We start from the raw sequence: 144179 nt of genomic DNA, 5'->3' as shown, positions 1-144179 counted from the left end.
AATTCTTGCAGATACTGCCCTAAGGGTTGCTGCCTTGATCCTTGTTCAGCGACAATTACTCTGAAAGGCCAGTTATTGTTCCGTGTTTTTGCAATAGCGAAGGCATTCAGGCATAGGCCATCACTTTTCGTCATAGCCAGCACTAATTTGGACAAGTTGTTGGCTTTACACAAGTTTTTAGGTTTCGTTCTTCCCTGTTTGGCGCTTAACCTTCTTTTGCAGCTTGCGGAAGTTCTTTGTGATGGATTCATTTGCTTTTTTTGCAGAAAGTAGCTGAACGTAGTATGCAACGCGCCAACACAAGATGAAGCACCGAAACAAATTCACAACATGCGACTATGGCTTCGCTTACGAGATCCCTCTCTCATGCGGAGCGTCGTATGTTGGGAAATAAGGTCAGCATGTCAACATTTGTCTAATAGAACAAGTCGGCAATACTAAGACAGGATACAGTAGCAAACTAGCAAGACATGTGTCGAACTGTGAGTACACCCCCCACTTTCGATGATGTAAAATTCTTAGGAAATATAATTAACAGCTCATGCCGAGATATTAGAGACGTGCATGACACATAAGAATTGTTCAACCTATGGAAGCACATCATCACTAACGCCAACGAAAAAAGAAATTGACTATCTGGATAAATAAGCCCAACAGATTTGACCAAATGATTCCATGACTTTCCTTCTTTTGTATTTTGGATCATATTTCCTGTATTTATAGTGAGCAAAGCGATAAATTCCTCAATTGTTAGTCAGCGCAGTACCTGTGTGTTCCTGTCAGTGCCCTGTTACCCTGCACGCTGCTTTGCCTTGACTAATATACTATCACACATTAAGAGATGAAGTCTACATCTGGAAAAAGACCACAAGGGGTTCCAAGCTGTTTCCTTTCTGGTTCGCGTTTCCTTTCTTAGAGGCATACATGCACCATGTAGTGAACAAAAGTACAAAGTAGATAAATAGAATTGATCATCTTGCAAATATCACTACTGTAAAATGGTGTTAACAAATGGCCACATTCATCCTTAGGACAGATCCGCATTTCATCTGTCATTACATATGAAACATGAAACTATGAAGCAGCCAGGTGAATGAATACATTTTTTCCAGAAATTTACCAAAGGTACACACAGTGATACCATTCCAGTGGATCAGTTGAGTATGCTGCTCAGGAGCAGCAGTATTCATATGGGGTGAATGCTAGCAGCAAAAAATATTGGCAATGCAATACAAGTTTGCATACAAGATGCGAAATAAACGGCATGATATGGAACCATTCCAATTATGCAAGCAGAAAAAATTGCATTCAACCTACACTGCAATATTAATTGAGCTACAAAAATATTATAAAGGCTTCTTCAAATCAGCGCACAGTTGGCATTTATATGCCATTGGGTCATTCCATGCCAACTGTTCCAGGCTTAGCACTGAATCTTCTATTTCTTTAAAAAAATTCATGGCTTATTGCATTACCTAGGCAAACATTATCCCAGCTTGTTTTAGGCGGAGTAATTTTTTCCCGTCGTGGCCGCCATTTCATGTTTGAAAGTGATAGCCAAACCTAACCTTGCAAAAAAAATTTGTAAAAAGAAACGTTCTTACGCAGGACTATGAAGTTTCTGTTATATAAATTAAAGGTATTCCATATCCAATGCAGTAAATTGAACTTATTTTGTTTTAAATAAAACATGTTATAAGTACAAAATATAAAAATTTGAAATCTTTTATCAAATTTCATGTTCTCACAGTAGTTATTCTATTTTCTAAGCTGTCGAGAAGGCAAATGTGATAAAAATGTTTCAGAGAGCAAAACATGTAAGGCAAGACAGCGAAAGGATTCTAAAGTCGAGAGAATTTGCTTTTTGTGACATATTCAGTAGTCTACTACATAATGAGGTGATCTTAATTAAATTATGAAAGATAGAAATTTAAACAGTACCATTTAATGGCATTTATTTTTAGTTTATTTGGGGCTCTTTTTTTTTTTAAGCGAGAAAACAATCTTACAAGTTGAGTCCCTGCGTTCAACATCGACACTGCTCAGTGCTTCCTTTTCACTCCAGCACACTTTGCCACCAGCTGTAAATTACACAAAACCAGCACTCCGCTGCACGAATACAATGGTGTGCTGGTCTTCGATGCCAGCAGCTTCGGCAATAAAGAAATCTGCTGAAGGATAGATTTACAAAAAGTAAAAATGAAGGGGCCACATGGCAGAACGGCTCTCGTTCCTCGACACAGGGAAGCACTGTTTGTGGTATGACCAATCAGAGTTAAAACCTCTACTACCATGAAAATTACTTAAACTTTTCAGTGGAATGGACTTTTTCACCTGATCACATGGGAAGAGCGCTTATGACGGCATTGGTGGAAGTGTGAGGCCCCCTGCAGCAACAGAAAGCATTCAGAGGCCATAGAAAGGTTAAATACTGATCCTCTATAAGCTGTTTACATGGGCGGAGAAAACCATTAAGAGTGTCGTAGCTATCTGGGTGCTCCAACAAATGATTCAAGAAAACAAAGGTGAACTCACTAGGCGGTTTACAAGAGTGCTACCATTAAAATAAGCATTTTTCACCACATCAAGCCTTTTTTATCTCTCTCAATGGTGCACGCTGGACATAAGTCATGCTCGAGTTCAAACTGACAAAATGTGAGTGAACATGCCAGCAGACACGTCAAAACCGAAATTTGAGGAGCATCCACATGGAGCACCGTGCAGCGAAGCTTTGTGTCTCCTTGATGCCGGCTCTAGCGTGCACCGCAGTGTCGAGCAAGCAGCCAGCAATGCTGGGGTTGAAGGTAGAGACTCAAATTGCGAAATTATTTTCACGCCTAAAACGAAAATTGCTCCAATTAAAATTTTAGAAATGTCACAGCCATTAGAAAATAAATGAGGCCAACCTCACTGAGCCACTGGCGGCTGAATATGTCTCAAAAATATTTTTTTTCAGCTGACTGACATGCCTTGCATTTTTTTCATCTCTGAAACACTTTTATCACATTCTTTGCCTTTTGGATAACCCAGAAAAATAGTTGAAATGACTGTTATGAGAACATAAATTGAATAAAAAATATCAATTTCCAATATTTTTGTACCTTCTTTCATGTTTTATACATGAGTCCAATTTATTGGATATAAAAGCACGTCCTTTATTTATATGAAAAAGTTTCAGTCATGCATAAAGTGTTTATTTTTAACAAGTTTTTTGTAAGACTTAGCTTTGCTATTCCTTGTAAACATAAGACTGTGGCCACAACACGAAACTTCTTTTTTTCTGCCAAGAACATGCTTTAAAAATCTTTGTCATGGTAATAAAATAAGCCATGATTTTTTTGTTTCTGTAGGAAATCAAGTGCAGTCGAGTACAAAAGTCTGGATAACGTGGCGTGGAATCACCTTATTCAGTATTGCACAGCAACACAACACACAGCCTACTTATCACCAGGCATATAGCAGCTTCCATATAGGTCAATAAATTGGCTGGGCTGTAAGAGGCTTCTGTAACACTAGAAAAATTACAATTACAAGTTACAAAGAGGACACCAATCTGAATCTTTACATTGTGCAGATGTATAACCGTGACACTGAGAACTCCCACTCCCCTACGCACTTGGATGGTGGTATTGTTCCTGCCAGTCTACCAAATATAGTCCCCGCAATATAATGAGTCTAGCATTTTGCCCTCTGTAGACGTGAGCAGGAAAGGAGACTTAATGCAGGTAATAACAAACATAAGCATCCTAAGAGTTTGGTAAGCTTGCAAAATTTAAGCTTGTTCGGTTCCAAAAATATGCAATAGCAACCTGAATGGTCATTCATTCAAACCATGCGAATGCAATTGGTAAAATGGCTCCACAATGTAAAAGGTTACTTTCTTGAGCTAGTCGGTACATGTTTGTCAGCATGAAGGGCACAGCATGACTATAATGGTATGAAAGAACAAGACAGACTAGGCGCTGACTCAAGACTGACGATCTTAATTGCTGCCACACAATAAACAGGTGAAAAAAGAGCATAAACAACATTTTTTTTCGCGACAGTTTGCCAGCTTGCAAAACATGTGGCACTGCATTAAAGATTGACTGTGAAAGGCAAAAATGCTGGTGAATAAAAACAAAAAAAAAATGTTTAAAAATGTAGAAGAAACTGTTACCCTGCCGTCTAAGCTGCTGAGGTAGCCTATACTCCGTCTCACAAGATGTTTGCAGCACTACGAAAGGTAGAGCTCTCTCGTCCAATCAGGATGGCACGCACTAAATTAGTGTGTTCCTACGCGCCTGTGGCTCAATCCACCTGATGTCCAGGTGGCTTCTTTCTACCTCTAGCAGGTGGCACTTGATGTCTTTTTATTCTATTTTGGTTTGTTTTTGGACAGGCGGACGCCCGTTCCAAAGGGACTAGCCCCACTTTTTTTTTTTGTCGCAACCTGTTCTGATCAGTCCCTCTGTTGTCGCGAAGCCACCTGCTTCGCCTGCTTGGGGAAATAGCGCACTGTCGATGTAGAGCACACAGGAGACACAACAGACTCGACCGACGCCATGTTGGAAAGTGGCAACGCATCACTACCTCGCAGCAGGCCTCCGCAGAGCTGTGTCCGTACGGGCTTTGTCTGGTAATATCACCAGTGATTGAAACACTCCCTACCATTTAAATATACCTGTCCAAACCATGTTTTTAGTTGCAATGCTTATTGTTTTGATTAATAGTCATACGCTCCTCAAATATTCGAGGGACTATTTTCTGCGTTTCTGCAGTCCTGATTGGACGAGAGAGCTCTACCTTCCGTAGTGCTGCAAACATCTTGTGAGACGAAGTATAGTTCTTTGCATCTGAGCACAACAGAATGTTTGCAGATGCATTTGTCTTGCTCCTGACGGATAAAACGCATCAACAACAATCTCTCGCGTGTGCTGGTCCTTATGCGTGTACAGGATGGTTGTACGGCTGAAAGCAGAGGTGCAGTTTTCACACGACAGCCAATATTTGACCATATTGCTTTCAGGAGGTGGTTTTAAGGGGCTCTTGTGTTCGCTCAGACAGTCGTTTAAACATGTCCTGTTTGACTGATAGAGCATGTTCCGCGGGATAGCTCACTTCTGTGCGCCACATTTTTGGGGCACTTGTACATAAGAGAATTCTCGGTTCTTTTCGCATTCTGCAGGTGGCAACCCTTCACGGTTGACACTCTTGCGGAGACATTGCAATTTGCTTGGAGCAGAGAATACTACTCGCACACCAGGCCTAGCTCCTATTCTTTTCAAATTGTGAGACACTCGTGGAAAGGACGCGTTCACAAGCAGAAGTACACAGGACTGTGTACTTCTCCTGCTTGTGAACACATACTTTTTGAGAGGAGGAGATTAAGACATTATGTGGTAGCGCACTTTTGATCTCCAAATGCTAGTACCAAGTTCGCAGGGATATGGTAGCCGCAGCTGGCAAAGGACTGCCTTTGCCCTGCAGTGGGTGTAATCAGGATGATGATGATGACGAGAAAACTACGTTTAACGACACTCAAACTGGTTTGCAATAACCCCATGCTGACAACGAACTAGCAAGGATGTACAAATAAATGAGGACATGGTTAGGCTATGGTGGTGAAATAAAACGTACACTCGCCAAAAGATGGTTTATAAAAAAAAAACTTAGTTTGACGTTTCGGGACCCGTATGGGTCCCTTGTTCACAATGAATGATGGACGGAATGGGCCACTTCTTATATGCGCACTTGACAACGCAGTGAGTGGGCGTAGTTATCCGGGAGATTACCCTTCGTCCTGTTAATGACATGATCCGTGGTCTGTATATAAAAAGATTCTAAAAGCAGTCGTGACGATGTGGGTTTCATGGTATCTAATATTGTGGCGTTCTCCCAGTCAATGGTGTGGTTCTTTTCTTGAGCATGCTCTGCCAGCGGGTTCGATGAGGTGCGACATTTGTTGACGTCGTTTTTATGTTCTCTTAATCTTCTTTTGAAATCGCCTGATTCGCCAATGTATGATGCATCGCAGTTTTTGCAGGGGATTTTGTACACCACTCCGGGGAAACGTACGGGTCCCAAAACGTCAAACTAAGTTTTTTTATAAACCATCTTTTGGCGAGTGTACGTTTTACTTCACCACTATGCCTCTCCCTCGCCAGACAGGATTCTGTCGAACCCTTGATTATGGTTAGGCTATGTATCCTGTTTCATGAAGCAGCCTGATGAAGGAAAGAAGGGAAAATGGCCCAAAAAAGAACCTAGCATACAACATAAAAAGAAGCTTGCAGCAAGAACTAGAACACACCTTTGCTTCCATACTGCTCGTGAATATTTCCCAGCGGCAACAAGGTGCAAGCTGTGGCTGTGGACTCCCATGTGGATGTAGATGTTTCCCCTGCAGACATCCATTTAATACCATCACGATTAGAGGCCGCCAAAATTCAGAAATTAGGTTACTACGGCCAAACAATGAAGCTTTTAAAAACTTGAAAAAGCAAGCTAAATATACCTAGCTGGCACAGCACTGGATTCTTTAATCTGGATGCCGTTCTAAAAACAATTAAAAACCAAAATAGATAGCAGCGTCAACAAATTTACGCAAAAACATGGCCTGATGCACAAACGATCAGTGGTCAGCGCCTGCAGCACACAAAATTGAAAGCTTATCTCAGACGTCACGCTGACGCAACGCATTTTACGCGCAGATACGGAATAGACCTTACGCACGGGCGGAAAAATTACCACGTGCAGATAAACCGTAGGACAAGGAATTTGACGAAATAGCGTTAAACGGCTTTAAATTTGACAGAACACACATTCTAGAGCTCTTAAGTAGCATGAGGCAGTACTCTGCAACATTCGTTTCGTCAAAACAAAAACAGCTCTGAGTAGAATCATTCTCGGCGAACTCTGTTCAGTGCTGCTTCTCTTCCTGGATACATGGAAAGAGCTGCCTGTCTGCAGATCTTGGCACTTTGGTAGTAGAAGCGGCAAGTCTTGAGGCCGCTCTTCCATAAAATATGCTTTGAATAATGCACACAAGCATGCATGAAGACATAGTATTGCTTACCATTCGAGGCAGTTGTGTAGTCGTGCCGAGCTGATGAAGTACGTCTCCAAGTCACGGCAACGCTAGTTTTTCATTAACGCCGACTTCAGGACGTTTCTACATTACAAAATGCATTCTGGTGCATAAACACGCGCACATTATAACTTCGCCCGTGATTTCTGATATCAAACCTTTAAAACGTGAGCGAGCGCCGGCCTTTCTGCCAATCTACAACAAAGAAACGCATTCGGCAGAGCCTCCAAAGGGTGCTTCTGTTCCGATACGTGAGATACGAGTACTTGGACAGCAGTGAACGAACCTACGCACTACTCCAGTTATATATGCACAAAAAACACTTCAGTTCAACGCGGTACCTCGAAAAACGCGGTCGAAAACGCAGTTCACGTCAACTGCTGAAATCCGCACACCACGACCGACGCCACACAACAGGCAGGAAAAAATCAACAAAGGCCCGACGGTACCGATGGCCGCCTAGCGGCGGAAATGTAGTTTCACTTTCAGTTTTACTTTCAGTTTTGAATTCAGTTTATTGGGTTTTTTACAGTGCGTACGGAAGCTAGAATGTATTTGCAGCATCGGAACAACATACGCAACGATTGCCAACCGTTACCAGTTGCCGAAAATGCGAAGTGATTAAATTAGATATATTTCTTCGTATTCAAAAGTTACCATGAATTGGCCCCCTTGCCGTTTCTTTCTTTTTACGTTCACTCCAGCGGCTGCATTTCGATGGTGGCGAAATATATATAAAAAAGTGTAGCCTATATCCTCGTCGAAAGTGGAGGAAGCATGAAATGTATGGCAGCCACGGCGTAGCATATTTTGGGACGGCACCCCCACCGTCAAGCGACACCTTCGAAGGGCCGCACAGGGACGGTGCCAGGGCATTCGTGGTGAGGAGGCTCAGAGAGGTAGAAGATGAGCGGGAGGGCGCTATGTTATGATGGATAGGCATAATGCTCCAAGGCCTGTGGCATTGCTCTTCATAAACTTAAATTAATCAACAAAACGCAGCGGTGATTGAGAGCAACACATAAGGCCGAATGCCGACTGCAAGGTCTGATCGCGACAGATTTTTCTGCGGTCCAGTAGACCTTCAGCTCCCTTGGCGCTCTCATGGGCCCGCACAGCGTGCTTCCACTCGCGGCGCGCCTGTTACGAGATCAGCGGGAGGATCGAAATGTTCGCTTAAGGTTCTAAAAGTTCTAGCTCATGTTCTCTGTCCTGTGCGCTGCTGTGCGTAGACGATGTTCGCTAGTTTGTCCAGAACGGAGACTGGAAGCACTAAATGCCTAAATTGTCCGTGTGTTGTGCGAATGTCAGTGCACGTTAAAGGACCCACGATTGCCGAAAATGGTATGGAGTCCTCCACTACGGTGTCTCCGATAGCTCAGGTTTAGCTTTCAGACATTAAACGCTGTATACCGCAGCATTTAACTTTTTTGTAATGGGTTTGCACAGGTACCTTCTGCTACTCGCTCAGTTTTGGAGAGCTACGTACGTCGGGGCAAAATAAAATTTTTGTTTTCTTCCCTTTGCTCTTTGAGCTTCTCAAGCTCTTCTGGGACCCTAATTAACTTCAGGTCTCCATCATTACCTTTCTTCCAGTTGACACAGAGGTTACTTCAAGAAATTGCTAATTTTGGTCTTGTTTTTTGCGCGTAGTTTCGTGCGTAAAGTAGAATGATTTCGCGCTGACAGTACTCCGTTTGAAAAATATGCAGGGTGTTTCACGTAACTTGAACCAAGGATTTAAAAAAAGCGGTACACCGCAGCCAGCTGAAACCAACGATGCATTGTTCGCCATCATGTGGCGCTCCTCAGAATATTTTGTATTGCGCTTAATTAATTAACTAAGATGAATTATGCAATTTTTCATATATTCACTTTAGTGCCAAGACCATTACGTTAAGTTGTAGAGCAGGTTTATAAACAACGAATACAGTTTATTGTAGCATCGTATCTCCTACGGGGTCCTTTTTTCCGGCATCTAAAGAAAGCCCGCGAAATATGAAAAGATACCACGTGACTACGCTCGTGCGCTACCAAATTGCAACGCTCTCAACGGCGTTTTCGAGCAAACTGAGCATGGAAACTGAGTGTGCCCGCTGACCGTGGCGAAGTGAACGGCCGCCGCTCTTAGCAGCGGCTTGACAGTGCGTCAGCACTTTCCGCAGCGGCGCGGCGGCCGTAATAAAATCAATAACTCCTTTTTTTTTTTTTCAGCTGCGAGTGAACCAATATTTTTCTCGCCGCTGCATGTATGTTCTCGGGTGCGAAAGATGTAAACCATGCCTCAAAGTGCAATCCTCAAAAGCGCATACTATCGCCCCCGTCAGAGCGTTTGTACTGCCTTCATAATTATAGTTAAGTTGGGATCGCCATGTGGAATGTTGCCTTAACAATCGCGTCGATGCATCAGTGAAACGTGGATAAAATGCCGAAAACGCATGTTACTGCTTCACACGTGCACGTGTTGTTGTCACAGTAACCACGCCAACACATTTTGTCCCATAAAACGCACGAGCTACAGCTATATTTTATGTTTTTTACAGTTCCCTTCCCCAATTAGTCCGGCATGCATAACTGAGGTGAAGCCAGCTTTACATTTTTTAAAGGAACACCCTTGCCTGCACTGGCGGGTATTTTGACCATATGCACCCGCCCCTAAAATGCTAGGTTGCAGACGGGTGCAGGACGGGTGCACGAGTAACAGAAACTCCTATTTTGTCGGGTGCGAGGGTGTGTTTGTCAGTATGTTCCCTTTAAAGGTGTGAAATTTTTTACAGTGTGGGGCGCTGCTCGCGCTGCTTTCACCACGCTTCTTTGCACGCGCGCTTTCTCGCACGCGCCCGCGCTGTCGCGATGTATCGCCTGCATGAGCCGCAGTAAGATCGTTCTGATTGACGTGCAGTTCCGCAATGCAAACTTAAGTAAAGGGGGGAAACTGATTAGTCGCGTCTACTGTCTGGAGCAGACGATCGACGACGAGGAGGCCCAATTGACTGTAAAATGCGTTTCTCGAGTGTGTAATAACGTCGTACTGTATGACATGTAACTTGAGGTAAGTCCACTGTATAATTATTTGCTCGAAATATGCGAAGTACTATCAGCTCTGCGAAATAAAGCGAGACACTTGTTGATCGTAGTTGTCAGTTGTTGCATGCGATGCGCAGGTCGATCCACTTACGTGCGAGTCGAAAGGACATGCGACCAGGCAACAGTTCGTCAACATTCTACTCCACCTTGGGAGATTCCCCTAAACATTTGACCACCATTGTTCACACTTGCAAGTGCGACCTGCAGGTCGCCTTCTCGCTTGAAACGAAAACTCTCCGGAATAACATTGCTTGCGCACTTTCGAGAATTTCGTCTGCTTTGACCGCGTCTCCTGCACTCGCGCTCGGTGCGATTTGCAATGCACTACGGCGACCAGGAGGATGTCGTGACGGTATTGATGTGCACCGCAGTCGTACAAGCGTCATGATGACAGCGGCAGTGGCGCGCCTCTCAGGGCCGGCCTGTTTGCCTGCCACCGCCGTCAGAAAAATACGCTAATATTGTTTGTTCGCGTTCATTCGAAGCCCTGGAGTAGAGCAACGTCAAAAATGAATCATTTTTGATTATCGTTGGCCAACACCGAGCTGCTGGTAGAAGTGATAACTGCGATACAAGCATATTTCTTTTCCAAAGCCGCTTTGCTGATGCCAAGTGCTGCTCGCCTGTTGTCACCTGGCTCCGCTGTTAAAGGCATCACGGAAATCGATCACGTCTTTGTTTATTACGTGACGAGGAACATAGTAAAACGGTGACGCGAGTAGCACCTTCATTACAGCGCTGGCCAGTTCCGAAGTGCCCTCAGCTGCAGCATCAATGCGAAATGGTTAGGCTTAGCGACGACTACGGCAGCGAGGGAGCAGCGCAGTTCGCCGCCCGGCGTGGCCGCGGGCGACGTCGTTGCCGAAAGCTCGACTGTCCGCGGGCGGCGTCATTGCCAAAAGCTCGACTGTCTCGCCGATTAGTTCAGCGGCTTGCGACTCGCAATCGCAAGGCTGGAAAATCGAGCAGCGAGCGATTTGCCTGCGCGTCGTGTGCCACTTTTTTTGTGCATGGTAGGGACCGACTCACTGGCTCTCCGAAGAGCGCGGCCGCATACTCGTGTGTTCGCGGTAAGAGCGGACCACCGTGTACATACGCTTTGGTTTTTACTATATTGTACTAGAATACTCTATAGTTTTTACATTACGGCCTTCGTACTACCTCCTTTTTGCTTCGCCGAGACCGCGTCCGTCAGCGCGAAGATTGCGCCTCGCGCGACTCTCCCGTCGCACGCAAAGCTGGCAGGGCGTCTGCTCCGGCGGCGCCCCAAGTTTCCGCTGCTCGCCGCTGCGGCGCTGGCGTCGCGCTCCCAAACTTGAGCTTGGGTTCCATCGTCTGCTGCGTTGCCTGCTGCGCATGCGCAAGCACTCTCGGCCAAGTTGGGGGACGCTGGGAGGAACCGGCTGCGAAAAATGTGACGTAACTGCCTCTCCTGAGTTCTTTCCTTCCTCCATGGAGTATGGATGGATGGATGGATAGGAGTGCCCCCTTTGAAACGGGGTGGTAGCAATTGCCACCATGCTCAGCTTTTCTTTCGTTATGTTTGTTCAACTGCGTTGTAAGTTCTCATTAATATTCGCCATCTCCTTTACCTACGGTTCTCTACACTTCTAAGCTTATGCCACATCTCTGCTTTTCAGCCACCAATCCTCCAATCGCTTTTTGCTAACTTCTACTCCAGATTTATTTACATGACGAAAAAATAAGCGTCAGTCGCACTGGGTGCGACCTCTACAGGAACGCTTGGTCATTACTCAGTGATCACGTGGTATTTCTTTGGCGGCGCGCTGCCGTGGGGAAGGCGAGGCGCGCAGGTAGTGGTACCCACGTAGCCCTTTATGCATAGGCTAGGCCTCAAGCCGAAGACACGGCCTATTTCGCCGGCCTGGTAAGCGTGCCTTCACATGACTCATGCCCACCTCGAAGCCTGCACTGCCAAGGAATTATTCTAGGAAAAGAAGGTTAGGTTATTGGGGTTTAACGTCCCAAAGCAACTCAGGCTATGAGGGACAGGGAAAAGAAGGGAGGATATTGAACTTGCCGGACCTGACAGCACTAGTTGGCCCTTTTTACCCTCTCTCTTTGTTCTCTCCTCTCTTTTTTTTCAGTTCGCCCCCTCTTTCCTTCTGCTAGCTGCCCACAGCAATGGTAGTGGCCGATATCTAATCACGTACAGTCGCAGACAGAGAGCGACCTGGACTGACGAGCAAAACCGGCGCCCTTTCCCTTTTTGGCCCACCCCTTCACCCGCCAGGGCGCGCATCATATGCGGTCACATTGCTTAAACTCCGCAGTTTTCAAACAAATACTGGTGGCCAGTCGACTAGAACCGGCTCTCGGCGTCGGGGCGGTCGACGTGAAAGCAGCGCCAAGGTTAAGCCTACAATATGGCGGAATACAACCTTTGGGTGAGTAGATCCAGTTGTCCTTCCAGTGCCTTCTTTTTACGCTTCGCGTTACTATCTTACTTGCAATTATCGGCCTAGAAATCATCGTTACATTTCTCCTATCCATTAAGCGAATCCTTTGCAGCTCTACTGCTTGTTCTAAACGTTCACGAGCTGCTGTGCTACGGTAAGCATTGCAGGCTTGTTCAGCTTTCTAACAGAATTCAGCGCGTATTCTTTGTACCAAGGAGGGTGGATATGGGAAGGGGTTACAGATGGAGCAAGTATGTCTTCCAGCGTTTAGAACTAAACATGTGAATGGCGGGGTATTTTTTATTCAGTACACTCTAGCAGAGCTAGTTATAACGACCTGTCGCTTACCGCGGAAGCGAGTGATGCTACCGCCGAAATAAGAATTATGGCAAAGGGACTGCGTTTCACATGCAAAGAACCACTGCGGTGTAACTCGGTTAGAATCTGGCGGTTCCGGTAACACGGAAAGGGAAGAACGTTCTCCGGGCCCCCGTGACGCGCTATCCTTGAAAGAACGCGAGGACCAGGGAACGCTGTATGACAAGGCGACACACTGCCGACAGAACAGCGCAGTTTCTCGGAATGCTTCCGTTGAAAACGCCTGTCCTGAATGGCGACGCCTGCGTCGGTGAAAGATACGGCAAGCTTTTGCCTCAACATCCTGCTGGGCACGAGCATGAACGGCAGTGACCGGCGAGGGTCCTTTGTCATCGGGAAGTCTCACACGCAGTGATGCTTTCGGAGCTACGTTTTCGTACGCTAAAGGCCGAACACAAAGGCCTGGATAATATTCATTGTTTTTATGCGACCAGCGTGCAACCAGTTCCAATGGCACAATTTGCTCGCCGATGGGCTTCTTGAGTTCGATCATGAAATTGCGAAATAAATACGAACTGTAATTCGCTCTTGGCACCTTTGCAGCGTGCCACGCATTGCTTTCTCTGGATGTATGGTAGCAACGTTTTTCTCGCCAGAAAGTGACAAGCGCAAGATCTATAGCCATCGGCCATGAACGTCATTCATGCGCTGAAGATGTCCTTTACCATCCGCGCTTCATCGAGCTCGTGCTGATAGCAGTTGACACACGATTGCGAGACCCGGTTAGGATTATAGCCTTGTTCGCTGCTGTGTATGTGATTAAGGCCATGTAGATGGGGCTGACTGGGGCGCATCAGAGATTGCTTTCGTAGAACATGGTTTATGGGGCAAGGAACAGTTAAGATTACGTACAGGTGCCGTCAGAAGTAAATGGAAGGTAATATCAGCGAAAAAATTTAATCATTGCCTCCCCCCCCCAATTCATGAATCCCTGAATACACATGTGCAGCCTAATTGTTGTTGTGCAAGTTGCACTGTGCACCAACAAACATGGACCATTATGCTTTAGACTTAAAGAAAATAAATTTTTTGGCGAAGTCTCCTTCAATTTACTTTTGATGGCGAGTGTACATGTGGACTTCTAGCATAGCGTTGTTCATGCGCAGATCGCCGGACCTAATTCGCCAGAGATTTGTTGATGCCGGTCATGACGCGGTCATACATTGACGAAGCCATTGTCCGCGAAGCACTGCCCGACTTTCGAGAATCTGATTGCGAGGAGGCCGACTGACACGAGTTGCCGTGTATGCTTTCAGCGCGATTAGTTATATCTATGTTCCTTCGCCTTCGGGTAATACCAGATCTTTCTCGAATGTTGCGCCCCGAGAAAATTTGCTAAACCCGATTTCTACCCGAAAGTAAGCGCCCTAGTAAAAGTTAGTTTCCGTGTGGACGAAGCTGAAATCGTCGCAAGAATAATAATTGACATCATGTGCAGCCACCCTGATTTTTAATAATATAGCGCGAGCGTCGACCGAACTGCTGGTCAGCGCCTTATAACGGCAATAAGCGTGCAACAAGGCGAGAGTTGGCGCACGCGCACGAAGGCAGAGCGTCGTCTGCTGCGCTGTTCCGGGCACGAGACACACGCCCTGCCACATCAGATCCCAAGATCGCGCCAAGTCGTAGAGCGCATGCGCATGATTAATATGTGACACTGAATGAGACGTGTTTCCTTCTCTCTTTTCTTTGCCTATTAGGGGAGGCCAGCCTGGCGATGGAAAGTTATGATAAGAAAAAAATAAAAGTAAAGAAATATAGCAGCACATTGAAACCATTGCCTGGATCGCGATAAACGGGGTTCCAACCGACGCCTTTTTATACCGTCGAGACACTTCAAGGCTGATTAAAGAGCTGGTTGGAACCCCGTATATCGTCATTCAGGAAATGGTTTCAATGTGCTGCTATATTTCTTTCCTTTTATTTTTTCTTATAACTTTCCATCGCCAGGCTGGCCTCCAGTAATAGGCAAAAAAAGAAAGAAGTCACTTGTCATGCAGTCTCACATATTAATCATACGCATGCGCTCTACGACTTGGCGGGGTCTTGCGAACTGAAATTGTGGCAGGGCGTGTGTCCTCTTGCTCGGAACAGCGTAGCAGACGACGCTCTGCCTTCGTGCGCGTGCGCGAACTCTCGCCTTGTTGCACGCTTATCGCCGTTATAAGGCGCTGACCAGCAGTTCGGTCGACGCTCGCGCTATATTAAAAATCAGGGCGGCTGTACAGACATCCAGGGAGGTGTTTTCAGTCAAGTGGTAATTTTAAACTTCATTTAAAGTTTTTTATTTATGTTGCTGCATAATTTGACGCCAAGTTCGAGTACGTTTCGTGTGAAGCAAAAGCGCGGGTAATTACTGTCTCATTACCATCGCTGTATCAAAACTACACACGCTAAATAGCGTCCTGCTCCAAAGCTCTTCTGCTTTTAAATTGATCGCATTTGCAATAAAGGAATACTGTCGCAGTATACTAGCAAAGGCAGATAGGTGTTCGGTGGAATTTAAACATAAATGTGATTTTGTAGGACATGTTAATAGCCGGTTGCACTGCAAACCATTTCCGTATTGCTGACAAAACAGTGTAGGGAAGAACAGAGCAGTTTGTCTCGCGAAAAAAACGAGCGCTTACAGCTGATTGTCTTCTGCTGGAAAACATGACCCGACAAAGCCTGAATTATGAAATCTCTTGCTGAATAACCCGAATTTTAAGGCAGCAAATATTACCCAATTTTCATCCCGTGAATTCAGAAAAAAATAAAACCGGAAAACGAATATTCTGTTCCTAAACCCGCTTAATTGTTGGCACGTAAGGCCTGGGCGAGGAGCTTAAAGTATGACCGCTTGCGGAAGCTTGGCAAGGGCCGTAATATAGTCTCCTCTGAAGCAGCCGACGCGCACAACGAGCCGTTTGTAAGAAATTAACGCCAGTTTTACCTCGCGATAGCGATTAAGAATCTGGAGGCTCTCGACTCTATGGCCATAGAAACTGCCCCTGTGGGTGTCAGTATTCCTGGCTGTAAAATGCAGTCAACTTTTCAGGAACCTCGGATACCAAGAACGCAATCCGCGCGACCGTCAAGTTCCTTGTAAGTGGTCTCTACTGGGTTCTTCAAAAGGTTGTAGTAGCGAGCATTGTCCGCGTTTACATGACTGCGACGGAAGTCGACTCCAGCCACATTCTTGGGGGAAGGAACAGGTTTTGAGAAGGCGTGACTCGTCCTCTACTCTCTTCCTCGACGTTGTTGCTCTTTCGGTTGTAACCAAGCATAAGCAGGACGTTTCAGAGAACGCTATCTCAAATTCGCCGAAACGCCCACCATATTGTTGGCTGCAACTCAACAAAGCAGCGGCGAAAGCTCCTCAAAAGAATCCTTTAACCAATTCTGTCGAACTGTCGTCATGACGTTGCGGTTAACTTCCTTCCACCTTCTACAATGCAACTGCTAGCGGCCATGGCAGCGAAAATTTCCTTCCTGGAACCTCACCGCTGCGACGACCCGGAAGTGGTTTTTGCGCCGAGGCGTCAGGGTTCACTGGCGGTTTCGCCCGCATGTGAAACAGGCATTACATTCTTAGCCAAAGGCGTACTATTCACCCCCCCCCCCCCCCCGCTGTGCAAACATGCTTTCTGCAAAACAAAGGAAAAAAAATTGTTGTCAATCTTGCAGCGATCATGCAAGTGCTCTGAGCATACGCCTCGGCCTGCGCCGCTGTAGCAGCGCGCTGTGCAACACAATGGGGACCGCAAAGTCACTACGGTAGGAATACGGACACCACCAACGCCACCGTGGTGCCTCAGTGGTTAAGGCGATTGGCTGCTTACCGGGAGGACGCGGGTTCGATTCCGGACGCTGCGGCCGAATTTCGATAGAGGCGGAATTCTACAGGCCCGTGTGCTGGGCGATGTCAGTGCACGTGTGAGAACCCCAGGCGGTCGAAATTTCCGGAGCCCTTCACGACGGCGTCCCTCATCGCCTGAGTCGCTTTTGGACGTTTAACCCCTGTAAACCTTAACCTTTTAAGTTTGCAGTTGTTGCCAAAGGCGAGTTTCTAGCCACGGAGAAGACGATGCAGCATTAGTTTTTAAAGGGAAGAAAAAGTCATTTTCTGGAGTCTTGCAGTGCGTGAAAAGCATGTTTTTTTTTCTCGCATCAAATCTCAAATTAGCGCATGAGGCGTGTTGCAAAGAGTGCGGTGCCCAGTTCGAAACGCCTGCGAATATTTCCATGATTATGATGCCTCGATGATCAGCTTAGAGTGCGGGCGGCGTTATCTTTCCTTCGTTGCTCGGAGCAAGAAAAAGGCTAGTGATTGTCCTCTACGCGGCCGTGGATTCTGACAGCCGCGATTAGCGCAGCCTGCAGTTTTTCTCTTTGTTGTCATCAGTGATCATCCGTTCATATAGACACCAGGTTTAGCAAATATTCGTGTATAAGCCGCCGCGGTGGCTCAGTGGCTATGGTGCTCGGCTGCTGACCCAAAAGACGCGGGTTCGATCCCGGTCGCGGCGGCTAGAATTTCTTTGGAGGAGAAATTCTGGAGGCCCGTGCACTGTGCGATGTCAGTGCACGTTAAAGAACCCCAGGTGGTCGAAATTTCCGGAGCCCTTCACTACGGCGTCTCTCATAGCCTCAGTCGCTTTGGGACGTTAAACCCCACGAAACCAAACCTATTCGTGTATAATCGCTGCGTGTTACGAAATGCATCAAAAAGTTTCTTCCACGAAGCAAGGGGCGGAGCTTGCGCGGCAGTGGTTGCCGGCTATAGGAAGTATTCAAGTGACGTCACGGGCGCCATTTTGTTGGTCAGCGCCCAGCTTCAGCATATGTATGCCGGAGGAGGGGGCATAATCTCGATTATACAGGCACTGCGGCCTTTCGTAGCGCTGCGTCGACGCCAAAATGGCGACCACTATGGCTTGAGTGCGCAGTTCTTCTGTTTTGTAGCGGTCAATATCCTTTTCACGTCATATTGTAAGTACATAGCTGGTCCCGTATAAGGCCACATTCTCACAGCCGGTTTTTCCCTTGCTCCGTCGCGCCCGCAGCTGACGGAGGGACCGGTTTTTGAACCGTCCCCCCCCCCCCCCCCCCCAAATCGGGCGGCCAGTGCCGCCGGGTCCTGCTCTACGTTTCCGCCGAGCGGCGGCGACAGAGCCCCGCCCCACGGAGAACGCGCCAGTCACAGCGCGAGCTCGCTTCACGTGACCCATTGCTTGCTTGCTGCGACCAAGAGATGGCGCTGGCATCGGTCGCGGATTAGGGTGCCTCTATGCTCGCGGATAGGATAGGATAGGAAAACTTTTAATGTCCAGCCATGGCCGGGCTAGAGGTGACGCGCGCAGGTGACGCGCGCGCTCTTTCTTTCGGGGCTAGTTCTCACCTTTCACCACCGCCAGTTCGTGGCGCTGTTAGCCAGCCCTGCCTAGAGTTACTGCATATGCTACCAACTACCTTTCGTAGTATATACAGTAACTGTAACCCTGCCCTGTCCAGTTCGGCTGACTGAACCAGCCAGCTCCCGCGTTTGTGGGGACCGCAAAACAGGTGATCTCTCTTTGCGCTAGCTTACATTCCCTTTATCATGGGCCTCCTGAAAAATGGGTGATTCTCTTGTCCCGGAATTCATACGGCCGAAAAGCAGTAAATTATCTCTCAGAAGCTTCTAATGATGAAAATTTGGAAGAAACACTTCAACGCAAATGATGCGAATTACTCTTCGGTATACTTTTTATTGAGCAATGTTTGCTGTATTTCAAACATTGATTTCAGCAAAGTCTGGCACAAACTTCGACTAAATATAATCACTCAGAAGAGACATTACTGCGTAAACAAGCTGTTCGTAGTGGGATATTTTTTGTCAGAAATCCCGAGTTCATACGTGTCAAGGTCATAGTCTGATGAGCTTCCTGGACGGCTTGTGCACATATTTGGAGGGCCTATCTTGTGCGTCGGTGATTTTGTTAGCGCTGTTGATGAGCAGTATTCGCATGAATTTTTCGGCAATTAAAGTCGCTGATCGCTTTGCGTGGCTGTCGTCAACACACTCTGGGCAGCTTAGTACTGACGCGCGTTCGAGCCGAGGCTCGACGAGTAGTTCAAGAACTTCAAGCGTATTCGTTCTTGGCAAGTCCTTTGCCGCGCGCTCAAAAAAATTCACTACATTGTTTAAAAGTGTGAGAAACTCTGGCTTTGGGTATCATAGCCCGCTCCTGTGTTGGCCTTGCAACAGTGCATACAGAGGATCATCTTTTTTGCAACAATGGGTCGAGAAAATCAAACAAATTAAGTCCCAAAACCACTATACTGAATTGGTAGAACGTGGCAGCAGCGAATACGTGCATTGGTTTCCGGTAACTGTTTGGGGTATTTACAAAACACGTGCGATGAACCCTGTCCGTCCGTTCTTTCTGGCCGGAGGCAAGGAGTCTACTGAGAAGAGGTAGGGTTAGGGTGCCTCGATGCGCACGCGCTCCGCTGAGGGTGAAGACAACTGCGTCGTCTGCTACGGCGGCCGCCATTGCCATGCCCACTCCAAAGGCGCGGGACATGCGCCAACAGGCTTTGTGCACATGCCGCTGCAAAAGCGCGCTTGTCTTTGCGACCAAAAGAAAACACAAATGCGTTTCACGCCTTTTCTAATGAAGTGTCAATAGAATAGGCTTGTAAGAGACAACTGTCCAAATATTTTAAGATTTGGACGGTTGTTTCTCCTCGCACACGACGACTCGGGTGCTAGATTGGAAAGAGTTCATTGGTCGCACTAGGAACTTTACTGCAGGATTGAAATAAATTAATAACAACAATATCATAAGCAGGTAGATTGCATTCAATCACTCAATTATGTAACAGATTAAGAACGCTCCAATAGACGATATGCGAAATTGCTTGGCGGTCTGGCAACACCGCGCCCACAACTTCCGGTTTCCATCTTGGCTCGGTCGAGCTCGTCGAGCTGGTGCATCATTTGCTATGCGTACTTTCTTCTTGCGAGTGAAATTTCAACAGGCAAGCTTCAGCTGCTGCGTTGTTTTCACAGCTGATCTTCGACCAAATGTAGGTGCTTTCGATAAGCGCCAGCTTACTCCTACCGCGTCCTCAGCCTCGCTTGAAGTCTGGCGCTGATGATCGCAAAAATCGGCACTCGAAAGTGGGTTGGAAAGTCGAACCGTGACCGTGTGCTGTTGTCGTTTTAATGCTCGCATTAAAGCACCAGTTTAAGCATCACGCATTATCATGGCTATTTTATTCCCAGGTGGACGCGAATTCATCTGGTAGGGTAGCGAGCGGTTATTTTGCGGTGAGTGCGCACGTGTGTTGACAAACTTATGTGACAGTGGGAACTTTCGTACGCGCCGACGCCAGGAGCTTCGTGCATTGAAGTATAATCACAGAAGACCCTCGACCGGCTGCGTAATTCGATTCCTTTACTGTAATGTGCAATGCGCATCCGCGGTTTTCAACGTCACCGTTTCAGAGCCCGGCGTCGATTGATTTTCACCACAATTCGTTGAAACCGCGTCCTGCTTAAGACGCAGTCAGTCGACATTAACAAGAGGGAAGTAGGCATGCACATATAATTCAAAATATTGTAAGCAAATACGCAGCTTTTTTTTTCAGATAAGCACTGAGCCACCGCGGCGGCTTGATTAGAGAAAGATGCCACAGCTGTAGGTGCATGCACGGACTCGATACGCTGGTCAAGCTGTGTGTGCAGGGCCGCAAGTAGCATGTTCGGTTGCTTCCGTAACTTAATTAGCTTAGTCCCAAACTTGGACAAATGGCTTTGTTGCCAAGCAAGCTGTTGAAGCTTGCCACAACGATAATAAAATCTGATGGCCTGAAGCGTTTTCAGACCACTGTTGCACGTACTTTCTAGCTTAGACATGCGTCCCTCCTTCATAATAAAGTAGTCATATTATTCGCTTCTTTTTTTTTAGATTTTCGTCGCCGCAGATATCGAAGGTATAGGAATCCTCAAGAAATAAGGCATTCGCACCTCAGTTTTTATACGTAGGGTGTATTGCTTCACAAAGAATCCTTAACGCGCATAACATATGCGTATGGTCCAGAGAGTTTGCTCGCCCTTCTAAAACTAATTGAACACGGGAAAAACTTAACTGAACACGTAGCAATCTAAGCAGTAATCCGCATATGGTTCTTCGAGTGAACTTATTTCGCCACGGCACATGCGATTGGCCCGCTCAAAAAAATTACCTTCTCTATTACGTTGTTCTAGTATGCGTCTATATATATTCACGCCCGACCGCAGAGTTGATAAATGCACGAAATCGGCTTCTAATTTTAATCAGACAACAAAGGCTGTGGTCCTTATCTTAATTTAAACGCAAATCACCTCGAGATATTTGTCAAAAATCAGCGCAGAAAGCGAAAGCTGCGCACTGATCCGCGTGCTGACACATGATACCTCGCATGGCGTTTTGTGTTATAAAACGTTGGGACGGAGTAAAAAAATAGAAAAGCGAAAAGCTGGAACGCACCTAGTTCTGGCACGCATTGTAGTCCCTTTTCACAGTGGAGAGGGTAGCGCAACACTGCATCGGCATTTCACTTTTCAAACGAAGCGCAGCCGTTTTAACCCAACGCTGGGCAGCGGTTTCGTTTTCTGTACCGTACCAACGTGGAGGACTTCGTTCTCGGAGCGCCGAGAGATGGCGCTGCGCATTTCGCATATCGTCTATTGCCTGATTCACATTTATTGTCAACCTCAATACTAGAATGAGTTTTTTTGTAGAAGAAAAAAGATTAATGTGCTTTACGTACCTTGTCCTAAGAAATAAAAGCCAGCGCTTCGCCACACGTACACGAACCAAATATAGCAGTACCTGGGCCGCGCATGCATGCAATGTGCACTGAAAACCCCAGATATCTCCAGGTATCTTTATACGCGTGTAGTCGGCCATTTGAATTTGGCGGGACCACTGTATATTGGTCACCCCCGCAGGGAGGCGTCTGCAGCATGCAGACGTTGGTGAGTGGCGACACCACGGGGTTAACCCGAGCATCCGCAGGGACATCCCCGCAGGGGGATGATGGTGAACAATGCGTCACCACGGACCCGAGCATCCGCGCTTAGCCGTGCGTGGCATTGCCGTGTCCGGGGAAAAGGGGATCCTGGTGGTTGAGCCGATGCCGAGCGTTTGGACCCTTAAGGCCCCTCGGCGGAGGCAACACACCACTTTGGCCCCAGCTTCCTGTAGACGGCACCTCCGGCCTGACCCAACCGGGGGAAATCGGCAGTCGCCTTTTCCTGTCCTCCCCTCTATCTTTGACTTTCCTATTTCCTTCCTTACAACTTTCCTGTATCCTCCTCTCTTCTTAGTTTTTTCCCTTTTTTTCCTGGCGGCGAGGGTTAACCTTGTGTGGCCAACTAACCTGAGTTGCGTCATATTGGGTTATAGTTGAGGTGTACAGCTGGCGTGGGCAGGACTTGCTCGCAAGTTCCTGTCCCGTCCCCTCGTTGGGCTCCATGGTGGGTGGCTGGCACCACGGCCGAACAACACATATTTTTCATGGCTCCCCCCTTTTCCAAACCAGATCGCCCTCATAAAAGAGGGCGGAACGAGGCAACTGCAGAGTTTTTCGAAAAACCGAAACCATTTCCAAAATTTCACGTTCTTCATAGCGAAGAAACTGAAAAAACCGCAAGAACCATGTCCCCATTCTTAGTTGCAAAAAGTCTAACTGAGGCCTTGGGTCCCGGGTACAAACTGTCTAAAATGCCAAGTGGTGACCTGCTCCTTGAACTCAGAGACACTGCCCAATACTCAAAACTTTCCAGCCTAGTGTCCATCGGGGAAATCCCTGTATCAGTTACAGCACACCGATCTCTGAACACCGTCCGTGGTGTGATATCCGAAGCAGATTTCATTCACCTCACCGAGGAAGAGATGCTTGAAGGCCTCAAAGAACAGAATGTCATAAGTGTGTATCGTATCAAAATAAGAAAAGACAACAAAGAGATACCTACAAAGCACCTAGTACTGACTTTCAACTCAAGCACACTCCCCGAATCCATAGAAGCTGGCTACCTTAAAATAAATGTCAGACATTACATCCCAAACCCACGCAGGTGCTTCAAATGTCAACGGTACGGTCATGGGTCTCAAAGCTGCCGTGGCCGCGAAACTTGCGCTAAATGTGCATCAAAAGAACACGCTTCCGACAACTGTGAAGGAGCAGCACCTCGCTGCGCAAACTGTGAAGGCGATCATCCCGCCTATTCGAGGTCATGTCCATCGTGGAAAAATGAAAAAGAAATTGTTACAATCAAAACAAAACAGAATATCACATTTAAGGAAGCGCGACGACTGTTTTACGCAAAGAACAGCTTCAACTTTTCCACAAAAACAAACTTTACTGATGTGGTGCGCAGGGGCGGCGCACCACACAGCACTCCGGCATCTGCCCAGGCCACCTTCACGGAGCCTGTGGCAGTGCCATCAACGCCCCAGGCAGAGACAGTGAACGCTGCTCTGCCATCCCCAAAGCAGGGAGCGCCGGCTCACGGGTCGGCACCCAGCAGGACTTCCCCCCGTCGGGGGAGGCCTGACACTAACACATCCGCGGCTTCCCCGCGGTCCACCAGCACCTCTAGTGAGGTGATGGAGGTAACTCCCGATCCGCCCGCTTTGCAGCGGCGGAACCGCTCTCTTGAGCGAAGAATAGACAGGACCCCAATAACGGGCCCAGAAAACAAGTAAATCCCTTCAATCCTCACTCAAAAATATAAACATGACTTTCCTACTTCAATGGAACTGTAGAGGATTGCTCAGGAATTACAATGATATCACACATTTTCTTGGCTCAATGTTTCCTGTAGCTTTATGTCTTCAGGAAACCAACCTCGGTCCACAACATACGAATATCCTGAGACATTATCAAACATTCCGACGTGATCGCGAGCAAGCTAACAGACTCTCAGGAGGCGTCGCAATCGTCACTCAGAGCGGCGTCCCTGCTAAAAAAATCAATCTTAACACAAAACTGGAAGCGGTTGCGGTTAGCGTCGTGAGCTACAAAACCATAACTATATGTTCTCTATATCTTCCCCCGCACATGACATTAACAATACAAGATTTAGAAGGCTTGATAAATGAACTACCGGAGCCATTCCTGGTAGTTGGCGATTTTAATGCTCACTCACCGTTCTGGGGAAGCGAACGCTGTGACTCGAGGGGCCAAATAATCGAAGATTTTATCCTCTCAAATAATATCTGTCTTTTAAATACGGGAAAAGCCACATATTGCTGTCCAAGCTCAGCAAAAATGAGCTCTCTCGATTTAGCTTTCACATCACCATTACTTTTTAACGATTTTAAATGGGATGTTTTAAATGACCCCATGGGCAGCGATCACTTACCTACCGTCATCAGGCTCTCATCGTCCACTCCAATCATCCCCACAAGGCCACGGCGCTGGAAACTTCAGCTCGCCAACTGGTCACTTTTTACAAAAAGTGCCACTCTGGAAAAGGAATTTTGTGACGACCTTAGCACAGATGAAATTAATGAGAAGTTTACTGAATGCATAATATCGGCCGCAACACTCGCTATACCACAAACAACAGGACTTGCACAAAAGAAACACAAAGTGTGGTGGACAAAAGAATGCACATTAGCAAAAAAACAACAAAAGAAAGCCTGGAGCGCTCTGCGTCGATATCCCACTGCAGAGAACTTACTTACCTTTAAGAAGGCAAAAGCCAGAGCGCGGTATGTGCGAAGAAATGCAGAAAAAACCTCTTGGCAGAAATATGTCTCCTCAATAAACAGCTCAACAACATCAAAGAAAATGTGGGAAAAAGTTCGTAAATTTACTGGTGACCATACCCCTTTCACACTTCCTCTCTTGACAGCACCCGGGACACAAACATCTTTAGAAGAACAGGCCAACATATTGGGCGAACATTTTGCTGAGATCTCAAGCTCATCCAATTACACAAACACATTCCAGAAACACAAAGCAATAGCTGAAAAACAAAAATTTCCATCTGGAGCAGGTGTACACGAGGATTATAACCAGCCTCTCACACTACAAGAATTAAATAAAGTATTATCTTCTGGAAAAAAGACAGCACCAGGACCAGACAACGTGCATTACGCTATGCTTGCACATCTCTCCGAGGCTGCTGTAGAGGCACTGTTAAAATTCTTTAATAAAATCTGGATAACTGGAAATATACCTGACGAGTGGAAAAAAGCAGTCATAATACCTTTTCTCAAACCCGGAAAACCACCAACAAGTCCTAGCAGTTATAGACCAATAGCCCTCACCAGCTGCATTGCTAAATCTTTCGAAAGTGTAATAAACATTAGACTAACCTTCGTACTTGAATCTCGGCAACTACTAGATAAACACCAATGTGGGTTTAAGAAAACATGCTGCACCACAGATCATCTTGTCCGCCTAGAAAACACCATCCGGGAGGCGTTCATCCACAAGCAGCACTGTATTGGGGTCTTCTTCGACTTGGAGAAGGCCTACGATACTACGTGGAAGTTCGGCATCCTCCGTGACCTAGCAGAGCTAGGTATCCGCGGCAGGATGTTGAACTGCTTGAACGACTTCCTGACTAACCGCACATTCCGAGTCCGCCTAGGAGCAACTCTCTCCATGACTTTCACCCAAGAGAACGGCGTACCCCAGGGGTGCATTCTAAGCACGACACTCTTCATAGTAAAAATGAATTCTTTAGCTAAAGTAATACCCAAGTCCATAATGTATTCAGTTTATGTAGATGACCTACAAATAGCATGCACGTCCTCCAGTATATCAACCTGTGAGAGACAAATACAAATCACACTAAATAAACTAGGTTCTTGGGCAGACAGAAATGGATTTAAATTTTCTCCTCAAAAAACAGTAGCTGTCCTTTTCTCATTGCGACGAGGCCTACAGGTCGATCCCAGTCTATACCTGAATCACACTGCGCTACCAATTAAACAAGAACACAAATTTTTAGGCCTAACTTTCGACAAGAAACTCACATTTCTACCACACATTAAAAACCTTAAAAAGAAAGCTTCTCAAGTCCTCAATATATTAAAAGTTCTCTCACGGAAGCGGTGGGGGTCCGATAGAGCAAGCCTTTTACAAATATATCGCTCTCTGGTGCGCTCCCAGCTGGACTACGGGTGCATAGTATATGGTTCAGCAAGAGCATCCTACTTGAAAAGATTAGACCCCATTCATAATCTTGGTTAGCGCCTATCATCTGGAGCGTACAGAACATCACCAGTAGCCAGCCTATACGTTGAAACTAATGAGCCCGCTCTTGAGGACCGAAGAATCGCACTAACATGCACATACGTCTTAAAAATCCGTTCTCTTCCGAAACATCTCTGTCATCCAGTTGTCACCAAGTGCCCATCTAAAAGATTATTCATCAACAAACCACATTCTATCAGACCATTACTGCTGCGCTTTGAAGATAAATGTGAAGAGCTAACAATACTAGATGCCCTACCGAATATTGCACAAAGGAATGAATATTTACCACCATGGTACAGCCTGCCTTCAGTATGTGACCTCACAATGACACATTTAGATAAAAAGCAAACGCCAAATGAGTACATATTACAGGAATTCTTTGCACTACAAGAAAAGTATCACACTTACATTGAATTTTATACCGATGGCTCAAAAAGAGAAAGTCACGTTGGAAGTGCAGTAATCCAAGGAAAAAACAAACAGATAATGCGACTACCAGAATTCGCATCGGTTTTTACTGCTGAGTGTTATGCCATCTTTGTAGCTGTAGAAAAAATAGTAAGAGAAAACATCAAAAATAGCATCATTTACACCGATTCCCTGAGTATGCTCAAAGCACTGCACTCCAGAAATGCTGCTGAACCCATAATAGGTAACATCATACATAACATTGTTAAAATCACAAAACAAAAACATAACATTAAATTCTGCTGGGTTCCTAGCCATGTTGGAATCGTAGGTAATGAAAAAGCAGATGTATGCGCTGCACAAGCCCGGAATGGCCAAATAAAACAAGTGAGCATACCGCACAGGGATTGCTTAAAGTTTATCAACAGTAAACTCAGAAATAAGTGGCAGGCCGCATGGCAAGATCACGTAAACAACAAATTAAATTCTGTGAAACCAATTTTAGGGGAATGGCAATCATGTAGGCATCAAGAACGTTTTACCGAAGTTATTTTATGTCGGCTCCGCATTGGACACACCCACCTCACGCACAACTTTCTGCTAGCCAAACAAAACAAACCTCTCTGTGAAATGTGTGGTGCTGAACTCACAGTGAACCACATTTTAATTTCATGCATAAAACTAGAAGAACTAAGAAAGAAATATTTCACAACATTTTACAGGGAAAGCATCCCATTACACCCCATGCTACTCTTAGGCGATCGATCACTGGTTGATATTTCATGTATTTTTAGGTTTCTCAAGGAAACCAACGTTTTAAACAAACTATAAGTATTTTTAGAAAGCTTCACCATTAACAAAAACTCTAACCTTGTGTTTGGCGCAGCATAGCCTCAGTTGCTTTTGCGCCATAAAAATCAATATAACTAACTAACTGTATATTGGTCAAATTGAGGAAAGTTATTAGTCGCAGTGAAAATACATCCGCTTATACTCGAATGGAAATGAAATTTTGGTTTCATTGATAGGTCAAACAAATCAGAGTCGACTGCATTAGTATAATTCAACGCACACTGAAGCCAGTGTTTTAAAGGCAAAGTAACAATCTATTGCCGCGATCAGAGGTTAGTTGAAACCAAACAATCATTAATAGCGTTTATAATCATGAAAAATGTTTATTTGCCATGAAAAAAAATATTTCAGGGTGCTTTGAAGGCATGTCTGCAGAATCATTCTTGTCTTCAAAACCTGGAGTCAATGCAAAACAAACAATGCAATTTAGGACACTTATTAGTTGTAAAAATAGTAACTCTGCTACTGCTAGCAGCATGGGTGTACATCAGTGTGGATAGCAGCTTAGGGTAAATTAACTCCTGCACACGTCTTGCTTGCGTGACCGTTGAGACGAGCTTTCTGAAGGTGTCGTAGGAAGATGCGCAGTCTCAGTCTCGCGTACCCGTCGGTCAGCGTTTTCCGGATTTCTCTGTCATGGCTTGCGCAGAGCTTCAAGCGCGGTCGGTTATGCTTGCATGCAGCAGACCTTTCCTGGGTATGCTGTAAGTGAGTGGAGAGGTGACTTCATTGTCACTAGTTTGCCTGTGCACTATGAGTTTATTCCAACAAAGTGCTCCCCGTAGATTTTGAGCGTGTGCAGCACGTCATTACTGGGATAAATTAGGTTGTCACCTTCTGAAACATATTCCTTCAGAGCAGTCAGAGGCGCATGTTTATCACTAGCACATCCCAGTAGGGCATCCTTGCATTGCTGGCAGCTGACAGACGGCAAGATTCCTTTCAAAATGAAGCCGCCTATGTAGTGCAGAATGCTGCACTCTCTTGTGGACAGTTCTTCAATGAACAGAATTTCTGAGTCATTTATCTCATCACCTTCCACTTCTGCCCTTTCTTTCTTTGCCTGGAAGAGAAGGTCTACCAGATATTCGCGGTCATTGAGATCGTAGCTCGTCGCCCGTGGGGTAAATAAAAACTGTACCACGCTCACAAGCCTCAGAGCGCATTTCAGGTCATACGCACTGGGCACAGGTTTTGTCAGTTGAACCACCGAAAAGAGGTTCTCGAGACAATCCCTAGAGAGGGCGCGCGTGCATCGAGGCACCCGAGGTAGGGTTAAAGTCACTGGAACTCTGAAAGTACCGCAACCAGCGGGCGGCGCGCAGGCAACATTGGGGTGTTGTTGCCAGAGGTGGTCCAGTGCGGCGAGCGCGTCGTCTGCTAGGCGAAGAAAGTCTCCCTTGCGGTGGCCTTGTTCATCGGTTTTGCGCAAAAATTAATGAAAGTATTCATGATTGAGAGCTTAGATGAGGTGAGGGTTTCGAAAACCTTGAAAGCGTTGCACGACAGCTGCGCAGCCTCTCGTATTCTTGAGCCCATGGGTGTGAGCTAACAACGCAAGAAGCAGGCTTGTCCTATCGCTTCCGCGAGAGGCTCGCAAATGCATGTTTTCGGGACCCGGAATACTTTAAAGCCGGCAGGCTGCGTACTTACCAGCGCTATATAACAAAACGTTTTGTAAATCGCTTCACTTGGAAGTCTGCTGCGTATAAAACGTTCCCTTTACGCTTACTGTTTCCTGCCGCCTGTTCTTCCCTCCGTGTGGTCAGTAGCCGGTCGGAGGCTTGTGGGAGGCAGTTGGGCGACCCTAAAGTCGACGAGCTCTCCGAAATCTCGTAAAGCAACGTCTCCGAAGACATTTATAGCTGTCACGCTCACACATACACACGACGCACAGAGACACACGCGGTGCACAAAGACACGCGCGCACACGTACGCACGCAGACACACGCGGTGCACAGATACGCACGCAGACACACGGACTGACAGATACGCGCATACACACACACGCACGCACACAGACACACGCACTGACAGAAACGCATACACAGACGCACGCACGCACACAGACACACGCGGTGCACAGATACGCACGCAGACGCACGCACTGACAGAGACACGCACTGACAGAGACACGCACTGACAGAGACACGCACTGACAGAGACACGCACTGACAGAGACACGCACTGACAGAGACACGCACTGACAGAGACACGCATACACACAGACACACGCGGTGCACAGATACGCACGCAGACACATGCACTGACAGAGACACCCATACACAGACAAACGCGCGCGCAGCACACTGCGCGCACACAGATACAGGCGCGCGCGCACGCAGACATACGCTCAGATAGAGGCACAGACACGCGCGCGCACACGCACACACACACACACGCACACAGATGCGATACTGAACGTGCTACTTCGTAAAACACGCAGTCCAACCCCATCGGAAGCACTGCGCCCCGTCGGCTCCTAGAGCGAGTGGACCATCTATGGAGGCGCCTAATCACGTGATCGCAACTGGCCAATAGGCGGCGCGGCGGCGAAGAGGAAACAGCTGCGGTACTTTCAGAGTTCCAGTGACTTTAGGTAGGGTTAGGGTGCCTCGATGCCAGCGCCGCCGTACAGGGTGGAGACAACATCGCGGGCGCCGCCATATTGAATCACACTGGATCAGCTGCGCTAGCGTGTGTAACGGCGCCACTCTTACTTTCGGCGGGTGTGAGAGTGCTTTTGACTGGAACTGTCTTTTTCATCAACATCGCAGTGCGTATCTTCTCACTCATAATAGCCATTTTAACATCCGAGTGTCGAAGACGTAATTGCATGACTTAATTTTACAGCCCCAGGTGGTCGAGGTTGAACATTTACTGTTCCGTCTGTTGGTTTGAAAAACGCGCTAATTTTTTAAAGATCTGTTGCCGGGCAGGTGCTGCTGCTCCATGCGGATAGAAGAAATTGCTGGCTCTTTTTTTTCACGATATTTTGGATTTTAATTCCCACGTTCTGTTAACGCCCGCGTGTCGTCAGCCGCTCGAGCGCTGCGGGTGGTTTCGCTATCGTCGTGCGGGCTGTTTCCGCTTCTTCTGCTCGCAAAAACTGGTGTCTGTCTGCTTTCTAATTTTTCAAAGGGTAACTGCGAGTTGCTCGCCCGTTTATTGCTCACAAGGGCGCAATTACATCTGGTTATGGGGCGGGCGCTGGTATATACAAATGATGCCGCCGTACACCGACGTTGCCACTGCTCCTTCGTTTTCTTTCTCGAGGCCAAAGGAAACGAATCGCCCCTCGTTTGCAATAGCATAAAGGATTATTGGAAGTTTCTCACTCGTTTCATTTTTATGAAGGGCGCACAACCACCGAATGTTCTTGCGTGCGCAAGCTTGCACACTTCGCTTGCGCCCTGGACATACGCACCGGTTGCTCTCCTGCGATTCCTCAGTTTGTGAAACACAATTCTACATATATTTTTTCATATTTATTTTATTCAAGCCAATCGGTATTCATTAATAAACCATGCATGTAAACCTGCTAAAAAAAGATTGGATTTTAGCCATTAAAAAAACTGCAGTAATTCTGAAAAGTTTAAATTCCAAATCGAATTAATCGACATTGAAAAGTCACGCTTTTCGAAAAAAATCGACCATAGAGGGTTTTGTTAAAAAAAAACAACGCGGTTTTTAGCGTTGGCTATCCGTGTATTTCCTATTCTGTCTACAAAATTGTGTGCTGATGGGTTAGGCTGTTCGAAAAATAACTCCTACCTAAAAGTTGATCTTTATTACTCAGGAAGACAAATATGTAACATAGCCTTTCAGCCTACCCTCTTACAGAGTGTACAGAGAACAAAACAAAAGATAATGCAAATTAATCATTTAATGCCAACTGTAATTGCTGGTCATGAAAAAAACACGAACTACAATATAAGCAAGCAAGACATTGGGACAGAAAAGTGAGGCATGTAGCGTGGGGTGTAACCTTAAAGGAAAACATAAAAGCAAAACATGAAAAAAGGTTCAAACCACGAAATAAGTCAACAAGATTTAGGGGAAAAATGTTGTGCACAGTGTGGTGCAAGCTTCGCCGCAAACATGAAAACAAAGTATGAAAAAAAAAAGGTGCAAACCACGAAATAGCAGAACGAGACAGAGTGGTAAAAAAGCACAGTGAGGTGTAACATTTAAAGCAATGCACTCTAGAGCTGATCCCGCTTTACTTGAGCTTCCCATTTTTTCCTTCGCTTGTAGTCTCGGAGGAAGCGAAAACAGCGTAGGCCTTTAGGCGTTGACCCGGCGCACACTGGCACACAACAACCCGTCATGCTGCCTCGTTGGACTTGACAAGCTCTTCAGTCATGCGGTAGAGCACTGTCAAACAAATAAAGCCACCACCGATCGTCCGCAGCCACTGGGCCTCGAAAAACGGAAGCTCAGCTCCTTGCAGCAAGCAACTGAGACGAGCCCGACCTGCCGCTGTGATTCAAAATGGCGCCGCAGGGAGAGAGAGGCGGCGTTGGAGCGGTCAAAGGATGGCACCACCCTGAACGGCGGCGCTGGCATCGAGGCACCCTAGGTAGGGTTGGGTCTCAGCGCCCCACGCGGCGAGAGGAGCAACGAGCCGTCAAGAATCCACCCTATTGTTCCCTCGCCGGGCGCGCAGGCCGTAAGGAAGAGCGCGCGCGTCACCCCTCTTGCCCGGCCATGGTCCAACAGAAAGAGGGTAGCCAGAGGGCTACCCGCCTAGACGACGGCCGAAAGGTTTTGCGTCGCGGCTTCGGCGGCGTTGCGCGGGTGCGCGGGCACGAAGAAAGAAAGCTTTTTTTTTCTCTCCGTCGTGAGATGCACACGTCTTGCACCCCGAAAAGCGCCCGCTGCCAAGGAACAGAGAGCGGAACACGGTTTTATTTCAGTTGGCAAAGTACGCGGTGTTCCAGCAAAACGAGTCTGACTGAATTTTGTGTTTGCACATTAGAAGAAAGGCGCAACCAACCGGCCAAGCAGACCACTTATTATGAAGACCAATTTCACAAGTTCCGGGGAACCATTCCTATATTGACAAAAGTTCACTATCTCCCTAGATATCTTCAATTTCGCTGACTCGCCAGAATAATTTGAGTGCATTGCGCATTTCTGTCCCGTTTTAATGCTACCTTGCTATATTCGTATCCACTAGTACGCGCCGTACGCGCGATGTTTTCGCTCGCGAGATCACGTCGTTTTTGTCCACGATAAGAGGCAAACAAACCAAAGCCAAGGAGTCGACAGACGACTTTCACCAGATCGCTCTTCGGAGCCCGCTGCCGTCCGCGCCGCTGTTTTTTTATTTTTTTCATGCGGGAGAGAAAAAAAGACACTGACGTAGTCACGTGGGAGCAGTGAGTGCCTACCCAAACTGGTTTGCCGGAGTCCGGCGCCTATTTCGATTCGAACATAATTCCGTTGTGGCCGCGGTTTCCGTCGTCGCCGTGCCGTAGAGGAGGTCGACTGTGAGAATGAGGCCTAATAATCCCCATCGGGTGCTGTAGGTACTTGTAATAGATAAAATAAAAAAAGCGTTGATGTTTGCCTTTGAGGTGCTCGTTTTGGTGGCGCCCGGGAAACATGGCCTTAGTGGTGTCACGGTCTCGGATTACTTAAATGTGCGGAAGTTTCACCAAAGTAAAACCAAACCTTTAACGGCCGCCGTGGTGGCTCAGTGGTTATGGTGCTCGGCTGCTGACCCAAAAGGCGCGGGTTCGATCCCGGCTGCGCGGCAGAATTTATTTGGAGGAGAAATTCTAGAGGCCCGTGTACTGTGCGATGCCAGTGCACGTTAAAGAACCCCAGGTGGTCGAAATTTCCGGAGCCCTTCACTACGGCGTCTCTCATAGCCTTAGTTGCTTTGGGACATTAAACCCCATAAACCAACGAACCAAACCTTTAACGTCGCAGTGTCAGACATGTTATTTTTATATCTATCTGCTGTGAACGCTATGAAAGATCGCCGCCTTCTCTGCATCTCAGTAGAGGGAAAGTAGTTCGAGCACGTCATGTAAAAATTTAGTTCCAAATGATATCCGTTTCGTGGGGGAACGCCTGAATCTGGCTGCAACCAACTGAAACATTTAAATATACAAATTTTGTTCAGTCATGTTTGTTCTAGCACTCGGAACTGCTAAACACCTGTAGTCAAAATTTCCAAATGATGGGTCATCAGGTAGCAAGGAACGTCGGGCCACAACAAAGTTTTCAGTCATAGTCATTTTCGTTTACTTTAGCTGTCCTGCTGATTCAGTTAAGAGATACGCTGAACTGAAATTACGCAATGCATGTTGTGAACCGCTAAACATAAATCTGCACACTCATAGCCGTGTGACCTTATTGCTTTAACGAAGCTAGCGTGATGTGAAAGGAAGAAAAAAAGAGCTCGCGGTTATAACTGCACAAGCAGAGAGCAAGGCCAGTGCATATCAGGGTTCTCGAAATCGACGGCCGCGTGATTAGCGGCGAGTAGCCTTCTTCTAAAGCCGAGCGAAGAAGCCAAATATAACACCCGTCTAAGATTAGCGTCGAGGCTTGCTAGCCAGGGAAAATAGCACGCCGACTCCGAACTCTCCGCCGCAGTCACTGCAACACGTCACCAGCGGATGTGACATTTGCACTAGACTTTTGGCGCTCTTCGAGCGCTCAGTTTCGGTTTAGTGCGGAAAAAGCACGAGATTTTTCTGCGCTGTACGGCTTCAGAAGTTTTTTTTCGCTTTAAAAACTGATGCATCGTTGTCTCCTCCGTGGCCAAACTTCGTTAATTACAAGGCAATTCAAATAATTCGCTAGCTAATTAGCACTATTTTTGCAATTACTAATGTCCGTCGCAGTGATGCAAAATGAAGGCATTTACGTCTAGCGCCTTCTCTCGTGCGTTCACCGTCAAAAAGATCCTATCTCTCGCCTTAGTGTGGCGTTCCCGGTGATGAATTTCCCCAAGCGTCACCGCAACTCCAACATGTGCTGTGGTGTAGCTCGCCACTACGACTCAGGCTTTCCTTTCATCTTCCCTCAAAGCACAGGTCTGGTCTCGCAACGATAACTTTTCCCGCCTGCGCGCACTATATCAGTATTCCAACTTCACCTGCGCCACTCGGTTACTTCTTTCTTGGTCTGGTTTTCATTATTTCATTTGCTCTCGCTATTTGGCACCGTTAGCCCTACGGAGAACTGTAGAACAGTTTGCATGCGGGAGTATTTTGAGTGAGCTAAAAGCAATGTGACATCAGTGCGCGTTAACGAACCCGAGGGGACCGGAAATATTCAGAGCTCTGCACTACAACGAATACTTCTTTCCCCTTTCTTTCCTTCCCACGCTTGATCATGCACCCTATACTTATCATTTTTAGCTACGCTCACCACACGCCACCATCATCCCGGTTCACGTACCCCGTACTTTGCTAGAACTGACACATTTAACTTTTCGTTTTTCCCGCGCACCATAAGCGAGTGGAATTCACCGACACGATGACTGTCACCGCACTGTCATTCTGCATGCTTTTTAGTTGTTGTTTTTACTTGTTGTCTTGGATCTGTAATATCTACATATGTATTTATTCTCCTTGGATCTGTAACATGATCTGCAGTATAAAATAAATAAAACAAACAATGGAGTGAGGCAGTTACTGTCTGTCTTACTGATAATTTCTTTCACTGTTTTCGCCCTTCATATCTGGTTTTCTAGTTACCATTGTTATATTTTGCCGTGCTAGTAGCGTGTCCCACCAGGCATCGGGTCCAGGAGCACCGCCGCAGTGCCGAAGGAGGAAGGAACGTGGGCCGGAGACGGGGAGTAGGGGAAGTGAAGGAAAAAAACTGTATTCACAAATTTACATGATTATTTACATTATTTACATAGAGCGGGACTGAGAATGGCTCTCAGTGGAAGGGGAATGTCTTCGTCAACCGTAGTCGACTGGAGCTAGCAGGCTTTTTTCCGGCCACACTCACGGCCGAGTTAAATATCGTTCGGTTTCCCCAGATCCCTGGCTGGGGAATAATGGTCGACGAGCACTGTCCAACCGGATGGACCGAAGGGGACGTTCTTGTTACCACCCACGGCTGGGCAGGTGCGAGCTTGTCCACTCTCTCGCAGCTGGGTCGATGAGAGGGGGAGAGGCCGACTCATCCAGCCCTGCGGGAAAGGAATCTCCCGAAGTCCTCCAGCAGGTGAATGAACTTGCTTCCCCGCCGATTGCCCAGAACGCGAGTCGGGGCCACAGAATTCAATTATCCGCCAGCGTGACCGGCGCCGGCACGTAGCCTCCTCTGTGGTCGCTCGGACAATACCTCCGGCGCGTCCCCGGCTTTCGCCGCTATAGTGGTCATCTCCGCTGTGGTCGCTCGGACAATACCTCCCGGCATTCCTGCCATACTAATCCGCTCAAGGAATTTCGCTGGGGTTACTGCTGACAATCGCCCTAGACATTCCTGCTACACTAATCCGCTGAGGCTCGGAGGGGCATTCCAAGCATCCCACTTCCCACCGCCGTCGCGGTGTTGTCGGCCTCGATGAATGTTCACGGTAGCTGCTTGATAGGGCCCACGTGGTCCGAAGTACGGTCACAACACCATGCACCAACTGGCCTAACAAGCTACACTTCTTCAATTTATATCAAACCTTGCCGTCTGTTTGGTCAGGGCCTGAATGATTGCTTCGAATAACGTTACCAGTCTTTTTTGGTGGTCCCTCTTATGCAAGTTTTTGAGGATATGCCGAAGTCGAACTTCGAAACCGGCTTATGTTTTGCACTTCAACATCGTCTCGCTCTCGCAGAACTCTGCAGTAGCACAATCTTCCAATGTGTTCGAGAGATAACGAGCTTATTGTAGCACCACGTGATTTGAATCATTCTTAATCTTTTCGCGATTTCACCGCAGAAAAAAAAAACGCAGCGGTCAGTTTTCATTGCCGGCGTCGATTATAACCACTCTCTCCTATGGCAGGCACGTATCCAGGAAGGGAGGGGAGAATGGGCCCGGCCCCACCCTCAAATCAGGTTCAACACCCCCCTCCCCCCCTGTTATTTTGGCAGCGCTCAGCCAGCTGTCAGCACTCCTTCACCGCTGGGTCCCTCCCGAAAAAATTCCTGGCTCCATGCCTGGTTTATGGTTGACAGAATCTGGGCGTCTATTCACAAGTCGACTTCTGCCAACTTGTATGGAGCACAACTGCATTCTCTAACACGCACAAAATATTTCATATGCAAAAACAATATCTACGCCACGTATACAATGCTGGTTATAATGCAACCACTGCAGATTTTTTTCAGTGCTCATGTTATTACAGCTCAGAAGCTATACCGCTGCCGTTTCAGTGCTCGGTTTAAATTTGGAGAGAAAACATTTTCATGGTCTAGATGCCTTGGCACATTTAGCAAGTAATGAGAAATGTTATGCTACTAAACGTGAAGAAAACTGGAAGGTTGCTGTAGCACGCTTGAATTCTGGTATGGTCAGTTTGTGGTATTCTCTGCCATCACTTTTATACTATTATCAGTCACTAAATTTCTATTTATTTAGTTGCCAAACTGCTAAACGTAGACACATGTTTGCCGATTGGCTACACTCATTTCATTTATTCTGGTGTTTGTTTTGTCTGACTGAACTCTTTTTCTTTTGTTCTGCGTTGATCAAGTTTCTTGATTTGTTTATCGCGTGTTAATTCTTTGGTGCTGTCTAGACGTTTTTTCCCCCGTAGCCCTCCATCTATAGCACATGGTGGAAATAAAGATTTGATTAAGTTTGCGCTTATGCGGCAATTTTTACTGTTCTACTCCTCATACAAATGTTTTAGCTGAAGAAATCTTGCGATTAAAATATGAGTAGGAATTCAGCACGTTTGAATGAGCATCAGTAAAAGTAATCAGGTTAGCTGAATGCGCCTTCATTCGACAGCAGTGAGGAGATTGTAACGCCGGTCAGGTTACTAATTCCCAATGCATTGCCGTTTCTGTTCTTATCTCGTCTGGCAGTCGTCTTCAGCACATTTGGGAGCCGGTGTGCGGGCGCTGTTTCCGAACGCAACCTCTAATCAGAATTCTCCGCCTCGGAAATGGACGTACTGGACCGCCCCACCGCCACTTAGGGTGCCGAACATTGATTCTTACAGTGGTGCTGACGATCGCGGCGAGATTGATTACTGCTCGGAATATAGAAGGGATTACTACGACTACGTGTTCGCAAAAGAGGTAAGCACCATGCCTTGCGCTTTCAAACAGGCGCTTCTTAACGCGGCGTTGTGAGCACAAGAACCACGCACTGTAAAAAACACAGGGAGAAAAATTCTCCCGTGGTACCGCCTTACTGCGATTTGTAACTGCCTTATGTTAATGCTATCGGCATTAGTGCTCTGCACTCCGGTGTAGTCAACCCTTTCTTGTCTGAATGCCTTTGTTTCATGATGGTGGTGCACCGGAAAAAGTTAGCTGATAGGTTATCTTAAAAGAAGACTAAACTGAAATACTAAGGCCGGCTAGACTCATAGGGCAGGCTTACTTGATAACGAATGTCATTTTTACCGAAAATAACGCCTTTATGCACGGTTTCGTCAAACTTTTTTTTGTTGTTCTGCCAACACTATGATTTAGACCCAGAGCACTTCGTGTTTGAAGATAAGCATCGAAAGCTTTTGGGCCGCCTGCAATGCCGCCTTATCAAACACTGCGCTGTCTTATCAAAACCAGCCTTACACACGTCATCTGCATCAGCACTGCGCGCCACGCGCCCTTTGCACCCTCGCAAGAACTTTTTTAGCTTTAAAACTTTGTTAAATCCCCTTTAACCCTGAACCCCTATAAAACTGGAACCAACTTAAGGATTACTTGTGCTCTCAAGTTCTGCCATTGTGAACTGAAAAATCGATACTATCAGTTTGTACTCGAATCCATTCTTTATCATGCCGCTTCACTGCAGCAGAAACGGCGCGTCCAACCTTTTTTCATGGCCCTGCAAGATGCGGTGAAACCCGGGTTACGTTCCCGATGTGTTGAAGAGCTTATAAAGCTCCACGGCGCGATGAACTTCATGCCCCAGACGCTCTTTCGGGCTGTTTCGATCATGGACCACTACATGCAGGTTAGTGAGGCTATTACCCTTACGCCGCCGCGGTGGCTCAGCGGTTATGGTGCTCGGCTGCTGACCCAAAAGACGCGGGTTCGATCCCGGCCGCGGCGGCTAGAATTTCTTTGGAGGAGAAATTCCAGAGGACCGTGTACTGTGCGATGTCAGTGCACGTTAAAGAACCCCAGGTGGTCGAAATTTCCGGAGCCCTCCACTACGGCGTCTCTCAGAGCCTTAGTCGCTTTGGGACGTTAAACCCCATAAACGAAACCAAACCAAGCTACTACCCTTACACGTGAACCTTGTTGTCACAAAGCAGCGCCCAAAGCGAAACTGAACGTGTTATAAAATAGAACGCTGGGATCAACGTGAACGAGCTTTCAATTAAATTCATGCGACAGGTGCGTTGACATGGGTAAATTTGCCGTCATGTTTGGAGGTACTAATGAGCCATCCCTTACTAAATACGTGAGCAGTTCCTTTTATTAGAGAAGGTGATATATACGTAATATAGAACTCGAGGCCGTTTCTTCGCGTGTTCTAGACGAGCGTGTTTGGCAGTTCAGTTGAACCTCTTTACAACGAAATGAACGTGCCCCGTGATTACTTCGTTATAACCGTAGCTTCCTTATAGCCCATGCATGTTGAGTTTACAAGGAGAATCATCATTCCTTCGTTATAGCCAATATTTCTTTATAAACTGTTTCGTTGTAACGAGGTTCGGTTGTGGTGGGTTTTTACTGTGGAAACAAGCTTCAGTTTCACTCGCATGTTTAATAATTCAAATGCTTGGAAAACATAACATTTTCAAAACAAAGAGAAGCTGTCGCCAATATATGAATTTTGCTTTTACTTCGTTGCGGCAGCTTGTTTGGCCTTTAGCTTTGCTGTGGTGGAGCGCTTACTGCGATAAAGCATGATCGACCAAATTTTTGTCTATCAATCATTGCTATCTCAAAATATGACTATTGGGACAAGCCCCAACTGCATATTTCAACACTTCTTGCTTTCCAGGCGCAACCTACCGAGTGCATTATTATAATTTATCACAACTATACTGCTTCCTTACCGCTTTGGCGTATGCCATATTACTTCTTCAATGTTGTAGGGAGCACAGCAACAGTCAGCGGACTGTCTTCACTATCCAAGCTGCAGCTTTTACCAGTGGCTCGTAATGGCAGCGTCGGCTCTGTGCTGCGATTGCTGTGACAGCAATATTTCTCTTGCGGTTGATGCACTGCACTTTCCTATTGATTTCGAGATTGCCTGCGAAGTAGCTTGTTGTCCCAAATGCACACTTATATTAATTAGATGAAAATCGAACATTCTATTCAAGCGCAAACTCTCGCTTACATCTCAACCTTTATCCTTTCCAATCGCCGAGCTTTTGTGAGCATGTTGAGTTTGGTATCAAGGCGCATAGACAACTGAGGCCATTATGCACCAAACGCAAGGTTAATCTCGTTAGCGCCCCAATTTTCTTGCCATCGAACTGTGTCCTGGAGCAAATGTCAGCGAGCGCATCAGCAAGTTTTTCAGGCACGGAAGGTTTAATGATGTCAAAAACTCTTACTTGGGCTGCGCTTGAGTTTTGCGTCGTTCATTAACTGTGACGGTAGAAGACATTTGCGCCTGAAAGCTATGCAGGAAGCTACTACTATTGAGGGCTGTCTCGTGGGTGTTCCGGGTGCCCGCCCGTCCTGCATTTCCCTGTGCAGGAAACCGTCGTATTCCAGCATAAGATGGAGCCTCTGTGGAAAGCTTCGCTCTACGTGGCGGCCAAGTTTGAAGAATACCGTAAGCCTTCTGAGTGGTGTCCTGACTACATCGGCAATATTAACGGCCTGCGAGGGATCAAGCCTGCGGAACTATTGGACATGGAGAAGGACATTCTCCGGACGCTGAACTGGTCGCTGTCGTGGCCCTTGTCCCTGAGCTTCCTGCGCCGAAACTGCAAGGCTGGTCAGGTTTGTCCATGGCAGGGCCTAGGGGGGAATGATGCACATAATCCTTGTAAGCGTCGTCTTTCGTGAACACTGCGCGCAGTCCAGAGGGGAAGGAACTCAATAACGAAGAGCATGCCCAAAGAACTCGTTTCTAGATCGAAGACCAGGCAAGGTCACATCCTTCAATTCAGCTTTTAAGAGAACTTCGTTGGCTGCCGTGCACCTATTCGGAGTGAGCCGCGTCCAATAAAGTTCGCAACTCGCCGTAAAATTAAAATCTGAAGCAGTTTGTGTACTTCGCATATGCCGCACAGCTCGGAAATGAACGATTATGCGCAGATACGCAGCTCTCAGTTACGTAATGAGCATCGCAGACGCGCCGCAGCGTTTGAAGGAGGGTCACCGATCTCTTTCTTCGCCTGTGAAGGAATCTGAACCACATGCGGCTCTCCGGTTTCAGCGAAGCGCTGCTGCCACGGATCACTATCCAAGCTTTGCATCTGGAATCGAGAGGAACCCAACCAGCGACCTCCTTCAGTCGTTGCGCCGGTTTCTCGACCGGTTCGAGGAACGCTAACGAGCGTTTCTGAGCAACCTATGGCGCGTTATAGTCGGGTACAACCCAAGAACGAAGCGGCTTTTGCCCGTCGAAGGACCCATTTCGCTCCCTTCATTGTCACACTATAGCAGGATCACGAGAATCGGCCGACGCCATTGGCTGGAAGGGGGGTCTTTTGACGGGGAAAAGCCGCTCCGTTGTTGAGCTGTATTAGACTATAGCACAAAGCATTGCGTGCGACGCCTCAGCCGCAACAAGTTGCTGCAATGACTGAAATAGCAGGTCGAACAGAGAAATCAATTGGGACCAGACGTCAGTGCTATTGGTTCTTGGATTTGTTTCCAAACATTACGCGCGGCAAAAAAAATCAGTTATTTCATGTTGTTCCGGCATTTAAAGAAAGTGGGGGCACCTGCTGGCATCAATATCGCTATCGGCATAATGTACGCCAAAAGAAAGGTCTGATCGAATTATGTGTCATAGAAAAGAAACTGTACTTTTTTGACAGCTAAAATAGGAGATGCAATCGGTATGCGAGTAAATGCGGTTTCCCGTGTTCACCAAAAGAGCAGAACTTTTTCCTTAAAAAATCGAACGTGGTCGACTGCCACGTCTGGGATGTTTTGGATGAAATAATCTTTTCTTACTTTTCTGTAAACTGTTGCTTCACACCAATCGCAAAAATATTCGTCCTTATTGACGAGAGTTAAGGCAGTTTGTTTCCATTTCAGAAATGAGCTTTGGCAAAGACTGTGACGAACTGTGACCTTTTTTTTTTTGATGGCGCGCATTTAGAATTAGATGTTGGCTCCTCAGAGACAAGGCTAGAACAATGGTTACCACTTTAACTGCTACAGATCTTTGGATTGATAATTCCTTGGCTGCCATTTCTTTTCTTGTTGTGCACAGGCAAGCCCGGAGGAAGAGATCACGGCCATGTACTTACTGGAAGTTTGTCTCCTCGATTACTGCATGGCATGGGTTAAACCCTCTAAGCAGGCTGCCGCCGCTCTCTACTGCGCGTTCCGGCTTCTTGGAAGGCCATACAACTGGTATGAATCTGAGTTCCTTCACAAAGTTGGAATGCCTGACTCTGTTTATTTTCTATTTTAAAGACCAGAGAGAAAAAAGAGGCAGTCAGTGATAAGTGCCTAATAAAACACGTTCAGTTGCTAGTTGATGTAGCATTGTTTCTGGAAGCTGCCAGTGTGCTCGTCGGAAATAAGTAGCGCTCAATGACGCTTCCAGAAGCAATGCAAAGGTGATATGCTTGCATATTTTTGAGGTAAAAAAAGCCCAAGGTAATGTAACAAATGCTTGCTGCTGTTCTTCGTGGCTGCTCTACATCATTTGTAATCTATATAACTAATAGCCTTGCATGTGCCAAACGCGGGCCTCCATCATTTAGAACAGCCACACAGATGCGATCGGCCCGCATTGCCACTTGCTTGCGCGTTTCACTCGATATTGGGGAGTTTTCGAAATACGGGGACCATATCGGTTAGAACGATAGGCTCCAGTGCACATGTATAAAAATAACTCGAGCGGTGTTATTGTTCCATGCTTTTGGACTTGCGCCTTGCTTTTCCCCTACCCTCTTACCATATAGGATCCCCCTTATCTCTAATTCGTTGCCTCTAACTGCACTTCACATGGAATACCAAGACTGTGCATCGCCGTTATTGAGAATACAATAGGACAGATCTCGACATTTTCTCTGTAAAGAAAAGACAAAGGAAGACATCGCTGTAACGACATGGCATGCCGTATTTGTGTCATGACAAGTGTGTTAAGTGTGAGCGAGAGCATAGCAGCGGGCGGCAGAGAGACAGGTGGGTGATTGAGAAACACTTCGCGGGAATGACCGCAGCTGATACGCAAATAGGTTTGATTCCAGAGATCTGAGAGAGGCAGTTGTCCACTAGTGTGCATAGCAGGCCTGGTAATGAGGGTTGAGTATGAATAAACGTTATGCTGATGTTAGGGTGGAGTGACAATGCTTGTGTTCGTAAAGCGATAGGCTTGTAAGCCTCGTTATCCGTTTCAAACTGAACCGCGGAAAGCAGTGGAGTTCCTTTATAAAAATAAAGGTGAATGGTAGCAATTAACGCGCTAAACTTTTTACGAACAAAATAAAACGAAGGCACATTACGAACGTTGGCGCGTTGATGCAATCATTACCAACTCACTTGGACCAATTCTCGAGCTTTCATTAAGGACCGGTACATATTTCGGTATGATACGAATTCGTTAAATTTCTGGGTCGAAATTCATCGCGCAAGATGTGAAGCATTTGGTTTGTTCCGAATATTCCTCCGTGACCATAGGGCTAATATGAACCCAAGAGTATGTGGCATGCACCAGCAGCGCAGTGCGCATTTCCCAAACAGCACAGGCAGTTGGCCCAATATTGGGAACATGTTGTCAAAGGCAGGTCCTGCAGAGTACCAGAGTGAAGCCATCCATTTGCCATACTGGGCCGATTACCTGTGCAGCTTGGCGCGGCACGCGTCTCGAAGGCAAGTTAGCCGTTCGGCCGGAAATATTCCCATTAATGCATTTTTCCCCGCTTCAGCACGCCGAGTTCGTTTTTCTAAGATTTTTATTGCGTAAGCAATACGGCGCCAGGTTTCGAGCCGTAGCGTAGCTCCGGGCGTTGGCCGAGGTCAAACAGAGCGGAGCGCCGTTGCCATAGCAACCGTTTCAGCCGCGCTCCACCGGGCGGCAGGACCGTCGCTGCGCCCTGCCGCGCGCCTAGTCGCGCGCTCTCGACGCATGTGTCGGAATGTGGAGAGAGGAGAGAGGAAGCGGGAGGGAAACAGGCAATAAATACGCGCGTTCGCCTCGGGTAAAACAGCTGCTGCTTGCTTATGGAACTTGTCCGGTTTAACCAGAGCTAAACCACAGCTAATTTTTAAGTGTTGTCGACATTTTTATTTTTTGCACGGTATTTGTATCGGCGAGATTGCGTTCTGTTATCAGTGTGGTCTCAGTGGGGTTTTAATCAGGGCATCAATGTGGTCTAATAAGAAACCCCAAATATGTTCGCCTTCAGCGCCTTCAATTCAAATGAAGGCTCGTACTGACTCGGTGTCAATGCCCAGTTTGTGGCAGATAAGCAACGAAGGTTGCTTATCTGCCACGAATACGAACACAACCAGCATTGCTAACCCAGATATGTATTCCCAGAAGTGCCTCTGTTGTATGTGACTAAAACTTATTTCTATCAGATGTTCCACACTAGAGTGGCGATCATTATCAGGGTAGGGCATCAGTATTCGGATATGCATTATCAATAAAGTAGTACATAAAACCTCCTGCCGAGGTCCAGATTTGAAATTTTCCGAAACTTCATTATTGGCACTCTCGCTGAAATTGCTTTTCAGAGCTCGTAAATTGCTGTTTAGCAGCTGACGTCAGCACCGGGTACATTGTTTTATATTTGCAGTTGGAACCGCCAGATGGAATACCACAGTGGTTATTCACTAATCTTCCGGCCACTAATGATACGGATGGCCAAGCTCGCCCTTCAGGCAAGCGACGATTGCCCGGTTTGTATGGTTTTTAAGTTTCTTGAGCGCACAAACGTAACAATGCATTGTTCATTGGCAAGAGTACAAGTCCCCTTTCCATTTCAAGCCGCCGTGGTGGCTCAGTGGTTACGGCGCTCGGCTGCTGGCCCGAAAGACGCGGGTTCGATACTGGCCGCGGCGGCCGGATATCGATGGAGGCGAAATTCTAGAGGCCCATGTACTCTGCGATGTCAATGCACGTTAAAGAATCGCAGGTGGTCGAAATTTCCGGAACCCTTCACTACGGCGTCTCTCATAGCCTGAGTCGCTTTGGGACGTTAAGCCCCATAAACCATAAATTTTAATAATCAGTCTATAATAATTATTCCTCTTTTCTCTGTATATTAATTTGGCCTAATGTTAAAAACCGACGCCTCTAGAGTGCGACAGTACGAGGTCTGTTAGAAAAGTATCCGACTTTATTTTTTTTTGCGAACACCTGATGGATATGAAACAAGCGCGCTTGCATCAGCCGACCTTGAACCTTCGTGCGTATGCACGATTTTTTTCCCGCCTGCCGATAGCATTAGTCGCTGGGACGAAGCGTTTCAGTGCGGCAGTGCGCAGTGCTCTCGACGGTTTTTTATTGCAAGGAAGATGGCGGAGCGTCAGAAGCTGCGCTACTGCATCAAATTTTGACAGAAACTGGGCGACAGCCAAGTGGAAACCATACAGAATATTCAGACGGCTTTCGGTGACGATGCTATGAGCAGCACACAGATTAAGCAGTGGTACAATTGGTTTAAAGACGGCCGCACATTGGTAGAGAGCCACGCTCCAGTCGGCCATCAACATGCCGAAATGACCAGGTCATTGCCGAAGTGAACACCGTGGTGACGCGGGACCGTCATGTGACTATCCGAGAAATTGCAGAAGAGGTGGACATCAGCAATATTTTGCACATTCCATTATCACCGAAGATGTGGCCATGTGGCCAGATGTGGAAATTCGTGCCGAAGCTGCTCACGGTGGAGCAAAAGCAGCTTCGTGTTCAAGTCTCACAGGACATGCTGGATTCCACAAACAGTGACCCCGTCTTCAACACCATAATCACTGGTGACGAGTCTTGGGTGTACGGGTACGACCCGGAAACCAAATCCCAGTCGTCACAATGGAGGCATTCCACGTCACCAAGACCAAAGAAGGCCCGCCAAGTCCGCAGCAATGTCATAGTGATGCTGACTGCTTTCTTTGACTCCCTCTGTGTGGCACACCACGAGTACGCGCCACACAGGGTCAAACAATAAGAGTACTGCAGGAATTACCTCCGTCGCCTACGTGGTGCTGTTCGGCGCTAGAGACCGGAGTTGCGGTCAACAGGAAATTGGCGCATCCATCACGACAATGCTCCTGCACATTCCTCGCACTTTATTCGGACTTTTCTAGCGGAAAACCAGACTCCTGTAGTTCAACGGACTCCTTACTCTCCTGATATAGCCTCCTGCGACTTCTGTCTGTTTCCCAAAATCAAGAGGCCATTGAAAGGAGCGGGATTCCAGATAAGAGAGGACATTATGGCTGCAACGACAGCTGAGCTAAACTCCATTCCGAAAGGGGCCTTTTCGGAATACTTCCAACAATGGCAGCACCGCGGGGAGAAGTGTGTGGAGTCAAAAGGAGACTACTTTGAAGGTGATTAGGTTTCCAACGCTCCAGTTATGCCAGTTTTTTTCCTACGGCCAAAGGTCGGATACTTTTCTAACAGACCTCGTATATGCATGCTGCTAACTAGCAAGAACTGATGTCGATTCCATAAGGTAGGGGAAGGAGCAGCTCGTTACGATAAGACCATTCCCCGCAACTTGCTTTTTGACACGAAAATGACTATCATGGTACTTCTTGGTGTGAAATTCGCGCAGCTATTTCGTGTTCGTCACTTGTTGCAGCTTACGGTAAACATGTGATATTGCCTCTTGCAGGTTCCGTACCTGAAGTACAGGTCGCTTAGCTTCAAGGGTGGAAGCGCCTTCTCGCGCACCAAGGCAGCGAAGCTTCTCCACCTGACGACCGGAATCGTCTGACGTGCAAGTTCTGCCTTCCTTCCATTCTCTGAAAACACTGGGGGGTTGTCATAACGCCGCTATTAATCCCCTTTCACGGAGGCACTTGTCGTTCACCTGCGATTTCAAGTTGTACTTGCGGGCAACTTTGTGTGGTAATGCTGGGCAGGAAGTGGAAGGAGACGGCCCCTTGTCTCCGTGTCGTGACGAGTCCCGTGTGGTGTTGGTGAACCCGAACAAGCCACATCCCCTGGCGCGGGAAAAAATGGACATCTTCCCTTTCCTGCCTAACCTGCCTAGCATCTGCTCCATTTCAGCCGCGACGTCCTCAGAACCGGTCGACGCCATTGGCTGGAGGGCCTCCTTTGAAGGACATTCGCCGCTGCCTTCTTGACCTGTCCTTCTTAGCGAGTCCTCCACCTCATCTATTTCGAGGCCGCCGTGGTGACTCAGTGGTTCCGGCGTTCGGCTACTGACCCGAAAGACGCGGGTCCGATCCCGGTCGCGGTGCTCGCATTTCTATGGAGGCGAAGTGCTAGAGGCCCGTGTTAGGCCTCGTTATATCCGAGATTCACTCGCGAAACTTCGTTATTATCAGAGGTAACACGCGAATTATCGGTATATCCGAAGTTTAAACCCGAAATTTTGTTATACTCGAGGTTAACGCACAAAAGTTCATTATATCCGGGGTGGAACTCTTAGGTTGGGTATATCCGAGGTTAAAACACTATAGTAGGATACAACTTAAAAAAAAAACAGCAGTTGCTAACACTGGGCCGCGGTCCGCGGCGTCCTGTATTACTCCGCTGGCCAATCGCAACTGTAACCGAAATGTTTACTGTATAAAACAATTCCTGTAGCAAAATTCTAGAGCTCATAATCTTATTCTTGTCACAAGCTTCTTGTTTAGATAACAAACGTTTCAGCAGCGGGCTACTTTTTCCTCGAGGAAGAATTCTGTGCGCGGAGGCTGAATGTGGGCGGAGCTTCACTGCAGACTTCAGTTGCATCTGACTATAAATTTCGTTATATCCAGGGTAGCATTGTAAAGGTTAGTTCACTTCCTGGGATATAACGAAGTTCGGGTACGTAATATGCTAACTTCGTTCGTAGCCTTTCAAATGGATACTGACAGACGGCGGCCGCCAATTCCGCTCACGCAGACCCTTCTAACGCTAACAAATTCAATAAGTTGGACTGCTACCATCTACCACACGAATTTCAGTGACAGCTCTGGCGGCACAGAGTGCCGAATGTTCACGACTAAATCATTTTGCCTTGATGTCGATTGACAGGTACGTTTGAATCTTAGGATTTTCGATATTGCGTCACCTTTACAAAATTTTTTAGACAATCCATACACTGTCACTAGACTTCTAACTTCTATAGACACTCTATAGACAAATCCTAGAGAACAGTCTATAGGTAATACAAACGCAATAGAGATACAGTCTATAGGTATATAGATTTATCTATAGATACCCTTTTAGTAGACTTTTGTCCATAGGAAGTCTGTACACAGTGAATACACAAAGAAATATCTATAGCAAAGCAATAGTCTGTAAGTACTCTGTAGACTGTCTATAGACCATTTTTTATAAGGGCTGTAGCATGTGCTCATACATCGTTCTAAGCGCGGGTTGATATTCTTTTTCACCCGCAGCCCGGCTGTAGGTTCGGCCCGCAGCTGACGTGGAGCATTACGAGCATGGCTCTTTCCTGGCTCCATTCTTGGCCAAGCATCCTTGGCTCCATCCTTGGCATTCATTCTCACTCTCTTCTTCCTGGCTTCGGAGGCGCCATGAGCTGGGTCTTCGTGGATTCTGCCCTGCCGCTCGCGATCTTGGACCCGCAGCTGAGCATGGGCGTCCACAAGGCCTGGTGTCACCGTTTCGTCTGGAGAAATCCTTCAATGGTTTCCACTCAGTGGCGAAGACAAAGACGATAATGCTCCCGTTGGCATGCGCCCATTCCTCTCCCCACGCGCACAATTTCTCGCGCTTTCCCCATCTCAGCGTCTATAGCCTGCACACATTCCATTGCCTACTAGACCTTGCAAGTGCTGCTATGACTGCTGAAAACGTTTCACTTTTACTTTTTACTTTTAATTCATTTTCACTTTCACTTTTCAATTTTAACTTTCCATGTGCACTTTGTCACGTGCACTTTTCGATTTTAACTTTTTCATATGCACTTTGTCACGTGCACTTTTCGATTTTAACTTTTTCATATGCACTTTGTCATGTGCACTTCTTGGTTTTAACTTTTTCATATGCACTTTTTCGTATGCACTTTTTCATGCGCACTTTCATTTTTAATGTGCATTTCAGCGACGAATTCAGCAGCACGTACCACTGAATACGTGGGCCTACATCGTTTCGACCCAGTACTAGAGCCAGGTGCACAGTTTGTAAAGAATGCCTAGGCACCATTGCGGCAGATGGCAATGGCTGCTGCCCCGCATCGGGCGCTGCAATCGCAAGTGCCAATCGCCAATCGCGAAAGTAAGACGCCGCCGAGAAAGCGGTCATCGCTCCCCCTTCCACGTTTTCTTGGATATAAAAGACGTGAAAAAGTTGGTGCTGCCTCTACCTTTCTTTTTACACACGATTCGGGTTAGTGGCGCAATGCAAGACAACAAACTGGCAACGAACTCAAGAATACAGGGAACGCAAAACAAAGTGGAACCAGCGAACGAGACACGTGAAATGGGGCTCTGCTGCAGTCGAGCCCCGTAAAAGGAGCCTCGCCGCTGGTAGCAACATCTTTGGACAAAGATCAAAATGGCAAGAAATAAAGTCAAGTGCTTGGGACGTGCAAGGCAGGTATCACTTCACACCAGTTCTCTCCCACTGGGTGCTCTTCTAGAGGCTTTGCTAGTTTCTCGTGTAAGTCCTGGGGCGGATGAGAGATGCTTCATTAACAATTTGCCCAACGATGCTGCAAGTTATGAAGCACATGAATGGCAGGCATTTGACGCAGCTGAACTCAATACCTTATACAAGAGGCCACTTTTGCTTTTTCAGTGTCATTTTTCAACAATAAAGGCCACTTCGCACTTGGCGTGAACGCTGCCCAACTGAAAGTTTCCATAACGCGAGTCCGATAATTTCATATTTCCATATGAATTATATGGAGTGAGGATGGAGCATGTGGAGTCCGTATGGACATTATAGAAAACGCGTATGGTATCTTATGGACTTCTTACGACGTCATGTATTCTTTATAGACGTTGTATAGATATCTTATAGAAAGCTTATGGACTCCATACAGAAATCGTATGGATGTCTATACACTATTCATATATATGGACTCCGTATTCCCATAATTCCATACGAGATACTCGTATGGAACGTTTCAGTAGGGTGGTGCCATTTATTTACAGGACATCTTTGACACTGAATGGTACTGTGTCCCCTTCCTGCTGAAAACTTGCAGAGGGCCATGATGCGTTCGGCACAGGTGTTTGAATTGAAAACTGGTGTCATTTTTCTGTGGTTCATAATAAAGATATTCCATGCATAGTGTCTATGTGAGTATGCCTATAAAAATTCCTTCTGAGTGAAAGCTCATTATAATGCTGTGGTTGTGGCAAGCGAAGACTGCTGTAAGAATTGAAAATTCAAATATAATGTTAATGTGTAAGTCCACTCGAAGTGATGGCATAAGGCATGGGGAGCAGCTCCGGTGACGGTCTAAAGACTGTGGCCACATGACAGCCAATAGCTATGTTGATCACCTTATCTGTGAGTGTGGTTAAGTTTTTTATTTAATATACGCTCCAGTGTAGAACGCCGCACATCTGCCATATCTTGTGCTTCTTTCGTGCTTTTGGGCTTTTTCCGGCACAACTCGAACATTGCCACTTTCTGCTGTTGCATACTGAGCCTTAAGGAGGCGCAAACTAAAAAAGTGACAGCAGTGCAAGAAGGCGTATCAGAAGAACAATGTCGAATGTAGACGTATTGCTACGGTATGTCCCTATCATGGGGACACTGAAGCATCAGTGTCTTGTTACGAGAGCGTGCAAATCAACTTAAAGGAATTCACGACGACCTTCTCAGCTAGTTCACTGCAGAGCCTATGTGGCTTATTCAGTGCTTAGTAGGCTGAAGCAGTAAGTGCGGCTGGGAATGAACGTTAAACCTATGCTGTGCAGGAAAGAGTAGAGAAGGCATATAGGGAATAGTTCTTCTGACAGCTGACTGGTACATGCGTCTAGATTTGTATTCAACAGCACGAAAATCGGACATCCTGATTATCCAAAGAGTGCTTATTGCATACAACACTTACACACTGGGCTCACAAAACAACTTTAATAAGGTGTAGGTTTCATTAAAAATAGATCGGTGCAAAATGATATCTCCTTCTATCATGTGCCGTGAAACACACGAAAAACTAATCCATGTGTCGGCTTTCTTGTGGATGGGCCTTGTCCAACCAACTCCATTTGACAGCTGTTTTGTGGTTGAGAGCCTGCAGTGCAGCTGCAAATTTAGTGGTTTATATTTATTGTTAACGAGGTGATCAGGCGACAACTTTTGAAAACTTGCTTTGACGACCTGTTCTCGACTTTTCCTTGGATACGCTTTAGCCACAGCGCCACCTATTTAGCAAAATTACTTTATCACGTAAAAGCAGTCGAAAGGGGTGTGTGCAATGACATAGGATTACGTTGAATGTAGCAGTCAAGATGAAGATCTTCAACCTCTAAAACCTTCATAAATATACTCTAGCTCTACGTCCCAAAATTACCAAAATACTCCACATAACAGTCAAGATGAAAATGAAGATCTTCAACCTCTAAAAGCTTCAAAGTACTTTAGCTTTAAGTCTCAAAATTATCAAAATACTCCACTCCTTGTACATGAGTGCATTTGCATCCGCTATGCACCCTGGCCAATCCCCCGCCGTGGGTATGTGCCATTAAGCCTGAGGACATCATCATCATCATTAGCTTCGCTATTCAGAGGCACATTCCACCTCTTAAGGTCGCGTAGCAATGGTTCACGTTTATATAAAAGACAGTTAATCATCGAGCCAGTAGGCAGGCCCGTGAAATTTCCTTTTCATCCTTCTCTCAGTCACAACAACAACAACAACAACAGTGCTCTATTTACTGAACTACATTTCCGTTTGATATACAGTGTTGCAGTGTACAAGAAGAAGGAACGAAGAAACAGAAGAGGTCGTCCTCCGCTTCAACATGGTGAGTGCTACCGCCTCTGACCGAGCAGGTTCCTTCGTGGTCTCTACTGAGGTTTAGTTCACTCTGTAGCTCCTAACGTCATGTTACGTCTGCCTGCGCCCACCACAGACACCCTTTTTTTCGAAACAATGTTCTGCTTCGCCGACACTTATATGCTTCTGAAGCCTCCACATATACAGCCTCTCTTACTTCAGAGTATCTGTGCTGCATCGACATGGGCTGCAGCTTGATTCAATTATATTCAGTTATTTTGATTCGTCATATCGCGCAATCGAACGAATCCAATCCAACCATGCAATGTTTTCTGATTACAAAAATCTCGGCAGTGTTCTGCGAATAGAAACAAAATATGGATGAAACTCCATTCACGTATATAGACTGCTGAGTCTCCCACACGCGCTCGAACAGGCCGCAGCTCGAGTATACGGGGTGTAGTGTTTGCAGCTGCCAGTGGTTTCGAGGGGATTAATATGCCTGACGCTGAGGTCATCATCATCATCATCATCAGCCTCACTACGCCCTCTGGAGAGCAAAGGCCTCTCCCGTGTCTCTCTAATTAACCCTCTCCTTCGCCAGTTGCGGCCACCGTATGCCCGCAAACTTCTTAGTCTCATCCGCGCACCCAACTTTCTGCCGCCCCTTGCTACGCTTGCCTTCTCTTGGAATTCACTCCGTTACCCTTAAGGACCAGTGGTTATCTTGCCTTCGCATTACATGCCCTGCCCAAGCCCACTTCTTCCTCTTGATTTCGACTAGGATGTCATCAACCTGCGTTTGTTCCCTCACCCACTCTGCCCGCTTCCGGTCTCTTATTTATTTATTTATTTATTTATTTATTTATTTATTTATTTATTTATTTATTTATTTATTTATTTATTATACCCTCAGGGCCATTACGGCATTACAGAGGGGAGTGGTTACAAAAAATGAAATTTAACAAACAGGAGTTAATTAAACAGGCAAAGTACAAACATGACTACTACACATACATTGTTAGCTAAGGCTTTCAGGAAAAAAAAAAAACAATAACACAATATAAAATACATCCTAGTTAAACAATGTTAGCTATGACATTCTTGAATAAATGATGATCGGTGATGGTGACCGTCGAAGAAGGAAGGTGATTCCACTCATTCGATGTGCGTGGTACGAATGACTGAAAAAAAGTTTTTGTTCTGCAGAAAGGAATGCCAACCTTATGAATGTGATCTAGTCTTGATGATACGTACTGAGGGGGTGAGATAAGTTCGGTATGAAACTGCGGGTGATAGAATAACTTGTGAAAAAGGGAAAGGCGAAAAATTTTGGAACGTGATGATAAGGATGGTAAGTTAAGGCTAGATTTCATGGCACTGGTGCTTGCTGTTCTGGTATAGTTAGAAAGAATGAAGCGAGTAGAGTTATTCTGAACCATTTCCAAAGCTTGTGTTAGGTTTGTTAGGCCGGGATCCCAAATTGACGCAGCGTATTCGAGTTTGGGCCGTATTAGAGTTTTGTAAAGGAGTAATTTTAAAGAGGATGGTGCTTTAGAAAAATTGCGTCGTAAGTAGCCAAGCATTCGATTAGCATTGGATATTATATGCGCGATGTGAACGGCCCATGTTAGATCAGAGGTGATGTGAAGGCCAAGATACTTGTAAGTAGTTACCGGATCTAAAGGTGCGTTATTAAGAGAATATGCAGGAAGTTCATTAGCATTTCTTGACACACGCATAAATTTACACTTGTTAACATTTAATTCCATTAACCATAACTTACACCATGCAGAAACAGCGTTACGGTCTGATTGTAGTCTGGTTACATCGTCATCACTAGTTATTTCGGTGAAAATTGCAGTCATCAGCAAAAAGGTGGATGTGGGAGGAGACGCAGGAAGGTAAGTCGTTAATATAAATGAGAAATAAAAGGGGCCCAAGCACAGAGCCTTGAGGTACACCCGAGTGAACTGGACAGTGCTCCGAGGTTACGCCATTAACTGAGACAAACTGTGAGCGGTTAGTCAGAAAAACCTCAAGCCAGTACAGAATTTTGGTATCAAGGTTTAGTTGATGCAATTTATAGATTAATAAACTATGACACACCTTATCAAATGCTTTGGAAAAATCTAAAAATATTAAGTCAGCTGCTGAAGAGTGATCAAGTATTAGGTGCAGTTTATGCGTGAACGAGACTAGTTGGGTTTCACATGAATATGTTTTGCGAAAGCCGTGCTGAAATTGTGAAAAAAATGAGTTCGCTTCTAAAAAGTCGGCAATCTGAGAAAAGAGGATATGTTCAAAAATTTTGCATGGTATACTGGTTAAGGAAATGGGCGGATAGTTAAGTGGGCAATGTTTCGTACCTGATTTGTGGAGTGGAATAACCTTCCCAACTTTCCATTTAGCAGGCAGTGAGCCTTTGTCAAGTGATTGCTGAAAAATCTTTGAAAGTGTAACGGAACAATATGAGTTAGTGTTTTTTCAGAAACTTCGGATTAGTTAGGTCACAGCCAGGAGCAGATGAAAGTTTCAGTGATGTGATTACTTTTTCTACGCCGACTGGTTCAATGGTTGAAGGGTACATTACAGCAAAGTCGTAAGAGTGTGTAGTTGGATGAGTGGCATGGGTGGGTTTCGAAAAGTTGCGTGTAAAAACCTCATTAAAGATGGATGCAGAATCGGTAGGTGAGATGGCGTTTTCAGCGTCATCAATAAGGGTTATTATGTCATCATTCTTTGGGTTAATGGTGCGCCAAAACTTTTTCGTGTCAGTAGATAATATAGATGGCAATGTGATTTTTAAAAAGTTGTCTCTTGCAGCCCTAAGGGCTATGATGTAGTCGTTAGATGCACGCTTGTAAGCTGCCCATTTTGCAGTGTTAGCAGACGTTTTAGCTGATCTATATAAGTGTTTTTTTGTTAGATAAGCGCTTGATGTGAGTGCTGTACCAAGGAGCGTGACCGTCGGAGGAGACAGTGTACGTAGGGATAAAATTTTCTGTTAATTCAGTGGTTTTATCCATAAACATGTCCCAGTTCGCTTGCACGCTGCGGTCGTCGAAATCTGTGAGGAAGGTATCAAGAAAAGTGCAGAGCTCTTTGTTAATGGAATCAAAATTTGCTTTCTTGTAGTCGCGAATGATCTTTGTTTTCTTTCTGATTTTTGGCCGTGAAATGTTGATGTTGAAATTAATCAGTGAATGGTCGCTCAGGGGAGGTAAATAACAAATGTTCGAAATAAATTCGGGCCGAGTAGTTAGCAGTAGCTCAAGAGTACTAGCAACGTGTGGTGACGTTCTGGTAGGCTGTGGTATTACTTGACTGAAAGTGAATAATGCACACAAGTCAAGAAAATCTTTTGCTAACGCGGAAAAAGGGCGTATGATAATGGGTTCGTTATTCCATGCAATGTTTGAAATATTGAAATCGCCAAGCAAAAACAGGGGCAAGAAAGGATGGCGTGTTATGACGATGTTGATGGCATCTTGTAATTCGTCAACAAAGGAGGCAGAGTGAGTAGGAGAACGATAGCATGCGCCAATTATAATCTTTGGAAGTTTATTTCAATAATTGCCCATACTATCTCCAAGTTCGTAGTAATACTAATATGCTTAGAGGGTAAGTTTTTGTTAACAGCCAGAAGAACACCGCCCCCTTCTTTTTTCGTGCGGTCGCTGCGATAAACAGAGAAGTTATGAGCGGTTAAGAAAATTTCGTGGTCACGAACATGCGCATGCAGCCAAGTTTCAGTAAGTACAATGATATCTGGGTTACAGGTGTCTACTGCAGAAGTGAACGAGTCGTGTTTGTTTTTAATGCTTTGAATGTTAGTGAACAGGACTGATACAGGGGATAAACGACTACCACTGCCCCTCGCGCCTTGCTACGCACTGCCAGGGGATGAAAGGCCCTGTTGCGTATCAACATGTAGTGTTTGTGAGGCGCATTCTGTCACGCTGCCGCTTGCATGGTCGTACATGTAGAGTTTCTTGTTTACTGATAATTTGTTGTAGCGCAGATGAAAGAGGAGTGTTCCTGGCAAACTTTTACCAAAGGCTATCAGTTTACTTCGTGCATGACGGGTGGCGGATGAGTAGTCATCAGATATTGCTATGTTTTTTTCTTTTAGTTCACTGCGTACGGAAAACACTTTTTCTTTTATTTTGTAGTGGCTGAATTTTGCAACGATGGGACGGCATTTGTTAGGCGAGTATGAACCGAGACGATGAGCGCGTTCAATTGCCATGTCGGGTAAACTGACGTGAAGGCTTGTTAATATGTTGACGACAAGGGCTTCAGATTCCTCCCATGATTCCCGAGAATCAGGGAAACCGTGAAAAATAACGTTATTTCTTCGTGATCTGTCCTCTAGGTCGGCAAAGCGAGATTTCATAGAATCAAGCTCAGCGTTGTGGGCTTCCAAAAATTTTTGGAAATCCGTAACCTGCTATTCAAAGTAATCAAAGCACTTTGTTTTTTCTTCAAGGGCATCAAGTCTTTCTTGGATGCAGCCAATCTTAGATTCAATATTTTTTTGGCTAGCTTTGATTGATTTCACATCGGCCACCAATTCTGTCTGACACTTAGAGGATTGGACAGATCGCAGCTGAATATCCTTGAGCAGTTTGAAGATAGCGGCCATCTGTTCCGAGGGTTCGTCAGGCAAAGTCAGTGTTTCTAGATTGGATTCAGAGCGTGTGTTAGGGCCAAGATTGGATTCTATGTCGCCGCAGCAAAGTAAGAGCACAGACATATGAAAGCACTCGCAAATAATTTCAGAAAGCACTTGTGGGCACGGGAGCAGCAATAAGCAGATATCATCGCTTCTCTTAGCGTACAAGGAAAAAGGCTTACACACCTGCGAAGTGCAGAAAGGTGAAATGTAGAACATGTTGGTGTTGCTACTCCAGTGACCACTGAAGACGGTGTCGCACGGCCAGGAGTTTAAATAGGCGCTGGGAATTGACGTCATCGTGGGTGACGTATATGCGCCGTACGATGGGCGCATCTGTCCGGGTGGGTGCAGCGGGACGTAGATATCGGGACCGGCGTGGTGGTTGGGTGATGCCACACAATCTGAATGGCTTGGTGAGGGAACGGTAGCAAGCGCTGACCAAAGCAGAAAAGACGCCAGGAACGCCTGCGAAGTGCAGAAAGGTGGAATGTAGAACATGTTGGTGTTGCTACTCCGGTGCCCACTCAACGCCAACTCAACGTTACATCTATCATTTTTCTTTCCATAGCTCGCTGCGTTGTCCTTAATTTAAGCTGAACCCTCTTCGTTAGCCTCCCCCTTTCTGCCCCATAGGCGAGTACCGGCAAGATACGGCTGTTGTATACTTTTCGCTTGAAGGATATTGGTAAACTGCCGTTCATGATCCCAGAAAGCCTGCCATATGCGCTCCACCCCATTCTTATTTTTCTAGTTATTTATTAGTTATTCTTCTATTTATTACGCTGAGGTATGTTTTCATAGTCTTCGCGTAGAAATGTATGACCGTCCAACTTGTGCTTTCTCTACAGTTCCGGTTCATGTCGAAGACCCTGGAGGAGAGCAATGCTGGCCACCTGTGAGTGGGGCGCGTTTACCAGCTGCACGGTACAGTCTCGCTCCGCAAAAGAGCATCTGCATATGTCTAGTACTATGAAATTTTCTAACTGCACAGGTTTATTGGGCAATACAGTTAAGCTGTTAACTAGACCTTTGTTCATGACAGTCTTCCCATAGCGCCAGAGCTAATTAGAGACTCAGAGCAAGAAAGAATCAAAGAATTCAACTATTCACCTCAGCAATACCACCGAAACAAAATAGGCAGGTAAAAAAATTCACAGGGACGCCCAACTACCCAACATGCTGGCATTGCGATAGCATTAAAAGCTGTTGATGACTTCGCCGGAAGTGACGTCACTTCCGGTGAAATAATGAAGAGATTCTAATACGATCTGGTGAGGTCACTTTCCTCCAACCAACTGGCGAATTTTATGAACGACGGCACATTTCTTTTTTCCGGATCAGGCCTTTAATGTTGTCGCATTAGAACGCCTCTCAGACGCGCTCAAAGACTAATCACCGCTCAAAGACCAATCAAGATCAATCAAAGACCAATCAATTAGACATACAGTCAGTATCGATGGTAGCGTGAACCGCCTGCAGAAAATTTCCTATAACGCATCTTATAAGGTCTTTGTTACAAAGTCTTATAACGGCGCCTTCTTGAACTCTCCGTATTTTTCATATTTTAAGCGCCTTGTTAGAAATTTTCACGGTGATATTTGCACTGAGTCTCGTGCACGTAAGCAGGGTCAGGTCTGCCCATGAAAGCAGATATGAACCACCGCTTTTGCAGGTGACTAGAAACTCCTTGCAGACTGTACTGCCACAGACGATAGAAGTCGTTCCGGAAGATTTTTGTGCGAGAGCAGAGGATAAACCAGATGTACTATGTTAGGAGAAGGTAAGTGACGCCAACCAAGTAAAATACAGGAAAAACACGACGTTTCGGGACCGGCTCGGCCCCTTCTTCACGGTGTGACTACGGGCGAGCGCAGCTTGGCTTTTTAAGCCCCTGTGTGGAGGACCTGCGGGTCAATGGCCGCAGCCCATGGACGTAGGATGAGGGGAGAGTCCCCAGGGAACGATTAACATTCTCTCGTGTTTGCTGTATGTGCCACGACTCGAGTAGAAGCCTCCTGCGTGGGTTAGCTTCCGTTTCCAATACAATGGTGCTGTCGAAGTCAATTGGGTGGTCACACCCTTCACAGTGTTCGGCCACGGCGCTGCGTTGACGATTCATGTGACGGACGTCCGCTTTGTGTTGGTTCATCCTTTCCGCGAAGTTCTTCGTTTCCCCTATGTACGACGCCGGGCAGACGGAACACGGAATTTTGTACACGACGCCCTGGGCCTTTTCTCTGGGCTGCCGGTATTTTGGGCGGGGGAGAAGGCGACCGATAGTGCTGGTCGGTTTGTGGGTTGTCAGCACCCCTTCTTTTCCGAGAATGCGACCGAGCGTCTCGCTCACGCCTCTCACGTAGGGGACGCAAACACGTTTCCGCTTCTGGCATGCGTCTGAGGAAATAATAGACCGGATTTTGTTTTGCCTTTCTTGTTTCCTGATAATGCGCCGGATGAATGAGCTTGGGTAGCCGTTCTTTTGGAGGTCAGAAATGACTCGGTTCTTCTCCTTCCTTTTTTCTTCACTTGAGGAACATATGGAGTCGGCTCTCTTCAGTAATGACGTCACGACAGATGCTTTGTGCGGGATGGGATGGTTCGAATCGAAATGTAGGTACCGTCCTGTGTGGGTTGGCTTCCTGTGCACCGAGGACTGCAGGCCTTTGTCGTGCCTTGTAAGTAGGACATCCAGAAAAGGCAGGCTGCCCTGCTGTTCATGCTCAACAGTAAATTGTATGGCCGGTTCAACTGAATTTAGATGACTCTGGAGGTTTTCTATCTCTGAGGTTTTCACCACACAAAAGCAGTCGTCTACATAACGGAGGAATAACTTTGGCTTGGGATTAAAGGAGGAGAGGGCCCGGCTTTCGACGTCTTCCATGGTTAGGTTAGCCACTGTGACTGAAATTGATGCCCCCATGGGGGCATCAATTTCAGTCACAGTGGCTAACCTAACCATGGAAGACGTCGAAAGCCGGGCCCTCTCCTCCTTTAATCCCAAGCCAAAGTTATTCCTCCGTTATGTAGACGACTGCTTTTGTGTGGTGAAAACCTCAGAGATAGAAAACCTCCAGAGTCATCTAAATTCAGTTGAACCGGCCATACAATTTACTGTTGAGCATGAACAGCAGGGCAGCCTGCCTTTTCTGGATGTCCTACTTACAAGGCACGACAAAGGCCTGCAGTCCTCGGTGCACAGGAAGCCAACCCACACAGGACGGTACCTACATTTCGATTCGAACCATCCCATCCCGCACAAAGCATCTGTCGTGACGTCATTACTGAAGAGAGCCGACTCCATATGTTCCTCAAGTGAAGAAAAAAGGAAGGAGAAGAACCGAGTCATTTCTGACCTCCAAAAGAACGGCTACCCAAGCTCATTCATCCGGCGCATTATCAGGAAACAAGAAAGGCAAAACAAAATCCGGTCTATTATTTCCTCAGACGCATGCCAGAAGCGGAAACGTGTTTGCGTCCCCTACGTGAGAGGCGTGAGCGAGACGCTCGGTCGCATTCTCGGAAAAGAAGGGGTGCTGACAACCCACAAACCGACCAGCACTATCGGTCGCCTTCTCCCCCGCCCAAAATACCGGCAGCCCAGAGAAAAGGCCCAGGGCGTCGTGTACAAAATTCCGTGTTCCGTCTGCCCGGCGTCGTACATAGGGGAAACGAAGAACTTCGCGGAAAGGATGAACCAACACAAAGCGGACGTCCGTCACATGAATCGTCAACGCAGCGCCGTGGCCGAACACTGTGAAGGGTGTGACCACCCAATTGACTTCGACAGCACCATTGTATTGGAAACGGAAGCTAACCCACGCAGGAGGCTTCTACTCGAGTCGTGGCACATACAGCAAACACGAGAGAATGTTAATCGTTCCCTGGGGACTCTCCCCTCATCCTACGTCCATGGGCTGCGGCCATTGACCCGCAGGTCCTCCACACAGGGGCTTAAAAAGCCAAGCTGCGCTCGCCCGTAGTCACACCGTGAAGAAGGGGCCGAGCCGGTCCCGAAACGTCGTGTTTTTCCTGTATTTTACTTGGTTGGCGTCACTTACCTTCTCCTAACATTAAATTTCCCAACCAGACAGACTTCTGTCGAATGTTTTCTTTTGAGTCAGATGTACTATATTTAGCTTCTGTCGTTTCCCTGAACTCGAATAGTCCACATCGTTTTCTCTTAACATGCGGCTCTGTGACCACCACCCTGCTTACCAAAAGGATCACCCTTTCCCCATTACCAAGGTCGCAACCTGCAGAATTGCCCACTGCCAGAGTGGAGGAAGGCTGTCGTCGTTTTTCCCTAGGACCGGCTAATGTATTGTGCTACGATGATGCTATAGATATGCGAGAGGAGAAGATGATGTTGCTTCTGTGCTCTGCTTGTGAGCAGTACACTTCACCGTCCAACTAATTACACAGTTCTATTCTTCACAGCAGGGCAGTGTGCCCGCTGAGTGAGGTATCTCAGCATGCCTGATATATTTTGGGCTGCCTTAAAGAACTATAGACACCTAATTTTATTGCGTGTTTTCTTCTTTTGAATGATGCGTTAGACATCAGAATATATGAATTACCTCGCGGTATTCGCTTACGACCTCTAAGACATTTACAATTCAATTTCTTCTCTCGTGCTGTTTCGGTTTAATCAACCGAACGATGGCTGTGACGTGCAGTTGGTGTTTAGATCACGTAATTCACTAGAAAAACGGCAATATAATAACTGATATGTAGTTTTAATATACTACAACACTTCGTCCAGCCTTTTTCAACACCTCGAATGACAAAATACGACCTATCAGCAGTTATATAGCACATTTTTTTATTCTTCACGTGACCTAAACATCAACTATACGTCACAGCCATCGATCGGTAGTTGAAACCGAAACAGCTTCAAGAAGAAATTCATTTATAAATATTTATCGGTCCCAGACTAATACCACAAGGTGCTAAATGTATATCAATATCTAACGCATCTCTTGAAAGAAGAAAACACGCAAGCAAAAATTTGTTGTCTATAGTCCTCCAAAGGAAACGGAAGTGGAGGGTGAACGAGAAATGTCTGACACTTTTTCTCACCTTTAAGCTAATGTGAGAGAGCAAGCACATTACCCTCCCTTACAAAAATTTCTTTAAACAGTTTATAGACTGTCCATAGACTTGTTTATAAAGTCTATAGATCTATAGACTTTGTATAGACAAATTCTATAGAAGCCCCATCGACAGTCTGTAGGCAGTCTGTATATTTATGACTGTACCCTTTTAGCAGATATTTTTCTATAAACAGTCTGTAGACCACGATTAGACGGAGGGAAAATTTATATCTATAGGAATGCAATACTGTCTATAAGAAGTCTATAGACAGTCTATATGCAATTTTTATAAGGGTCCAGCGCCTGTCGTTGCATACACCTGTCTGCTTGTGATGATGACTCAATCAATGGCGGTTTCGACCACGCAGCATGCAGCAGGCGGTGTTCTTCGCGTTGATGACTGCTGTCCTCTACCTGCTCATCATCGCCTACCTCATGCTCCAGACAGGCGGTAGCCTTGCACAATTCTGCTGTATGCCCAAGTGGGTGTTACCCGCCGCGGTGGCTCAGTGGTAAGGCGCCCGTCTACTGAGCCGGAGTACCCGGGTTCGAACCCGACCGCGGCGGCCGCGTTTCGATGCAGGCGAAACGCAAAAGGCGCCCGTGCGCTGTGCGATGTCAGTACACGCTAAAGAACCCCAGGTGGTCGAAATTTCCGGAGCCCTCCACTACGGCACCTCTTTCTCTCTTTCTTCTTTCACTCCCACCTTCCCTTACGGCGCGGTTAAGGTGTCCGCCGATATATGTGGGACAGATACTGCGCCATTTCCTTTCCTCAAAAACCAATTTACGAATTTTTACCAAGTGTGTGCCAGAGATCAGCAAGTCACTTTGCGAGTCACTGGAGTAGTTTTGGGACGCGTCGTGGGCCTTCTATCGTCAGGTACAACCTAATAACTTAATAACGCAGCAGCAAATGCCCCTGAAAGGAGATCCACCAGCCAATTCCTTCGATCGATTGTCATGATGCCGTGGTCGACTATAGTTTGGTTTATTGGGGTTTAACGTCCCAAAGCGACTCAGGCTATGAGGGACGCCGTAGTGGAGGGCTCCGGAAATTTCGACCACCTGGGGTTCGTTAACATGCACTGACATCGCACAGTACACGGGCCTCTAGAATTTCTCCTCCATCGAAATTCAGCCGCCACGGCCGGGATCGAACCCGCGTCTTTCGGGTCAGCAGCCGAGCTCCATAACCACTGAGCCACGACGACAGGGCACGCGGCCAACCATAGGCTCCCGCTAAGGTATATTGTGGGAGCCTGGCGGGTTCAAAAGGATTAACCGTGGATTAACGTGATTAACCGCAACGTCATGACTATCTATGGACGCCATTGACAAGACGGGCCTTTTTTGAGGAGCATGTTCAGCTGCGTTCTTGAGTTGTACCCGATCATTGCTACGCGCTTCTTACGTTTCGAGAGCATTGCAGTGTGCTATTTACGGCAGTCGGGAAGGTCGAACGGTTCTGATGAAAACTGTAGTAGGCGATCTACTTCCTGCACAGAGAAACAACTCAGAAGAGGGGCTACCAGCCAGTGCCGGGGGTCGAGAACAGGATGGCCATCGCCGTCGGCTGCAATCAATTTAAAGAAGGCTGCAAGCTTTCTGGTCGAGGCTCTTTAAATACTGACAACCATCTAGAGAATCATATGCGTGGGATGACGGCAAATTCAGAGCCTTCTGGTTGCGTCTCGCGTAGCAAGAAAGTTAGGTTAGCACCAAAAAGGCACTATTCGTAGTCTAAGCTACGCACATGAAACAAAAATTAGAAGCAGCAAGTTAGTGCTTGCTTGGAGAAGATACATTTTATTTTATTAATTAACAAAGAATTGAACTTAATAAGCAACATCCGAAAAGTTACTATCACCTAAGCGTGCTAATGAAGCAGTGTAGTTGTTTTCTGTTAGTACATAAAAATATCTGAAATTCCAGAACTTCCCCCTCCCTCAGAACGCCCATGCTTGTGGTATTAAGAAATTTTGCCGCCCCGACGTCTTGAGGCCAGCGATATCAAGAATTACGCATTTCGAAGCCACCCCCTTGAGACGCGATAAGGATAGTGCTGGGGAAGAGGGCGAAGAGGGTATGATATCAGTCAGTTTAACTTTTAATCATCGGGGACCTTTAACTGTCGAAACTAGAGGAACATCTAAAAGCTTCAATCACGATTCAAACGTTTTAGAAAATCGTTCATTTCACTCTCACTCTTCTTATGCTCCGTTTAACACAGACGTGCGAACCCAGAGCGTACACGAATACGGACTGCTCCACGGCGGCCCACGTGAGAAAGGGAAAAAGGGTAAGTGGCACGATTAAAAAAAAAGTCCTTCGTGCGTCTTTCTGCGTGTCCCTTATCACGCGATAGTCTTAAACTGAACCTATTTGTGCCGTGTGATGTTTTGATCCCATTGGAGCATACTCTTTTTAGCGCGCACTACCCTGTTACGAAGCTGCTATAGACAACGCTTTCTTCCGACAATTGTGCAATCTCCTGCGACCAATCTGGAATCCACTCATTTCGTGAGACGGCTCTTACTACGGTCAAAATACAGATGTCTCGCGGGACATACATTTCTGGACCCCTTTCCCAACCTTCTTCATTTTTGACTGTATAGCACATACATCATACAGCTAATCTGTCTACGCATGTATGTCATACGTAACAGTCCGCAGGCTCCCACTTTTAAGGCGAAAGCCTTTAATGCCTCATCGTTGTCGACAGAAGGCTGTCAGCAGACGCTTGTCAGCAGAGGTGTCACGATTTTGACGGGTGTCCACCGAGATATGTGAGGCAGTTACTGCGTAATTTCCTTTCCTCAAATACAAGTTTGCATTTTTTTCATTACGGCCCCTATTTCTCTTTCCTCTTTCACTCCCACTTCCTCCCTTCCTGTACGGTGCGGTACAGGTGTCCATCGAGATGACAGAGAATTACTGCGCCATTTCCTTTCCCCAAAAAGCGTTGCGTTGAAAGGGCAAGGCTTTGCACCGAACGGATTGTGGTGTTCAGTGGACTACCTGGATAGAGTTACTGTATATGTTACCATGTATGCTACCTTTGGTAGCATATACAGTAACTCTATACCTGGCAGCGCTGCAACACACTGTCGCGTTCCACTCCTAAAGGCGAAGCTTAAGCGTCATTAATTAGCAGTTAATGAGTATTTGGTCGTTAATCAGTAATTAGTCATTAATCAGGAATTGTAATCAGTACTTAATTAGGTGTTACGTCATCCAGTGGTGACGTCACCAGTGCCACAGAGGCAGTCAAAGTGGTGCGGAAAACGCTTTCGCCTCTACGCACTTTAGGCAGTCAAAGTGCCCCTGAATTTTTGTTGCAAAACGACGTGGTTGCAGAGTTGCTCGAACCGTCCTTTGCCAGGAACCAAATTGATTTCCATCCGCAGACACCGGCGGCCACATCGGTGACAACAGCACCACTGCCCCGGTTCCGCACAAGAGCGGCACGTTCACAGCAACCGCCACTGTTCGGCTGCCGGGCGCCGCTGGAGCCGGACATCTCGCTCCAGCTTCGCACCGTTATGCTGCCGCACCCTGATTACGGGAGTCGATGACCGAAAGGAACTGAATCCAACTTGAAGCGTCTATCTCTCTTCGCAAGACAGTAAAGGATACTTTCAAGCAGCTATCCGCGAACGTACGCTGCAATGATTATAACGCAGTGCTCTACATTTATATGCCGGGCAAGGGGGACAAATAGCCCTGCTCAAGGGGGCCGACGTCCAAGACACAATTTCTCAGCCGCCCTTCTTTGATTGATTGGTTGATTGATTGATTGATCTCTTTCTGATTAGGAATGGGTAATCCAGAGATACAGGCCAATTCGTACCGGGCGTTTCAGCGAACACTTTCGAAGATTCCTGAAAATATTGGGTTCAATATAGCAACAAAATAGGTCTAGGATCACATTCTTTGCCCCGGCGGACACAATATGCTGCAAAACTCATCTAATTTTCCAAGTAATTAACAAAAACCACTAATTAACTTTTTTAAATTATCGTAGCTGGGTGGTTTGTCTCAATTAGGAGTTTGATGCCGTGAACAAGGCGACGTCATATCAGTTTTTTGAAACGAAGAAAAACTCAATTTCTAGAGCCCTGCAGCGCGAACAAATCCGACGCTTTTTCCCGCACGCGACCGAAACTGAGCGTTGCTGTTATTGCAACTGAAAGGATGCGCGCACCAAGCCTCCGCTGGTGACGTGTCGTAATGAACACAGCGCCCAGTTCGAAACGCGTGTGCTAACTTTCCTCGCTGGAGAACCTCAGCGCTCAGCTTAGACTGCGGCCGGCGTTATCGACTGCTTCGTCGCTCCGAATAAGGAAAATTAGTCATTGTCAGTTACGAGGACGTCGATTTTGAGAGCCCTGATGGTCGTGTCTGCAGCCGTTTTTTTTTTGTGTGTGTTTGTGTGTGCATGCGTGCGTGCGTGCGCCACTTCTGGTATGGCTGCCCGACGGGCTCGTTTTTGTGCGTAATCATGAATTCATTTACTCACTAGGTTGATCATCTGTTTCCTTATGATCGCTGCGCATCAGGAACCACGTCCGAAAAAAAATTGGCGGGGGCTTAGCTTTGGTTAAGCCTGGTAACAGGTTGCGAAAGCAAAAGCGCAGTGCGCGACGACTCAAAGCGTCTTCGGTAATTTTTTTATATTTTGTTTTTGATGTTGTTGCGACTGAGAAAGAAAACAATCTACAGCTGGTATGACGTCACAGCAGCAGTAGTGCCGCAGGTGCGCAGCGCGGCAAACACACACTGTTACTACAGCCGAGCTCTCTGAAGGAGCGAGTTGGTCGCCCATAATCTACAGCTGGTATGACGTCACAGCGGCAGTAGCGCCACAGGTGCGCGGCGCGGCGTAACTGCAGCCGGGCTCTCTGAAGGAGCGAGTTGGTCGCCCATATTCACTCTGCTAAAGGTCAAACGTAACTGCGGCCGGGTCACGCGAAGGCTTGAAAGTGCGAGTAGTATTGCTTTCGCAATAAAAGAAAAACTTTGTCAGCGTGGCAAGGAGAGCTTGCGCGACAATGGATGTGTGCTATCGGGCAGTTGTTCTTGCGGTTGTGGTAGCGTGTGTTAGCTTCAGTTTCCCAATAGAGCACAGTCGTTTGCATTTCAGGTGCTTGTCTTGGAGGTGCGCGTGTGACAAGACCATTGCAGTGCCAGTGTTTCAAATCACTTGAATGTGTGGAAGTGCCGCCTTGGATTAAAACGTCGCGCCGCGTTGTATGAATCCTGGGAATGGCCGCGCCAGCGCAACCCCAATACTCCACAACAGCGTGGCCTCCAAGATCGCCCGATTTGTCACCACTGGATACCTTCCTCTCGGGATACGTTAAGAACGAAGTTTTCAATACGGAGCCAGCAAACCTCGAAGACCTGAAGGAGCGTATCAAGATACCAATTGAAAAGATTCCCCGAGAGATGCTAATTTCTGCCGTGAATTCCATCAAAGACCGCATTCTACTGTGCATCGCAATGGACGGCTAACATTTTGAACACGTGATGTGAAAATGGCTTCTTTTCATCCCATATACTAGTTCTTTCCTCTAGTGTCCAAGTGGGGCTGCAACCAACTAAATCCACAAAAGGTACAAATTTCATTCATTCGTGTTTGTTATACGACTAGAAAGCGCTAAACATCTGCAGACAAGGTTTCCCAATTAAGTACTATCACTTCTTACAGCACGGGACGTGTCTCATCCAGCACACGGCAACCGTATTGAGTTAACCGGTACGCTGCGCCTTTTTGCTAAAATTGCAATGTTTTCAGTTAGAATCTTTTCATCTACGAAGCCATTCTCGTTTATCATAGCAGTCAAGCCGACACCGCATAACAGAAATAGACGCTTGACAGAAATAATACAATGCATGTCGATATGCCGTCACTATTTAACGTTAAACAGTAATCTGCACATTGTCAGAGAAGAGTACCTTTATCCCTTTCACGAAACTACTGACAAAAAGATTAAACTCTTTCCGGTGTTAACCAGACATGCAGTGCGCCAGGTGTGCTTATGAGTGTTCCCAAAAGCGACGGTCGCGTAGCAGACGATGCCTATAATTTTCCTTATTCCGAGCGACGAAGCAGTCGATAACGTCGGCCGCGGTCTGAGCTGAGCGCCGAGGTTCTCTAGCAAGGAAAGTTAGCACACGGGTTTCGAACTGGGCGCTGCATTCATTACGACACGTCACCAGCGGACGCTTCGCTTACACCATACTTCCGGCGCTCTTCGTGAGCTCAGTTTCGGTCACGTGCGAGAGAAAGAGTCGGAATTCTTCGCGCTGCAGGGCTACAGAAATTGAGTTTTCCTTCGTTTCAAAAAACTTATATGACGTCGCCTTGTTCACGGCATCAAACTCCTTATTGAGACTAACCACCCAGCTACGATAATTAAAAAGTTAATTAGTGGGTTTTTGTTCATTACTTGGAAAGTTAGAGAAGTTTTGTAGCATATTGTGTCCGTCGCGGCAAAGAGAGTGATCCTACAACTATTTATTTGCTATATTGAACCCAATATTTTCAGGAATTTTTTAGTGTTCGCTGAAGCACCCGGTTTATGTCCTCAGTATCCCTTTAACCAGGTTAAATGACTCCCGTAAAGTGTGTTCTGCTTCAAAATGTACCATTACAAAGGAGAAGGCAACTTTACGCATTACATCTTTATTGCTGCTTTACCGAAAAAAAATTAAGGAAAACAAAAATAGCCTGCTTTGATTCTCGGAGAGTACACTTCAAGCAAAACGTGCTCCTTGATGTGCTTCTAGGTAACAGAGGCCGAGGCACACAGGAGGGAGCAGGATGCTTTCTCCGCTACACAATAGGCTGCTTTTGTGCCTACAATGTTCAGCCTGCATATACGTCGGTACATAACAGAAGCATTAGCTGGTTTTGGTTGTTGGCAGGCTGGTTATACCGAGAGAGGTCAGAAATATTTGTATAAAAGATGGCAGAAGGAAACATTGTGTTCCGATTTTACTTTGCTGAAGCGACGTTACGCTTCAGTCCGCACATGCTCTTCTCCACCAACAGACGAGAACCACATAGGATAAAAAATTGGCTGTGGTTTAGCTGTGGTTAAACCTGGGGTGACGCGGGAGCTTCGCCGAGCCGTCCACTTATACAGCTGCGACACTTCTCCCCTTCTCCACTCACCCCCCCCCCCCCTCGACACGGCGCATGCGCACAGCTGTTGCAGCTTGGTTCCGCCGGCGGCAGCAGCTGCTCCGCACCATGTGACCAACCGGCTCAAGGCCACGGAGCTCAAGGGGTGCCACGCTGAAGGCTCGGAAGAGCTGGCGTAGTGCAGCTCTCGCTACAAAAGAGGATGGGAATCGAAATGAAGCACTAAAACATGCCATGCAAAGCGGGTGCCATTCCCCAGTGCCATAAGCAGAGCAGAGTAATCGCTCGTGATGACGAGCTCGACGTGAGGTACACGGCCCAAACAGCCGTGTCAAACAGTGCCTTCGAACGAGATAAACAGTGTATACCAGCGCTCTGAGACAGACTAGAGACGTGTCTGCTCGTCGTTATAGCTTTCATCTCGTTGCGCTCGTACTGACTCACCGCGTTCATCAACATGAACATGTTGTCGTGCTGCCCGCTGGCGGCGCTGCAGTCTGTGGCCGTTATATCACAGGTTGTTAATCAACCATGACCAATGAAATACTTTTTCTCCCAGGAAGCTGAGAAGCCGTCTTCTCCGTCACCCTTCGTATTATTTCAGGGACGAATGCTCATCGCGGTCTCATCCTAATGCCTATAGCTGTCAGCCTTCCTCTAGTTCAGCTGTGACTCCAGGCCCTTTAGTGTGTAATGAGGAGGTAAGATGCACATCTCACCAATTCTTCAGATTTAGAACCATATAGCTGCGCAATAGATATACAAGCACTCTGAAAACGTACAGCCTTTGTCAGAAGTTTAGAGCCCATGGGGATTGCTTCTGGGCTGCATTGCTTTGCTCGTAATGCGACCTCAGCTTCCCAAATCTCCTGAAGGTAAGAAGATTTTTGGTCCTGCTCCCTCCAATGCGTAGGACTTCCACGAGTGCTACACGAGCGCCACAGTGGTGCTTAGAAGCAAAGCCCGTGGGCTCTAAACTTTTGACAAAGGCAGTACTAGATTAAGCGCTCCTCAAAGTGATCACCAAAATTTTCGGTCTTTATGCAGTTCAGCAGCTCCACAGAACACTAATTCTGTGGATACTTGTCTCCTTGGCGAAGAATGCACAACACGTACGCACTACACGACACTACTACGCACTACAGTACACTAGCTCTCACACTCGTGTATCACGTCAACGCATGCGCTCAGCTCGCGACGTACAGACTGAATCATCCAGATGTGCAGAAACAGGAACGACTTGTCATTGGCAGTCCTAAGTTTATGCGACACTTGAAGCATCAGCAACGGATTCAGTGTCGCAGTAACCGCACATCAGGAAAAATCCTATGCGCTTCCATCTTATCCATCGGCTTAACTCACTTCCTTCAACGCGTTACCGTCTGAGAAAGATAATGTGTCTAGAGGAGCCCAAGATATGAACCAGAATTCAAGACCGTCGAGTGACGATTACACGAAGGGCGCACACTGAAACGACTGCGCGAAATACAATCAGAAATAAAAAGCGCGTAAAAACTTTAGTTGCACTCGCTGTCCGCATTCAGGCTAATCACACACAAAATTCGAGAAAACACTATGTCAAGCCACGAAGCACAGTGATATGACGTCACAGAAATGAGGTGAGAAAGTTTATCGCGCATGGAAAGCATGAGGTGCCGTCGCGACCACCATAGTCTTCTGCGCAGGTTGAAGCCATCGCATACAGCAAGCTCCGCGGAACTAGAATCTTGTATTACTTATTACTCAAAATTTCTCATAGTATCCTGTATACGTCTTATTCAAGATATTGAACGAAATCTTGTAAGGGGTTTTATATAGGAACAAAGGGTCTTGCTCCAGAAGACCTCATATCAGTTCGGCCTGAATCCCTGCGGTGGTTGAGGCGACATGGGCCGCATTTTCGCCAGGTGTCGCCGATGCAGGTTCAACGGGCGGGTGGACCATGCGGGCGAGGGTTGTAGGGTCGGAGGGCGCCGTGAGAGACGGTGGCGCCCCACCGCTACCTCCGGCAGCCGCCGATGTGGCTTTATCACCTGTCGGCGGCTGCGGCAACGGCTGGTCTGGCTCCGAGAGGTTGTTCATGCCTCGCAGCCGTAGGAAGCGCAGGTACACGTAGCGCTCGTCGGGGTCCTTGGGGCCCCAATCGTGCGAAGGCAAGAGCGCCTTCTGCAGCACCTGTGTAGGCGAAGGTGTAAGCAAAGAATTTTAGACGCCATCAGTTAAGTTGCCGGGCTGTTGCGCCGGGGTCTGTCGGGCAGCACACAACCAGAAGGCGTTACGTCGGTCATCCTTGGTTTTGATTTCATTGTTTTGTCAGGGCCCCTCGAACAGCCCCTAACCAGGCGCCGTTCGTGAGGATTTGTGTTGAAACACACGCGGTAAACTGCAGGAACGACTGTTGGCCTACTGCGAGGAGCAAAAGCAGGCGTTCATGCCGGAAAGCGAGGCCTACACGCGGACCCCTGGGGTTCGGAGAAGGGAGTGAAATGTAGGGTTCGACAGGAAGCCCAGTGAGGAGAAGCAGCCGTCCCAGAGAGGGGCGGCGAATGATGGGAGAGGGGCTAGAGCAGTGCACGTGTTCGCTTTTCTGCTGTTTTCGCTGTTTTTTTTTTTGCTTTTGTGTCTGTGTGCCACAGCTGCAACAGCGCAAACTTCGTAGGCTTCGACTACGCGCAGAAATCGCGCGATACTTGCGGCTAACGGCCTCGCGGGCGCCCCAGTGCCATTGGTTATTTCGTTTTTGAAGAAACACGTCCAACTGGGTGTTGCAAGCTCCTCTCCGATTTACGAAACAAATTGTAGACAGAATGCTGCGATAAGTGATTTAAAGGGACTATGAAACAAATTAATTGAGATTACGTAAAGATAATCAATCCATCACTCGTCACCCCAGCGAAAGAATTTTCTAGCTAGCATGAATAACAACGAAGTTATAGACGATTAAAAATCATGCTCCTCCTCTCCCCCCTCAACTCATACGCGCGGAGCACCAAGAAAAAATAAAGAAAACAGCTCCGGGACTGGGCTCCGCCCATGAATACGTCATTCGCTGACGTTCGGTTTACGGCTTCCGGTTGTCGCACTCCCGAGGAGCAGCGTGCGTCGGCAGCGTCTCTCCGGTCTCGGCGCTTTCTTTGCTCCCGAACTCCCGGCAGAAAGAGGCGGCAGAGGTAAATTGGAAACATATGCGTGAAGGCAATGCCCTGGCCCGCGCTTGCCCGAGGGGGTCGCGCGGCGCCTCGAGCAGACGATTTTCACCGCTACCGGAAGTGTGCCCGTGACGTCGTAGCTGCCGCGGCTCGAGCGAATGACAGCGTGTGGTGGCCTACCGACGTCATGGGACTAGTGACGTCTGTTTTCCCGGTTTTGGTTTCAAAATCGCTCCCTACGAAGACACCAATCGGCCCGCGAATTTTAAAAAACGCGATTTTTAAAAAGCCATAATAAATTGCCGGCTCAGTTCCGAAGACTCATACTTGGTGTCAGTGCTTCTGAGCATAATTTCTAACATTTACAAGCGTCTTTTAATTCTTTTCATGGTCCCTTTAAGGGGCGGCATTTACGGCGCCAAGCGCGAGACGGGATATACTCGAGGAAGCTCGGAGAAAATCTACATGGGGGACATCGGAGCGAGAAACTTCGCTTAGGTGAACTTGAACAGAAAAAAAAATCTTGATTTCGCACAAAAAGTTAAAAGGGAGGGTGGAGAAAAAGATGTTTGAACACAGCTTGCATATTTCACGTTTCAAGATTACACAAAAACCTATAAAGAGTTAAACGCTGCATGAAAGACTACAAGCTTCAAAGTTGCGAACTAACAAAGGTACAAGGTAAAGGACAGTAATTGTTTACAGAAAAAAAAGTAATATAAAAACATGAAGATCGGACAAATATACGTGGAAGAGAGTCATACAGACGCAGCGCACTAGTCTAAAGCGAAAACACTAATAATTACAATGAAGCGAAAACATCCACAATGATTATTTCTATTGGCATCACAAATGTTCACTGTGACATAAGCATATCTGAAAAATGCGGTTGTTTTCAAGCCTTTCCACATTCATGCTTTCCCAGTGGAAGCGGCTAAGGATTCCTGGTAACGTGTGCGCTATTCTTTGTTGGAAATAGTATGTACGCGAAAAAAAAAAATGTTCTAGGGTACCCGATGACAAAAGGGGTAGACGCTGTGTATGTTCTCTAAGTTTGCCTGTATTAGAAATGTGTCAAGTTTCCCCATAATTGCTCGCTTGTAGCACCTATTTAACTTGTAGCTATATACATCAGTAGCTTTTAATATATTGTTTTTGAGGAAAAGTGGTTGAGTGTGTTAGTAAGAAATATTCTCAATTGCTCATATTGCTTTCTCCTGCAATAGAATTAAGCTCTGTATATTATTTAATGTAGTGTTCCCCCAAATCAGTGAGCAATAATTAAGCTGCGAATGAATTAAAAAATTGCAAAGAAGTTTTTTTTTTAACACCAGTTGGAAACAAGTGACGGCACCTATTTGAAATACCAACAGCTTTTTGCACTTTTGCGCAAAGAATCTTGACATGTTTGTTCCAAGTCATGTCATCTGAGAAGGTCACCCATGTGTTTTCACACTTTTATCGCAAGATGTACTAAATGGTCCTAATCTTATAGCATCTGTCATTTTGCCGAAAGTCCCTCGAGCTCTCAAAAGAACGCATTTTGTTTTTGCTTCGTTGATTAACAGGTTGTTTCTTTGCGACCATTCTTGACGCGTATTGCAAACGGAGCTTGCTTCGCGAAGAATACATGATAAAACTTAACGGGAGAGCCAGCGCTTGTGACATAAAGAGATGTAAGTGCCACTGTGGCCTAGAGTAACTGTTCGACCCGTGATAATGTAATCAAGTGTACATAGTGTCCGAAGTTGTTTAGTTCTTTCCTGCGACATGTCGCCGGATCACCGAACCATCAGGAAACTTTATCACCGACATCGATCGTAAAGAACCTATCCCTCTCTCACCTGAAGTTAACTGCAGCGTCCTTCATGTATTGAACTAGCGAGTACGTCTTCAGGTGAAAATCGTTATTATGGCGAGAGTCTGAACGCTCCGTTCTCCGTCGCGTGCTCCCTGTAAACTGCAGTATGAACGAACCTCTCCATTTTAGTTGTTTTGAGCATGCCAGCCACAAACTTTCACCGATAAGTATTACATTAAAAAGGAAAGAAGACGAAAAGCAGTAAGAACAAAACGGCATCCTCCTGACTGATTCATTTTTTTTTCGTGTCCTCTCTGACAATATGAATTCACAATTATCATAAAGCAAAACTAGCGCAGGAAGAAGCATTGTTGGCCTTTAGGTTTGGTGCTGCCGAAATTTGTGACAAATGTACGCAAAAGAAGCAATATATTCGCAAATAAAAAGTGTTTATAACCGTAAGACATCTACACACAATGCCGCCCCACCCAGACGTAATAGCTCGTTCTTCCTCGCTCACCACTGGGCAGGCGGCTGCGTTTAGGGCAGAATGTACGCCTAGCCAGGGCGTCGTGTGGAGAGGTACTGATCAGGGTACAGTCGTAACATCGCAACTCTTTTCTGCCGCTATCTGTCTCGTCACTACGCCGTCATCCCTGTGAGCTGTGCTTCCTCCTTACATCCGTGGGATACTCAAGCAGTGGATCATGCAAACTGCAGCATCGGTACAACGAAAGGAGCGCGTCCTTAACCACTCACGCGTCCGCAGGTGTGCCAGTGGTAGAGGGCGAACACTGCGATGATCTCATGGCGATGAGCACCGAGCAGATGCCGACCACGTTCACCCACGTGGGAAACGTGTAGTCCCCCAGCGTGAGTGGCTCGCCGTACATGCACACGTCCGCCACCACAATCCACTGCGAGGATCGCAGTTTTTGAGACCATTTTTGTCAAGCGTGAGAACGAAGGAAGGAAAGAAGCAAGGTAGACAGGAAAGAAGGAAAGGTAGCGAAGGAAAAGAACGAAAAGAACGAGAGAAAGGGAACGCAAAAAGGAAAAGAAGGGAAAAGGAAGAAAAAGGAAAGAAGCAGAAATAAAGAAGAAAAAAGAGAAAGAGAGCAAGAAAGTCACAAGCTGGATTCGCTGCCTGTAAATTCGGGTTAAATTCGTGGTTCAAACGTTCTGTATATATCAGCAGACGCTTGATGTCTGTCACTACCTTCTTCGTTTGTGCGTCCCCTCCCTGTAGCATCACTGAGGTTTCCACACCTCACTGGCCCTCGTGACTAACCAAAGCACGTTGGCTGTGATTGCAGACACAGCAACTTTACGGGCATCCTCCCGAGAGGGACCAAGATCTCTTTGGGGCTGCCAATAAGGCTAGCTTGTGATAAAGGAGGCCTTCTTCTCCCATATCCGCCCCCCCCCCCCCCCGTTTTCTTTCAGCTGTTCCAAATAGCTCCATAAGAAGCAAGGATGCGCTCATCTTGTTTTGCAAGCCCGATGAGCTTGTGCCCTAACATGCTTGAAGCTCAGAGTTGGCGACAGCGGAGAGGTTACAAGACGCCGACTCGCCGTGAGACAGACGGGGCAGCATACGGCCCAGCAGATCTTCAGCGCCAGGCTGGGAGGGTGACCGGACATGAACTCAATGTCGGCGCAGAACCGCTTCAGCCCTGCGGGAAATCGACATAGAGTGATGCACAGGGATTGTCGCAACCAGTGCTGACAAAAACGACAACGATTAGGACGAGATAGTGCTTGTCATGTTCACTTTTGAGGTCCCTGTCTCTGCAGTCGGACAAAACTCGAGAACCAAGTGGCTTTTTCTTGTCAAAAGACCCCCTTCCAACAAATGGCGCAGGCCGATTCTCATGAACCTGCTAGCGCGACAATGCAGGGATTGGCCGACGAAAGGGGATAGTCACCTCCTTCAATGGTGGGGGTAGTGCCCTCCCTTCATTGTAACACTGGGAGGCTCATGCGAATCGGCCGACGCCATTGGCTGGAAAGGGGTCCTTTGACAAGAAAAAGCCGGTTTGTTCTTGAGTTGTATCCGTCTACAGCATGCTGTCAACTCCCTGTAATGGCAACAAAGCTGAAGACTCTACTGCTTATCCAATAATAGGGAGCCCCACCGTAACCGAGGACGACAACCACGAGCTCGGCGAGGCCTATCCATGGCAGCAGGTAGCCGCCCAGAGAGGTGTCCATCACGGTGAGGATGTAGAGGCCCCCGCGGCTGGCCATGGGCATGCCGCACACGCACATGAGCGCGCACACCGCGAAAGGCAGCAGGGGCCCGTACTTGCGCAGCGCAGGATACTGGTCCTTGAACGGGGTCAGCAGGCACTCGACCGACGAGAACTGGCAGCGCGAGGACAGGAAAGAGGACCTGTTCTTGGACACATGTTCAGGAAGAAGATTATGGCGCAAAGAAGGGCTTAAACTCAGATGACGTATAACGAGACACATGACAGGAAGAGGGGTGTGCAGGGTGCGCTAAGTGCAGTCGTCTGCATTCAAAGCACTGCAGCCACACTTGAAGTGCCTTACTTTTTCTCCCAGGTGCATTGTTTTTGCGACGGCCGTTCTGTGTACTACAGGCTCACATACATTCTAAAAGTAATGTTAGCTACACATATGCCACGTCCGTTACATCAGCGCACTATATGTGTGTATTGAGTGTTCGTGGGAAAGGCGAGAAAAAAAACGGTACGCAGCCCCGAATTCTTTAACCGACCGAAAAGAGACCACGATGCATCGCTGATAGGACGGTGGTGAGCCAGCCTGGTGCAGGGATGGTGAGGCGTTAGCCTGTCAGCCATTATGGGCCAGCCGAAATAAACTGCACGAAGCCATTCCTGGCTGCAGTAATATATCAGCATCACCCACCTCAGTAAAACTTCGGTTGGGGCTAGTTGGTACATGATATTCTTTTCATAATGTTTGCGCCTATTGTTCGCGCTCACCGTTCTTAATAAGAACCCACCTCGGTGTCTATGGCGAGAAAAAAGAGCATCGCGTAGAAGGCGGCCGACCAGAGATGTGGGTAGGCGATCATGCTCAGCGCCTGAGGCTACGCGATGAACGCCAGCCCAATACCTGCACGCAGACAGATGGGTAATTGTCAGAGAAGAAGCCATAAAGCGCGTGACGTAGACTCTTGAGTACCACTCCCTTTCTAGAGCTTTGATCCTTAACGATAGCGACGACAGAAGCACCCTCTCATAAAGAAAGGCCTACGATAAAGGACGATATTTAAGGCGTAACGTGTTAGTAATTCAAATGCGCAGTAGCAGTGATAAACGATAATTACTAATTACGAGTCATCAGCGCTAATTACAAGTAACAGTGTAATGCATCATGGTAAAACAAAGCAGTGTATAAAATGAGCATACAAGTTCCTAAGGGCAGCCCTTGATACCGGCGTCGTAGTGACGACATCTACCGACAGCCCTCTCAACGTGCACCAGAGTGTAAAAATGCCAAACCCGATGTCTCACTCACCCGACGAGACGACGTCGTCGACGGGCAATTCCAGGCTGTACGCCATGTTTCCGAGCACCGAGAACACAACCAGGCCCCCGAGGACGCTGACGACGAAGTCAGCCGCCGCAACCACGAGCACGTCCCTGAGTGGATCACAGGAGACGAGAATTCAGTGGCTAAGTCTGCGGAGTAACACTTTCTCCTCCTTCGTTATGCACATCGTCCACAAGCGCAGCTTACATCTGTATTGCCAAGTCACAAACTATAGAACCAGTTCCTCTTCGCAGCGCAGAGAACAAGTTGTAACGGGCAACCTCCGCAGCTTGTTGGTGTACGCCGCACCCTTTATCCTGACTTGTGTCCACCGGTTTATTCGTTGACTTTGTCCCAAGTTGCGAGCGCACAAGGCGGCGAATTTGCACGTTTCGCCAAGCCTGTACACCATGCGTTACTTTGTAATATACAGTCGAGGACAGTGTCTATACGCCATGCTATTACTCTACATTATAATACCTCGTTAAAAGACGTGAAACGAGCGGCAAAAAAGCCCATGTCAATCTCCTTTCATTTTTTTTTTGCCGTTAATTCAGTGAGGCGTGAGAGCTGCAACTGCCTACCCTTGAAGCTGGTTCCTGAATTCGTTGAAGCCACCGAAGCAGATGATCATGCCCTCGGCGAGGCTTAGCGAGTACAAGATCTGCTCAGCAGTGCTTTTCCACACCTGCGTGATGGCAGAAAAACGACTGATCAGTCCAGATGCTCATTCTGTTCCCGCTTGTTTCGAAGCTTGCGTCGTTGCCAGCATGCGATATATTAACGGTGCAAGAGGGGGCCACGCTTCTCCTGGCTTCAGTACACATTTTCTGTGTCTGTGGTTTCCTGAGCAGACTTCCTGTTGAGCAACGATTTTTAGATTTCATAGTGCCATCTTCGCACTGCACCAGCTGGCATCAAGCGGCTAACTGACCTCAACAGACCCTCCCTTAGCGAAAAAGAGGATGTGCTAAAAATGCATTTCAAACGTATTGTATTAATTTCATATTTATTTCGCATTTTTTTGTCCCTATGCTTAAACTGCAATACGAATGCTTTCTAAGTATACTAGGAATAATATTTTAAACGTTCTTAAAAATACGTGAAAAGTACATTTTTGCCCGCTTAGCATATTTATAATGCATTAAAAATATAATAAAAATATACATTAGAAATATACTAAAAATATACATTTAATACATTAAAAATGTGTTTACTCGGGCTTATAAAAAGTCTACTGGGCGGCTCCATGGAATGACACGGGTGAATTCTTCAACTGGAGAACAAATCGTACACGGTTATTTATCAACAGGAGTCTGATATTACAAGGTCACGTGATTGAATGGGAACGGCAGATACCTACACACAGCATACCAAGACGACAGTGACACAGCAAACAACAAATCCTTCGACAAGCGCTATATTTGGCTTGAAGGATATATATACCCAGCGAAAGCGACGCACTATTTTGCACGATGAGGCCTTTTTTTGCGCAAATACTGTGGGCTGCCAAATTATCGCAGAAGTACCCTACTGGTCGCGTTCGAATCTGGGGTTAATTGAGAACGGAATTGCTAGTTGAAACTTGCGTCAGGCACAGGTCAGGAGTCGAACTGTCAACCAACAGATACATGGGCGTGTAAGGGAGCCGGTCTGCCCTGCCAGACGGGGTCCTTTCCGCAGGCTTATTCGGACCCAGAAGTACCCAAGGCGCTTTTGCTGGTATAATGCTATCACGTTCTCACACGGAAATGTTCGAATGACATTGAGTGGAATGACATTCGAGAATAGCAATGACATTCGGACTCGACGGACTGCCGCGGTGCTGCACGACACTTTCGAAACGCATTCGAAAGCCTCAACTCGTTTTCAGTGTACAGCGACGACGACGACGGCGGTCACACTAGTCCGACAACGACAGTATATATCACGCTCAACAACATCATGTGATTATAGTGAACTATCTAGTTTGCTATAATATGATTTTAGAAGGACACGTTTTTCAGGCCAACGACACCGACGAATCCGGTCGGCAGACGGTCAGCCTTGTCGGCGGCTGAGCGAGAGCACGGTGATGAGGCGGCGGTATGTATATGCTCGCGCTTCTAAATGAGCGAAACGAACGGCTATATTTCACGTGTGCACACCTGAACACTCACCAGCGATAAGCGCTTGCCAAATCAATTTCAGTCGACGACGGCTCTGTTCCCTTCCGCGACGACTAGGCCCAGTGAGTCCGCAGGGTTGGATCTGTGATTTCGGCGGTTGTGAAGAGCGAATCACAAGCTTAAGCGTATGCAAATGGTTACCAGGTGTAGTTTTGGCCACAGTGACCTGAAATCAACTATTGCTTACATCGCAGGGCACGCGTACGATGAACGGGAATCGCCGGTGTGATCCGGACTGCCGAGCCGTGCTTTACGGCCAGCAGCAGTCGTCGCCGTCGCTAGCTTGTGGATAACAAGTTAGGCCGTTTCAGTTAAAGCGAACAGTCGCCAGACATACTTCTGGATAAAGTAGTTTAAAAAAAAAGTACTGGTCACGTCGGTGAAAGCCGGGACAAGAAGCGAGAAGCGCCAGTCCTGCGCGATGCCAACAACCCGGCTTTCTCAGGCGTGCGATCGCATCATCGCTTCCCACACATTGTCGCACTGCGTAAACAAGCACGAGTACAACCAGTAAAAAAGAAAACAGATTGTTTAATAGAACGAAAGCGCAGATTGCGTTTTATGTTATGTAAACAAGCGATGTAAACAACAGTGTGAGTGCAGTCGTCCTCATCGGCGCACTCCCGGGGAAATTTCATGCTGACGCGGTTAATATGCATTGGCGTAATATTATCTTCAAGCACTCCCTTAGACAGAACTCGTGTAGCATCGTTAGATGACATTCGGTTGGAAGGCATTCGAAGCGGCCGTGTAGCAGCGGTATAAGTGGTGATCACCTTCCTGCTAGAAGTTACCATAAACGAAAGAATGACAAGAAAGGGAAAGTTTTCACTCTTCGCTGAAACGTCATTTCGAGCCCTAGATTGTTCCACGGTAGCTTGAAGTGTAATGCAAATATGTTTACGCGGACAACCCATTTGTTAGAATAAATATACTTCAGACGGATTAATTGCGTATTTACGAAAGTACACTTTAAATAGACGGCCAGCACCAAAATGCGATGTCCCGAAACTCGATTTTGAGCATTAGATTGTTCAACGACAGCTTGTAGTGCGCTGCAAACATGCTAATGCGGACTGCCAATTTGCTAGAATTTCAGTGTTCTTTGGACGAATTAATTGCGTATTTACAGAAGTACACTTCAAATACATTGACGACACGCAAATGCCATTTCCCGAAACGCGATTTCGAGCACTCGACTGTTCAACGGCAGCTAGAAGTGTTCAAAAGGACTGCCCGTTTGTTAGAATTGAAGTATATTTCCGATGAATTAATTTCATATTTACGAAAGTTTACTTTTAATACATTGACAAGATGCTAAAACTGCATACATATACGTTTACAAGGGCTGCCCGTTTTCTAGAATTGAAGTATACTTTCGATGAATTAATTTCATATTTCCGAAAATACACTTTTAATACACTGACAAGATGCTAAAACTGCATACATATTTTTTCACGTATTTGAAAAGTGCTCGAAGTATGCTTTAAGTGAGGTATTTTTGGCACATTTTAAAAATATATTTCGAATACCAAGCACGAAATTTCAGGAACGTATTTCCTACATATTTTTAGTGCATTCATGAATACAAAATATGTTTAAAATACAATTTAAATAGCCCACCGTATATTCCAAACGTATTAGTTTTTGCTAAGGGCTGGAACGCACCAGTCAGCGTTGCAAGCTCTTTGTGATTTTAATGAAAGCAGAAACATACACATGTTCGCCTATGATAACGGTAATGATCACCCAGAATTTTCGCTGCTTAAATAAGCGCTCAATACTAGATGGACGCACGGAATCATGTGAACGCAACATATGTGTTCCCGACAAACTCAAAGGACATTCTATGATCACTATTCAAGCACTTTCTGGAGCTGCGTTTTGCAAAGGGTAGCTATCATGTCCGGCGTTAAATTAGAGTTGGTCGAGAAGTCCGCGCCACTCCGCCAAGTGTTTCATGAAGTAAAGACTAACAGCAACGAGGAGCACCTGGATGGATACCGTCCCGCGGACATTGCGGCTAAAGATTCGGCCAGCTGTACGTATTCTGACCAACGACTAATCTCTGCGTCGCAACGTATCATCGGGTAACGAAATCTAGCAGCTAGGACAATCACTACGACACCAAATATCAGCAATGGCCGACAGCTGTGAAGCTATATAAATCCCTGTTCTGCTTCTGAACCACATACTTCAATCCCCGTTGCATTCCATATGACTTCCGCCATGACAGGCGGCAGTTCCCTGTAGAATGTTCCCCCATAAGGGAGCAGACGGAGACGCACCTTTGCGCGGAAGATGCTGGACCAGTCGGGGACCAGGTAGAAGCGAATGCCATTCGCAGCGCCTGGCAGCGTGATGCCACGCAGGAACATCATGATCTGTATGAAGAGTGGAGCCAATGACGTCACGTAGACCACCTGATATGAATAAGAGGTTAGTCGTGGTGCGCACTGCAGAGTAACGGCCACTACGCGACACTAAGCCGTAGCTACCGTTTCCTGGTTTGCTACATTTTAGTGTGCCTTTCCTCGTTACGTATTACAGGAACTGTGGCTACGACATCCATAATATTCCAACTTGTTGCGCACAAGACATTCCAAAAAAATGCGACTTCGGTTGCTGCTCTCGTCCCAGGATATCATTCCGTTCTTAATATTTTTGCTCCTAGAATTAGCCGATGCGTGCAAAATTGGTATGAAAAGGAGGCCCCTCCAACAATTTGCGTAGACCTATCGTTATGAAGTCGCGGTCAACTGTCTTGTACTTGCTTACGTGCACTTCTCCGAAAGAGTCGATCCTCCTTGTACGCCTTTCATCTACGCGTTTTTCAGCGGAAGCCAATGTGCGACACGCTGATGGTTATCGCTTCTGTCCTTGTTTCGGCAATCTGCCGCGGACCACCTCAATCGCGCACCTTTCCCGAAGTCTTGACGCCCTTGAAGACGCAAAGGAAGACGCATGTCCAGGACACCACCAGGGATGCGACCAGCGGAGGCTGCAGCGAGCCCAGGTCCTCGATTCGGCTGCTCAGGCCCGGCACGTGACGGCTGAGAGGGTGCGGGAGCAGTGTCAGCGCGAGAACTCAATTTTTTGAATTCACAAGAAGGTAATCAAATGCTTTTTGTCTTTTCACGTTAGCGCTACCAAGAAGGTTCTGCTGTGTTTTTGACATAGCTGTCCGTTCTCAACGGAATGTGTCACCACCGCTAGTCCTGTGACGTCATCTCTTCAATGTATCGGTGTGGGACAGGAGGGAGATTGTTTTATTGTCACCCTGTTTTTCAAAGCACATACTTAAAGACCCAGGTGGGCCCGGGACACCTAACCACTTAGCCAGAAATGGGATTTTTATAAACCAGCAGGTCGAATTGCAAACTCAGGTGGGGATCGTGTGATTCTGTAGTGGCGACAGGGTCAGTTTTTCTGTTATACTGAGATATTACGGCCGCCTCCACCTGAACGCTACAACAGGGACGCGGTACAGTTGTCGCTTCGCTTCTTCGATCGGCGACGGGAGGTGCAAAGGCAGGGAGTTAACGCTGCCCACAGTGCAGTCTTTTGTGTTCTCCCGTGTCCCGTTCATTTAGCTGAGAGCTCCAGCTAATTTTTTATGGTAGGTGTACATGAAACTTTCGCCGTCGGAGCCACTTTCACCTTAGCTGAGCCATAAGAACCATGTGGGCCTGGGTGGGGTTGTTCTTGACGTTCTTGAATGTGCGCCTTTTGTGGTAATTGGATCGAAGGTGGGACAGCCCCATGTGAAACAATGAGCGGGCGCTTTTCTGCGTCATGCGATGCAGCCGTGGTGTTCGCCTCTTACCCTGAGGAGCGGCTAAATTTCTGGAGGACAAATTCCCAAGACAAACTAAAACCAATGTGTCGCCACAAGTATAGTTCAAAGTGTGCATCATTGCAAAATCCAGCGCTGCTTATACATCCTCCAGGGAGAGTGGGGACACATTGTGCCACGTGTTGTTAAGGAAATATTCGTATGGTACTGTCAAACTTTGGTTTATTCCTCACAGTGGGCTCCGAGTGTAGACTGATCGTAATGAAGAAAGAGTATCACCCCGGTCATTAGTGTATCGTGGGCAGACGAAAAAGAAAACCAGCGGGTTGTAAAGTAAATCGGCCTAATGCCGCAAGGACAAAATTTATAAATATAAAAGATGAAATCGGTTTGGGGGTTAGGGGTTAAAAAGAGGAAAAGAAACCGAGAAATAAGTCTACGTCATTAGCGGTTCCCGAGCCAAGGAAGTAGGCCCGACTTCAGGGGCGTTTAGAAAGCGTTCTCCCGAGAAAACCAGCAGCCGCGGATGTTGGAGTCGATGATGATGATTGTGGTTCGTAGTGTGTAACAAAGAGTGCGAAAAAGGAGATGTAGTCAGCCAGCAGTAGCATACGCTTTCCCGGGAGACCGTGGTTGCCCCTATTTGCAAGGCCGGTGAAAAACAGGGTTCACTGCACCCTACAGAGATACCAGAAGAAAAAAATGTATAGCGTTGCATCCCGCATGTAGCATGAAGTTTATCGCTACCACTTCCAATGACGGCTCTACACGAAAATTCATTCAGTGATCCGCAAACCAGAACACAGATCGGCATTACAGTGTTCCTCTGTGTACATTACGATCACAGTGAAAGGTTTCACAAACGACTGCGATAATTTTCGTATATTTTCACCATGGCACAATAGAACCCATATGAAACATACGGAGTCAAATGAAAAACGCGCACGAAAGAGTCTAAATTCATGCGGACTCCGTGTGACGCCATGCATCTCATATGGAAATCTTGTCGAAACTATTTAGATAATATGGTTTGTTTTAAAAGCATATTGTCGGTGCTGGCTTTCTGTTGGTGATTATGTCGTCGCGCAGCCGTGAATATCGCTCTCGTCTAAATTATCATTAATTTTGTACTATCTTGTCGCTGTTTTCTTTGCGTTTAATAAACTCACTCCCCTCTGTAATGCACTTGGGCGCTGAAGGTAAATAAATAAATATAACAGGAACCGTACAGAACACATGGAAAGCATCTGGATTTCCATAATCTTTTGCGTGTCAAATGAATTCCGTATTTGGTTCCATATGCGCGGCTCATATGCCACGTTTTACTAGGGATGCAGCTTAAAAGAGACCATAAAACGCATGCATAGGGTGGAGAGAAACATAGCGGCAGAGAAGAGTGTCCACCCACTAGAAGAACTGCTCGGGCGCCGTCTGGGTGGCCGGCGTGCAGGCGTTGGCCAGGTGTTCGTACACCTCGAGGGGCACGAGCACCACGTCGGATCCACGCGTGATGACGTGCGCGTCGGGTCCCGAGTAGTTGTCGCCCGCGTAGCGGTTCAGCAGGCGCCGCTCAACCGTCCAGCACGGAACCTGCGCTGCGAACACGTTTCGTACTGTACGGCCGACTTTTGCGAACGACCGTCGGAAAGTTACAGGGTTAACTGCTCGTGAACGCCCATCGACAACTGCTTACACCGGTATTTTCTTTTCACGACGCTGATGGTACTCGATCGGGAAGAGCGAAGAAGTTCACAGAGGAACCTCTTCCCAGGCCGTCGTTTACAACCCTTGCAGCGACAGGGATCGCCAAAGGCACAACACTGGCTCGTCCAGAGCGTTAGCTGTCAAAGTCACTCGAGCATCACAGTATCCCCCCGTCTGGGCTCTTATGTGCTGAACCCCGTCCGGGCTCTTGTATAGAGCAGTGCTGCGACCTTATGTGCTGAACTTCTTTGCTGTGAGCCGCCGCTGTGGCTCAGTGGTTATGGAACTCGGCTGATGACCCGAAAGATGTGCGGTCGATTCCGGCTGAGGCGGCTTAATTTCGATGAAGGCGAAATTCTAGAGGCCTTTGTACTGTGCGATGTCAGTGCACGTTAAAAAACCTCAGGCGGTCGAAATTTCCGGAGTCCTTCACTACAGCGTCCCTCGTAGCCTGAGACACTTTGGGACGTTAAATCCCCATAAACGCATAAACCATAAACATTTAGTGTGAGTGACCGCACATGGCCTTTTTTGAAAATTCAGAAGGCGGTATATTAAATTATACTTTAGGTTATATGATGGAGGCAAACAACCGATCCCGAACATTGGCCGGATGTTTACTCTAGTGGTAATGCGTTATTTCAGCGACAGCTTTAGGGTGCTGCGAAATGCCGATATCGCGTTTTGTCAACGCCATTTATACTGTATGGGTGGTTTTGGTTTAGGTCGCTTCACTCGCTTTAGTACGACGGGTAAGCTCTAGTTAATGTCTCCTGCTGAGAATATTGGAGAATTCTGGTGTAGTATCAAGCCATGTGTTGTGGTGGTAGTGGTGTCTATATAGCCGGATACAACTCAAGAACGAAGCGGCTTTTCCCCGTCAGAGGACCCCCCTTCCAGCCAATGGCGTCGGTCGATTAGCCTGCTAGTGTGACAATAGAGGGAACGGCGTGACAAAGCAGGGAACTGACTATCACCGACCATAGAGGGAGAGGAATGTCCCCTTTCTTCTGACACTCCCTGCATTGTCACGCTAGCAGGCTTATGAGAATCAGCCGATGCCATTGGCTGGAAGGGGGTCCTTTGACGGGGAAAAGCCGCTTCGTTCTTGAGTTGTATCCATAGAAAGTTTGCATCACGCGTGCTACCATTGGACATGAACGGTTTTATGCGTGATCGCTCATATATCCATATAAGGCCGGCGTCCGACGTGACACGCGCAGCGAGAGAAATGGTCGAGACGGAGAATTGGGAGAGAGAGGTTTAGGGGGAGCGTGGACGGCGCCGATGGCAACATGATTTCCCCGAACGTACAATATACAGCTCTTGCTGTATTACATAGCGTAATGATTATGTACTTTAACTTTATTAGTGAGACAGCAGACAGTGTTTGGGCATGCCCCAGGTATGTCACCGATTTAGTAAGATTAGTTGGGCGTTCTCTTGTCGGGCCTCCCCTGGAGGTTGTCCGCTGGCAAAGCCCCAAAGGGAAACAGGCGCCCAGGATGCAGCCATGGCAAGTGAGCTCCCCAACATCGTCCTTGACTGGGACAAACCAGTGTGTAAGATACTGTCCCGCGGGGTCCAGGTGCTCAACTACCATCCCGGATATGGAATTGATGCCGCCATCAGAATGACTCCAATGTGTCACCAACCTGATCGCTAAAGCAGTATTTTGTATTCCATTGCGGTGTTGCCCCTAAATTCGCCACATTATTTCAGGTTGTAGATCCCGAATCTTACTGTCGGCTCTACATGCCAATGAAGTGACTGTATGGTAATACCATCCAGATATGTCTCAAAATAGATCTGGATGATCCATTCTGAGACAGCTTACAAAAATTTACCATAGAAGCGCAGCAAGTCATGTCCAAGCAAACTTCGAGAAGCTCCGTGGTCCACCTGAACGAGTGTTGGGGGCGATCTGTGCAAACGCGAGCGTTGAAGACGAGTCGACCGTTTGCTTACGACACGAGAACCAACGCGCCAATGAGATGAACAGATGATGGATTTTTACGGCACAAGGGCAGCTTTGGCCAAACAGCTCCATGGCACAAGGTAGTTTTCATTGCACAAGGTGGGATCAAAGGCCCATTCATTTCACTCTAAAGAAGCCCTAAAGAAGCCGAGCACCGTAAAGAACCCTAAAGAAGCCGAGCACCAGGCAGTGGAAAGCTTGTACCCACTCTCATCCCGCATGCGAGGCGGATGCTCAAACGACCAGGCCATCGAAGTTAGGCCACCGAGAAGCTGCTCTGGGTATCAAGTGAAATAACATCACTAGAATTTACAGCACAGTTTTATTTTCTTATAAAAAAAAATTACGAGGAACTTTGGCGGCTAAAGTTGTGAAAGGCGAAAGGCTGAGTGCTGCATTCTGCTACGCGATTGTTCACTGCACATTTTGTTGGTGCATTAATTAACTGCCAATTAATGACGCTTAAGCTTCGCCTTTAGGAGTGGAACGCGACAGCGTGTTGTAGCGCTGCCACGGAGTCCAAGGAACGCCACCACCCGGTCGGCGCGATGCGTTGCCCTTTGAAAGCAACGCTTTTTGAGGAAAGGAAATGGGGCTGTAATTCCCTGTCATCTCGGTGGACACCTGAGCCGCACCGTACAGGATGGGAGGAAGAGTGAGTGAAAGAAGAAAGAGGGGCCGTAATGAGGGAAATGAAAATTGTATTTGAGGAAAGGAAATTACGCATTAACTGTCTCACATATCTCAGTAGACACTAGTCGAAAATTGTATTTGAGGAAAGGAAGTTGCACAGTGACTCTCTCACATATTTCGGTGTACACCCGTCAAAATTCGCTCGCGGTGACGTCACGACAATTTGGACCAATCTGAAAGGCGGACAAATACGCCTTGCTCGCCGGTAAATTGGTTTTTGAGGAAAGGAAATGTCTCTGTCTCTCATATCTCGGTGGACACCTAAACCTCGCCGTAACGGGAAGGGAGGAAGATGGGAGTGAACGAAAACATCGTATTCTCTAGACGCACCTTTGTTCATTCCAAACCATTGAGCTGGTATGGCGGAGTGGTAGCGTGCTCGACTCGCACTCCGCAGACCGGGGTTCGATTCCCTAGCTCGGCCAATTTCTTACTCGGTTTTATTTGTTTATTTGGTCTGACTAGAAAGGTTAATTAGACCAATTGGTTAAGTAAGCAATTAACTAAACTCAGTCAAACTTACTTGGAGCATCACTATACGATCCCTTTAATTGGTTGCATGGTTAGTAGCCAAAGTACAATTGGCCCCGTTTGAAATTCGCGCAGTGTGACGTCACGACCGTTTCGACGAGTTGAAAAGCGTGACATTTTTGTCGACAGCTCCTGCTTACAACGATGAGGCATTAAAGGCTTCCGCCTTAATAAACGCCGGGTCATTTAGGCACGACTTGGCCAGTTCAGCGTCCATCGCTTCTTCAATTACTCACTCCGACTCCAGATATCGATCGCCTCGGTGCGCGAAACCGCGTCCATATGCGCGGCGTGGAAGCCCACTTACGACCCCTGGCGCCGGGTTCTAGCAGTTGTGGTCGGCCCATGTGGCGTAGTCGCAGCTGGTCCACGGCAGCGTCTCCCGGAACGAGTAGACGAGGTAGAGCAACGCGTAGCCCAGGGTCACGTTGTAGTACAGGTTGATGTAGTACAGTACACGTTGTAGTACAGGCCCTCAGATCGTTAACACAAAGCACTAAGCAGGTTCCAAACACGCGAACCGTGACTGGCGTTTATTTCTGAAAAAGCACATGGTTGCTTTCAGCACAGTGGTTGTTGCAGTATTAACGAAGGCTGTGTCGCAAACAGAAATTCTAACGCCCATTAGATCTTCCTTTCATACGGACTATAGGGTACAGGTCATTCATTTAACATTCTCCTTTATTACAAGGACAAAAAGCCTCGTTCCGTAGCAGAGGAAGAAGAAAACATTGTTACAGTGGACGTGCTGGGTATCGATCTCAGTACCTCTCCCATGCTAAGCGAGCCCTCTACTATCCCAAACACCCCCGTACGAGGAACGCAATGAACTAGAGGGAAATTTGAAGGGTATAAGGGATGTAACAGGAGAGAAAAACCATGCTCTAATTCGTTCTGTTCGATATTGGCAAGCCACTGTTCTCCCGCACAATAACGAGTACACGTGCAAGTAACGTAAAAGCATTTCACGTGTATGTAATTGGAAGTAAAGTAGATTGTCTTGCATTTGTGGCGTGAATTCGTTACTGGACTCCTGGTTACGCGTCCAGCAGTCAGCACTGACATGAGGCACGAGGTATTTTCCTTTATTCAATAGACGGAAGAGTGTTATTAAAATTATTTCCACGTGTACAGTGTGGTGAGAATCAGGGGCGTCTTCATTTAGCTTCTCCAGCTTCTCAGGGATAGTGATTCAAAAGATGCACGGCGAAGGGAGATGAAGTTTTTGAGCTTATATTTAGAAAATGCAGGTTGTTTCAGTGATTCCAAGTAGATATGAAGAAACCGCTAGGACAGATTACAGAAGGGCGAAAATGCAGGTTTGGAGGTTGGCGTCCTTCTGAAGCTGCGATAATAAAAAAGGAGAGCTGGTATTGATGTCTCTCCTGACGACTTCTAAAAATAGTTAAAAAAAAGTAATCAGTGGAGGTGCTGGGTATCGATCCCAGTACCTCTCGCATGCTAAGCAAGCGCTCTACCATCTGAGCTACACCCCCGGACGAGGAACACGGCTGATTATAAGGAAGTTTAGAGCGGTAAATGGGATCAAACGGAGAGGGAAGTGAAACGCTCGCCTCTTCGACACCATTTCTGTAAACTCGGCTGCTGTCCGCTGCCCTGCCTGCGTGACCTTACGTGTACGACGTGGCAAGCGGACAGCAACTAAAGAATGTGTTTTCCGGGGTCTGACAAAAAGTCGACACAATTTGTCGTGATCATCAAGTTTGTGCTGGTCCGAAGATCAAAATCCAAAACCGTCGCTGTGACTGCAGCGAGACTGGGATGCACAGCCTGCGGAATTAAGAGCTAATTAGCTCTTAATTCAGCAGGCTGTGAAAAACCTTCATTGCTTTTTTCTGCGCCTGTAGGTGTGTGCACAGGTGGACATTATTTGCAGTTATTTTGTAATCTACAACGTCTGCTGAATGACACAAGTTGACCTGTTTGGTCACTGATAGCATGTGTTCGTGTATTCAGTGCAGCCTGGCAAGACACTATTGTCATAGTTGGCTGGTCCATTTTTTGTCGTAACGATGCGGCGTGCATCCATTAAAGAAATATTGCAGTATATAAATTGCTCTCATTGACAGCATAGCGCCCGTCATACTGGCGACTATGAGAACGAGCACAGCGGAAATCTGCGTGTTAACACTTCGCTGATCCGAAGCTGTTTCAATGCGCACCGACGGGAACATTGGAGTGGGAACGACGTGGGTCACCATCATGGCGACCACGACATCACCGCGCAACGCATCTACAGGTGACAAAATATTGACCATCGACGTTGCCTCAATATGTTTGGCGAGCACATTCTATCTTTATTTCATAAAAAAAAATCGGCCACCCACAAGGGTCTGCATGTTAAAAATATCATCATCATGAGCCTAACTGCATCCACTGCCAGGCGTTGGCCTGTGCCATATATCCCTGTAATTAACCCTATCCTGTGTTAGCAGCGGGTACCTTATCTAAGCAAAACTCTTAATCTCCTCCGCCCACCTTCTGCGCTTGCCGTCCCTGAAATACTTTCCTTTTTTCTCCGTGGCTGCGGTTAGACTTAATTGTCTTTAGTTTCGTGTAACCAGGCCGATATGTCATGCTTGCACGGAAGGCCAAACTTTTTGCGCTGCAGTTTTTGTTACATGCAATTTCAAGTAACCACTGTTTGAACGACACCTCCGTTCCATCTAACAAAAAACCCGAACTGCGAATCTTGGTGGTGTTCTGCAATTCACGCCATCGTCCAATACCACATCATCATCATCTACATGACTACGCCCACTGCAGGGCAAAGGCCTCTTCCATGTCTCTCCAATTGACCCTGTCCTTTGCCAGGTGCGGCCACCATATGTAAAGTGAGGGGTTTAACGTCCCGAATCAACACATCATGCAGGATTTCCGAATTAATTTGGATCACTCGGGGTTCTTTAACGTGCGCTGATATCACACAGCATATGGGAGACTGCATTTCATCTGAATCTGAATGCGGCCGTCGTGGCCGGGGTTCCATAACGCGACCTTGGTACCAGCAACCGAACACCGAAGCTACTGAGCCTCTGCGGCGAGTGCACCACTGAAGTGTAGTGAAAAGATCCAGCCAGTATAGAGATTTCCCCAGGAATTGGAATTAGGGGGGGGGGGGGGGGTCCAGATTTCTAAGGGGAGGGTTGCAGCAGCGGTGTTGAAAGTAGAAGAGAAGCTGTCGTCATTTTTAATGTTTTATTTGAGTCGTTCATGTCTTGTGTAAAGGTATTAACGTTTAGGACTTCCAAGAGTCATTACAGAGATGACAGAAATTTCCTGTCGTTTGTAAAAAGACAATGTTTCCAATTAAGGAAACGCCTGCAAAAAACCAAGGGTGTGCGTTTACACCCCGGCCCTAGGGTGTGTGTAGAGAATTTACTGGCCAGTACTATCAATAGACCACACCACATTAGGCATCTATACGAACAAACCACAGCTAGGCATCGGACAATAAAAAAATTCTGTCTTAAGTCAAGAAACAACACATTAAATATGTGGAAGCACAAAAATTGGCAGTGGCTTACCTCGGCTATGTCAGGATATATGTCAGGACATGTTATCAGGCACGCGACACAGCTGGCGAAGCGAGCGGAGGCGAGCGCAACGACGACGATGATGATGATGATGGTGATGATATCTACTTTATTTTCCGCCAGATAAGGAGGCCCCCTACTCCCTGTCCCCGGCACGCAGGCCTTGGTGACGAGGGCCGGGACCTCCGCGATTAGAAGCTGGGAAAGAGGTCTTGACTCCTCGCGGCTTCTTCCGCCAGGCGGATGGCTTGTTGCTGTGGAGCAGGGGCCTCGCTCCGCAGCAGGGCTTCCCAGGTTTCTCTGCAATTTACATTTGCTTTAGCCCCTGGGGAGCTAGCGAATTCCCAGATTATGTGGTCGAGGGTCCCTCTCGCCCCACAGTGCTTGCACTTATCGTTTTCTTTCTCATCTCTCTCAACATGATATGCCCAGACCGGGTTTACGAAGTTCCCAGCTTGGAGATGCCGCTGTGCGATTGCCTCCCTATTGTTTACACTTTTATCCGGTGGCGGCACCAGCCTCCTGTGTAACCTATAATTTTCGACAGTTTCCGTATAATTTTGCAGACGCTCGTCCATGTTCCGGAAGTCGGGCGGCTCCATAGCTACCCGGAAGTAGAGAGCTCGGGCTAACTCGTGGGCCGCGTCGTTGCCAGGAATGGACGCGTGTGCGGGAGTCCAAATTAGGCTAATTTTTCTGTTTAGCCGTCTACTGGCCAGAATCCTTGCCGCTTCCGGCGAGATCCTACCCTTCCCAAAATTATAGATGGCTGTTTTGATTTCGCTAATTTTAAAATTGGCTTCCGTTCAAACGCAAGCCAGCGCTATCGCAACTTCTTCAGCTGTTTCCGAGTTGCGGCTTCTAATGGTGGCTGCCGATACGGGGGCGCGGCGGCCGTCGACCACTGAGGCGACCGCCGCACCCGACCTGCCACTTGCCGCGTCCACGTACGCAACTGACTTGCTGCCCATCGGATCGAAGCGTCTGATTAGTGCTTCTGCTCTCTTCTCCCTCCTTTCACTGTTGAATATGGGATGCATGTTACGAGGGAGTGGGGGAATGATTAGATTTTCTCGGCAGTCCTGCGGAATGCTCGATTTGGCTCCTAGTGCCCTATCTGTTTGCAGGCCTGCCATTTCAAGGATGGCTCTGCCCGTGGTTGTTCGGCTTAATCTTTCGAGCTGTGAAATTCTGACAGCCTCCGCTATTTCGTCTCAGGTTTTGTACTCCCACAGAGAGCGGCTTCTCTGTGGAGGTGCTAATCCGTAAGCCCAGGGCCCTCTTTGTGCACCGTCGAATGAGCGATTCTAATTTCTTCCTCTCTTCAGCCCTAATGGTTAAGAAAGGTGTGGCATAACTCACGCGGCTGATTACGTATGCTTGGGTTAGTTTAAGCAAGCTTCGTTCCTTCAGGCCTCGTACTTTCAGCGCGACCCTTCTAAATATGCCAAGGGCTTGCGTGGCAAATCACTCGAGCCTTTTGATTGCCCGATCGTTATATCCCTTACCCTGAATAAATAGCTCCAAGATGCTGATTTGATCTACCTTAGGAACTGTTTTCCCCTCTACTTTAATGTCAAATTTGCAGTTGTGCTTGGATCGGAGTGACTTCGGGTTGTAGAAGAATAATTCTGATTTTTGCGGACAGCATGAGAGACCCCTGCTGGCAGCACAGTCCATGACAGTGTCCGCCGCATCCTGCAGGCGTTCCTCGATACTCGCATCGCTACCCTGTTTAATTCAGAGGTTGATGTAATCCGCATACAAACTGAAATTTAGCCCCTCTATGCTCCGCAGAGCTTCGGGGAGGGCCCTCATTGCCACGTTGAAGAGGAACGGGGGAGACAACCGAGCCCTGCGGCATGCCCCTGCTCCCTAACTTCAGTGTGCGAGACTCGATGTCTTGAAACTTGATGCAGGCAGTTCTGCCTGACAGAAAGTCCTTGATGTAATCGTATGTTCGCGCGCCTACCCCGATGTCATGGAGGCCACGGAGGATTGCTTCGTGTTTGACATTATCAAAAGCCTTTGTCAAGCCTAGGCCGAGAATTAGTTTGGTGTCTCTAGAACGCAAGTCGATTATGTCATGTTTCAATCGGAGCATAACGTCCTGCGTGCACAAGCCCGGTCGGAAGCCGGCCATCTCCTGCGGCCACAGATCGTTTTGCTCCATAAAGCGCTTCAGTCTGGTCTGGACTACGCGCTCCATCAATTTCCCCATGCATGAAGGCTAGGGAAATAGGTATTAATTTTTCTAGTTTCGGGGTTTACCCGGCTTTGGGATAAGAATTACATTTGCCGACTTTCACTGTCGAGGCAGGTGGCCTTTAGTCAAAATTTCTTGCATGTACTCTGTCAGAGCGCTGATGGAGTCGTCGTCCAGGTTTCTTAAAATTTTGTTAGTTATCCCGTCAGGGCCCGGGGCCGATTTCGTGTTTAGTCTCAATATTTCTGCCCTGACCTTTGCCTCCATGATGGGTGCGTCGAGCTCCTCGTTGGGAGCTCCGTCGTATTCTGGGAGGGTGGTACTATGGGCATCGCCAATGTACACGTTGATTAGTTTGTCCATGAATTCTGCATCTGTCCCTCAAATGTGCGCCTGGCTTTTGATAATCTAATTAGCGATTGGGTTTTTGAATTGGTCAGATCTAATAGGTGTCTCAGCAGACCTCACGTTTTGGAAAGGCCCATGCCCCCTTCCATCTCGTCACATCTGTTGCACCAGTTTTGTACGCATAATTTGATCGCATAATTTTCAATTTCCTTGTTATGTCTAGCGACCCTCCTTCTAAGATTACGGTTACAGGCAAGCGATGTGACGTCATACCAAACGGCGGCGGCTCCGCGGCGAGCCGCGCAGAGTGACGTCATGCCAGATGGCGCGTCGAGCGCCAGCTCCCGTGGTTGCTAGGCAACAGCTCAGGTCGGTCTCTGTGCCTCCTCGGAGCACCGTCACAGCGAAACCGCAAGTTCATGGCCAATGTAGCTTTCCCTAAAAAAAAAGATAAGCGTGTTACTGGCGGCAGAGCACGACTGCAAGGACAACAAAGCGGAGTAATAGCTCCGCTGCCGACAGTAAAAAAAGAAACAGCGTCACCGTGGAGGTGCTGGGTATCGATCCCAGTACCTGTCGTATGATAAGCGAGCGCTCTACCATCTCCGGACGAGTAGCGTAAGCGGATCGAACAAAACATCATTCTGTAATTGGGATCGAACGCGCAAGAGGCCTGACTTCCTTACTGCGTCGACCACGTTCCACAATACTTGGCCAGCCGCCACCTGGTCTGCGCGGCATCAGGCGTCGGGCGTCCTCCAAAGAGAAACCGGCCCTACCACATTTTAATATTTGTTTTTGAAGCGGAATTTTACTTTCGTCAGCCCTGACTCATTTTTAACTCAAAGTGCTATGCAGTTGAATTAGGTAACTGGAACTCGAAAGGAATGCGAAAATTTTTTCGATTAATTTCGAGTTAGAACTTTGGAAATTCTGATCGGGCTGCCCTTCGTACACGTGACGTCAACGGAACCAAAGCGCCAATCCGAATAACCCGAAATAACCGGAAATTCGAAGCAACGAGGTTACGCTGTACCGGTCAGATGCTTCGCTAAGATTCTGCATTTCTCTGTTACACACGCGGCTTGTAGCAGCGTCATAGTGGCCTTCATATTGCCGAGCTGTAGGAAGTGTGGAGATGTGCACCTTTATCAAATCATCTTATAGCCCTAAGCGCTGTAAATGCCCGGTGGAAGCTTCGTGTGGTCCACTATCATGGAGCCCTTGCATAATGTCATGTGCTAGGTCATCTAGTGAACCCGGAGGTTGTCAGTAATTTTAGTGGCGTTTTAGTCTCTTTCCCAAGGCGCCACATTCCATCTGCGTATTCCAGCCGCTCCGGTTGAAAGGCTTCAAACGCTCGCCAACGCCGGACATTTTTTTCGACATAGAGGTATTAAGGCTCTTGTGTGAAAAATACGGAACATCATCCACTTGCAGCCACCTTCTAATTGACAGTGCAGAAGTAAATATCGGCGTAAGCTACGCAAAACAATAACACGAAGGGCAGTGTGAAGACATATCATGAGCACATAACACTATAAATGATGCACGTGTGACATTACAGGACATTTCCGCACTGCATTTAACTAGTGCTGCGCCAGAGGCACAGCTACATACCTTCCACTCCAGTTAGAGACAGGACAGCGTTGTTACAACTTCGCCGAATACACTGCGCTGTAATAGCAAGGTACGTTAGCGTCATGTCCCTAAGTTTTAATTTTGCACAAACGTGAATAGATTGCAAGCTTTCGACCATCACAGTTTCGACTGCAAGGACCAGGTCGAAACTGGCAAAATTGGAAGGGACACCCAAGCTCCGCCTAAGGGATATGATGTTATAACGTTAATGGGCTAATTGCGCAGTCGTGGCCTAGTGGTCTGGGCGTCCGCTTCGGCTGCGGGAGGTGGTTGGTTCGAAACCCACCGCCGGACACCCACCGGTAAAAATGGGTACAAGCACCCCCGGCCCGGCGCCCGGCTTCTTCAGGGGTGTGCGCTTGGAGGAAGCTCCGTAAACCCCGCTGCGCCCCTTCGGGGGCAACCTAGTTTCGAGCACTCAGCCTGCAAAGGTGGTTGGTGTTTCACTGCAAAGTGAAGAGTTCCGACTCAAAACTCGTACGCTCTAACCAGCGTGTCTCAAGACAAACACTGTAAGCGATCCTTCGTTCCGAAGAGAAAACTTCAGAGTATCACAGCTGACTAGACATGCCGGTTTTTCCGGCTGTCTGACTTGCGAGAAAAAAAAAGGACCACAAATTGGGCTTATGCCGCATGAGGCGGACTTATGGTTGCTTGGCAGGGGAACTTATCACTCATCCGCCAAGGCAACTGTTTGGTCTAAGACCCTTTACCCAAGCATTTCACCCTAGAAGAGCCGAGCACCAGGCCAGGGGAAATCTTGTACCCATTAAAGAAACCGGTGGGTACCCGGCGGCACTGGGGATCGAACCCAGCACCTCCCGAATGCGAGGCGGATGCTCTACCACAAGGCCACGCTTCGGTGCTAAAAAAAGGGCCACAAATTGGGCTTATGCCGCACGAGGCGGACTTATGGTTGCTTGGCAGGGGAACTTATCACTCATCCGCCAAGGCAACTGTTTGGTCTAAGACCCTTTTCCCAAGCATTTCACCCTAGAAGAGCCGAGCACCAGGCCAGGGGAAATCTTGTACCCATTAAAGAAACCGGTGGGTACCCGGCGGCACTGGGGATCGAACCCAGCACCTCCCGAATGCGAGGCGGATGCTCTACCACAAGGCCACGCTTCGGTGCTAAAAAGAGGGCCACAAATTGGGCTTATGCCGCATGAGGCGGACTTATGCTTGCTTGGCAGGGGAACTTATCACTCATCCGCCAAGGCAACTGTTTGGTCTAAGACCCTTTACCCAAGCATTTCACCCTAGAAGAGCCGAGCACCAGGCCAGGGGAAATCTTGTACCCATTAAAGAAACCGGTGGGTACCCGGCGGCACTGGGGATCGAACCCAGCACCTCCCGAATGCGAGGCGGATGCTCTACCACAAGGCCACGCTTCGGTGCTAAAAAAAGGGCCACAAATTGGGCTTATGCCGCATGAGGCGGACTTATGCTTGCTTGGCAGGGGAACTTATCACTCATCCGCCAAGGCAACTGTTTGGTCTAAGACCCTTTACCCAAGCATTTCACCCTAGAAGAGCCGAGCACCAGGCCAGGGGAAATCTTGTACCAATTAAAGAAACCGGTGGGTACCCGGCGGCACTGGGGATCGAACCCAGCACCTCCCGAATGCGAGGCGGATGCTCTACCACAAGGCCACGCTTCGGTGCTAAAAAAAGGGCCACAAATTGGGCTTATGCCGCACGAGGCTGACTTATGGTTGCTTGGCAGGGGAACTTATCACTCATCCGCCAAGGCAACTGTTTGGTCTAAGACCCTTTTCCCAAGCATTTCACCCTAGAAGAGCCGAGCACCAGGCCAGGGGAAATCTTGTACCCATTAAAGAAACCGGTGGGTACCCGGCGGCACTGGGGATCGAACCCAGCACCTCCCGAATGGGAGGCGGATGCTCTACCACAAGGCCACGCTTCTTTTTTTTTCTTTATTACCGACTTGGCCAGGCAAACAAAACAAAAATACAATGACATGACAATAAAAGCACAGGTCAGTTTCTAGCTAGTGCACGATGATAAAAAGGGTTAAATGATTTTAGTTGGTCGAGGACAGGCAGCCACTCAGGCTGAGGAGCTTGCTGTCCGAAAACTTCCTGAGTATACATGATGCTCTCAATGAAATACTGATGAGCCGGATTCACAACAACATGTTCATACCTGACATCCATTCGCGTACGCCATAGGCTGTGCAGGCAGAGCAACATTAGCAGGTCGCAAGGCACTTCACCTGGCTCTGCACATGGTAGGAAGCGTATTCCAAAAGGAGTCAGGGGGAAATCTTTTTTCAGTGTGCGCTTCAACACATCCCAAAGAAAAACAGCGTCATGGCAGTCGAGAAAGATATGTTCTATAGTTTCCACTTTCTTGCAAATAAGACACTCTACTGACCAAGGTACAAAAAGGCCTTTGCTTTGCAACCATGGCTTCACTGGGAGGGTTCCAGTATGCAATTGAAAAAAGAAAGAACGCACTGAAGGCTTCACCGGCATTCTTTTGACTCTTTTTAGCACATCCCTTTCGGGACCCAGAAGATAAGCACTGCGATAAACAGGCACTGGCAGAAACACATCAAGCAGGTCCTTGTACATCTTTTTCTTTGTTACAATGGTTAGATACTCATCGGAAAATTTTGACCGAAGAATACGGACTGCTGCAACAACTTCTTGCAAGAAAGCACTTAACCCACTCCGCCCTGCAGACATAGATGACACAACATAATCAGGCAGTGATTCTGACAATCGCACTTGTATAACAGTTCGCAGAAAATCATTATCTTGACGCAAGAAAAAGAATCTAGTGACTATCTGTCTCAGAAATAAATTTGACAACCCTAGCCCTCCGTTCCGCACCTTGTGGAACAGATTGCATCGGCTGGTACGTTCCCATGTTGACGCCCAAATAAATGTTGCAAACACTGTGCAACCTTTGCACTGAAGTCCTTGGCAAAGTTAACGCTTGCAGAACGTAAAAAATCCTCGCTACTAAAAACATGTTGCACACCGTAGCTCTTGCGAACATGGAAAAGTTGTGACCGCCCCATTTGCTTGTCTGAGCTTTGACTCGTTCGGTTTCATGGGCCCAATATTCTTTGCTTTCTCTGTAGTTGGTTAGCGGCACGCCGAGGTACTTTCCTGGCGTGTCTACCCACTTCATTCGACAGAATACTTCTGGCGTGGCCTGCCACTTTCCATGCCAAAAACCAAAACATTTCTGCCAGCTTATCGCGCAGCCACTTGCATCACAAAAATTTACGGCTTCTCTCACCACTTCTTGCACGCTTTCCTGGTCTCTGCAGAACACTGCTATATCATCTGCATATGCCAATACCTTCACTTCATTATGACAAAAGGCGTAACCTCGAATGTTTTGCGTAGTTAACAGCTTTAAACAAAAGGGCTCCAGGTAAAGTGCAAAAAGCAGTGGAGAAAGAGGGCAACCCTGCCTCACTGACGACAAAACAGGAATACTATTACTCAGGCGGTTATTAATTATGAACCTTGATGTACAGCCATCATAAACCATTTTCACGCCATCAGTGATGATACATCCTACATTCACATGTTCCAAAAGCACGAACAAAATTTCATGCACAACTTTATGAAACGCCTTATGCAGGTCCAGTTGCATCATGGCGACACGACCCTCCGTTGCATCACAGCATTCAAGGACACTTCTAGCTACGTGTATGTTAGTAAAAATGGATCTTTCTTTTATGCCGCAGGTCTGGTGTGGGCCAACAAGGGTTTTAATTACTGTTTGGAGTCGTCCGGCTAGCACTTTCATATAAATTTTGTAGTCTACGTTAGTTAAGCTTATTGGGCGGTAACACTCAACTGACTGCAACCTACTCGGGTCGTCCGATTTTGGGATCAACACCACGTGGGAAGTTCGAAAAGACGGCGGAGTTAACTTTCTTTCGTAACACTCGCTTATTACGCGCTGTAATGCTATTGCCATTTCTGTTTTCAAAGCCTTGTAAAGTGCGGCACCGAGGCCGTCCGGCCCAGGCGACTTGTTCAAGCTCAGCTGCTGTATTGCAGCTTCGATTTCTGCTGCCGTTATGGGCTCCTCAAGTACCTGCGCCAGGTCCTCCTCGACTCTTGGCATTAGCGACAGGAATGCAGTTTTGTAATGTTCAACATCAGGCGTTTTAAGACTGAACAAGTTTTGGTAATATTCCAGAAACGCCCTTTCAATCACCTCAGATTCGGAAGTTACGTCATTGCGATAACAAATTTCCTTTATCTCTTTCGAAACTGCATACTGTTTTTCGTCGCTGAGCGCCCTTTTTGTGGGCGTCTCCCCAAGCCAAAATCTTTCGCTGCGTGCCCTTATCACAGCACCTCGATATTTCGTTTCATCTATTAGTTCAAGCTTAGTTTTTGTCTCTTTTATTTCTTGTCTGTACAACGCCGGCATGACGCCTTCCATGCTGAGCATGTAATCAAGCTCGGTACGAAGTTCCTTTTCTTGCTGTTTTTCTTTACTCTTTAAAACACATGCTCTTTCTATAGCGGCCACTTTCACGTCGCATTTAAATTGTTCCCATGTTTTTTATAAAGTCTGTCTCTTTTTCTAACAAGCTTTTGATTGAGTCTTTTAGTTTCTTGCTAAACTCGTCATCCTCCAACAATGAGTCATTAAATTTCCATAATTCCCAACTAAACTTGACAGTCCTTTTCCTCTCCCCAAGTGTGATCACGACTAAAGAATGATCACTGAAGCTGACGTGCACAGTCTGGTACTGGGAACACAAGGGCACAACTTCAGAAGGAACATAAATTCTGTCCAGCCTTGCGTGACTAACGCCTTGGAAATGCGTGTACTGTGCTTGTTCTGAACCTTGCATTATAATGCCAATATCTTCCAATTCTGCTTCATTAATCATCTCAGACAGTAGCTCGGCACTCGTGTCCTGCAGGGTTTTGTTGCTTGTTCTATCTTCAGGTCTACACACGCAGTTGAAATCTCCAAGCAATAGTACACGCTTTTCTGTCAGCAGGAAAGGTTGAACACGGCGAAAAAAGGCATCTCGTTCGGGAATTCTATTAGGTGCATATACACACACAGCTCTCCACTCTACACCAGAAAAGTAAAAATCGCATGCTACAATCCGGCCACTTTCACAGGAAAATACAGTTTCCACAGCGACTTTGCCATTTCGAGTTAAAATCAGACACCCTTCCGACTTTCCTTTTGCATGGCACACGCAAACACTGAACTGTGCACGGTAAATTTCTGCCATCGCATCTGTCAACTCTTCGCTTTCAATTTTTGTCTCTTGAACAGCCAACAGATCGATTTCGTTTTCGAACAAGAGACGTTTAAGCTGATTTTGCCTTCTTCGCGCAGAAAGACCTCTCACGTTCAGTGTGGCAATACGCAAGCTAGATGTTAGTTGAGGCGCCATCTAAATGGTTGGGATTCGCCGCTCTCAAAGTGACATCGGTTTGCAGCTCACCTCATCAAAAATCCTTCCAGCTTGCAAAGTACGGCGGTGTCAGCACTGAACCCGATCGAAGACCGGGTTACCAACACGAAGACCCTGCAAGGCACCTCCGCTAAGCCGGAGGGACACCCGACGAAGTCCTACGATCAGGAGGGATGTTCGGCTTGGGCTTGTAGGCCGCACGTCGAACAGGAGGCGCTTTGGGAAGAGGTTCCTCATGGTCCGTCCCGTCGTAGCTCGTCGCCTTGTCATCAGCTTCGTCGTGCGTCCTCTTCGCTGGCAAAGTTGACGCCGCGGGCATCTCCGTGTCAACGTCCTTCTCGTCGGTCGATTCCAAAACCGTCTCAGCTGCACCTACCGCAGCATCATCTGCTTTTCCCGCGTCCGCCTCAGTTCTGGTGTCAGGCACAGGCGGTTCTTCTGAGTTGGCAGCCTCATGTTCCGTGGGAAGCGTTGCTTTTTCTGACGCTATGCTTTTCGGTACTGCGTCTTCCCGACTCTCACGGGTCGCCTCTACTGCGTCGACTTCGTCCATAATATGCTCCTCAGTAGTATCCCTACGACCAGGACCAGCTACGGTAGCATATGTTCGCACGCACTGGGCGTCGTCGTGGCCGAAGCGACGACAGAGCCCGCAACGTGGCACACGGCACTCCCGACGTATGTGTCCGGTGCCGCGGCACCGGAGGCAGAGCGGAGCTCTGCCAGGAACGTGGACGAGTGCGACGTCCTCTCCAACACGCAGCTGGTGCGGTAAGTCCTCGATGGTAACGCCCACCTTCAGCTTCAATGTCACTGAGCGCGTAGTAGACGACTTGTCGACGCAGCCTTTGACTCTCCACTTGTCCCGAGTTATGTCGGTTACTTTTCCAAAAGCCGCCAGAGCTGCCTTCACGTCATCATCTTTCACGCCGTGTAGCAGCCAGAACAGCTTCAGCCTGACGCCCTGGTTGCATGGGTCAATGACCACACAGCGGTGGTCCTTGACGTTGAACGCCTCCGCCTGTAGCATTTTGTTTTTTCCTTCTTCATTGCAGAATGTCACGGCCCAAACATGATTCATCTGATATGCCCCGAGGGCAACCACTTCCGGCAGCAATGACAGACGCTCAAGAGCGTCACGAAAGTTTTCAACACGGTATGGCCTGGCTTGGACGTCGCCATGCAAAAAAACAATATGCAAAACGCTCGAACCTGTTGGCAAATGCGGCAAAATCAGCTGGTAGTCCTCGTTCGGTTTGATCGTACTCCTGATACCGCGGCCCGGCTGGGCCGCTAAATCCGCTCCTTGGGAGCCCATGATACACACGTCCGTCACGCTCGGTGGCCGGAAGTCGAATCAGGCCACGCTTCGGTGCCTCGGTGCACTCTTTTCTCGCAAGTCAGACAGCCGGAAAAACCGGCATGTCTAGTCAGCTGTGATACTCTGAAGTTTTCTCTTCGGAACGAAGGATCGCTTACAGTGTTTGTCTTGAGACACGCTGGTTAGAGCGTACGAGTTTTGAGTCGGAACTCCTCACTTTGCAGTGAAACACGAACCACCTTTGCAGGCTGAGTGCTCGAAACTAGGTTGCCCCCGAAAGGGCGCAGCGGGGTTTACGGAGCTTCCTCCAAGCGCACACCCCTGAAGAAGCCGGGCGCCGGGCCGGGGGTGGCTTGTACCCATTTTTACCGGTGGGTGTCCGGCGGTGGGTTTCGAACCAACCACCTCCCCCAGCCGAGGCGGACGCCCAGACCACTAGGCCACGACTGCGGTGCCGGAGTGGTCATTCTCGACTTTAGAGTCATAGGTCCATGGGAGTCCTCGTACCTCTCCTGGCGCAGTAGTGCAGCGGTTAAGCGATGCTGCCACTGGTGGGTCTTGTATGAATTAACGTTTATTTGGCAGAAATACGAAAAAACTGTCGAGGAGGCTGACAAATAGGCAACGAATGCCTGGCTAAGTGTCAGTCCACTTTCCGAATACACAAAACACTGTAGCAACAAACGGTAAGCAAATTACGTAATGTATATACGTACGCTTAAATGAAAAGTACATGCAATACATAACAGAAACATTGAAAGCATATCGCTATTTCAAGGCACGCAATCATATCTGAATCGATCATTAGTGGGAGTTCACATTTTTTTTAAGTTTCCCAGAGATGACGATGCATCGACCCATGCAGTGTTGCGATGTTCGGGCTGTGGACTCGGTGAAGGTTAGGAAATGGGTCTTTATTCAGAGATTTTGACCCAAAAGAAAAGAGGGTCCCAGGCCCTTGGAAGTTACAGACTGGCTCCCCGAGCAGCTGCTCTCTTCCGCTGCTGGAGGGAGACGCCCTTCGTTGACTGCCTCCGCTCCCTTGAACGCCGTGCCCACGTGACCAAGATGCGCGCTCTCTGAAAAAAGCTTCCCTGGGCGCTGAAGGTCGCGCTCTCGAACGCCGTGTCCACGCCACCAAGCCGTGCGTCCTCGGAAGGAAGCGTCCTTGGGCATCGACGGTCGCGTTTTCGAACGCCGAACATGAGCCCCGCGTCCGCGACGAGGCCGGCACCCTGTGACGCCGAGTATAGGTCGGAACGCTCGCGGCACAAACAGTTTCCGGAGCTCGCGGGTCCACAGGCCAGCAGTGTCTTGCCACGCAACACCAGGTTGCTCATTCCGAGCAACCTATCGCGAGCAATAATTAATTCATCTGCCACCTGCCACGCTGGTCAGTTTGCTCACAATTCGGTAGGCAGATTGTGATGACGTCACAAGGTCACGTGACTTAGGTAGCCCACCTAGGTTGCTTATCCCGGGATTTTTCGCTCAAAACGACGACAACGCCAGATTTTTCTGAAGAACAGGGGCATTAACGCTGTCGATTTAAAGTTCTGCGACTCCGTCATTATTTACCGTCGCCTCGTGTATGCAGAAAGGGGTGAACAAGCACACAGAGCATATAGCATTTTAGAGATCACCAGGGAACGTGTCAGAAGTGGAAAAACAGAACCTGTTTTAAATTTGCATACTTTGTTTGGAGATAAAGCTCCGGGATGGCTAGGTGTTCGCATTGTTTGGCTGCACAATTCAAGGTCGTGGAATCGATTCCCGTCGCGGAGGCCAGCCTGCGATGGAAACGAAAGGCAAAAACTTCAGTGGACTGAGATTCTGATTCATTTGAAACAACTCCAGGCGGCAAAGACTAAACAGGACCTCTGCACTGCGATATATCTCATTGCCCATTGCGTTGTTCTTGCGCTTTATAAATCACCTAGTCTCAAATATTGTTTCCTTTTTGACGTTGCGGCGCTTTAAAAGAGGCAAAAAAAAGTGGCCTTCATGGAGGTGCTTGGTATCGACCCTAGTACCTTCCGCATTCTAAGCGAACACTCTACCACCTGAGCTACACCCCCGGACAGGATAAGGTGTGAATACAAGCTAAATTTAAAGCGGTGATTGAGATCATGGGGGAAATGTCGCGAGGACCTTCCTCTGTTGATACAATTCCTCAAAACTTCCGGCAGCGCAACACCGCAAAGCCTATCTTGAGGGATGGGGGCCGACTCCTCTATGCCCAGAGTATTGGCTGGTTAATGAGAGGCAGAGGTTGAGCGAAGTTGACGTGATCTGCTTTGCTAATCATGGTTACCCCCACTGAAAAGCGCGGTGGACAGTGTAGCGTTCCACAGGCATCTATGCGGCAACGAACTGCAGTGGAAGCCCTTCTTCTGCGTTGTTTGTTGTTTGCCCAGTTGAAACAGGTCGCAGTCCCACGTGGTCGAACCGACGCATGCAGTAGAAAGATGGTGCACTGGCCTGACTGGATGCAATTGCTTCTCCATATGTGTTAGCGGAACAGTCGGAAAGACGACGCAGGATTGAACATGTATAGTTCGCCATGAATCGTATACGTCTGTACAAACTATCAATGTCGAGAAGAAACACGACATAACTATGGCACAGGGATAACGGGACGCCATTTAACCTGTAGCGGCGTGTTGTGATTGCCTCTTGATCCTATTTGCCTTGCGCAACAACAAAAACACTGAGAGCAGAGGGGATGGTTAACCCCTGCACGCCCCTGAGCTAACGCGCCGCATTCAAGTGACGCCAGGAATTCGTATAAGGAAGAATGCGTTAAAAGAATCGTCCTGCACTTGTCACAACGGATGCCACGGCGCCAGCAGTAGCTGCACTGCAAACGAGGAATGCCAGAAGCGCCAATCAGTTCTGTCGCAAAGCCTGTACAAGTTTTTATTTAACTGGTGATTTATGTTTAAAATGAAAGAATGCTACTGTAAAAAATGAAACAATCGTGGAGGTGCTGGGTATCGATCCCAGTACCTCTCACATGCTAATCGAGCGCTCTTCCATCTGAGCTACACCCCCGGACGACCGACCGAGGAACACTGCGAAGTTCGAACTCGGGCAACATTTAAAGCAGTAAAGGAACTCGAACAGCAAGGCGATTGGTTTAGTTTGGTTTATGGGGGTGTAACGTCCCAAAGTGACTCAGGCTGTGGGGGACGCCGTAGCGAAGGGCTCCGGAAATTTCGACCATCTGGGGTTCTTTAACGTGCATTGACATCGCACAGTACACGAGCCTCTAGAATTTTGCCTCCATCAAAATTCGACCGCCATGAACGGGTTGAAACCCGCGTCTTTCGGATCAGCAGCAAAGCGCCATAACCACTAAGCCATCGCGGTGGCACTAACAGGCGAGGAGAATAACGGTGTCTGTAGACTGTATTTACGAAGACAAGAGCAAGACGCTGTTCGCCTGCACACTGACAAGCGTAATGGTAAAGAACACAAAGCCATTTCACGTGTACCCCCTTAGAAGTACAACAGACCGGTATGAGATGTGTGCGTGCCATGGTCAGGCCTAATGTCATCATCTATATACAGCAGAAAGTATTGGGGAGAATGCGATAGATGAACCAACCGACACAAAATTTTCTTCTCAGTGCATATCGTGGTTACAATTTGAGGACGCCTGCTTTGTACTTCTGCAGTTTATCGAGGTAGTTAAATTACAGAAAAATGGTGAAGAAAGTTTGTTGGCTTTAAAAATCTAGAGACTTACAGTCATTCACAGTCGCTTTGAATAAAACGCATAGAGACGCCATGTTAACTGCGAAGAAACACCCTGTTCTCACGCTGTGCTTGACGTCCTTCAGACCTTCAGAAGCAGCAGTAAGGATAAAAGCAGCCGACTCCGAAGTCCGTTCTGAAGACTGAGCACAGTAGCCATGCAAAAAAGAAAAAAAATGGTGTCGTCACAGTGGAGGTGCTGGGTATCGATCCCAGTACCTCTCGCATGCTAAGCGAGCGCTCTACCATCTGAGCTACACCCCCGGACAGGAGCCACAGTGAAGTCGAACGACATTTAAACCGGAAAATGAGATCGAACGGGAGAGAGTGGCCACGCCCTTTCTTCGTCGACACCGTTTCGGAAAAGTTGGCCGCGAGCCACCTGGCTTGGCCGGCCGGTGCGACTCCGAAGGACGGGTGTTGTATGCGTCACTGGCTCGGGCATACATGCCGCTACACACCTGAGTGACAGGAGCAGACAGAATTTGACATCTAGCCTCCATCTGTAACACCTTTGACTCCAAGCGGTCGTGTGAGTGGTCCACCGGCCTACAAACCATTACGAGGTAGACCAGAGAGCGGAGTGTTTCACTGGCGTCGCTCTGGCAGCGATATAAAACCGAAGAGGCCTCTTGTGGGGTATTTAGCTCATGATTGTATCTCCGCCGGGCGCATGAATAGGATAAAAACTTGCGCACCCCTATGGTTGCACACGGCCGACTGCAGCTGGTTGTTCATTAAAGTGGCAGAGACAGACTTAAACAGGACGCATGACTGAGCCTGTAGATGGTCAGTTTTATTTGACCACTGGTTGTGTCCGCGTGTACAGCCTCTCATGATCAACAGTAAACGCGCTATAAAAGTGTATAAAGAGGGTCGGCGAGGCCCCAGTTTACTGTATTTGCTGTGTGGCGCTTCTGTAGACGTTATTCGGGTTTGCGATGCTACGAAAACACAGGGAGCAGAAACGGTCGGCCGTAGCGGCCCCTGACTGTCCTTAGAGCTTAACCCACCAGCTATGTCCTTGGTACCTCCTCCCGTCAAAAGTATACGGCCCAACGGGTTTGCTTGTGAGACCTGCAGCATGTCTCGTTATGCATCCTCAGCGACCGCATTATCCCTAAAGAGGAATTGCTTCATGTTCTCAATCCTCCCAAGCTTTGCACTGCTAGATGCGCTAGGGTGCCCCGCTAAACAGCTTCGAAGCAAACTCCTTGGGCTGTATACTTTTGACGGGCGCTGTACATGGTCTTAAATACAGGAACTGATGAGAGCGTTCATCGTTCAAAAGATATAAAAAGACTTATGTTTGGTAAAAACGGTTGAAATGGCGACATCTGAAATTCCGATTAGATATTCCTTGATACCTTTAATATCTACCCTTCAGCATGACATTCTTCTGCCACCGTGGTAGCTCAGTGGCTGTTGAATTTGACCGATGAGTCCAAAGCCAAATTGTCCAAGCTGAGTTTCGATGGAGGTGAAATGAGAAAACGCCTGTGTGTTGTGTCAGGTAAGTGAATGTTAAAGAACCCTAAGTTATAGAAACTAATCGGGAGCCCTTCACTGCGGCCTCTCGATAGCCCACCCACTACCTTTGGGGCTTCGAACCCCACACTCTTTATATACACCTTTCTTAACACCGCCCCGAAACGAAGCTGGCACAACGAAAAAAAATGGTCGTGGAGGTGCTGAGTATCGATCCCCGTACCTTTCGCATGCTAAGCGAGCGCTCTACCATCCGAGCTACACCCCCGGACGTGGCACGCTCTCGCTAGGGTGATTGTTTAGGGCGATTTCGCCACATCTGTTTTTCGCTGTAGTCGACCTCGAATGAATCCGGTTGCGCGCTCGCTTCAAGCAATACGTAACCCAATGCATTGTGAATGATCACTTCTGTCTTAACTTGTTATTAATCCCTTGCCTTTCTTGCTCCCATTTCCTTCTTCTCCTAACGCATGACCACCCTTGATCACTCTAATCACGGATAGCAGAAGTGCACACGTGCTTCTGTCGCTGTCTCGGAAGGAAGCTTATTGAGCAGTGGACCTCTTAACTGATAATAAGTGGTAAGAAGTGGCAGATAAAAGGGAATAGTCCCCCCCCCCCCTGCTTCCATGGTCGGGGATAGTCCCCTCCTTGCATTCAAGCTAGAAGGCTCATGACAATCGGCCGACTCTATTGGCTAGAAAGCGGTTCTTTGACTGGAAAAACTGCCTTGTTCTTGAGTTGCATCCGACTATAGTGCCATCTGTCGGCCGCCAGTAGCAGACACTGCGCTTCTCATTGGAAATACTTTCATTTGTCTTCGATAGGAGACTAAATATTGGTATCAGCTGATTCGCCAAGATGTTCAAACTCATGGCCCACTCTTCCTTCGCGCTGCAGAATCTCACTTATCAAATGCTTCCTGCGTTCACATGGACTAGTCCTGACGGTCATAGGTAATCAGTGGTAGTCTGCAGAGACACTTAACACTGCTTACCTCTTGCCCGCTCACGTTGGGAAAGCAGTCGCCGCGCACTGCAGCGTGATGCAACCGGATTTTACGCAGCTAGTAATTCTACCTCGGCATGATACGTAGCCGCCTCACCCTTTCTGGTATGCGCGCTAACTTCCTGATGGCAGTCGCCGCCGTAATGTCCATATTTGCAGAATCGGCCTTTCTCTACTTAAAATTCATTAACATTCACCACTTCCCTGGGATGGGATAGCAGGTGCTACCACCGGTTGAATTTATGTGATTCAGTTTGCGAGTGCTGGGTTTAGCGCGACTGCAACCTTCCGTCGTTTTCTGGTTCATAACATTACCCGGCGCCATCGAGCGAAAGTCCCGAACAATGGCTGAAATACTGAGGTACGAGGTGAGGGCGGATTTCGGCAGGAAAGGCATGCAGCAGAGTACAGACTTCCTACGGCGATTAATGAACTTGCCTGATGAATTATGGTCCTGGCAGATTGATGACCATCACTTGTCAAGAACCACACGCCATAGGCTAAAAATGCGCCGGACGGCATGGGCGGGGGATGCCGTCTTGTTTCGTGTCGTCCTGACGTCCTAGCTGCAGTGATTGTTCAACGCGAGGGCCATCGAAGACATTGGGGCCGCGTCTTCGTGTCGTTACTCCGTCAGTACTCCGGACGGGGTGAGCTAGAGCGACAGGTCGGATCGGGCTGGGCCAGTGCTTAGCGGCGGGATCCAGGAGCCTCGGACGACATTGAAAGCGTCGATGCTGCCCGGCTCAGATGAGGATGAACAACAGCGCACCCACAAAGATGTAGTAATTGGGGGGGGGGAGGCATGATTACATGATTATATATAATTAATTGTTGCAGGTCTAGCGAGAGTACTCCGTCCCGGGCCACTTCCCGCTTCACACTCCTCTGCTCTGCAACAATATCTGATCACCAGATGTCTTCATAACCTTAAACGAGAGCTCTATAAAGTACTCAAATCTGCCAAGCTTCGGTGCAGTAGAGCAAGATAGGCCTCGCTACATCCTTCGGAAACTTGAGTGGTTTCGTTAACAGCGAGCAAGTCCACAACGCTTGCTACACTGGCTTGCGGACATTTCTATTCGCTCTTATCGCAGTGCACGGATTTTTGCGATGGCTATGGATGCGGAGCCCCGTACGTGGCTATGCGGGGCCGGGGATTTTCCACGGTCGACGTGTCAGGCCTTGGTAGACCGCTCGCTAAGCGACAACTCCCGTTGTCCCACGTCACTCACTCGCACCTCCGTGGCACAGTTTTCCCCAAGCGCTCAACCTGGCGTCCCGTCTGCTGAGTCCTCGTAGGTCTTTCCCTTTATCATTATCATTATCATCATAATCAACAACAGCAGCAGCAGCAGTGTCTTGACTAGGCCCACTGCAGGAAAGAGCCTCTCTCATATAACTCCAATAAACCCTGTCCTAAGTCGCTGCAACCAACTTAACCCCTCCAACTTCCTAGTGTCATTCGAATCCTTACTCTCTGCTATCCTCAGCTACGCCTGCATGCCTTCTCTTGGAATCCAGTCCACTCTTTCACAATTCATGCCCCGATCATGAACATTTGTTACTGAAACAGCGAGAGATATCATTAGAGAAAAAAAAGGGTGCGCTCATAGCTTGCTTTTTCTCGGTGGGGATAAAGAAATAGTTGATATTTTCGTAAAAGAATTTTGGCGCCAAAACCGACCGCACACAGTAAGATAGACGGGACAAGCCCAACACTGTGTGCTGTCTGTTTTGGCGCTAAATCCTTTTAAGAAAATATGCACTGACTAGTTCCCCAGCAAGTATTACTAAATTCTGGCTAGTTTCGACGTTCAACGTGACACTGAACTCGAGGAGAAGTGAAGAGCAAACAGAGAGCGCTATCAAAACGGTTCTCAGGTAGCCAGATCTCTTTGTGTCTTCTGTCGCCCGCGTGTCGAGCTGAGCTGATATTTAATATGTAAGTGTGGCAAATTCTGAGCCCTTTGCCTGTAATCTCTGTAGTAACAGGATTTTCCGCGTATAAAAAGAAGAAATAATTAACTTGATGAAACGTTCATTTATTACTTGGAAACCGCATAACAGAAAGCGTAGAAGAAAAACAGTGATATGCGATGTGTAACGATTAAGAGTAAAAAAAAAAAGAGCGAGGAAAGAACGCACGACAAACGAGGCAACACACACAACTCAAGCGCTTACCACCAAGTTAACAAGTCACGCTGTAATTATTTAAACGATGCGGGCTTGCTGCAGCAGACAAGAGGAAACGTATGGACGTGTCCATGGGCAGAGTACAAGCTGTCGCATTTTGTGCATCAAGAGCGCGAGAGTGCTTGAAACAGCTCAGGTTCTTCGTACTGCGACAAGGGAAACCTTCTGACACATATGAAGGTGGGGCATTGATTCTTTTTCTATGATACGTTGGGTATATGTAACACCCAATCGATCAATGACATACCGCGCGATAAACAAGAAATGTGCCACAGTGAGAAAACACGAATAGTCAGCATGTAATGAGCAGAATACACTCAAGATGCTCTTTGCTGCAACACTATATATTAGGTTTGAGGTGAAATAAATCCTCTCACTTAACACGGGTGCCTACCAAGTGCGCGGATAGAAGTGTGCTTCTCAAGGCCGAGATATCTTCAAAGGCATCTGAACATGACCCATGACATACACAATATATCTGGTATAGTATTATAAGGAACGGTTTCTAGAGGATCCTCACTGACATCAATCCATCTATTGCAAAACTCGATGGGAATGAAAAAGTTTTATCTTGCTCTTTGCAGCGTAAGTAAGTGCGGTTTTTCTGCATTAGCAGCAAGTATTAGGCGGAAGTAGCCACAACCGCATAATTTCCTTCTGCTATTTCAGCTTTTATTTGCCATAAGACGGCACAGTGCGGTGGTACGGCGCGCCAACAAGTTTCCTGTGATTGGCGACTCGTCGTACGTACTGCAAACGCGGGTTGATAAAAGGACTGCTGCGCTTCTACCCGCTAATTTTGACGGCCGCGGGAAGTTATTAGCATGTTCCAAAGAGTTAAAATTCATAATCCTGTTTTTGTTATTAAATGCAAACCGGGAAATAGTGCCAACTGCGTAAACTGTTTTTGTGTTCAAGTAGTACGTTACAGTTTCCACTTTCAAGGGTAAAAGTGCAGGCTAGTTGCTTTTTCATGAAACAACGCTAACGGCATGGACAAATGCGCATGGTCGGGACACAGCGCTGTTTGCGTCCCGTTTGTGTCTCCGTTCCTGTCCTTTCCGCAGTGTTAAACATTCACTCCTTGTTCATCTGAAACTTTGATCTTAGTGTGTTCCTACATTCAAGTGTTCAAAGAGTTATAAAGCACAGCCTCTAAAAATACATGACGACGACAACAACTTTATTCCGGAACTCGAATGTAGCCACGCTCTTAATAACTTTTTCTCGTCAGTTTTTACAAAGGAACCTGATGGTGACTTACCAGATTTCTCAGCTGTCGACCCTCCCATCTATGCCACAGATTACATTTGATGCTAATGGAATCATGAAACTCATTGAATTATTGAAACTTACATCTTCATCTGGTGTTGACGGCATAAATTCTAAAATCCTAAAAAATACTAAAAACACTGTAAGTGTAATATTGTGCCAACTCTTTCAGCAGTCCATATCAACAGGTGTCCTTCCACAAGATTGGAAAGTTGGTAAGATCATTCCAGTCTCCAAAAAGGGCTCACCTGTTTCATGCAAAAATTACCGCCCCATTTCCCTCACAAGCGTCTGTTCGAAACTATTGGAACATATTATTTATTCGCACATAGTCAAATTCCTTCTTTCCGTAAAATTTTTCCATACTAACCAGCATGGCTTTTTGAAAGGCCGTTCATGTGACTCCCAATTGGCTCTCTTTTTATTAATGACCTAAGCTCCAACCGTGACCTAAACGTTCCTACTGACACTCTCTTCCTTGATTTCAAAAAAGCTTTCGATAAAGTACCGCCTAAAAGACTGCTACTGAAGATATCGTGTCTAAATCTTAATTCGTTATTATTGGAACGGCTTTGTAACTTTTTGACTAACAGAGAGCAATTTATCTATGCTAACAATCATTCTTCTTCACGTAGCCGGTCATTTCAGGTGTTTCCCAAGGTACAGTCCTAGGTCCTTTGCTTTTCCTCATATATATTAACGATCTTCCTTCCAGAATTTCCTCTATCATCCGCTTATTTTCTGACGATTGTGTAATTTACCGCCCAATCACTAACAGTACTGACGCTGGCATTCTTCAACAAGATCTTAACCGAATCCAAACTTGGTGCGAACGTTGGTTAATGTCTCTCAATATTTCCAAAACATGTTTGATTTCGTTCCATCGTCGGCAGGTGCATACTCCGTCTAAATACACTCTTTTCGGTTCAGAAGTGTCGTCCGTTTCTTTATGTAAGTTGTACTTGGGTATTACTGTAACGCAAAACCTAACATGGTCATACCATATCATGAACATCGCTAACGAGGCTAATCGTACCCTTGGTTTCATACGGCGTAATCTACGATTTGCCACCCCTTCCATCAAATCATTAGCATACATAACTTTTGTCCGTCTTAAACTAGAATATGCTTCAGCAATATGGGATCCTCACCAGACTAGCCTCTCTTTAACCTTAGAAAAAATACAAAATCGGGCTATCCGCTTCATTTATTGTGATTATTCGTGCTACACTAGTGTGTCTGCTTTAAAATCTAGAACTAACTTACCCAGCCTTGAAACGCGACGAAAAATTTCTCGATTGTGTCTCTTTCATATGTTTTATCATTCATCTTTTGGAGAATCGGTCACATCACCTGCTTATCGCCTCTCAAGCCCTATTAAACACCATAAGGCCGTCTACGCCCCCACCGCAAGAACTACCGCTCATTCTCGATGTTTTTTCGTCACGTCATCCCGGGACTGGAATGATCTACAGAACGCCGTGCATCACATCAACGCCATCCATTTTAAAAACGCTATCAAGACCATTGTCGTTTAATTGCCATGCCTGTGTCTCATGTAAAGCCCCATATCAGGGGCCTGCGAGGTATCAAATAAAAAAAAATTGCAAATTCACGTCACCAAAATGCTACTTCAAAATCAGTTAATAAAATCTTGACATTTCAGGCGCTGCCAAGTTTACACTCATCACAGCTATTGCATCAGCCTGAACAGCTATAACTTCTACAAATCATTTTGCGCCAACAGCGCAATCCTGTTGCAAGCAGCAGGAGAAACGACTACCAAGCACTGATAGCCGACGCACATTACACGTCTCCCGCACACGCGCTAAGACTGTTTTCCAGCAAAGCATAGAACCTAGTCAGAACAATGCTTAGGCTCTCAATACAAATGCGAGTGCAATGCGCGAACCCGGGCTCGCACAGCGGGAATCCCAAGGCAAGTCCACAATACGTGCCGACCGTCTCACTTAAGGGGCGATGGGATGGGAAGAAACGGATTGGATAGATGCGTGGACACCATAATACACAATACTTTGATTGCCATAGAAATGAGGTAAGTTTAAAGAGAAATGCTCACAACATAGTTCTATAAGAAATAGTCTGGCGCACTCGATAAGCGTGTTTTAATTCAACGATTTGTGCCTAGGTAATATGAAAAAGTGTATTAGGTCCCACTGCATGTAAAATTAACGTTTTGAGTGCCTGCCAGTTTTCCTAGCTGAGCGTTTGTCAACCAAATCTCTGGCTCCTGTTGGTAAGCTTAACTAACGAATCACAGTTTCCTGAATTGCGAGATAACTATGACCCACCTCAATTCGTGTAATCCCATGCACTACCACCGACCCACCGTATGAGGACTCAGTACGGGACTAGGCAGCGCTGAACTTCATCTGTTTTCTCTAAAGCCGAATGGTATTCGCTGCCGTTACATGAAGCTAAAGGCGGCGTTACAAGCAGTTTCAATTCACGATCAGGAAGTGCGTGGGACGTCGGAAAATGTCAGGATGGCATCATTATACATCCAGTAGCGCCATGGGAATAACTCCTGTATGGGCCACATACACCAGCAGATACTCTGGGGGATTAACGAAAATCTGTATCAGTGCAACACCACCAGCTGGCATGTTGAGCAGATATCTGTAGGCCTGGACTCAGTAATAGGGTTCGAGTTTCCAGCAATAGCGAAAAGTAGCATTGATGGAGCAGGCAAATTAAAGAGTACCGGGTGCTTTCTTCAGGGTCTTAAGTACCTTTCGACAATGCGTGAAGACATCAACTTGATCATACCAGGATTTCCAGATAGAGCTGCAGTAACGGCGGGGATGACTTGCAGTGCCAGGTTAGGAAAGTGAGAAGCTGGATGGTGTAAACTATGCGACCCTTTATTTTTATTTATTTTTTTCTTTTTTTGGGGGGGGGTTGCAGGATGAGTCGTCAGTTTCTTCGTCACTTATTGGACAAGATCCGTGGCATCGTTTCTAAGGGTGAGTCTGTATTCTCGGGCGGCGAGCACCGCTGCAAAAAAGCCTTTCAGATCCGCCACCTTCACAGTGAAGCCGATACCACAGGAGCTCGCACAGCAATGCCGCGGCCGACGCCGCGCAGCCCAGCGCGTAGACGAAGAGGTACACGTGGAAAGGCTGCGGCGCAGCGCTGGGGTCCCTGGGGTCCACAGCCTTCGGCTTCTGATGGCGAGTGGCCAGTGCGGCTTCAATAACCGCCCGCAGTGTGCGGCGGTGCAGGTACCTGCGAGAGAGATCGTGGACGTTAAATAACACCATGGCTTACCAAAAAAGCGCACAAGGGAAGAATGTCGTACGCCCTAGCGCTAGGGATCTCTTTGCACTGCAGGTAGTGTCATTTTAGCGGGGGATGGAACAAACGCGGGTTAATCACATCCTAGTCGAAATCAAGAGGAATAAATGGGCTTGGGCAGGGCATATAATGATAACCGCTGGTCCTTAAGAGTAACGGAGTGGATTCCAAGAGAAGGCAAATGTAGCAGGGGGTGGCAGAAAGTTAGGTGGGCGGATGAGATTATGAAGTTCGCGGGGATACGGCGGCCGCAAAAAGAAGCAAAGTTGCCGGACGTGGTCAAAGCTGTTGATAATGTTTTTAGTCGATTTATTTCCAAGATTTAAGTGCGGCTTTATAAAAGTCGCTGTGATTCGCACCAGTCGTGAAGTCCGATGAAGGTGGATAAACAAAATGTTATAAAATGGCGCCATGATACGTTTGGCAGTTAACTAACTGCTTTCCTTCGCGGACTCAGCCTAACGGACACCGCATAAAACTAGCGGGATTGCATGTCCGATCCGACATGTTTGCACATACAGCCCCGAGGAAGGTGTAAACCATACGCTTACCTATGCGGGTTGGTGTCGTGAAGGGCGATACCCCGATGCTCCATTAAGAAGCGCTCTCCAGGGACAAGATTCTACCACGACGCTTCTGCGACCATGTCATCGCTACACACGGACAGAACAGCGTGAGCGCCTTCGCTGTCCAAGCGGAAACAATGGTCAATCGCTCGATTTCCTTGAATGCAGTGTGGGTAACAGTTCTGGAATATTTTCATGATCGCTTCTATATCGGGCGACATTTCTCCTCCATAACTGACCACGTCCCTCACTCCTAACCAATGGTTCGTTGCGCAGGGCAGTACTAAACCGTTCTCGATCAGAAGCTTCAATTCTGCTATAGTACCGATTCCTTTTGAAATTCTTGGGACGCTTTGTATCGCAGTGATCGTTGTTTGAATATAGTTACCTAAGAAAAACATGCCGAAGGACCATGAAGCAAGAATTAGCCTGCATTCCGCCAGCATACATGGTGAGCTCTGATTTAACAGGCCACCAACTAGGAATAGGCAAACGTCAGACAGGGAGAAGGAGTGTTGCCTCGGAATAAGCTTAACGGTCATCCACAGGCCCAGGCAGAGGAAAGCGCCGAGAGCCGCTGAAGTGACTATCAACCAGGTGAACGAAATCCATAAGTAAATAAACGTTATTTGCATGACAGTACCACGTTGAGTAAAGAAACAGAGCACTGCTGGAGAAAATTGGGTGTCTTTAAACATGTGTGGAAATTGAAAGTAGGAGCCGGTGTAAGCTAATATTATAAACTCTACCTCTGAATAAAATTGTACGTCATTCCTGGCTCTGATGAGGTGCACACTGTTATTCAGTGTTCTCTATGCGTCCAGAAGGGCTGCAGCTTCTGGCATCATCAGAGCGATTTCAATGAAATCCGTTCATATCAGGAACTGCTTCCCTTTTGGAAAGGAGTTGTCCGGTCCATCTTCAATAAAAAAATTTCAGGAGCTTCGACAATCTTTCGCTGATTGCATCTTCTGAATCGGCTTGTGGGAGCATTGATGGTAGCGGTATTGACACTCGTAACCTGGCAGAGGCCGCTGCGAAACTGCGTGAGAACCTCCTCGTGTGAATCTGTAGGAATAAACCAACGCGTATACGTCAGCTGTTGAATGCAAACTACGGTTACGTTCTGCAATTCGCGGCTTTGGTTCCAGAACCAGGGCGCAAATACAAGCCGCTTCTGTACGGAGAACGAGAGAGAATTTTTCCGCGGCACAGAACAGCTTCCTCCTTCAGCGGCATAAGGCACAAATTCGCACAATACGTCTTCGAGCGAGTCCTTCACGAATTTCAGTGCTATCGGCAGGTCGTTAAAGTGTCCCTCTAACTCTGGTAACTTCTGGGGTGAGTGGAGGAGGACAGATCTCTCGGGGGATGAATTCGAGGCTTCCATAATGCTAAGCATTGTTGAATTTAGTCCAGCCGACAGAGCGCTGGTATCAATGACGGAAAGGAGACAGCAAATCAGCAAGAAAGTCGCCCTCGAAGATAGCTTAGTACGCATCACGTATAGCGAGACGATGGTCCTCTAATCGCCAATATCAACTTTCAGAGGCTTCCCATTTGCACGTTGCCGCTCTTTGCGTCAACAATTGTTCACACTTTAAAACACTACTTTAAAGCCACATTTCGCGGTAACGCTTTCAAATAAGGCACCGTCTATCGTCTTCTATCACCAATTTCGGTGCAGTATGTTCACAGAACAAGAAATTTCATTTTTGTAACGAACAACGTGAAAGACTCAGAAACATCAACCGCAGTAACTTCAGGTGAGCTGTGTGAAGTTGTGAACTCGAGTGCGGTGCTTATACTGAACTGGGCCCATTAGGAAGTTGCTTAGAAACGAAAAAAAAAAGCGGGAGAAAAAGCACGGAAGTGAACTGCACCGAACAGCGCAGTGTTTTTCTCACTTCTTGGGCTACGTTCGATAGCCGCGTAGGAAAGCGCTTCACAGTTCCAGAAGGTACAGAGTCGTGCGCGTCCACTCAAACTTGTGGGGCTTGTGTACCGAAAAGAATGACCCGAGAAAAACTTTCGCATTGCTGAAGGAGTCCGATAAGAAAGTACTTTTGAGCAAACGCTGGATTGCATTCAAAAAGCGATTCCATTGAGCTGTATGTTTGCGTTGAAAAAAACTTCGGAAAACGGCGATCACTCCTGGGACACACACAAGTGCACAGTGCACGTTAAAGAACCCCAGGTGGTCGAAATTTCCCGAGCCCTTCTCTACGGCGTCCCTCATAGTCTGAGCCGCTTTGGAGCGTCTAACCCCCACAATCCAAATCTTTCACTCCCACCTTCCTTCCTTCCCTCACGGCGCAGTTGAGGAGTCCACCTTGAAGTGAGGCAACAGTGCAAAATTTCCTTTCCTCCAAAACCACTTATTTAGAGTTATATATGGAAGGCACAGTGACTAAAATCGCATGTTTCCAGTTCATCAGCAACCGCTGTAAGAATTGACCGACTTTAGGCAATTCTTGCTAGAAGATGAAATGCAATGGTGAAATCCCGACCATCCACGCCACATTTTCCTCATCGCGGCCACGTTGGTGGTTTGTTGGTTTATTGGGTTGGTTGGTTGGTTTATGAGGTTTAACGTCCCAAATCAACTCAGACTATGAGGGACGCCGTAGAGAAGCTGTCGAGAAATTTCGACCACCTGAGGTCTTTAACGTGCGTTGACATCGCACAGTACACGGGCCTCTAGAATTTCGCCTCCATCGAAATTCGGCCACCGCGGGCCGGGATCGAACCCGCGTCTTTCGGGTCAGCAGCCCGAAAGACGCGGGTTCGATCCCGGCCGCGCCTTCCGGGCTGCTGATCCGAAAGACGCGGGTTCAACAGAAGGGTTGTTGCTCCCGACATGAATGAATGACACCGATACTATACACCTGCTAGACGATAAGGCGGCAACCAAACACGTGCTAAAGGAAAGAAAAAAAAGCTCCGCAGGATTTAAGCAATATATATTTCACGTTTCTTTTTAGGGCCACCAGATATTCAGTCCCTATCAATGCGACTGGCATGACCGATCAACTAAACGAAATTCTCGATTGGAAAGCGTTAACCACGTATCTCGCGGCGTCAAGAAGATAATTCGCTCTGAAACAAGCCCGTAATGGCAGAACAGCCTCTTGACCACTTACGCGCACTTTATAACGACCCTTAGCGCTTTTAATCTTGGTGACAGCAACAGTACATGTTTGTTTTCGAACATTCATTCGTGTGAGTGTCATAAAATGACAAAAGTATTCCAAAATCTAACGGAAATAGTCACCGTCGACGCACTATGGCGTCGTTGACTGCCAGCGTGCCCGATCTGGATGTTGATGAAACCCCGCCCTCCAGGATGTGTGAAGCACTAACGGTCGCTGAGCTGACCCGCGAACAATTCCAGAAAACGAGACGGGCACGCTGGCGCCAACTGACCTCAGCTGCGCTTCCTGCAGATGTCAGGGACCTCGCCTGGCTGCGAGGCTGGCGGGTCCTGCCCACAAGAGACCGCCTTGCGGCGTGGGGCGTGGCGCCCACCGTCCGATGCCCGCAATGCGGTCTTTTAGAAACGTTGCGGCACGCTATGTTCGACTGTGTAGTGGCGTGCACCTTTTGGGTACTAGTGTCACGGATGTTTTTAACCCGCCTCGAAGCGCGCACTAGTTCACGCGAACTGTTTACATTATGCTCTTGTGTGTCGGCATGTTCGTTTTGTGGCGGCAGAGTGGAGCGGCTTCCTTAAATGGGCGTCCGGAAAGAGCAATGTTTCCACAGTTGCAGCGCCTCCGCACGCGCCTCTTTGAGCAAGCATGCGTGGACGCACTGTCAATGAGTGAGGATGAGTTCTTGCACAAATGGTCGACATATTTCATCGTCCTGCGCGGCGGTCGAGTGTCGGCTTACTGCCTTACTGACGTGCTCAGTGCTGCGTCACTGCGCATGTGCTTGACTGATCAGAGCATTGAGTTCAGCAGTTTTGCATTGCATTTTTCTTGACATTAGAAAAAATTAAACTTCTCTTTCTACGCCGCGAATACAGATCACCATATCGCTCTTTCAAAAATTAGCCGTATGACGCCGCCACCCTTGCAGGAATGACCGGCCCTTGTTTCTTACAGAAGCAGGTGTCTCTGCAGGATGTGGACGGTGCGGCTAAACGGCGTTAAACGGGGATAAACTTCTCTTTCTATGTCACCCACAGGGCTGTACACATCAACGGCAAGGTCTACTCGTTCGACAGTTACCACGGGGCATGGAACTTGCTCCGTGTCTTCATCTTCGACCCCGCGTCGCGCCGGTGGGATATGGTGCTGACGCAGCTTCCCTACGGCGGGCTGATTAACATTTCCCGCCATACAGTTGTAGCGTACAGCCACTGCGCGTATCTGTGGGGCGGCCCGCCCAGCTGGCTATCGCCGACTGTCCTTTACAGCTTCGACACAAGCACCATGACATGCAGCCGCCCTGAGGTGGCCGGTGAGGTGCCGTCATCGATTTACGGCAGCACAGCTTGTGTTGTTAGGCACCGTAAGTATATCTTAAGAGACTGGGATGTTTCGCCGTATATGCGGGTCCTTGACTTGGATACCCTAGAGTGGCATCGTGTCCCCACTAGCGGAGAGGCTCCGGTTCTACCTGCCTGCCACACTGCGTCTGCCATCGGGACCCGCAGGTATGTTTTCGGCGGCAGCCCAGCAGACGTTTCCCTCATCCTATACTATTTTGAAACGACCAACTCTTCATGGGTATGCCCATAGGTACAAGGAGTTCCACCTGTGTGCCAGTGAAGTCATTCAACCTTCGTGTATAACGAAGAACTGTACATTTGCGGAGGGTACAGCGATTCGCTGCAGACCTACTTGGCAGATATACACAAGTACGACCCCGTGACGTCGCGTTGGACCGAAGTGAAGCCCTATGGCTCACCACCATCTCCCAGGCACTGGCATGGCTGCTCAGTGATGGGTGAAAGAGTGTTTATCTTCGGCGGCTTTGGGCCGGCACCCAACCAGGATGAGGGGCAAGTTGCTGAGGAGCGAAGGGGGCTGACCGATCTCCACGTGGTGCACTTGGCACCGACACTGCAGAACCTGTGCTTACTTGCAGTAATTGATGCACGGCTGGATCTACGCCCCTTGCCAAGCTTCATTAAACAAATGGTCTGCGCTATCACTTCTTCGTAGATGCTGCATCTCAAGCAAACTGAGTGCCTTCGGCGAAGCCAGTCCTGTGGTGCGGTGATGATGCAACTTCGGCGCCACTACTGGACGCAGTAATAAACTCTTCTTTTATACGCAAAGAACTCCTTCCTTCTGTGCTCGATTTTGGCGCAAGCAAAAAAGTCGCTAGTATTTGTTTTATATTCATGTCGCCCGGGGCCGCCACTTTTTCTTAAATAACAAAGGGAACAAATTTTCTGATCGAAGAATTATTCACTGAAATCGATTCAACTCCAGTCTGGTGGTTTGTTCAAGCGAGTCGCATTTACGTCACTTCGGCATGAAGCTTTGTGACCAATTTTAGTTTTCCGCCCAGCCCCTGCTGGTGATACATTTAAGAGCAGGTGGTAGATAGAGATATGTGGTGGTAGGCGTCGATTTCACCTCTTATCCGGAAACAACTTGCGTCTTTTGCGATGACTTCAGAAAGCCAAACAGTTATCACTTATTTCCGCATGTCTGCCCTCACTTTGACGCTGCTTTAAATGTTCACTGATTTTATAGCCTGCTAGTTATGGTCCTGTTTTCGCTATATACATTCTAGTTTCAATCTGGAAGCATCCGATCGGCATCTATGTCGTGAACGTGAGCCGAGAGAATTCGTTAAAGCTTGTATAAGTGACTGAATCAGGTTAAGATCATATCAAAGGAAATCTACAGCATGCTGGACTGTATTTGAAGCTTCCCGACAGCTTATTTACACTGATGCGAGAGCGCTCTGGTGCACTGCGCACGCCTTATACATTATCGACAAGCCTTCCACAATGGCTGGTGTGAAATGTTTGGAAAATGTGTCTGTGACACCAACTTGAATTGACAAAGCAACTTTGTGCCATGGCGCTCTTTAGCCGCCATGGCACAAGAGCCATAAAAATTCATCAGAATCGACAGGGAAGAGGAGGAGAGAGACTTTAATGGATAATGGAGAGGTCTGCCTGGTTATAGGCCCGGCATGCTACTCCAGATGAGGATGAATAAGAGGGTGAAATGGAGAGAGAAAGAGAGAGAAAGAGAAAAAAAAGGTGACATCAAACATACTCAACACTCACGCACTCTCACACACACAATGATTATCGAAGTATGTCCACTAAACCCGTGTCCCTTAGAAAAACTAAGGTGACAGGGCGTGTGCCACTGACAGAGTTGCACCTCGACGACGAACCCCTTAACTTTTTAGTCCACTACGTTGACGCCTACGGCTACTGCGTCTACATGGGGGGTAGCTTTTCGGACATAAGGTCGCAGATGGGCGGCTTATACTGGTTCGGTACCCGCGCTATGACATGGAGCCGCTCGGAAATGTGCGGCCAAGTTGCGATACTGAGCATCTCTGCTTGTGTGCTGGGTCAACAGATGTACAACTTTGGTTTTTTGGACCCGGAGTCCTCACACCGTATATATTATCTTGACCATGAGAGTGGAGTCGAACCGACTAGCCGCTGCTTCCACACGGCGTCCCCAGTCGGAACCCGCCTGTATGCTTGTGGTGGCCAGGCGTTGAACATAGAGGTCAACGACCGGTAAGATAATTCCTTGTATTATCTGGAAACAACCACATTGATGTGGGTGCGCCGAAGAGTGGAAGGTGCGCTCCCCAAAGGCCGCAAACTTCACACTACCTTCGTGTACAACGAACAGCTGTACATCTTCGGTGGCCGCACAAGAGAGCTGGGCGGTTAATTTTCAGACACGCATAAGTATGATATCGAGAAGTCGTGTTGGATCGAAGTGACAACACATGGATTACGCCCGTCTGCTAAGCGCTCGGCCGGTTGCAGCGTGATGGTAGAAAAGGGTGTTTGTTTTTGGTGGCTTGGGGTATGCCCCAGACCATGAGAAAAGAGAGCCCATCGATGTTTCTGAAGAGGAAAAGGCGATAACTGACCTGCAAGTGTTGCACTCAGCACCTACACTGCAGAACTTGCGTCTTCTTGCTGTCATCGATAGCAGGTTTTGACGTAGGCGGATTACCGGTAGCTATTAGAAACGAGATCAAAGCTACCTCTTATGGCTCATCACAGATAGCGGACTCGTCCTGCACTTCAAACGAATGGTGCGCCTTCAGCGGAGCCACAGATGGTGGTGAGGTGGTGGCCACAATAGTGGCCACCACCAGATGGTGTTCACTATTGTGGCCACCAGATGGTGGCCACAATAGTGTTATCAGTGTCTTTACTTAGGTAGGTAATAATGCCTTTTTATTCTGAAAAACACCTTAGAAACTGAGCTTCTGCGGCGGACAGTTATTGGCCCCCTATCACCTAGGAGCGCCGCGCTGTGCGATTAGCGCTCCGCCCTCGGCAGCCTGTATAACCGAAACCGTGGTCCGCAGCTTTTGTGCGTATACAGTGAGACCATCGAAAGCTTTGCAGAACACGGATGTGTCATTCGCGTGCAGTTGTTGGCGGGTCAGCGCGGCGCCGAGGAAAACCAACTGTATGACAAACTCGCCACCACGCTCACCAGCTGTCTCATAACGACACCCTGTACGAGCTTGGGGACCAACGTGCGGTGATTCGCGATAAACTCTTAACTGCCAGATCCTCGCTTCGCACATTGAGAGCGCGGTTTCATCGCCAGCGCACGCATTTAGAGTTGGAGCCCGCATCTTTCGAGTGTGACCCGTGGAAAAGCAGCTGCCCCACGGACTTTCTACGAGCTACGCGGGCCTCGATTAGGGTTAGGTTCTGGGAATGACGCCCTTGTTCCTTCGCTGTACCGCTTTTGTGCAGCCGCGTCGCTGGGTGCTGGAGACCTATAGAGCGCGTGGTAACTCATGGCGGAAATACTGACGACGCTTGTGTGGCTGTGAGGCTGCGTGCACGCCCGCGATTGAACAATTGTGAGCATCTGTGCATCGAGCGGACTCTGTGCTCTGTGTATCGAGCGGACACGCCTGACGTCCCGTTTGTGCTTCTCCAGGTAGCCTCGCAGCATTAGGACGCTCAGCTTGTGCTATGTATGGAGGGGGGCAGCCGAGCCCCCGACCCCCAGTCTATTGGTGGAGAGTGTGCCTCGTGTGCGACACCCCGTGAGAAGACACGGCGCACGCGCCTTCTATATACATTATGAACACCCATGACTATAAAATGCAGGGAAAAAATGTGGTAGAGTTCTAACTTGTCCCAACCGAGTAGTCGTGCGAAATCATTTGCTTAGCCTGGTTGACTCGTGCTTTTGTTTTGCTGGGTGGTCGGCACACCTTGTTACAATAAACCTAGGTTAAGTGATTATCGAGGTGAATCTCATGTATCTGCTCGCGCCGCAGGTGAAAATACAAGATGACATTGCGCAATGCACAGCGCGAGATTGTGTTGCAATTTAACACGAGGCGTGATCGCCTACGACGATGGCATATAGTGCCCTCGTGCAGTGGCCAGAGAAGCTGATCTGTTCGCGCCACCGCGGATTCGAAACCCGGTCGCGGTAATATTTTTTTTATTTCTGCAGGGGCTGAGCTATGCTAGGTTTTTCTAAGGTCACTTTCAAGGCCAAGCTTAACACATACTCGGTGAGCTAGTTATACCTCGTTAAGCAATGTTTTCACAACGCTGACGCGAAGAAAAGATGAGACAACGCATTTTTGCGGTAATATTGTAGTCATGTAAAACCAACTAGCCCAACTTCATGCGCTGATGAAACGGAAGTCTTCGGGTCGCATTCTCTCGGAAGTGGTGAGAATACAAGTTTTAACCCATTTAATTCGTGCAGGCAAATCTTGCAGGTTTAATGTGAGTTCACAGTAATCTTTTTTTTCTCGAAAATTCTGCACTCGTCGCCGCCGCTGTGTTTGCTGCTGCTTAAACTTGCTTACTGCTTACCTCAGAGATGCGCTACATTTGTGCTTTGCTTCCTGCAATGCAAGATTTCGATCTGTGTTTGCTTTGTAATTAGATATTTCCTGAAATAGGACCATTTTGCCTTTGTCAATACGCCAATACGTCAATATTAAAATTTTGGCCAATACAACGGCAGGTTTGAAAGGAGAAATATATTGAAGAACACCACTCATGTATTTAATGAATTTCTTGGTGTTATCAGAGGAGGAGCGATAAGTTAACGCAAACAGTGCCCCGTCGCATTTGAGAGTTGATCCATAATGGTATAAAACATGATGATGAGTAAAATCCTTGCTAGCCACCAGGGGAACGCCTGTGCTTTCAGTTCCGAAATACATCTCCGACATCAAAAGTCAAATGCATTCTCAGTCTGGCGAGACAACGATGAACGCCTAAAAACGGTCGCCTGGCGGGAAGACAAACGGCGGTTCATCGGCTTCGACTACGATGGTCCTGTAGACGTTGATTGCTACTGTAGACGTTGATCGCTAGTCAATCTGAGTAGGTCGAAAGGTTGGGAGGACAGCGATCACGCAGCTCTCGGAGTTGTAGTATCTGATGACTTCTTCGACGCAGCGGAGGTGACAACGAAGGTGAAGGTGAGTTCACCTCAAATGGAGGATCGACAAGAGCAGGAGACACAACTTTTTGCTTGGCCCGCTTTAGAAATTTTCAGCTTGATCTGAGAGGGGTGCTGAACAATTGTTTTCATGCACAGAAAGATTGTGAAGGGACCCGCGGCACCGAAAAGGCTTTCGGTAGAGTCAGGCTATTGAAAACAACCATGAGATGGCGAAAAAAATTGTTTTGAAATACAAGCGTTCGACTACAGTGTATCTCACCTCCCTGCTCCCCTCAGCGTGCACTCTCGGGAAAGGAAGCTTTCCTATATCGGCAGCTACAGACAGACAATTTTCCGACGCCACAAAACCGACGGCCAGCCTCTCCGCCGACACAACTTCAAATTGTAGCTTATGCCCGGGCTCCCAGACTCCCTGCGACATGGTCTGGGAATGTGTGAGCACCCCCTAACTAACCACCCATCCACTGAGCCTCGTGGGACCACTGGCTGCCCCTCCCCCTGCCCAGCCACCAACTTCCGCTTGCTCGCCGATAGCGCGCAAATGTAGTCAGCGCTGCACTTTCGAAATAAAAAGCCTAATTTCCAGGGATATAGTCTACTGCAATATAAAAAATTTTTCTCTATGCGGCAGATGCAAAATTCTAAATCCGTATAATAAAGCCCATAGAGGCATCTTAATCTCCTTTGTTCTTTCATGCCCTAGACGCGCTGTGATGTGTTCCTCGCTTCTACTCTACTTTCATTAAATTACTTTCTCTTTCTCACTTCTACTCTTCTTCTTCTTCCCCATATGAAAATACTCGCTGTACTCATCTCGTCTTTGTCGTTTTCTCTGACGCCGAATATAAGGTCAACTATTGTGCGAAATGTGTTCTTCCTTTTATAATGCGTTATGCTACACTGGCTTAGTAAGAAATAGTGCAAACATCGCAGGATTCCCACCGGAACATCTGTTCTGGCAATGTGCACGTCTTGCGACAGAAAGAACGCGGCTTTCATATTAGACGGAGGAAGTGAATGATCTGTCAAGGCTACAACAACAACAACATAATTAGGACGGCGCCAGCTCATGCCGCGAGCAATCCGCGCCAGCCCCGCCCAGAGAACAAGCCCTCAGTGGTCCTGGAAAGACGCACATGTCCCGTATGCTATCAGTGGGGACCCCGGTGCGAATGCCATCACCGACGGCGAATGACAGGAGTGGTTCGGCGGAAGGCCGGAACATCCCCGACGCCGCGAACCACGGGGTGCCGGACGAGTCCGCGGACGAAACGGAGCTGCGACGAGTGCCGCAGCGCAGTGGAGATGAGCCCCGCCGTTCGCCGCGGCCTTCCACCCCGGACGGCGTATTCCCTTCCGTCCGGCGGGACGCGGCAAGCATGCCGCGGGCGTGCCTCATCTTCGCCATCCTGGCGGTGATCGCCGCCACGTGCTACATCGTCGTGTCGCGGCTGATCTTCATCGCACAGTGGCTGTCCGCGAACGGCCTCCCCTCCTGCAAGAATCAGCGAAGTCCGGCCGCCCCCGGAGCCAAGTGGGGAGCCCCGCGGATATAGATGCCGGGCTTCCGGCACGGTACCGCACCAGGTGCCTTGCCAGGCGGCACCGTTTGGAGCTGCAAGGTCGCGGCCACCGTCATCGCTATTTTACGCCTTGTTCCTACGACTGGGACCGCTACGCTGATAAGCCCAGAAGATGCGGTCAATAAATGTTACTATTGTGCGCAACAAAGTTGGTAGCAGCATGTGATTTACACATAGCTACGCACATTTGATTGTTTAAATCCTGAAATACGTTCGAAGAATTACAAGTTAGCAAAGCTTTTTGCAGACCCATTTTTGCGTCTCCACTACAGCTCGCCTGGATGAGGCAGCGCACATTTCATATATCGCACTACAAGAGAGCGATTTTGCAATATTAGATAGTCTTGTGTGAGAATACCTTTGATTCTTTTTCCTTTATTCCTGTTTGTATATATTTCCTTTTTCGCGGTAGTAAACCTTCAGTTGAAAGATAGTGCCTGTGTTGCCCTCTTCTCCCTTGTCTTCATTCTTCACCGCTATGATGTATAGTTCAATCCGACTAGCCCAACTTTCCGACATTCTACGTTACATTAAGCTTCACAAGTAATCTTGAAGTAATTAATTATTTATAAGAAGTATTTATTGTATTTACGTTATTTTTTGGAAGCAGCAGTTACTTGCATTCGCGCGATTTCAGGCTAGTAATTAGTAGTGTAAATCAATTACTTTTCACAAATAATTTTTCCATGTGTAGTAAACACAAACAAAACATCGACGTTTAGCGACAAACGCAGCTACACCTTTCCAGATTCCACCCCGCTGCAATCGGTATCGACACCGATTTCTCATGCGTTTCTCCGCTGCCTGGTTGCTTAATGCTTCTACTTGTTCTTGACCGAAAACTGAAACAGTAGCGCTCAGTTTCCCGGCTGTTTCCTTTTTTTCTCGTGGACAGCAATCGTTGATGCCTTTTTTTTAAAGGCGGTGTTTTCGCAGACGGCGTGTCATCTGCCCAGACACGTCTGCTCCTTGTGTTTCTGCAAACGTCGAGAGCAGAGGGCAAGTAGAATTCGAGGCTCGAACTGTGCGCTCGCCTGACTTCTTGAGGACAGATGGGATAGGCTCCGCGCAGCGATCATTCAATTAGTAAATACGAAATCACCAGGATATACACTCAATACACACTCAGGATATACACACAAAGCCAAGCTCCGATGTTCGTATTTTCTTCTGGCCTGTTACGCGCGTCGAGCTAGATATTCGGGGACTCTCCACCTCAGGTCTAAAATTTTCGTCCTCCTACACGCCTTCAGCGTGTACATGGCCTGCAATATATGTGGCATGCGATGCAATCAGACGAGATGCTTATTAGTGAATCGGCCAACTACTTCTGATGCGTGACGTCATCACATCGAATGGTGCCATCAACAAAGGTACAGGCTGAAGCTCGGGCAGGTTGATACAACTTTCCAAGCAAAAATATTTCGCTCCGGGCGGATTATACTTGAGCTGCTAGTCAGCGCCTTGTGTGTCGTTTTCTTCCTTCGTCCTGTGTTTTGCGCTGTTTACCTTCCTTTAAAAAGGTAAAGGTAAAGAAGAAAAGTCTCGCGCTCGCATGCGCATGCGCCGCCCACTGTGCAGCGCGTCTTCTTCCTCTCTTCTTTGCGTGCAGCTATGAACATAACCGACCACGCAGTGATTCCGGCAGGCGGCGCACCAGCAGCTCGCACTGTGAAACAAAGGACGAAGAAAAGCGAATCACGCCGACCACCAGGTTTGATTTCATTGCGTGGCCGTTGACTGGAAAGGAACAAAGCGGCCCGATATCCTTTTCGCAAGAACTGGTTGCCATCGAACGATGTGGACGGCGCGGCTGAACCGCATTCCAGAACTCTTCAACGAAACATCGGTCACCATCGAAGGGAAGGTTTACTTGTTCGGCGGTTTCGACATCTGCTGGCCGGACAGTGATGAAATCTCGGGCTACATCGTCGACGTGTACACCTTCGACCCTATCTCGTACCGGTGGGATAGAATACACACTCGGCCATTTCCCGAAGTTGAGCCGATTTTTTACATCATGGGCCGCAGCGTTGTAGCCTACGGCCACTGCGTCTACATATGGGGCGGACAGCACATCAGCCCAGAGGTTACCGGCCTCTACCGCTTCGATAGCGATGCCATGATGTGGAGCCCTCCGGCGGTAAGAGGCGAAGTACCGAGTGCTGATGTTAACCACTCGGCGTGCGTGCTTGGTCACCGGATGTACATTTTTGGTGGATTGCACAGAGGTTCATCGAATTTTGTATGTTTTCTTGACCCGGAGACCCTAGAGTGGCATCGTGTCCCGACCAGCGGAGAGGCCCCCCTCGGGCGCTACGGCCACACGGCGACAGCCATCGGAACCCGCATGTACGTTTGGTGTGGCAACCTAGAATTCTCACGACCGCACGATCGTTACGACAATTGCTTATATTATCTGGAAACGACCACTGCGACGTGGGTGCGCTCACAAGTGCAAGGCTTGGCCCCGGAGGGGCGCGACTGTCACTCTGCCTTCGTGTACGAGAGACAGCTGTATATCTTCGGCGGCTACAACGGAGTGCTGAACACCTACTTTACAGATATGCACAAGTATAACGTTGAAAAGTCGTGCTGGAGTAAATTGACGCCCAGCGGATCACGCCCGCCTGCGAGGTACTCGCCCGGATGCTGTGTGCTTGGAGAGAGGGTGTTGGTCTTCGGCGGCTTCGGGCCTCCACCCAGCCTTGTGGAGGAAGATCATCTCGAAGTGTTTTCTGAGGAAGAAGAGGAGCTGACGGACCTGCACGTGTTGCACTTAGCACCGACGCTGCAGAACTTGTGTATGCTTGCTGTCATCGATGCAGGTCTGGATATGAGCGAATTACCAGAATTGATTATAAATGAGATCAACACCATCAAATCAGGATAATCTTAATCGCCGCGTCCGAGTTGTCGTCAGCTTGATAGAGCGCCTTGGACAGAGCGTCGCGAGATCGTGCTGGCATACAGGCGGCTTGAACTTATCCCGTACTACCCTACGGCATTTCTTTCGGTGTGTAGCAGTGCGCCCTCCAGGGGTGGAACAACAGTGAGCCTTTGCATGCATCGAGAAGACAGGCTTGATATTCTGTTTTATCGTCGCTCGGTAGCCGCGCCGTGTCAAGACGCTCTGCATGTGCTCTCCTATAGAAGGAAACCAGCCGCGCTGTTAGCGCGTAGTGTTAAGAGGCAACACATGACACAGCACTTCTTGAGTGTGCAGTATGTAAGAATGTGTACATATGTGACATTAGCTCAACGGTGGTGGTGATACGAGCGGCAACGCGTTTAATCCCGGCGCCAAGGCTGGCAGGTTGGCACGATTTCCGAGTAAGCTTTTTTCTTTAAAATTTTGTGCACATCGTCGTTCCTGTGCTTGCTTCTGCAGCATATTTCTAACCGCTTTTCTTCCTGAGTTGCTGTGTATGTGAATTCATTTCTTCTTGGTAATATTCCAATGTGTTTTTACTTTGTAACGAGGGGCTTCTGGAGAGTAACTGTTTTTCAGAAGCTGCGAATGTGATTAAGTGATTATTGATCTTATCTTAGCTCCGGAATTGCCATGACTAAGTCACTTTTTAACGGTTTAGATGGGAAGAGGAAAAAAATAGGCAGTGGCTTAGCTCTGGTTAAGCCTGCATACACAAGCGGGATGCTTCAGTTGTGCTTGGTTTGACGGCCGTCCACACACTGCCTGCACGGAGGCGGAGGAGGAGACGGAAATCGGCGCAGTTAAAACTGCCCGCCCGCAGGAATGCGGAGAGGAGTGTTGCCGGCTGCGACGCGGGCAACACGCGGCTGCAACGAAACGTCGAACGGGAGGGAGGAGAGGAGCGCGCGCAGTAGTAGCGGCGGTGAGAAGGCGGCGCACATGCGCAGTAGTGCGCGGTTGCGTCGAACGCTGCGCGAGACTCCACTCGGTCGCGGCATACGGCATACGCGAACGTCGGCTCCGACCCTCGTAGTCAAGCTTTTCGCTTCAAAAATTGGAAGCTCCAAACATCTCATGTTATAAGCTACGAGGGGAGAAATAATTTTCCTAGCTCGCACAAAAAAAAGAAGACCAGCTTAAAAGTGTTCTGACAGAAGTAGGAGCAAGCTTATCGGGATAGCCGAAATTAACGAGATAGTTATTCTTTCATGAACATGGTCGTCAAGGTACAATAACCTGCTCAACACCGGCTCGATCAATCTGATATATATTTATTGGAGGTAAAAGAAGGGTCAACTGGGACTGCAGCCTTCAAGGAGAGGGCCGAGAAGGTTGAAGCAGACCGCGCCAGTGTTGAAGTTGAGAAAATAAGACGGTGGGTAAGACACGAGGGCAGACTTACGAGCACCGCCTTAATAGTATGACGCTATAGCGTTAATTGGTGGCTTCAGCCGGTTGGGGTCCCCTGCGTATCACGTAGCAAACATGGTAATCCTCTACTTTACATTCATGGCTTGCGGGGATGCGCCCTTGCTTTAAGAGTGAATGATTTCTGCGTTATAAGACTGCGGCTGTAGCCGAATTGTCTGAGGAACCGTGATACGAAGCTGCTCTTTTTCGCGGGAAGTGGTTTTAATCCCGCTCGGGGATGAAGCTTTCTCTGCTCGATACCGCTTTCGTGACGACGATACGACGCTACAGTTGGCGTCCCTGCAGACGCTGTGGATGGAAGTGGCGCTGGCGTCTGCATTTGCTGGACAATTGTGTGTATGGAAGTTTCCCACTCCTGTCCAGATTGCTCTCCCCGAGCAGCCTCGCGCAACCAGTCAATAATTTTGCTCCCACCTGCCACGGCGGGCAGGTTGTCATGATGTCCCATGACGTTGGCTCTAGCTTTATTTTTGTTTTATCTTCACTGCGAACTGTGTAACAACCAGTATTGCTTTTTTTTGGCGTTTGTTTTGTTTTATATGTTGTTGTATAACTGTGCCTAAGCGGCGTATAATTGTCTATTGTACGTACGCATTGTATTATCTCATGTTGTTAGCCACCACTGTATGCCCTCAACTGTTAAGTCCGAATGCCCGTGGCGTAGTCAGGCTGTCGGAAGACAAGTTTTACCATGGGCACCCTTCCATCATGTACTGCATGGTGGCAAAATAAACATTATTATTACAGGTCACGTGACCTAGGTGACATGTGGGATACCTGCTTCATCGCTCAACACCGAGGCTGAACTTTCTGCAGAAAGGGAATTTCAACGCTAACGCGTAATAGCCTCGGAGAGTATTGCTGGCGTAAAACCTTGAAATTCATGAATGGCCTCATAATAAAGATGATATTTTTCGGAAGGTCAACTACCTAGCGTCCGAATCCGAACTTACTAAGCTTTTCTTGGTAGACATAAAAAATCTTAGTAAGCTAACAAGAGTTCGGGATAGGAGCTGCATGTGGAATTTAATTAGTGCCATATCTGCACTGTTCGTATGGACTCTTTGATGGAATAAAACCTCAGTAGGTAGGCTGCGCTGCAGAAATGGAGAGCGCACCATGCTGAGCGTTTAGTCAATAACATGAATGGACAGGATAATTTTTCTTGCGGGGAACGCTTGCCCATTCGCACACACGTAAGTAGCTTTCTTAAACGGGTCGTGGTACTATGTGAAGCCGGCCGCTACTGAAAGTATTCGTGCTAGAGGTAACTACCTGCCTCAGCCACCGTCGTTGCTGCACACAAAAATTAAGAAGCGGGAGCTGCCTGGCCAGCATCGCCCTCTTCATTTTCCTGTGGTCGCAGCGCACTGTATCTTTCATGGCCCAGCCGAGGTCGTCGCCATTTGCTTTAGTGCGCGCTGCTAATGAACTCTGATTTGTTCCTAAACTTTCCGTCTCATCAAATCTTCGAATTAAATGCACGCATTCGAGAAAAAAAAGTTATATGAAGTCTTGTGATTCGAAGCTGCTTTTAGGCACGAAACACTTTTGGAGCGAAAGCTACACTAGTCTAGCTGGAGCGCATTTCGCGGTGCTTGCCAAAAGCCACTACTGCCCATGCGGCGTTACCAAGGCACCCAGCACCACGGCAACGATGGCGCCGCTGCCGCTGCGCCGCAGTGCGCATGCGCTGAGTCGCGCCGCGCAGCTCGGATATAAGCCGGAAGCGATGCGCTGGCTCCTCAGACGCGCGCCATGGAAGAAAGAGAGCGCCGTGCTCGCCACGGTCCTGCGCGGCGGTCGAGTGTCGGCTTTCTTACTGCCTTACTGACGTGCTCAGTGCTGCGTCACTGCGCATGTGCTTGACTGATCAGAGCATTGAGTTCAGCAGTTTTGCTTTGTATTTTTGTTGACATTAGTTGAAAATAAACTTCTCTTTCTACGCCACGGTAGCGGTAGCGATCTCGTGGAAACATTGCGGCACGCAATGTTTGAGTGTGTAGTTGCGCGCACCTTTTGGGTACTAGTGTCACGGATGTTTTTAACCCGCCTCGAAGCGCGCACTAGTTCACGCGAACTGTTTACAAATATGCTCTTGTGTGTCGGCATGTTCGTTTTGTGGCGGCAGCGTGGAGCGGCTTCCGTAAATGGGCGTCCGCAAAGAGCAATGTTTCCAATGTTGCAGCGCCTCCGCACGCGCCTCTTTGAGCAAGCATGCGTGGACGCACTGTCAATGAGCGAGGCTGAGTTCTTGCGCAAATGGTCGACATACTTTATCGTCCTGCGCGGCGGTCGAGTGGCGGCTTTCTTACTGTCTTACTCACGTGCTCAGTGCTGCGTCACTGCGCATGTGCTTGAAAGATAAGACTTCAGTTCAACTGTTTTGCTTCGTATTTTTGTTCCTTTCGAAAAAATTAAACTTCTCTTTCCACGCCACGGTAGCGGTACAGGCTGCGTGAAATTGAGCCTTCCGATACAGAAGTCATCGCATGGTACAAGGCCGGCCGACAGCGTGAAAACGAGGCGAGAAAGGCTAAGCGGCTGGCACAGACGCCCGAAGAACGAGAGGAACGTCTCGCGAAGAGACGCCACCAAGCGGCTGAACGACAACGACGACGTGTCACTACCGAAATGTCAGTAGACGAAACTGCTTTCGCTACGTGTATCCTGGCCTAGCTGAGCGAAGCCGCTGCCAGAGTTTTAGATCTCATTCTGTGCAGGTTCAGGTGAACATCACCTGGGAACCACGGCGAACGTGATGGCGAACATGACGCCAAATTGACGTCGAAATTCTTGTCGAGCATTCCGAAACTACCCGTCCTCATGGGTTATGGGTTTCGATTCTTGAAAATATCTTGAAAATTTCGGTGCCGGATCGAAGCGCGTATCCGTCAAAGCGCTTTTGCGTCAGAAAAATTGTTTTCTTGCGTTGGAATTATAACGCCCATTTGCGTAAAATCCGTCCACCGTAGTCCATGTGAAGCCTCATAAGCTGGTAGTGGCATTGGAAAACTCACCATGCTTAGAGTTAGAGGCGGGAGTTTTAGGCACTAAAAAGCACGTTTTAGGCGCCATAAATAGGCGGCTAAAATTGCATATTAGGCACCTAACGCAGAAAAATAGGCACTGTAAACTTTATCAAAAGTGCAGATAGTTCCGAACTTCAGCGCGCAATATCTGCCGTAAAATAAAACAAAACCACTGTAGGAATGATTTGGGACCTTAAGCAAGGTGCGAACATTAGAAGCCGTTTTTTTTAAGGCTGTCGCGCAACTTTTCATACAATACACATGCTTCAGCAGAGCAAAAGGGACGGTTACCAACCCTTTTAAAACACTTTGGTATACCTCGAAATAAACAATTCGCTTGTCGTGTAGAAAAGTAGAAACAATGAACACATTAACAAGAGGCCATGTATTTAGAAATTGATAGAAACATTGTCAATTCAAAGCCTCTGACAAATGAGTTCAGTCTTCTCTCACACAGGAATTGAACTTATTATTGAAGGCATACATGATGTTTCAACATTAATAAATATGTTGTCATTTGTAAAAACAGTGTTTTCTAGTTTGTGGCTTCACGTGTCTGGAGCCACGCGACTATCAAACGGTGCTTGCCATTAGAAGGGTCTGGAAACCATAAATACGAGATGCTAGAAAATGTTACACACAGTGCTGCTTGATGCGGAATATGCCGAAAAGAATCATAGTCCTGCACGGGACATCCACGAGGTTGGTTGGTTTATGGGGTTTAACGTCCCAAAGCGACTAAGGCTATGAGAGACGCCGTAGTGGAGGGCTCCGGAAATTTCGACCACCTGGGGTTCTTTAACGTCCACTGACATCGCACAGTACACGGGCCTCGAATTTCTCCTCCAAAGAAATTCAGCCGCCGCGATCGGGATCGAACCCGCGTCTTTCGGGCCAGCAGCCGAGCACCATAGCCACTGAGCCACCGTGGCGGCACATCCACGAGGATCCATGGTAAAATAAACATCATCCATCTAGAAATCACTGTTAAAGCTATGGAAGCAGTAGCAGAGAAGCACTATCTGGGGCACAAGGAACGAAAATAAGACAGATTACTCAGGTGGAAATTTTAATCAGTGAAACTGTTCAGCAGGTTTCTGGAACATTTGACAGTTGGTTTCAAATGGAACCAACTGGAATTATTTAGACGAACCTACAACTTACTCCGTATACTTTCCGAAATGTGGTGCTGTCTGGTCAACTACCACTTTAACAGCCAAAGTCATCAACAAGCTGCCACGATAAAATGGCACAAAATAGGAAAAACGTGGATTTGATATTTTCGGCGGACGTGGTTGGTATTGTGTACACAGCCGGCGTAGGTGCAGTGTTCACCACAGATAACTGACGAGGTCATCTAATGTTGCCACGTGTGCGTTCTACTCAAAGCCGAAATGGATTGGAAAGCAAACAGAATCTGAAAGCAAAACCACAGCGTATTTCAGGCCCCTTTTCTGTAAAAAAGGGCATTTTTAGGCACTGACGTAGGAAATAGGCATTTACAGGCACTGACACCCGAAATAGGCATGTATAGGCACTATAAAAAGAGTATTAAACATATTGTCAACACCTAATTCGTGCTCATATGTAAAAATGGTGCACCTACGAAGCGTTGAAAAAAATAGGCATTTGCCTAAAATCCGGTCTCTACTTAGAGTCTACAGCGGGATTCGAATCCGCACAGTGCGAACATATCAGCTTCATTTTCCACTGGTTAAACGAGTATAGACACCTAATTTTGGTGGCATGTTTTCTTCTCTACAGTCATACGGAAGACGCTACTATGCACGAATCCGCATGTGGTATATTCCCCTACGACCGCTGAATAATTTATAACCAAATTTTTCTGTCTTGCTGTTTCGGTTTCAACAGCCGAATGATGGCTGCGAGGTCGGAGAGTGGTTTTATGTCATGCAAGGCAAAGATAAACGTCGATATAATCATTGCTTCGTTATTTAATTCTTTACAGTGCTTAAACCAGGCTTCCTCAAGAGCCGTAATGAAAATGAGAGTAGAATCAGAGATTATATTGCAGTTTTTTTCATGCCTCACGCGACCAAAAATCGCTTTTTGACGTCACAAATCAATCGATGGTCTGTTGAAGCCGAAACAGCACGAGAAAGAAATTCGATTATAAATTATTTAGACGTCGTAGGAAAATACCGTGTGGTAATCTATGTATAATAATTACCTATGCATCATTAGAAAGAAGAAAACATGCACCCGAAAAAAGGCCATTCGGCCATCGTCGCAGCTTTTTACCCCGATATTCCGCGCTGTGCTCTGCATATCGTCGTCTTCGACAACTTCTATAAGTCCGGCGAGTCAGTAGAAACCCAAGAGAACACGGACACTTGGAGCCAAAAAAATGCGCCCAAAAAGTCGCTCTGAAGCGCCATAGGAGGAGGATTTAGCCAGTCATCCGGAACGGAAGAAAGGAAGTGCCGCTTAACCAACATATGAAGAAAGTCTCAAAAAGCAGTGGGAGATTTATTCCACTGCAGCAGAGTAGCAAAGAACATCAATTGTAGTTGCTGTGAACGAACTCAGATTTAACACGATAGCGTAAAAACTGAGTTCATCTCCTTAAAGGAGAGCTTTAAGGAGCTCGTGTCTAAGAAAAACCTGCGCCGTCGTCGGCATCTGTTGTCGAAACAGAAGATAAGTCAATTCGGAGTTGCGGACATATGACCGACGTCGGCGTTTATGTATTGCGAAGACCTTGCCACCATGTGGACCACTCCAGCTGCTGAGCACACTTCCAAACAACTCATTTAGAAGAATTTTTGCAGTGCGTAATGATGCGGGACTCTGCAGGTAACTACGATTGGAAATATTGGCGGGTTTTTCCTTCTGAGCGATGAAAAAAAAAAGCGAGAAAGCAAATTTTTCCCTAATCTTCCAAGGTTTTTTTTGGCACTTACATGCTTACTGTCGTGACCGTAGATAATCAGCCGCGTCGCGGCAGCGCGTGAAGTGCCTTCGCCCTGACAAATTCCGCGAGATCCGGGAGGGCCATCTGACGGACGACCGACGATTCCGCGTGGTTAGCACAAATCCTGCTGGTCCCGGTTCTGCTGGCTGCCGAGGGTGGAGAGCAAATCTCTGGGCAGCGCGCTCCTAGGCGATAGCGGGCCAATGCCGGCCCGCCGCGGAAGCTCGGTTTTTAAGGTGTTTCAGAGAAAAGGAAAAAAAAAAACAGCGATATTCTTACCTACCTAAGTAGGGGCACTGAAGTCACTACTGTCGTCGGCTCACTGCCATCTGTGGCTCTGTTGAAGGCGCGAAATTTGTAGAGGTGCAGCACGAGTACGCTGTCTATGATGAGCCAGAGGAGATAGCGTTGATCTGGTTTCTAATAGCTATCCGTAATCCGCCTACATCAAGACCTGCATCGATGATAGCGAGGAGACACAAGTTCTGCAGTGTCGGTGCTAAGTGCAACACGTGCAGGTCAGTCAGCACCTTTTCCTCTTCAGAATCGTTGCCTCTGTGCTATCCTCTGTGCTAAGCCTGTTTGATTACGTAAAAACAAACCAGCAAGTAATATTTTTATCGGGTGATTTGAATGTTGATACGCGATGTCATTCAGCAGCACAACAAGAATTCATAAGCCTACTAGATGCATATGACTTTTTAAATCTTATCGAAGTACCTACACGCATCACGTGCTCCACATCTTCCTGTATCGATATTGTAATCACGAACACCGAAAAATGCGAAACAAAAGCTGGCACAGTACTATCCGACTTAAGTGACCACTCCCTGTTTTTGCCTTCGTCCCAGCCGAACGCCCTTATCAAGTTCCCGCAGCACCCTCTCCACATTTTCGACGCGTTGATATCACCACACTTGACCGTTTTCGTTCGTTGTTATATGAAACTAGCTGGGACGATGTGCTGTCTTTAAAAGACGTGAATGAGGCATATGATGCATTTTTGTTCAAAGTTAAAACTGTCTATGATAAATGTTTTCCACTAGTCCGTCCGCGCAAACGCAATCCAAAGAAGCCGTGGGTTACGCAAGAACTGCTGCGCAAAATAAGGACCAAAGAAAAAATGTTTGCGCAATTCATGAAATCACGGGAGCCTTCCAAGCTTGAGAAATATAAGAAATACCGAAACCGACTGAATAGAGAATTGCGAACTGCTAAGCTAAGCTATTTTAGTAATGCGTTTTCGGTGGGGTCCAATAGAAGTGTTCACAACCAGTGGGACCAACTGAACAAATTACTAAATCGCACCTCAAAAACAACTATTACGACAATAATGAAAGATGGTATACCAATAGGTGGGAAGGAACTGTGTAATGAATTTAATAATTACTTTGTTAACATAACCAAAAGGTTATGCTGTCCCTCCGACACACCTGTGGGTTACGCGTATAATACACCATGCATTCCGGAATCCCTGTTCATGTACCCCACTGATGAAGGCGAAGTAGTGACAGTGTTTAGGAATCTAAGAAATAGCAGAGCTGAAGATAAAGATGGCTTTCAGATCAAACCCTTCAAATTTGCAGTTGACATACTAGCTCCAATACTAATGCATATCTATAATCTAGCCATAGAATCTGGCGTGTTTCCAAAAGAAATGCTGGTAGGAAAAGTGGCTGTCATTCACAAAGGTGGTGCTACCTCAGATATGGCTAACTACAGCCCTATTTCCATTCTTCCGATATTATCCAAAGGTCTGGAAAAGATTATTTATGTGAGAATAAATACTTTTCTAGTCAAACATTCAGTTTTATCAGAGAGTCAGTTTGGTTTCAGAAAACGAAGGTCCACGGAAACGGCACTAATTAAGCAAAAAGAAATAATAATAAATGCGTTTGAGGAAAAGCTCCTTGTACTAGGAATATTTGTTGATTTTTCCAAAGCATTTGACCTGCTTAATCATGCTTTACTGGTACATAAACTCAATAACTATGGAATTAGAGGTAACAGCTTATCTTTAATTGAATCATATCTGAAATATGGTAAACAAATGGTCTCCCTTAATAACACTATATCAACCTCGCAAGCTATCCTCTCTGGTGTACCACAAGGCAGCATTCTGGGCCCCCTATTATTTAATATTTACATTAATGATATATTTTCTGCTCCTCTTCCTGTCAACATAATAGCGTATGCAGACGACCTCACAATGCTTTCCTCAGGTAACACAGAAAGAGACCTGCTAGAACACGGCAATAAGTTCTTACAATTCCTGCGTCAATGGTCCTTTAAGAACTACCTAAGGGTAAACATCACGAAGACCAAAGCAATAATATTCCGAGCTAAAAACAGAATGGTGCGTGAAAATTTTGACCTTTGGTTAGCAAACAAAAAAATTGATGTCATGCCAGCTGTGAAATGTCTTGGTGTTGTTTGGACCGAATCACTTAATTGGGATAAACATACTGAGTATATCTGCGCTAAAATAAACAAGATTAACGGCATCCTATGCCGCCAGAGGCACACACTTCCGCCTAGAGTTAAATTATTAATTTACAATGCATTTATATTGCCACATATAACTTATTGTCTCATGGTCTGGGGGACAACAACCAAGCAAAACCAAATGAAAATTCTAATGGCGCAAAAACAAGCAATTAGATTTATAGCTAATGTGCCATGGTGTACTCATACGGGTTCCTACTTTGCAAGGTTCAGTATCATGAAAATCTCAGAGTTATTCCCATTCAAGTTAATCTCTATGTATAAAAATGCTGTTTCAACTAAGAATGATCTCCTCTTATCAAGTTTCAACCTCATTCGTTCGATTCCATCTTATAACACACGGAACAAAATGTCATGGTCCGTACCTTTCTGCCGCACTACATACCGGTAAGCAGTCAGTGACATATAGTTTACCACACTACCTCAATATTCTGCACAAGAACAACATCATACTTGAAAAGACTTCACGACATAAATTAATAACACTTATTCCTTTGTTTGAATGTGTTCCTTTGTTTGAATGTGCATCATTTTGACATCATGCTTAGAACATATATATATATAGCTTTGTGTATCTTCTTTCTACTTGATTTGTATCTCGTTTGATTATAAATGCGTTTCCTGTACATAAAAATTTTGAGCAGTTTCTTTTGTCCAATAATGTCGAGTGATAACAGAGGCATAACGTCATGCAAATGTTAATGTTGTAGGATGGGGTTGTGGCTGAGCAGAACCTAGGTCGCTTTGCAACGTTCAGCAAAGGTGCAGGCCAAGCGTTCGGGCTGCGAGCGAGCGTCACACCTCAGGATCGTCGTCTTCTTTCACTACTACAGTTCCCCACAGTGAGCGAGCACGGCTGCTACACTACAATTACCCCCCGGCGAAAAAGGAGGCATCCTGCCGACTTAGGGCGCACAGATGGTAGGCGGATCGTAGTACGGCTTGAGACGGTCAACGTGCACTGTTTCACGGCCACGACGGCGCGCATCTTGCGGCGGCGAAAGCGGTTCAATGATGTAGTTGACTGGAGAGGTCTGGCAGACGACACGGTACGGGCCGTGGTACTTTGAAATGAGTTTTGTGGAGAGACCGGGACTGGTGGAGGGAACCCAAAGCCACACGAGCGAGTCTGGGCTATAGGACGGAAGCGGACTGGTAGGGGCGCGAAGGTGCTTCTGGCGATTCTGATCTTGCGTTGTAAAAGAGCGGGCAAGCTGGCGGCATTCTTCAGCATAGGTCGCTGCTTGAGAAAGGGTAAGAGACTCGGAGATATCAGGGCGATACGGAAGCACGGTATCCATGGTACAGGAAGCCTCGCGGCCGTAAAGAAGAAAGAACGGAGAGAAGCCAGTTGTGCTCTGTGTGGCAGTGTTGTACGCATATGTCACAAATGGGAGAATGCGGTCCCAGTTTGAGTGGTCCGAGGCAACATACTTGGCGATCATGTCGGTCAATGTGCGATTGAAACGTTCAGTAACGCCGTTCGTTTGAGGGTGGTAGGCCGTAGTAGAGCGGTGAACAATGCGGCATTGGCGAAGTAGGGCTTCGACGGTGTCTGAGAGGAAGACACGGCCGCGGTCACTCAGAAGCTCTTTAGGAGAACCATGGCGTAGAACGAGATGATGCAGGATGAAAGACGCAACGTCGGGCGCAGACGCGGATGGCAAAGATGACGTTTCGACGTAGCGGCGCAGCCGTACTCGCTCACTGTGGTGAACTGTAGTAGTGAAAGAAGACGACGATCCTGAGGTGTGACGCTCGCTCGCAGCCCGAACGCTTGGCCTGCACCTTTGCTGAACGTTGCAAAGCGACCTAGGTTCTGCTCAGCCACAACCCCATCCTACATTTGGTGGAGGCTGCTGTAAGTTACCCCTCTCGTCCTCATCCTGGAGCTCCGTAGCCGCACCTTACCTTCGCCGCCAGTTATGCCTGAAGTCACCAGCCAGACAGCCCCCATCCCGTCGCCTACCATCCTGTGTTCTGGCGGGCTCCGGCAGCGCGATCCCAGCGTCTTCAGCGGTGCCGACGACCACGATGTTGACGACTGGTTGGCGACTTACGAGCGCGTCAGCGCCCACAACAAGTGGGACGATGCCACCAAGCTTGGTAACGTACTATTCTATCTCAGCGACGTTGCCAACTTGTGGTTCCGCAACCACGAGGCCGACTTGCCTACCTGGTCGTCCCTTAAGACCAGCTTCTCGGAGGTAATCGGCCGCCCAGCTGTGCGCAAACTGCGCGCCGAACAACGCCTCCGCGCTCGCGCTCAGCACGCCACTGAAACCTTCACCAGTTACATAGAAGATGTTCTAGACCTGTGCAAGCGCATTAATCCATCCATGCCGGAGGCCGAGAAAATTAGCAACATCCTGAAGGGCATCTCCGACGACGCGTTCCAAATGTTGCTCGCCAGGAATCCGCAAACGGTGGTGGATGTCATTCAGCTTTGTCAGAGCTATGACGTCCTCAGGAAGCAGAGGAATTCTACTCGCCGTTCCGGAGTCCTCGACGAGTCCCTTCCTGCGCCGGCGGTCTGCAGTCTGGTCTCTGACTCGGCCTCCCTGCTTCCCCAGATCAAGGCCTTCATACGGGAAGAAGTGGCCCGCCAACTGTCCCTACTGCCTGTGTCTGGCGACCCTGCGTCACCCATAGATCCCACCCTTCGACGCGCCATCCAAGAGCAGGTCGCCGACGCTTTGCCCTCTAGCCCTCGGCCTCCGCCTGTGGCTGCCCCCTCACCTACGCTGAGGTTGCCGCCAGACCCCGACGCCCCGAAGTCTACGTTAACCACCCATCTGTCGCACCGCTACCACCTCCGCCGGCACCTGTCCGTCGTCGCCTGCCGCCTCGCCGTGCCGTCATGAACCCATGGCGTACCTACGACAACCGCCCCATATGTTACTCCTGTGGCTTGCCGGGCCACGTCGCCCGGCTTTGTCGCCAACACCCGCCGAGTTTCCGGGACGAGGCAAGCCCATTCCACTACGACCCTGCGCCTCCCTCGCAACCAGTTCCCTCCGGTACCACTGCGGACTCCTTCCACCTTGACCGCTCTTCATATTCTTCACGCCGGTCGCCTTCTCCCCGTCGCCGATCTATCTCTCCCATGCGCCGGCGATCACCCTCTCGTCCGGAGGAAAACTAACAGCCGCAGTTCCGGAGGCAAGAACTGCGATTCCATCGAACTGCCCAAGTCCTCCGTCTTCACCTGCGAATGTTATCGAAGTATTTGTTGATGGCGTCGCCGTTCTCGCCCTTGTAGACACGGGCGCTGCTGTATCCGTTATTAGCGCAGCCCTTTGCCGTAGACTCCGTAAAGTGACGACGCCTGTTTCGAACTTTTGCCTCCGCACTGCAAGCTCGCACCGCATTCAACCTCTAGCATTATGTACAGCTCGCCTTGTTATCCGGGATGTTGTGTATATCGCCGAGTTTTTCGTGCTGTCCTCCTGTTCTCATGACGTCATTCTGGGCTGCGACTTTCTAACCCTTCATCATGCGGTCATCGACTGTGCCCGTGCCAGCATTGAACTGTCTCCGCTCTGCGCTACTCTGCCGTCCGACACCTCTCTCCGCCTCGGTAAAATGCTGGTCGCTGCAGATACTGACATCCCTGCCTTCTCTGCTGCCCTGGTTCCCCTCACTTGCGCCTGCGATCTTGATTCAACTGTTCTCTTTACTCCGACCGATGCCGCTGCCCGTCGCCACTGTTTCCTCCTTCCGTTCGCTCTTCTGACTGTCTGCGATGGCCACAGCGCAATCTATGTCACGAACCCTTTTTCTTGTCCATCAACGCTTCTCCGCGGCGAATGCCTGGGCCATGTAGAATCAGTTGATCACGCTCTTCCATACTCCGTCTCTTGCGAACCTGCCCCTCTCCAGATAGATGCCATTGGTTCGCCTCCTGCTACGCCAAACCAAGACACCGTTTCTGTT

The 144179-nt window shown here is 47.7% G+C and overlaps 2 protein-coding genes, 2 non-coding genes and 2 pseudogenes across 4 annotated transcripts; 3 read left to right on the top strand and 3 right to left on the bottom strand.

Moving 5' to 3' along the window:
- Positions 1–21954: 21954 nt before the first annotated feature.
- On the top strand, positions 21955–23874 carry LOC149357066 (uncharacterized; annotated as a pseudogene).
- A 14571-nt stretch (positions 23875–38445) lies between these two features.
- Positions 38446–46639, top strand: LOC149357065 (G2/mitotic-specific cyclin-B-like). Its single transcript, XM_089576493.1, has 3 exons — positions 38446–38556; positions 40260–40508; positions 46538–46639. The coding sequence occupies exons 1-3, from the start codon at positions 38497–38499 to the stop codon at positions 46637–46639; spliced, it is 411 nt and encodes a 136-aa protein (XP_089432619.1). The 5' UTR covers positions 38446–38496.
- A 23932-nt stretch (positions 46640–70571) lies between these two features.
- On the bottom strand, positions 70572–127230 carry LOC149357062 (sodium- and chloride-dependent glycine transporter 1-like; annotated as a pseudogene).
- Positions 89495–89567, bottom strand: TRNAA-AGC (transfer RNA alanine (anticodon AGC)). Its single transcript has one exon. It is a non-coding gene; the product is annotated as a tRNA-Ala (tRNA).
- TRNAA-AGC (transfer RNA alanine (anticodon AGC)) lies at positions 106534–106606 on the bottom strand. Its single transcript has one exon. It is a non-coding gene; the product is annotated as a tRNA-Ala (tRNA).
- Positions 127231–129203: 1973 nt separating the features above from the next.
- LOC149357061 (uncharacterized) lies at positions 129204–130245 on the top strand. The gene is made up of 2 exons (XM_089576492.1): positions 129204–129548; positions 130234–130245. Exons 1-2 carry the CDS (start codon positions 129204–129206, stop codon positions 130243–130245), a joined length of 357 nt encoding a protein of 118 aa, XP_089432618.1.
- Positions 130246–144179: the final 13934 nt, after the last annotated feature.

Source organism: Amblyomma mixtum, chromosome 3 (genome assembly GCF_055824585.1).
Source record: "Amblyomma mixtum isolate Tamu chromosome 3, ASM5582458v1, whole genome shotgun sequence".
Taxonomy (NCBI): Eukaryota; Metazoa; Arthropoda; class Arachnida; order Ixodida; family Ixodidae; genus Amblyomma; species Amblyomma mixtum.
This window is presented reverse-complemented; position numbering and strand designations above follow the sequence as displayed.

Excerpts from the sequence above, each read along its gene's own strand:
- LOC149357065 (XM_089576493.1), top strand. The coding sequence starts at position 38,497 with ATGAACTTCATGCCCCAGACGCTCTTTCGGGCTGTTTCGATCATGGAC. Across the intron at positions 38,557-40,259 it reads TCATGGACCACTACATGCAG|GAAACCGTCGTATTCCAGCA; the intron begins GTTAGTGAGGCT and ends TTCCCTGTGCAG. Across the intron at positions 40,509-46,537 it reads GAAACTGCAAGGCTGGTCAG|GTTCCGTACCTGAAGTACAG; the intron begins GTTTGTCCATGG and ends TGCCTCTTGCAG.
- LOC149357061 (XM_089576492.1), top strand. The coding sequence starts at position 129,204 with ATGTGGACGGCGCGGCTGAACCGCATTCCAGAACTCTTCAACGAAACA.